Raw genomic sequence first — 144,179 nt, forward strand, 5'->3', positions numbered from 1 at the left:
CCATAATCCCTTGCCTACAGTGGCACTTCTCACCTGCCACTAGTTTTAGTCCAAAGTTAACCCACAGAACAAGGCAGTGCAAAGCCTCTTGGGACCAGAGCCAGGCTGTGGCACACCTGTTATATGTAAGGGTGTATTTCATTATCAGCCAGAAGTCTGCAAGAACCAGAGCGAAGGCTGTCGCATAATGCCGTGTGTGCCATGATAAATATCAGTATTGCTAGTATTAGCAGCTGATGTGAGAAGGGGGCTTCTGTTGTGGCTGTGGGTTCCTATGCTGGAATGGCTGTTGTTTACTGAGTACTGATAGTGTGTTAGCTACTGCACTGTTAGCTGTGACCCCTGTAATCCTCACCGTTTATTGCTGGAGGAAGTAGAGATGGGAATTCATTTGATCTCTAGTCGGGTGTGTTGGGGGAGGGGAGTCAGGGTGAGAGGTAAGGTCAGGCTGTGGAGCATGATAGAAGCTGCAAGGTTGCTTGCAAGTTTGGCAATTCCACATTCTTCCTTAAGCGTTCTGCAGGGTGGTGCATAAAGGAACAGAAAACCTACCTAGCTCATCTTGATTCGGAGGGCTGTGGGGATCATAGATAGGAAGTGGCCAGTTTGTCCTAATTCTTCCACTTCTCCCAGTGAAACCCGACTGTATTCTAGAAGTTAATCAACAGACTCTTAATGTTCCTTTCTTAGGTCCAAATTCCTGGCGAGGCAACAGAAGAAAGCGCCTTGGTCAGTTTGCAGAACGCAGGTCCTGGAGCGCACCCATGTGGTCGCATTAGGTAAAAGCGTTTGAATGACGTCTCTCCCAAGCGCTCCCTTCAAAGGCAACCATTGCCAGATGTGCAGCTGGGGCCATTTTGTCAGGAAGCACCCATTTGGAAATCTGAAACAAACCCATACAGGTTCCTGCCCACCGGCTCCTAAGAAAATGCAACGAAGCAGTTAAATTAAGTGTGTGTGTGTAGGGGCGAGGGCCCGGGGTGGGGGGACGGCACACAGACGTAAGTTAGACAGTGCTTTGGGAAGGTTGTGTGTCAGGCAGCAGGGCCGCTGCCCTTGTTTCTGTTAAATCACGTGGTTCGCTTCTGCCGGGCAAGTTAGAGGCTCCAGGGTGCAGTGGAGCCAGGGGTAGCTTTAAGGGTGGCGCTGCAGAGGCCCAAAACTTCCAACTTCCCGAGAAGCATCCCTAGCCCTGGCCCAAAGACCCCTATGATCAATGTTTGGAAGTTGTTGCTGCCGTCTTGCTTTGTCTCGCTAACGGGCAGTGGTTTTTCAGGGGACCATGCTGCTCCGTTTTCAACAGCGCGAACACGGTCCGACCAGGGAAGGACCGGACTCTGTTCACTGCGCTTACTTAAATGGCTCTGAAGAGGACAAGGAGAGGGTGGTTGGTTAAAGCGAGCCCTGCCAGCGCCCGGCACTCCTAATCTCGGGGTTTGCACCGTGGGAAGGTGGGTGACTTTCCTCGCAGGCAGGCCGGGAAGGATTTTTCTCTCCCTCTCTCGTTTGTGGTAATGACCACACCACTGCCCCCTCCACCCCCACAAGGCTGGGAATGGAACGCGCGGCCTCATTTGTGCTGGGCCAGTACTGTACCGTAGTGCTGCGCCCCAAACTCTGGTGTTATTGCTTCAGCCCCAGCTTGGGGCTGTGGGACAGAAGAGACCACACCTGCAGGGCCTGGACCAAGAGGCCTAGGCTTCTTCTGCATCTTTGAGGAGGAGCCAGAGGGGCCAGTCCTGGACTTTGTAAATTTAATGAGATCCCCATTGCCCAGTGTATCTGGACTGTTTGCATGGTGTTTGGGGGTAGAGGGTAAGGAAGAGAGAGACAGAGACAGACACAGAGACACAGAGAGACAGAGTCAGAGAGAGACAGAGAGACACATGAGGGAGACACACACACACACACAGAACCGTGTTTAAAGAGCAAAGAGCTACAAACAAACCCAGTACCCTCTCTGGCTTTCTTTTTCTCTCTATTTTTGGCAGCTCCTTAGGTCTGTGGCTCTTTCCTCAAGAGGATGAATCCAAGGGTGGCCTCGGGCTGCTGGGTACAGCTGCTCCTTTGAGGGAATTCTTTTACAGATATCAGTCAAAAAGTTTCTGTCAGCAGGAACTGGAAGGCATCACTGAGGGTGTGCACACACGTGTTGTGCACATGAGTGTGAGTGAGCGAGCGTGTGTGTGTGTGTGTGTGTGTGTGTGTGTGTGTGTGTATACACTTGCACGCACAGTGGTGGACATTTCATCTCACTAGCTCCATTCTTGGAAAAGCCACGTCTTCTTGGCAAGGGAGAGCAGACACTTCCCTGTGCACCTACAAATAAATCAGTAAATCATTAAATGACTCATCGTGACAAACCCAGCACTTTGTCCCCTCTCCTCCCGAACTGCTTAATTTTGTTTTCTCTTCTGGACTGTTCCGCCGCCTGTCAGATTTGCTTCCCGTTCTACCACCTCCACGGGGTCGCCTGCAACTTCTTACCCCCGCGTCCTCTAGTCTTTCTGCGCACATTTGTGGAGCGCCTGCTCTTTCTCACCCTACAGTGGCATGGGGTGTGGCAGTTAGTGTCTGCTGTGAATTCATCAGAAAGGGACGACAACGGAGAGCACACACGACTTTCACACGAAACACAAAACTTCCTCCTTAAACTGCAGCTGGGTTTAGGGTCCTTGCAGTAAATCCTTGCTTGAGTTTGGGGCTTCAATTTCCTGACCTTCGTAAAAACAAAAGCAAAACCACAAGTTCATTTCAGAGTTCCCTCTTCTTCGGCCCAGGAGAAGGGAGGGACCAGGAATAAGAGCCAGCGAGGGGCTTCTCGGAGCTTCTCCGCAAAGGGCCCCTCCCCCACCCCAACCTGTGTTTGGGTTCCAGGAAGTGGGAGGGCGCTGTTGCCTGGTGGCCTGAGTCGCTCTCCTCTGCTTCCGGACCTCCCTATCCTGCCTGAGAACATGTCTCATCTGAACCCCCAGCGCTGGTGCCCTGTAAGGTGAAACTGGCCGAGAGACTGCCACCTTCCCGTGGGCTGCTCTAGCCCAGAGGCTGGCCAAAGGTCACAGCGGGCAACACCCCCGGGCTTTGCAGGCGGAGGAGCTGGTCTCACTGATGGCAACTGGGAGGGACTGGGTCCTGTGGCCACTGCCCCCTCCCCTCCAGCTTTCCCGAGGTGTTTTTAGTAGCCTCTACCCCCACCCCAACCGGCTGAGGAACAGACAGTGATTTCTAACTCAGGTCAGGAGGACCCAGGAAGCATATTTAGCTTACAGGAAACCGCTTCTGGTCCAGTCAGTCTGTCAGCAGCCTGCAGGCCCATGCTGCCATCACTCCCTCCACATCTGGGGGTTTCCCTCCACATCTGGGGGTTTACAGACATGGCCCTTCTTCGGACACGTCTACCCGTTTCCTAGTCTGCTTAGGTATGGTCCCTATGCTCTCAGCCATGCCAGGACAGGGTAGTCTATGTTTATTTCTGACCCCTGTGAGAGTTCTCATGTAAGTGGGCTTGTGTGAACCAGGGTGAAGGTGGGTATGGATCTGTGTCTACTTGTGTGGATATGAGTGTGTGTGTGTGTGTGTGTGTGTGTGTGTGTGTGTGTGTGTGTGTGTGTAAAACCTGCCTGACTGGCAGGAGTGAATATATTCTAAAGGGACACCTTGATCCTCTTTGACAAACATACTACTGAAACAAATTACAGTTCCTCCAGGAGTCTCCTCATGGAAAAGGAAAAGGTTGAAGCCCCGGAGTTCCAGAGGAGGTGTTTGTTCACTGGAGAAAGTTTTACAGCTGGTGGGGCAGACTTGGAGCTAAGATAATGATGGCCAGGGCTGGACTGCTTGGCTATGTAGTCCTGTCTCCTATTTAAACCTTGCCCACTTCTCAGGACCCTGAAGAAGGGCTGTAGGGGTGGCAGAGGCTCACTGGATCTCTGTCCCTCTTCCCAGTGTGGCCCCATGGAGTACATCTCCCTTTTCTGGTTTTCACTATTAATCTGGCTCTTTTAATTAAAGGCTTATGGAGGACTGGTGGCCTGAACCTGTCTTGCTGGGGCAGAGACTGCGACCTTAAGTTCAGTCACTTGTGTGCACCAATCTATTCCTTTATATAACAGTTAAAAAAAAAAGATTTATTTGTTTTATGTATGAGTGCTCTATCTGCGTGTATGAATTTATGTCAGAAGAGGGCATCAGATCCCACTATAGATGGTTGTGAGCCACCATATGGTTGCTGGGAATTGAACTCAGGACCTATGGAAGAGCAGCCAGTGCTATTTATTTCTGAGCCATCTCTCCAGCCCCATATATATCAGCTTTCAAGAATGAATGTTCATGTACAGAAAGGTATCTGAACATGTGTGTGGGCATGTGTAGTGGACACTTTTCACCTGCTTGTAGAGAGCATCAGAGAGCTACATTTAAAGTTTAGAATAAAAAGGTTTTCTAAAATTCAATATATTTTTTATTAAATCAGAAAAAGAGAGGTACAATATACAGGACCATCAGTCAATCATACACTACTTTGCATTACACCTTAATGGACTCATGATTCAATTTAGTTCTCTATACAAGAATTAAAAAAAAACACCTCAAGTATTTGAATAATCTTCTGTCAATTTTTATTAACTGGGTTAGGGGGAGTATTTTTTTTTTTTAAAATCAGAAAACATCCTGAACACATTAGGCATTACAGACAGGCGTGAGATAAGCGTCAGACAGAGCAGATGAAGCGAACTCCTCAGGCATCTAAGAAACATTAATAATGAAATATTGCAGAGACAAATCTTGGTTAGGGGTACCGAATGCAAAGGGGAAAGTGGAGGTCTTGGCACCCCTTGGTGTCACAAAATAAACCTGCAACTTAATTTCATTTTGCCCTTGGTTTTTCTTTTAAAGTTGGTAATCCAGGCCCTTGTCCCTACACCTCAGAAATAATTGTTCCCCCAAATCATTGCAATCCCTCTCCAGTCAATCACTCCCTTTCCCGATAACTTTCAAGGGTCCTATTTGAAAATTGACTCTTACCCATTCATCTATATACCCTACACATTCCATTCCAAAAAGTAGGCAGATGCCCACAGGACCTGCCCAGAGTCCTCCTTCCTCCAAGTGTGAACTGAAACAAATAGGTCTTCCCTTCCCCGTTCAGGCTTAAGGGATGAGTCGACATCTTCTACAAAGCAGAATAATCTTTTTCTCATTTTTTTTTTTTTGCATTTTCCCTCTGCAACTTACTGGATACTGCCATCTTTTCATAACTTAACACAAATGCCTTTATCTACCTCCTCCATCCCACGCCTGGTACTCACCAGCTCTCCTGGATTAACTAGTTAACCTGCTAACCCATTTTTACAGTTATATTGCCAGGAAAGACTGGACCAGAGACGTAAATAATACACCTCAATCTACAACAATTCAGGTCGAAGTTGTAGGCAGAATTTCATTGGCTGGCCAGGAGAAAGACAAATATATACACAGAGTGAGTCTGGACGGGAGATGGAGTGGAGGAGGACCTGGTGGGAACTGAGTTGTTTGTTTACTTGGATTTTCCGACTGGTCCGATGGATACAGGGTCCGTCTGCACCTGAGCATCCAGCATCCGCTTTGGTCCCTGGAGAGAAACATAAAGCAGTCCATATAAAGCCAGCAGCAACAAGGAGGACTTACCGCATACTTATTCCAAGCTAGGTAATGTGCTATTTAAATACACCCTATTCGTGGGTAGATGTCCAGCTTCAGCATCTAGTGACGTTGCTATCTGGTTTTGTGAAATCTTAGACACATTATGATTTGATGTCTTTGCCTTTGCGATGAGAATATTTAAACATCTCAGAGGGTTGTTCCCAAGATAAAGTGGGCTCACACTGTGACACACTTAGAATAGTCCTGGGGTGGGAACTTCCTGTTGTAGCTCATTCTAGATACCTCATCTCTAGTCATTGTCAAGCAACTCATTCTTTCACTGTCTCACAAAATGGAGCTCTGATTTATTCCTCATCACTATCTGGAGTGATCTTACTATCTTTACTCTGGCATCTTCCTCCTCTGTGGATTCTGTCTGCTGCATCCTCAGGGCCACCCAAGTTCCTGGCATGTGGAAGGTGCACCTTACTGCTGTCCTGGTGTGGCAGGTGGACACATGCAGGAACTGTTACGACTGTACTACTGTATTTTCTGTCAAGTGTTACTGAGACACAGTCAAACTAGCCCTTCCTGCACACAGTTCCATGAGCTCCCATTAGTACAATGGTCATGTCAGCACCACCTAAATCAAAATACATACCACCCTTGTCTCTGCCCATCTCCCAAATATTGGCTGTCCTAGAATGCGGTAATGCATTGTGTCCCCCAGTATACTGTGTCCCCCAATAAAATTATCTGAGATTCAGAGGAAAAAGCCAGCTACTATAGTAAACAGAAGTCAGGCAATAGTAGCACACACCTTTAATCCTATCACTTGGGAGGCAGGGATCTGTCTGGATCTCTGTGAGTTCAAGGCCACACTGGGAACAGAGCCAGGCATGGTGATACAAGCAGGGAGCTGGTGGCACACGCCTTTAATTCCAGCACTAAACATAGAGGTCTAGAGGTCTGTACAGACAGACAGGAAGTGACAGAGCTGAGCAGGAAGAGGAAGTGATGTAGCTGGGCTGAGAGAGCAAATGAGGGAGCAGAACAGAAAGGCATATAGGTGTGGGTATATAGGAAGTAGGTCTCTTTGGAGACTGAGGTGTTGGTGAGGTGAGGTTAGATTGTGTCTTTTCCTATTTCCCTGGTCTGTCAGGTTTTCACTCCTATATCTGGCTCCATGTTTTTTTTTTTTTTTTTCTAATTGAATAAGACCGTTTAGCAATTCATTTACACTAGAACTCACTATTTAGTCCAAGTTGGCCCTGGTCTCACAGCAATCCTCCTGAGAGTTAGGATTTTAGGCTTGCACCATTATGCCTATTTTCCAGGATTTCATACCAACAAGTAAGAGAATCCTTAGCCTTTGAACACAGTTTCTTTCCTGACACATGTGAGCTGAGATTTATACATGTCACATGGATTGGAAACAGTTACTGGTGGCTCTTTCTTCAGTATAAAGTAGAACCTTACAAAATAGGATCGTTCACAGAGCACATAAAGGTATACAGAGCACAGTTTAATACTATAGTAGTAAGTTATATAAAGGGAATAGTGTGATATACTATATATAACATAGGATAGTATATATTACAGAATATATACATACTATCTGCTACATAATGTAGTGTAGAAAATATAACACAGTATAGTTTTTAATTTTGTGTGTGTGTGTGCACGCACATGTGCATGCGTGCTCACATGTGTATGGTGCACACGTGAAGGCCATGCAAAGGGCACAAGTTGATGCCAGGCATTTTCCCCAATTGCTCTCCACCTTACATACTGAGGCAGGGTCTCTCTCTTGGACCAAAACCACACTGATTAACTTAGTCTATAACCATCTTTCTTCAGGGATCCCGTCTCTGCCTCCTTAAGTGCTGGGATTACACGATTGTGGCCACACCCTCTTGGTATTTACATGGGTCTTGGGGATACCAACTCTGATCATTTTATGGGGTGGTCAGAACAAATCTGACTGTCTCGGCCACTCTGCCTGAAACTGCAGCCCCAAAAGGAATTCTGTTCCCAGCAGTCTCAGCGGCTCCTTTGGTGAAGAAGTAACTCAAGCAAGCATTACCCCTGGCAGATCAAAGATGCAGGGGGCCACCAGCTTGAGGCCAGCTCTTTAAGTTCTTATGTCACAGAGTACAGTGTGACTGAGTGGCTAAAGACACCAGAACCTAACAGAAGAGAGTATTTTGTATAGCAAATAGCCGGACTTCCAGTTAATCACAAACTGTCTAGTTTGGCCAATCACAAGCAGGCAACATAGCATACCAAACTTAAATAAGGTAAACGGTGCACTGCACCAGTTTGATGCTTCTTGTAGCCAATCAGTGATGACTTTGTCCAGCCTGTAAGCTGGTGGCTGGTAGGGCTGAGCTGGGCTCTAGGATCCTCTTCTGATTCAGAGTTCTGTCCAGTCCACAAATGGTCCCTTCCTCAAATACTCCACATTAAATATGTTGACTTTAGGGAAGAGGGAGCATCATTTGGCTTAGACTGGGCAGTAGGCCAGTTTATGGCGGCATTTTATTGATTGATGACTTCAGTGGCTCACTGTGGGCAGTGCCATCCCCTGGGCAGGCAGTTCTAGGTTGTGTAAGAAAGCAGGCTGAGCCAGCCACGGGGAGCAAGTCATTAAATAGCACTCCTCTATTGTCTCTGCGTCAGTTCCCGCCTTCAGGTTCCTGCCCCGATTTCCCTCCATGATGGACTGTAAACTGTAAGCTGAAATAAACCTTTTCCTCCCCAAGTTGCTTTTGGTTGTGGTATTTATCACAGCAATAGAAAGAAAATTGAGGGCCGGGTGGCGGTGGTGGTGCCCGCCTTTAATCCCAGTACTTGGGAGGCAGAGCCAAGCGGATCTCTGTGAGTTTGAGGCCAGCCTGGTCTACAGAGCGAGAGCCAGGACAGGCACCAAAACTACACAGAGAAACCCTGTCTTGAAAAACCGAAAAAAAAAAAAAAAAGCAAATTGACCTAAATTTTACAACGGGGGAAACTGAGGCACTGAGGGGTTGAATAGCTCAGCTAAGGACACACAGCTAGGAGGCAGCCAGAGCAGGACTGCAGACAAGCTGGGTGGAGTGGCTTGGGAGCATAGGCCTTTGGCCTCACTCTCTCCTACCATCCCCGATGCTGTTTAGATCTTCCTGCCCCGCCCCCCCATCCTCATCCTTCCTGCCCCTAACCTCAAGCCTACACTTTGGAGATTAATACCTCATCCCTTAGCTAAGAACCAAGAACGACGGCCCCATCCACTCACCAGCCCCTTCAGGAAGCCCCCGAGGGACTGTCGCCGCTTCTCGGACCTCTTCTGGGGCTTGTCCCCGCTCTGCGGAGAGGTCGCCTCCACCACGGGCTGTTGCGCGCACTGCGCGGCTTCTCTGGCTTCCGGTTTGCTGCTCTTCAGCTTGTTGGTCTCAGCCACAGACTTCTTGTCCACCACCGACTTCTTCTCCTTTGAGGAGGTCTCCTTGCCTTTCTGGGCGGTTGGCGCGGGCTCCGGCTCTGGGGGCGAGGGCGTCTTCTCCGTGGAGTTCGACGTCTACAGTAATTCCAAACAAAGCCCCCGTTTAGTGTCTGAAAGAGGATTCTTAATAGCAGAAGGGTAAATGTGTTAAACAGAGATGTTCGGATGTTGGAAATGAGTTTGGGTAAAATGTGGAGAAAAAAATAAATCAAGGTCGTGTATAACAGGGGCATTTATTTATGTATTTATTTTTGTAATAATCCATTATTCATTTATGCATTCCCTGTAAGGACTCTTTCTCTTTGTCAAACTACATACATGACTTTGGCTGAGCCACTTAACTCCCCAGAGCCTCAATTTCCCCACCTGTAAACTGGGGTAGTAATAACAGCTACCCCATGCAATCTAGGCAAACTAATTCTACCCCCAGGAGAAGAGCCTGTGGCCTAGGCCTGGCCAGTCACGACAGAGTATGTGATGGAACTTGTACAGCTCTGATTGGTTCAGGATAAGCTAGAGACAGCTATGATTGGTTCAGGATAGCTGAAGCTAGCTCTGATTGGTTCAGGATAGCTAAAGACACACAGGCTAATCTGATATTAGAGCTTTGCTAGAAAAATCAAGAGGTCTGGCTTTACTCCACTGGATTTGAAGCTATGAAAATACAAGCCTGAGCCTTTGTGAGTTCGTTTCAAGAGAAAAAATATCTCCAGATAGGAAGTCAACACAGAGAAAAACAGAGCCGAGAACATGCGAATCAAATCAGTATGGGTGTCAGCATATGTGACCGTGGATCCAGCATTCCTGAAGCCCTTTCATGAACCGGGCAGTGTTGAGAGGGTGTCCCATAATTAGCCCAAGTGACTTGAGAGTGCACATTTTGAAATTCATAATTACATATGCCTTATATTTTTATGTGAAACTGTCCCTTTATGTCATGAAATGGTAGTTAAAAAAAAAAACCCAGATGGTTATTTTTAGTTTTGAATGGGCATCTTTCAATACCAAAATGAGACACCCCACACGGTACCTACAATGTACAGGCTGTAAAAACCCCAGTCCTAGAAGTTTCTGGGAAAAGTGTAGCTACGCAGAGAAAAAAAAATCTGTCAGGAAGTTGAAATCTTTTTCTCATCATATTTTTGACCTCAACTGACTACCAGTACAGACAACAGAAAATCAGAAAAGAGGGAGACCAAACAACCCCAGAGAAATCCTTCTCCCCAGTGGTGATTGAACAGGGTCCCAAGCAAGCTCTCTGGTGTTAGACAGACACAGGTCTCAAGAACTCTGACTTTGGTGCAGGGAGGCAAACCGGAGTAGCCAGAGAAATTTGATGAACCCAATGTCACACGCACCATCCAATTGGCTAGTGGCTGCCCAGATCCTAGCTGGGAGACATCATGTCTTTACTTGGCCAGCACGGGCCTCAAACTTGTGATCCTCCTGCCTCTACCTCCCAATTGCTGGTGGTCCCATGCCCCCATATGAGGCTTCTGAGACCTTGGCAGTGAACTCTTGTAAAACGCAATCCATATCAACTTTGAAAGTTACACCAAACAATAGAAGTATATCTACTACCCCATGGGCCACATTTGACCCCTTAATTCAGGTCTACAAACTCTGGTTCATGAAGTGCTGTCATGTACCCAGGTAGGAAGTCCCACAGCAGAGCTGTTATGTTGACCATGAATAAAAGCTGGTGTTTTGCATCAGTGAACCCAGCACAGCTCTGAGAAAGAAGCCAGAAGCCAAGCGGACAGGCCGCTCTGAGCCTGAGCTCACGGAGACTGCAGCTCTCGGGAAGTAGATGTCCTTGGAGGTAGCCAACACTCTTCAAATTATTCTGCAGCCACCTGTACCTAATCCTGCCGTTTCCCAGCAGCCAACGCTGTAGCAAGCGATAAGACATGGAGGTGAATCCCTGAGTAGCATAGGAAGCCCAGAGCCACTGTCTCCTCCGGGTGAAGGGGACTCCTGCCACGATGCTCCTTGGGAAGGCTGGGAACCTGCGATGCTGTGCAAACCCCTGAATTTCCACAAATTGTGTGGAAGATGTCAGCATCTAGCAGTGACTCAAATCCTTACAGTGGAGTCAGAGACCTGGCTTGAGTATAGTTCTATCATGCCCCTGCTGTGTGACTAGGCAGCGAGAGGCTCTCCCTGTCCTCTCCCTGCCACCTGAGGGTCAAATGGCCACATCTGGCCCATGTGGGATGCCAATGCTGGGTAGTGATCATGTTGGGTTTTCTTAGAGGGAGGTGGTTCCAAGACACAGAAATGACAGCTTGATGTTCAGGAAAGTCCCCAGCCACCAGGCTGACAGAAGAGCTGGTCACCCTCGTCGTAACCTTGCCTGAAGTTCCTCTTTTTAAGAAACTGTGAGGCTCTGAGTGCACTGTGCAGATGAGGCACTGGGAAACAGTGACGCATGGTGACACACTAGTGGCCCACCGCTCACACTGCCCAGCTGCAGGGACTCCCCCTCCCTTCTCGGGAAAAATTCCATCTGGGAACTGGGCTTTTCCTTGTTCCTCCTGCCCACATATATAGAAGTTTTCTACTTATTAATAAAAATAGCAACTCTAGACTGTATTCTGAATTATGCTGTAGATTCATGTGATATGAATATTGGATGGCCATTCCCTACCAACAGTTTAATAATAATGACAAATAGCACCTACATTTGGCTGGATCGTGCAACCCCAATTCATACGCTGAAAATGATTCCCTTTTGTGGTTGCATTTGGAGTAAAGTAATAATTCAATATGAAATGAGGTTGTACTGATGGGGCTCTGATTCCAAAGGTTTAGCATCATTATAGGAAGAGACACTAGGGGGCACTCTTCTCCCCTCGCTCCTCCTCTATTGTCCCCTGCAAGGCAGAAGGCAGCCATTTGCAAGCAAGGGAAAGAACCTTCACTAGGGACTGAACCATGGCAATACTTTGATTTTAGCCTTCCCAGCAACAGAAATGAGGGAAAAGACATGTCTGTGGTTTAAGCCACTCAGCGTATGGTGTTTTGTTATGGCAGCCTATGCTGATATAAAACAATTCATTGAGCCTTCCAGGCCAGGAATGTTCTCAGTCCTTTCCTGGTACTGAGTCATCTAGGTAGGACACCCTATAACGTCTACTTCCCCTACATCCACCTAGGTGTGGAAACTGAGACACTGGGAGATTAGTAATCTGCCAAAACACCTACAGCAAAAACTCCACAAAAAACAGAAAACAAAAAGGCCCTGGCTCATTGAGTCTAAAATCCAGGCTTTTAAGCACTTCTTTGTATTATTAAAATTACTAGAAAACTATTTGATATATTTAAAAATTTTTTTTTAAATTTTATGTGCATTGATATTTTGCCTGCGTGTATGTCTGTGTGAGGGTGTTGGATCCCCTGGAACTAGAGTTCAGACACTTTTTTGAGCTGCCATGTGGGTGCTGGGAATTGATCCCAGGTCCTCTGGAAGAGCAGCCAGTGCTCTTAACTGTTGAGCCATCTTCCAGCCCTGGTATTTGATATTTTTATAGAGGTATTCATTTAAAATTTAAAAAGTGCCAGATTACAAACTAGAGGGTCTTTAGACGACGTTGAACACCTGATTTTCTTCCCTCTGGCTCTCAAGTGCTGGGATTGAGGCATGTGCTACCATGCCTGGTCTCATGCAGTGCTGGGATGGCATCGGGGCTTTGTGTATGTCAGGCAAGCTTTCTACTAAGCGAGCTACATCCCCAGCCCAGTGATCCCATTTTTAAAAGAAAGATCCCATGCAGATATAAAATATTCTGTTAAGAACAAAGCAGCTGAGTCAGTGAGCGTCACCCATCTGCTTCAGGATAGTTCCCACTGTGTGCCAGACCCCACACACAGCGATAGAAAAATGGAAACACCTGCTTGCTCCACAATGTTCCAGACATGGGTGAGGCAGGAGAGACACACAGGAGAATCATTACAGAATCATGAAGTGAACAAACAAGATGGCGGTGATGGCCGCAGAGCACAGGATCTCTGAGGAGCTGACATTTCTGCTAAAACTTGAAGGCTGGGGAGAAATTTCCCATGGGAAGAGAGAAGAGGAAGTTCAACATAGCTGAAGACGAGTTTATACCATGTCTGCAGAGCCCCACAGTGTTGAGTATACAGTGGGCGTTTAATCTGGAAACGCTGCATAAATGACTGAGAACTGCATTGAAAATGAGCCTGGAGAGAAGCGAGAAGGCATCAGCTAAACCCACCACCAGACTGAGTTCAAGGTCACTTACTTGGCAACCGGAGTCTTTCCCATTACTTTCTTCTGAGCGGGTGATCCCTCCATCCCCTTTCACTGACTACAATAACAAACAGACAGTGTCCTTTCAGTGACCGCAACACAGCAACAAGGGACAGATGCATGCACTCCCCAAACCGATGACCCCCGTCATTTATTCTTGAGATTTAGGATCAAGACCCTAGAAGAGCAACTAGGAAGGACCGCTCATAGAGATGTGGAGTCCGACGGAACTCAAGGGCTAGCTTCCCAAAGGAGCAGCCAAAGTCCCAAGCCCCAGGGTTATGTCATTCCGGGATGAGTAGATCACGAGGAAAGTGCCAGTGTTGAGGCTGGCTCTGGTGGGCACACCTGGGTTGTATAGATCATGGTCCTCTGGGCATAACAGCCACTGCCATGGAGCAACCGTGATTGCTACAAGAGACCCTCCAAATCAGGCCTGTTGACTGCCCCTCATAGAAAGGGGGGGGGATCATTAGGCCTTCACCTGAGATTCTAGCCACTCTTTCCTACCCGCCCCCCCAGCTGTTTGTAGTCTCAGGAAGTACTAGGGCATACAGCATGTGGAAGGCTAACTGGAGGAGAAGGGTGTGGCTCCATCTAGCTAGATATAAGGAAGTCATTATCCATGCTGGGGTGAGACCTTTCAGTGCAGCAGCTGCTTTGGGGTCACCCAGGCGCCTATAAGTCACCCCTCACTCATGCTCTGGAAGAAAACCCAATAAACTCATTGGTTTACCATGGGAGACCTCGGTGGAGTTGGTGCGTTGCTCAGTCACTGGCCCCCTAGCTGGGGTGAATAGACAACTCTTCCTGTCTCCCCAGGAAAATGCATGTAATCCCTCCACTTACGGGCTGAGGCAGCAGGGCCCCTTTTTGAGAAGGGGAAGGAGGAGAAGAAAGCAGTGTTGGAAGGAGGTGATTAAACGTGAGCGAATGAAAGAACGGACAACTGGGCATTGTAGACTTCCGTTGGGACCGCCTGGCTGCTAACTGCTATTTTCATCCAGTGGAGTGCTGAGGGTTAGTGAGCATTCCATGCGCCATCCTTTAGCGCCCCCTAGAGCCAGTGGTTTTCTTGACAGGGCTGCATCTAGTTAACTGCATCTTTGATTCCTTCAACCAGGTGAGCTGAATGGACTAGTATTTCCAAATGTGTGGCCACAGGCACAGAGGCACCAGGCTCACCTGGGGACTTGTTAGAGCGATGCAAATTCTTCGCACCTGCTTAGGTGTAGATCTGCTGAATCAAACTCTGGGGGCTAGGGCTCGGCCACCTGTGTTTAACAAGCCCCTCAGGGGATTCTGAGCATATTAATGCCCGAGCTGGCCACAGCCACACTCAGACTTAACCTGAGCTCCGGAGCTTTAGCTGTGCACACAGTAATGTCCAGTGCTTGACACCATCAAATACCCACTGGGTGTGGTGATGAGCGCTTGGGTCTCATCCACAGCACCAACTCAGGTCAAGTCTTGGAATAGCTAGTCCTTACTTTGCATCTCCTCTTCCAGCTGTGCAAGAGGTGGGGTGGAAGCAGTGTGGGGTGAAGAGGAGATGCTCACCCTCACTGTTATCACCTGGGCTGTTCTCTTAAGCAGACGGCGTGCACTCACAGGGCACAGCCAAGAACAGTTAATCCTAAGAATGTTAGAGCAGGCAGGGAGCTGGCTCCACACCTTCTGTGAAAGCAGTGGGTGTGAGCACAGAGTTCAGGTCCTGGGAAGCTGGGTGGGCATGGTGGCCATTATAATCCCAGTGCACGGGAGGAAGAAATAGGATTCCTGGAGGAGCGGGCTAGCCAGGCTAGTCATATCTGACAGCACCTGGTTCAACCAAGAGACTCTGCCTTAACATAAGGGAGACTCCCAGCACCAGCCTCAGGCACACACGCACACGTCATGCACACCCCCACACATGTGTACCCATATACAGGCAAATGTGCATATAAGCACACATATCATACATGCATGAGGAAGGAAAACTGTACTGATGTATTTTGACTGATTAGTGTGATCTGCTTCAGTTGTCTGAGATGAGATGCTCAAGGTTCCGGAGAAGAGCACAAGGCTAACATCAAGTGGGGAGCTAACTGAGAGCAGGCACTGTGCCTAGAGAGAAAACTGTGCATGCTTTATTCACCACAGCAGAACCTTAACGTTATTTTCCTCATTTTAAGAGCAAACAAAATGAAAGCTCAGAGATACGAGGCTGGGCTGTGGACCTAGCTGGTTAGAGACGCACGCTGTGACAGCGGGCAGTGAGTCCAGGCTCCATACTCTAAGCCACCTCTGCTTTCTACCTCCCCAAGGAAGAGCAGGTACCACACCGTCAGCTAGCGATGGTTAAACATTTACTTGAAATTAGAATATCTGAATTACATAAATTGAAATTAGAGTAAGCAAAATAATGTGGGCTTGGAGAAGCTAGAGACGGATGAATCTGAAGTACAGACGTTTGGGGGACATGCCCATTACCGAGGTGGACCCTGAGCTTCTTAAATATTACTTGGTGTTGCTCTCCAAACAACAGAAACACTGACTAGCACCATCAATAGTTTGAGCAGAGTGTGGGGATCCCTAAATTCCTAAAACCGCATCTCCACTGCATCTCCACCGCATCCCAAGTACGGGCACACCCTTGGTGTGTGTTTCTTGATTGGTTAGGAATGGAGGGTGGGGTGTGCCAAGCTCTATGAACTTCCTGTTTCTTTGTTTTTTTGAGGCAGCATCTGCTACATCACCCAGGCAGGCCTTGAACTTGTCATCTTTCTGCCCCAGCCTCCCGAGTAACTGGGATTTACCGACATGCACCACTGTGGTGGTTTGGATGAGAAAGACCCCTATAGGCTCATATTTGAATGCTTAGTCCCTAGGGAGTGGACCTGTTTGAGAAAGATTAGAAGGATTTGGGGGGGGGGTGTCCTAGTTGGAGGAAGCGTGTCACTGGAGATGGGCTTTGAGGTGTCAAAACCCAATGCTAGGCCCAGTCTCTCTCTCTCAGTCTCTCCCTGCTGCCTGGGTCAGAATGGAGCTCTCAGCTACTTCTCCAGCACCATGCCTGCCTGTGTGCTACCATGCTCCCCACCAGGATGATTATAGACTGATCTTCTAAGACTGTAAGCAAGCCCCCAAGTCAATGCTTCCTTTATGAGAGTTGCCTTGGCTGTGGCGTCTCTTCACAGCAGTAGAAACTGTGGCCGAGACAGCCACTGTACCAGGCTTCCAGGCACTCCTCTCAGAGAACTCCTTGTGAGATTCACCAAGGGTCAGTGTCTTCTTGACCAAATTTAGGTCTTGGGGCACGGAGAGTGGCTCTTCCTTCCTCTCAGTCTCCTGTGCTGTCCTAAGAGGCTCCACCTTGCCTGAGAGCATCATGGAAAGGGAACCGACTCCTGTGGTGATTGCTGGCAGCCCTCCTTACCATCTGCTACCATTCTGACACTTTGTGATCTCACTGGGCCCCCTGGGTTCAGTAGACGGAGCCCCTTCTACTGACTGGCACTCCAGAGTGGCCTTCGGAATATGGCTTCTGTCCACCTCAGTTAGCCCCTGGGGGACTGTGTATGTTTGTCTGTGTGGGTGAGTGGGGAGGTGTTCTTGTGTGGCGCTGTGCACGTGGAAGCCACAGGCCAACACTGAGTGATGTTCCCCTGGAAGCACCCACCTGTTATTTTTGAAACAGAGTCTCACTGAACCTGGAACTCATCAATATAGCTAGGCTGGCTGACTAGCGAACCCCGGAGAGCTACCTGTTTCTGCTTCCTTGGTGCTGGGATTACAAGCATGTGCTATCATACCTGGCTTGGGGGTGAAATTTAGATCCTCATACTTGGAAATCAAACAGTTTCCCAAACAAGCCACCTATCCCCTCCCAGGGGAATGTTGAGTTGTAAAATATAAACACACGTGTGGTGGGTTGAGTGGGAGGGTTTCCTATAGGCTCCGGCCTTCGAGCACTCGGTCCCCAGTGGGTGACACAGTCTGGGGGAGGCCTGGGAAGTGTAGGCTGTGGAGGAAGTGTGTCACAGGACATAGCGTTGGAGAGTTTAAAGGCTCTCGGCATTACTATTTCTCTGCTTCCTCCTTTTGGTTCAAGACATGAACTCAGCTTCCGGCTCCAACTCCCATCAACCCTCTGCTCTAAGTTGCTTTGGCTATGGTGTCTTATCACAGCAATAGAAAGGTAATCAATATTACATGCACGGACAACATAGCTTTTAAGCAAAAAAAAAAAAAAAAAAAAAAAAAAAAAAAAAAAAAAAAAAAAAAAAAAAAAAAAACAAAAAAAACCCCAAAAACCAAAAACAAAAAACAACAACAACAACAAAAAAAAACCCAAAACAACAAAAACGAAAACAATGATACTTCTACAGCTTCTTGACAATAAAGTTCTTTTGTATTCTAAAACTGCACTGTTGAACTTGACTTTTTTTATTTTAAGATGTGTGCCATAGATGCTTTTCCAGTTCAAGGGCTGGGTTGGGCATGCTTTCTTTCCCTCTGTCTCTTAGTCTTGGAGGAGAATTGGGTCAGCTCAGTACCATGCTGTGTTGGCAGGAAGATCACTACCATTCCCATCCTTCTTAAGAAAAATGGGAGCAAGTCTCTCAAGCCTTCTGATGGCTTTTTTTTTTTTTCTGTTTGTTTTGAAGCACAAGAAGCTGTATGTATGCCAAAGTAACTGACTTCTGGCATCAGACAAAGATGTCATTAAGTTCATCTGAGGCCACTTCCTTGATCATGCCTATCAAGCATCCCAACGCCTCCCACCTGCCCTCCCTCAGAACCTAACTAGGCAGAGCCCTCTCTCAGCGACAACTCGGAAAATCCATGGTGGGCTCTGCCATCCAAACAACCGTGACCACTGAGGCTTTATTTTTTCCAGTTGTCAAAAATAACAAAGTTATGGTCTGAGGATACTAAAATTCTTTCAGAAACGATTTAGTGTCATGTAGAAAAGTTTAGAGGCTCGGAAGCAATTTCCTACTCCCTGCCAAGTACCTTGTTTCCCCCATGGTTTTATTCATGAGACTCAAAGGTGAGGCCTCTCAGGACTCCAGCCTGCAGTTTAGAGACAGAATCTAGTCCTGGTGTCCGAGCCTTGCATGTTAATGGTCCTTGCAACGTGCTATGCATGTTGATAGTTTGATAGATACCCTGAGGAATATTGGAGCTGTTTCTAACATGGGGCATCAGATGGCCAACATTTGAGCAGAAACATTTGGTGGTCAGTTCACATTGTTTGGAAAGGAATGCACATGGATTTTGACCCTTCACCAAAACTGACAGTTAAAAGAAGTGGCATGGGTTTGGTGGCTCAAGCCTTTAATCCCAGCACTGGGGAGGCAAGGGCATGGTGGATGCATTAGTCAAGGTTCTCTAGAGTAACAGAATCTATAGAATGAATCTCTCACTATGTGTGTGTGTGTGTGTGTGTGTGTGTGTGTGTGTGTGTGTGTGTGTGTGTGTGTGTGAGTGTGTGTGTATGAATTTATTGGAATGACTTACAGGCTGCAGTTCAGCTAATCCAACAACGGTCATTCCAATAAACAGAAAATCCAAGAATCTAGTAGTTTCTTAGTCCACTAGGCTGGATTTCTCAGTGGGTCTTGAGTCTACACTGGGATCCCAAAGAAGTAGGCTCTAAAGCCATTGAAGGAATGGACTTGTTAGCAAGGCAAGCAAGGGCAAGCAGGCAAAGAGCAAAGCTTCCTTCTTCCATGTCCTTGTATAGACTTCCAGCAGAAGGTGTGGCCCAGATTCAAGTTGTGTCTTCCTGCCTCAAGATCAAGATCAAAGCTGTGCATCTTCCTACCTCAAAGGTCTGGACTAGAAGTGGATGCACCCAAGCAAAAATAATCTCTCACAGGTGTGTCCTTCATTTCTGGATTATAGTTCATTCAAGATGTAGGTCAAGTTGACAAGCAAGACTAGCTATTATAGTGGATCTCTGTGAGTTCAAGGCCAGCCTGATCTACATAGTGAGATGTATAGTTCAAGACAACCAGGGCTACATGGAAATACCTTATCTCAAAACACAAATAAACAAATAAAACACTACCTCCAAGCCAAAGAAGAAGTAGGGTGACTATTTATTTATCTTTTTTGTGGGGGATACAGGGTTTCATGTAGCCCAGGTTGGCCTCAAACTTAATATGTACCCAAGGGTGATCTTGAACTTCTGATCCTCCTGCCTCCTGGACCTGACCTGAATGCTGGGATTACAGAAGTGGGTCACCACTCTCAGTTTGGAGGTAAAATTTTAACATAGTGTGAGAGTATTAACAATAATGTTTCCTAACTCAACCATATTAATTTGGATCCAAGGAAATGGATCTTCATTAAACGTCCAGGTCCACAGAGGTAATACATCACAGTTTTCTGCTTCACTGAGATGTTCATTTGAAGTAGGACTGTGTTAGTCATAAATGATCTATCCGAAGTAACTTTCACTGTAAGAACAAATATACTCAAGAACCCTATACCCAAGCTTAACATAAGCCAAGCATTAATTCTCCTCTTTTGCCTTGTAATTTTAAGACCAGGGGCCCAACATATAAAGACAATGTTTGCAGAGAAAACCTTAATAAGGGAACCCCTAGCGAGGGCTCAGCATCATACTACCTCTACAAACTCCAGAAACCAATGGCCACACAGGAAGCAGCAATAATGCCTGGGTCAAAGGGCAGCTTTAGAAACAACAGAAATGGAGTAAAAGGGAACACTTGACTTGGGACTCCAAGTCTGCTCCAGGGTTTGGGTGAATTGTTCAGACCAGGCCCTCCTGGTGACCACTTGGAAGAAGTAAGAACGTCTATTACAGCTGGGCCTGGTTTGACTTTTTAAAACATTTGTTCTATTTTTCCTTATTTGTGTGTGTGTGTGTGTGTGTGTGTGTGTGTGTGTGTGTGTGTGTGTGTGTGTGTAGGTGTCTGCAGAAGCCAGAAGAAGGCTTCAGAGCCCCTGGGGTGTGAGCTGCCTGACATTTGTGCTGGGAACCAACCTGATGTCCTAAGTGCTCCGAACCACTGAGTCATATCTTCACCACCTCGTTATGAATGTTTTAATACTCAAAGGGGCATTTGAGACCCAGAACTCTGGCCTAAAGACTCTTGTATTTTGTTTTATAATTCTCTTTTCAAACCATCTTCCTTTCCCCTGATAATACTAATTTTTGATTTTATTAGCCTATTAGATTGAATGTGATTAACAGAAAACTAGGTTTCTTGGCTGTTTCCTCCTTTGGGCCTTTGGCTGCCCCCTATTAAACCTCAAAGTCTTTTTCTCAGTCTGAGAATGTCACACCAATCAAGGTTTTCTTATAAAACCAGTGGGCCAGAGAAAGGCTCCCAAGGAGGAGTAAATGGAATGATGTAGTTAGTTAAAACTAGTGTGGAGGAAAAGGGGCCTTTCCCAACGCAGCCTGTTATTATGCTGACAGATTAGAAATCTGAAATCTCCATCCTTCTATCTCCCACATTTCTGGTTTTGAATCTGCCTACCTGGTGATTAGGTACATGAACACAGCCCTCTGCCTACTCACACTATAAAAATATACTAGCATTTCAGTCACTTTCTTGACATCAGCTGATTAGTATGTATAAGAATCTGTTTCTCCCTTCTGATGGGCTGATGTCTTAGACGTACCTTGCAATTATTTTGGAGTCCTGCAGGAGCCTGTGGGACTTTGGTGGTTTAGTCCAACTATCTGTGTCGAATGTTATGTTAGGATTTATATTACTCTACTTTCTTTTACCTGAAATAGAGTTACACTAGAAATGAAGATCTTCCAATTTGTGAGAGGTTCATTTCTGGGAAGAAAATGATTCTTAAGAAAGGAACTAAGGCCAAGTAGGGCACGGAGGTGCACATCTGTAATCACAGCACTTGGTAAGCTGAGAAAGGAGGATTGCCATGAGCTTGAGGCTAGTTTGGGCCACATTGTGAATTTCAAGCATTATAGTAAAAGCTTGTCTCAAGAAGCCAAAGAAACAGGTTAAAGAAGGGCAATGAAATGAATAGTTCAGTGCGTTTCTTTGAAAAAAAAAAAATAGTATTCAACAAAGAATTCCTTTGCCAAAAAACAGGAAATGCATCAGCAGAAAGGAAGAGGCACGAGACAGAGGCCAGGCAGTCAACTCTCCAGCTACTGAAGTTGGATACAAACAAGAGGTTTTGCTATTAGGTTTTTCATTAAATCAATTATTGTAAATAAAATTATAATTTCCTAATTACCTAAAAATGTGTTTGAAGTATTCAGTTATTTGGCTTTGAAAGATTTCCCTAACCTTAGTAGTAGGTTACATGTCTTGTCTATTTTCAATCCCTAAGGCAGGCTCTGGGCCTTGATCCCCTGTAGAAATCCAAAGATTTTAAGTCAATTGAGAGGCCATGAATATACTACAAAAAAAAAAAAAAAAGTTTCCTAGAAGTAATCATGGGGTCCACCTTCCAGGGATCTCCCCAGCAGGGATATTAATACACACACATAAAAGTGAGTGTAAAGTCCCGGGCACGGCTCAGTGGGTAAAGGTGCCTGCCACCCAGTTTGACAACCTGAGTTTGAGTCCTAGGACCCACAGGATGGAAGGAGAGAACTGACTTCTACAAGTTGCCTTCTGACCTCCACATACATGCATCACCCCCAGCATACAAAATAAATGAATGTAAAAACAATTTTTTTTTGAGTGCATGTACATCCTTCATGTAGGCAAAAGAAGGGATCAAGACTGTGTGCAGATACTGGAGCCTACTCACTGAATGTGAGCAGAGTTTAAAATGGAGGTCTTTCCCCGCTTCTCTGGGTTTTATTCCCTGAGGGGATGGAACTCCTGATGCTAACTGTTTTCTGCCCTGTGCCAGCTCGTCACTGTACACTCGGTGATTCGTTGTTGGCCAGCGAATGACTAAAATGGAAAAGTTAGAGTCAGTCATCATCATCAACAGAGTAACGGCTGCTCTGAGGTGACAAGTCCATTCACTATAAGTAGAGGAAGCCATGAAAACAGTGAGGTGGGACTGTCTCAGGGCTGTGAACTCTAATACCCACAGGGACAGGGATGTGACCGGAGTTGGCTGGAGTGATGGCAGGGAGTTGTGGGGAATGTTGTTAAGGCTAGAAAACCTCGTCTTATGAATCGGAATGGACCACAATGCCGATAGCAGGCTTTGAGGAAAATAAAACAGAAAGACAATGAGATGTCAGGAGTTTTGGGGTGTGTGTGTGTGGGGGGGGTGTGAACACAACCATCACTGAAGCTTTAGACTGGGTTTAAACAGAAAGAAGAGTTCAAGTTTGCAGAGGACGAGAGCAGTGAACACACAGGTCACTAAGGGTCACCTGGGGAGGTGACCCATTCTTGGAGAGCCAGCTCCAAAGGCCTCCCCTGCCTCCAGTTCTTACCAACCATTCGGATGACCTGTTCTCACTGCAAGAAAACAGTGTCTGGCAGACAGCATCGAGGGATAAAGACACAGGGTCTGAACCTCTCCCAGCTCAAGGCTTTGCTGGAGATGGACTCTGGCTCCATTTCTATGTTTAGTTTGGAATTCCTTGTCTTTTTCTCCCCTTCACAGTGAAGCTAGCCACACTGGTAATTTGGAAGAGGCGCTAATTCTATTTGCTGATTCTTCTGTTTCCCCAATTAATCCAGAAACAAGAAAGCTGATCCCTTTTCATATCATGATGAAGAATGCATGGGCTTGTGGGCACGCACACACACGTGTAGTGGGAGCAGGCTCTCTCATGTAATGGCACACGTGTGGGGCCGGAGAACAACTTTGGGAGTCAGTTCTTGCCTCTGTTGCTGCTGGGGCCACCAGGCCAGCCGGCCTGTGAATCTTAACACATTCTGCCTCCACTTCCGGTGGCCCCGTAGGAGGGCTGGGATGACAGATGCATGCCAGTGCATCAGCATTTCACCCAAGTTCTGGGGCTGAAGCCAGGTCATCAGGCTTGAGCAGGAAGTGCTTTTATCTGCCGAGCCTTCTCCTTGGCCCAAAGGTCTCAAATCTTTTCTTTTCTTTTCTCTTTTTTAAAATCACACTGGTTTTGTGTCATGCACACACTCATGGGTGCTCTCCCGCACATGCGCACAAATGCCACAGTGCACCCATAGAGGCCAGAGGACAGCTCGCCACAGTCCGGTTCTCTCCTTCCACTGTGTGGGGGTTTGGGAGATCGAACTCAGGTGGCCAGGCTTGGTAGCTGGTGCCCTTACCTGTTTAGCCATCTTACTGGCCGGAAAGTCTCAAATCTTGACCCCATTTTAGAGCAAATGGGCAATGAGAGGGTGGGGCTTAGCCTCAGCCTGCCCTCGCTCCTACACCCTCCATACCAGGCGCCAAGAAGAGAGCTTGGCCTCTGCTGACACCTTCCAAGTCTCATTCCTGCCTGCAAGGGTTTGGCTGGCTTTTATTCTGTGATCTTGTTAAGAGGCTTCTGAAACTGGGGAGTTTTTTTCCAAATGGATTAGACTCCCAGATATGAAAGCAGAGGCACTTGAGGGTGAAAGTCTTGTTCTTCATTAAAAGAGAATTAAACCGATGACCTTTCTCTCGGGCTGCTGCTTACCCGGCTGACTTTAGTTTTCTCGTAGTCACAAAGGTCTCTGCCCACATTCTTTCTGCTCCACACAGAGTAAGAGTATGGCAACCTCACCAACCAAAATGTGCAGCCATATGTGCATCCACTGTAAGAATGTTAGGCAACCACTATTGCATTTGAATGGCTTAGGCTATTCATATCTCATGTTATCTTCAGAACTTCTGGACTTCAATCTATAGCTTTGGCCTTTTTTGTTTTGCAAACTGAGTTTCACGAACAGTGTAGCACAATTTGGCTTTGAACTTGGAATCTACTCCAGCCTCTTGAGTGCTAGGATTACAGGTGTAAACCTCTATGCCTGGCTATAGGTTATATTATTCAGTATTTAATCCAGGAAATGCCTTATATTGTTTTTTTAAGGCCTCTTTTAATTTATTTACATATTCTTAAAATTATTTTTAAAATGTGTACGTGTGTGCATTTGCTTGTTTGTATGTGCACCCTATGTGTGCAATACCCTAAGAGGCCAGAAGAGGGCACTGGATCTCTTGGAACTGGAGTTACAGACGGTTGTGAGCCACTTGATATGGGCACTGGGGACAGAACCCTGGTCCTCCACAAGAGCAGCAGGTGCTCTTAACCACCAAGTCATCACTCCAGCCCCATCTTTACATACTCTTATGTTCTTTATGCAAACAATACATTTGAATAAAAGGACCGTTCACTTCATCATCATAATGAGAAAGCAGTATCATTCACCAACATCAAACACACAATGCAAAACCAGCATTGAAATTAACTTCAGAGTGGATACTGTGGTCATCACTGACAACTGAAAGCCTCTTAATTTACTAAGAAGGGAGCTAGCAGAAGTTAAAGAACAGTAGCAAGAAGCAGGCCAGAGGACCAATGAGAAGAGTGAGAGGGAATCTACTCACTGAGCCCATCCATAGTGCCCACGCCTCACTACAGTTGGTCTCACACCATGGGTAGAACCCGCCCCCTCCTGTCAGCAGATGAGCTGCATGTCTGCTCTGTATGGGCGGGCGGGCGGATGGATGGACGGATGGACAGAAGGTGGCTTACCATTTGTCTGAGAAACGCCATCAGAGGGGTCCTCCGGGGTTTGTTTTCTTCTTTAACTTTTACATCTGTGGGTTCGGGCTGGGCCTCTTCTTCATTGAGATCCACAGTTTGTAAGGCAGGCTCTACTCCCTCAAACCTTACAGTTTCTACTGGTGGCTCACACACCGCCTGGATTGTTTTGCCAGGTAATAAGAAAGTAAAACAAAACAAAACAAAACAAAACAATCCCCGCTACCTAAATATTCCCCCAGAACACGTTTATGAAGGAGTCTTGGTTCTCCCATCTGCAGAGTAGCTGAGGGTTTGAACCTGTGACTAGTTTCTATGTAGGCAATCTTCAAGAGGCAATATTCAGGATGTACTTAATGAGCTCACAGACAGGTGATTGCTGATCACTGGACAGACAGATGGACAGGCAGACAGATAGATAGGAGTGGAGTTGGCAAGTTCCTTCCCCATGAAGGTGCAAGACATAGACAGGAGGAGTCCCTTCCACCCTTTCTAGTAAGTCTCTCTTTGGTCTGCCCCAGAACAACTACATTCAGCCTGTGTAGAGATCCTGTGGCGGTTTGAATGAGAATAGCCCCCAGTTGGTGGAACTATTTGGGAAGGATTAGGAGGTGAGGCCTCATTGAAGGAGGTGTTTCACAGTTTTGAGGCACCCCATTCTACTTAGTTCTCTCTGTGTGTCTCCAGCTCGTGGATCAGATGTGAGCTCTTGGCTACTGTCCTACCACCATGCCTGCCTGCCTGCTTCCATGCTTTCCATCATGATGGTCATGCACTAACCCACTGGAGTGATAATCCAGACCCTAATTAAACACTTTCTTTTATAAATTGCCTTGGTCATGGTGTTTTACCATAGCAATAGAACAGTGACTAAGGCAGAGCAGGAATAATCAGGCCACATATGTCAAATTCTTCAGCCTGTGCTAGGTAACATAAACACTCAGCTAATGCTACTGGTTCTTACTGGTTCTTAATGGTGTTAACATTAAACCCATTTGCTCCATGACCACAATGACCTGGAGCATCCAATGGTTTACAGGTCCATTTAGAGATGTTTATACCAGTTACTACCTCTTTTGATGTCTGTGGGACAAGGTACTTCTTATATATGACCTTGGGACATAGCTGCAAAGGTAATGTTATCCCCATCTTACAAATGAGGATTATGAACAAGTGACTAACTTGGCTAATGAACTGCTAGAGGGCGGCCGCCATTTTGAGGAGGATGGGGTTTCCTGCTGGCAAATGAAGCCGAAGGCCTGACAGCAAGACGTTCTCACATCTGTGTGCGGCTCTGCCATCCTCTAGGAACTGAGACCCTTTCCAGCCTTTGGCTTTGCTGTCCATGGTCTGTGGGACTTACATTTGCTACCTCGTGGTCATAAAAGAGCTGTTGCCACAGCAGGTAGAAGAGTCGGAGATGGCTCTTGAGTAGGTAAGGACAGACTTTGACCTCCTGACCCTGGGTTCCGAATTATTCTGTCTTTGAAGCATTGCAAACCTTTGTGACAAGAGCCTAGAGGGAAAAAAAAATCACTCCTAATAAGACAGTCTGTGGCACTTATGGGAATTGTGCCATAATGACGGAACGTGAGTGGACGTGCTGCAAACCGTGACCTAGTGGATGCTTCAGGAGCCCCGGCAAGGCTCGCCCTCGCACTTTCAGCAACGGCAGCCAGTAATGCTTTTTTCTTTTGCATCCAGGTGGGTTTTTGTTTTCTTCACGTGAAACTGACAGGTCCCTTACTAAGAAGTACCTGTTGCTTTGATTTTATACATTTTAGCAAGGGAAGATTAGTTTCATTAGTTATAATAATTTAACCAACCAAGGCCAAAACATTTTCATGTTATACCTGAGCTATTCCATAACTGCTATAGTCAAGACAGATATTTTTTTTCCAACTTTTTTTTCTGAATCAGGGCCTCTCTAAGTAGCCCTGGCTGTCCTGGAACTCTCTATGTAGACCAGGCTGGTCTTGAACTCACCTGCCTCGGTCTCCTGAATGCTGGGATTAAAGGTGAACACCACTATGCCCAACTATTTTTCAGCCTTGTAAATGTTTATTTACTTGTGTGTGTGTGTGTGTGAGAGTGCACACGTGTGTGCACAGCAGACACTCTCAGGAGTCAGTTTTCTCCTTCTACCACGTGGATCTCAGGGATCAAACTCACACTGCCAGGCTTAGCAGCAAGTGCCTTTACCTACTGAGCCATCCTGCTGGCCCAGCTTTTACTTTTTATGGGTTAGAATCTGATTTTAGAAGAAGGTCTAAACTTTCATGGTCTTCAAGGCTCTATTTCCTTGATCTATCTCCATGAAAACCTGAAGGTTGACGTCACCCCCACCTTTAGCTCAGGGATCCCAGTGGACTATACATGGGCTGACAGGCTGCTTTTGGAAAGTATGGGGAGAGAAACTAGACAAAACGAGGCAGTTCAACCGCATTCCCCAGAAGTCACTGGTCACCAGGCTCTTGGAACAAGGTTAGTGGCTTCCAGCTGTCCTGCAGCGAGGGTTAGAGGACTGGGCACTGCTGTGGCGAATGAATGCTGTTGCTTTCCAGAGAAGAAGAAATGAACTCATGTTTCACGCACTCCTCACTCCACCTGGATGCCCAGCCGCTGGGAAAGCATCACTTCCCCGGGAACTGGACACTGATGGCAGGACCAGCCTTCACTGTGTCACCTGCCACTCACCAGCAGCTGCTGCTGGGGGCAGCCAGCTGTCCCTGCCAGAGGTGTTGCCGGTCTCAGTCCACCAGGAAAAACATCCAGAGACAATGTGGCTATGTGGATGTGGCTGAGTTCTAAGAACACTTTGCCAGTACTGGCATTTGAATTTATGTGATTTCCACATGTCACGATAATATTTTTCTTTTGTTTTTTTTTTCAGCCATTAAAAAATATAGAAACCACCTTTAACTTGTGGGCCAGATTAAAAAATAGGTGGTAGACCGGATTTGGTCTGTGAACTGTAGTTTACTGATGTCTAAATTCCCATCTCATTTAATTCTCACAAGAGCCACAAACTGGTTCCATCAGTATCCCCATATAAAGGATAAGTAAACTGAGGTTCAGGGGGAAATGTGATCTGGAGATAATGGTGCCTGGGTCATAGCTGTTTATCTTCATTCCCTCCAAGTGATGGGAAGCTAGATGGTAAATGTGGAGCCTTAAAATTGGAAATGCAAGGTAAAGGGCTAAGCAAGGGGAAAAAAGCAATGTATAAAATGTTTCTTCATTTCATGAAAAATGTCTTGCTTTCCTTCTGTGTTACTTTTTGATACTAGGAATTTATCTACTAATTCAGCTATATTCCTGTTTTAAGCATATGGTACAAAGTGAAATGTGCTTGGTTGTTTCAGGTCAACTCCAGATTTTGTACTTGAGCTGCAAGGAATACAGGGATCCTAGGATGAATGGAAACACTGATTTTCACCAAATGTTTCTCTTTAGAGAACTCAGTCTGTGAGCAGACTTGTGCTTTTCAGGTTGACAGGAGAGAAGATTCTGGCTTCTTAGAAAATACCAGGAAAGTTCACAAGAACTTTCTAGAATCAAGAGAGGAGGCCTGAGCTTTGCTGAGCTATTAACTTTGACTCAAGAAATAACAGAGGAAAGGATAGAATGAAAGAAAGAGTGAATGAATGGACAAAAGAATGTATGAAGGAACAGGACCAAGAGATTGTCGAGACTTTTCTCTTAATAAGAATAATAACACTTCTAGAGGAACAATGGGAACTCACTGGACATGGGATGGGAAGAAGAGGAAGGACAGGAACATGGGAGTAGCACTCAAAGTACATCATATACTTGTATGAAAATGTCCTTATGTGATTCAATACCATGGGAAGTGAATAGATGCTGATGAATATAGAATACATATAAAAGGAATCATACACAGCCATTCCAGTGTTCACCCCTATCATGACTAACATTTTAGGGAAAATGTTTGGATTTCCAACATCCATTTGGTTCCAGTAACTAAATAAAAATGAAAACATATACACTGTTCATGGTAAGTGAACAAGAGACTCCAGAGGAGGCAAGTACATTTACCCTTGACAAAGTGATCACGTCCTTTTGTTGTCTTAAGAAGCTGTACATTCACTTACCCCAATCATAAAAATGTCCAGTCTGTATCGCTTTCAGTATTGAGAGCTGGTGTCTTCGGCCTGGAGCTGCCAAGGCCCCTTTTAGTAATCTCTCAGGATGAGATTTTCAAAAGACACATTGTGTGTGTGTGCGCGCGTGCGTGCGTGCGTGTGTGTGTGTGTGTGTGTGTGTGTGTGTGTGTGCATGAGAGAGAGAGAGATCTCATACAACACCATTCCTTTGGACATGAGTGAACTGTTTTAAAATTTTTGACTACCTCTAGAAGATTAAAGGCCAGAAATATCTGGCCATCAGTCTATCAGACCCCTGGGGTCAGCTCTCTGGTAGAGACAATAGTCTGGATTATTGCTGTAAGACATCCTCATGCCTGATACAAATGGCTGGATCTGAGTACCACCCAAAGTTAGTGAGAATCTGGATAACCATGGAAACGAAAGTGAAGAAGTAGTCAAGGCAGAACAAAGCAGAAGATGCAACCCCATCCCTTAAGAATGTGCAAAGCCATTACTATGTGGAGTAGACTCGTTCAGCCCCTGAAGGATGACAAGCTAAAAAAGGGATGCTCTGATTTTGGATCTACTTTTGTGTAGATTCAATGGGAATGATAAAGAGTTGATCCAATGTTGGTCCCCCGCACCTTGGCCCCTGATCATGGGAAGGGATGAAAGAGTCTACAGTGGATACAAAACACAGGACATGCAAAACAAGGGATCCCCGAGCTGAACACCCAATGGCCCGACACACCGAAGATGACAATGATTTAAGATGATTTGAGATGTCATGGAGTCACTTACATTCTCCTCTGCACCTGTGGAAAGTGAATCCTCTTTAACTGACTAGAGGAAGATAAAAACAAAAACAAGAGTCAAGATGTTACCAAAGTAAGTCACCCAAGAGCAAAGGGTCATCTGGTCTACCAGTCCATAGGGTAGTTCTCACATACTGAACTGTTAATGTAGACCTTGTTTGAGCAAGAATTTGAAGGAGGCTTCCACAAAGGCAAACAGTATAGCAAGATGATAAAAGTTGTGTATTTCAAGATGCAACAAACAAAGAATAAACACAGTGTCACAGGTAGGGTATGCTTGGAACAGGAATGATTGTCACAGAAAACGCTAGCTGCAGAGTTGTGGCTGTGGGAAAGAACATATTTGCTTCACATTTTCTAGTAGCCAATAAAAACAAAACAATAATAATAACTATATAATAATATAAAACAATAGTTATTATTGTTGTTGCTGAATGTCATACATTTCATGCTAGCTTTGAATTTACTCTATAGTCAAAGACGACTTTGAATTTCTGATTCTCCTGCCTCCACTTTCCCAGGACTGTGATTCCAAGTGTGCACTACCACGTGCACTACTATCCTCACTTATATGATATTGGGGAGCAAATCCAGGGCTTCCTGCATGGCGGGCAAACATTCTACCAACTGAACTACATTCCTAGCCCAAGAGGGAAATACAGTCCTTCAACACACAGCTACTGTTAGGCAAAACCAGATAACTTCTTGAAATTCTATAAGAGAAACAGAGAAGTGTGCTCTGGGTCTTGAAGCAAGCAGGTACCCCCACCTTATAAGAGGGTCCCCAGCCTTATCTGACTGTAGTCCTTGGTCAGCACTGGGGGCTGCTCCCAACACTAACCCTTGGTCTTGGGCAACTCTGTCCTGCTCAAGTTCAACCTGGGTGGACTAGTCCATGGAAGACCAGGGCTTAGGGTTTCACATACTCTAATCCAGACACCCTGTTATCCCCCTGGAGTCACATGGCATTTAGAGTCCTTCCCCAAACAGGAGAGGGGGCATCCTGATTCTTCCAAAGGTCAAATGGAACCTCTGTCAGTTGGCTATGACTCTGGAAGTCATCTTGATAGCTTTCCTTCAGTGGTTCTTAAACCTTGGTGTGTGGGGCATTTGTGGATACAGACTGCCTTGAGAATTTCCCAGAAACAAAATACTTTGCAGATGATACCAGGATACTCACAGACCTTCTGTGTCTTTTTCTTAGATTCCAGGTTAAAACCATTTCCCTATACCCATTTTAGTCCTGCTTAGTAACAGGAAGGGGAAGAAGGGAAGAGATATTTACATATGCATCTCTCAGGTGCCTGACATGCTTTATCTCCCTTAATGTGTCTCAAGCAACAAGTATATGACCACCATTTACAGTGCAAGAAGCGACACAGAGAAGCCAAGTCACTTGCTCAGGTGAAATAGAGTGGAGGATACTGTTCTGAAAGTCAAGTCCCCAGCTGGTGACTGTGAACTTGCAAGCTTCCTAGCTAAGATCATTGGCTTAGACTGTTTGTTTCTGCCCATCTTATTTCCATATTGAGGACATCCTGGGCACAGAGGAACCCCAACATTTCTGAAAGTTTCTGTTGATGCGGAAATGATGCCACAGTCAAAACCATTTACAAGGGATGCTGCTGTCTTGGAGGGTGTGCTGGCTGGAGTTGGTCAACTTGACAGAAACCTAGACATATCTGGAAGGAGAAGATTTTAACTGAGCAAATGCCTCCATAACCTTGGCCTCTAGGCAAATCTGTGGGATATTGTCTTGATTAGTGATCAGTGTGGGAGGGCCCAGCTCTCTGTGGGTGTTGCCACCCCCGGGCAGGAGTTTCTGGGTTGTATAAGGAAGCAGGCTTAGCAAGCCATGGGGAGCAAGCCAGTAAGCAGCAGCCCTCCATTGCCTCTGCATCAGCTCCTGCCTCCAGGATCCTGCCCTGTTTGAGTTCCTGCCCTGACTTCCATCAATGATGGAGTGTGACCTGAGAGTTGTAAGCTGAAATAAACTCTTTCCTCCCAAAATTGCTCTTGATCATAATGTTTTATCACAGCAATAGAAAAGTAACTAAGACAGAGCCAACTTCTCTCTCTAGGCCAGTGGGGAGCTATTTAATATTACACACAGGTAATATTATATAGAATTAAAGACTCAAGGGATACCTGACCTCCTCAACTCCAACCTACAATAGCTTCTGGAGTCAAAATATTGTTTACATTAGGTTGAGGAAACATTACCCCCACCCCCTACCACCACACACACACCATTTAAAAGCAGAGCTCACAAGGTTTCAAGGCTCTTTCCCATCCCAGCTCTCTGTCATGAGGCCAGTCCTATCTGGATATTCCTGTCTGTAAGGTTCCTATATTGTCAGTTGCTCACTGTGTTCTAGAAAACACTGTCAGCTTGGTGTAGGTGACTGAGAGGGACAGGAGGAGTTCATTCTGATCTTCACTATGGCTTTAGATTTCCAGATCCTTCTGCCTGTTGGGGGGTTTGGAGTGTAGCTCAGGTGATAGCATGCTTGGTTAGCATGCACAAATCCGAGTTCCACCCCCAGCATCACATGAACCCGGCATGGTGGCACATGCCTCTAAAAATCCCAGCACTTGGGAGGTGGACCAGAAAGGTAAGATTAGCTACCTGGTGGGTTCATGACCAGTCTGAGATTGCTATGTTACACTTTGAAAGTCATACTATCCAGACATTCCCCTCCCGCTCCTATACGCATACTTTTTAAAGTGGTTTATTTGTGTGTGTCTCTCTTTGTGGTACAGCATGTATATGGAGGTCAGAGACCAACTTGTAGAAGTTCTCTCCATCCATCATGCAGGTCCCAGGGACCAAACTCAGGTCATCAGGCTTGGCAATAAGCACTCACTGAATCATCTGATTAGCCTGAACGTCCTTATTTTGAGAGCTCATGAGCGTCCCTCACACTTGAGCAATTTTATAGCATCTTCCAGTTCAAAACTGTCCTGTACTACTTGAATCTACTTTCTATTTTTCTCTACATTGACCGTAGTTTTGCTTAGATCAGACTGTTTATAATCAGAGCCTTTGCTGTGTCAACAGAACCACAAATAAATTAAGTTCTAAATGTAATGTCTGCTAATATCTAGCTGGCTGTTGTGGTCTATGCAAACTGACTCCTGTCTTCCATCAACCTCAAAGCCAAGAGCGTCACAAGACAGCATCCGGGGCACACACTCAGCTCTGCTGGAAGCTGATGTTTCCACTGATGTATTTCAAAACTTTGCTGATTTATGGCTTTGTTCTGCTAAGATAAAAACTTCATGAAACTGTGACTGTTGGGGTTTGGTGTTTCAGATAACCCAAGTCTGTGTTCCTGGGTCATGGTCACCAATAGTTAACTTCAGAGTAAACTCTTTCTCCCTTTGAGGTAAGAGCTGTGCTTTCCATGTCAACAGTGACTTAGTTGAGACCCTGTCTCAAACTAAAAAAAAAAAGGGTGCATGTGGGTGGATATGGGGTGGAGGGGATATGGTTCAGTGGTAGAGTACTTGCTTGCCTAGGTTCAATCCCCTGTATGTATGGTTTCTCTTTTTGTTTGTTTGTTTTGTTTTGTATACTAAAGTGGTGGCACAGTAAAGAATAATTTCTATTACCAAAAAGAGATCTCCTCTTAACGTCACCCTAAAGGATGAGATTAGAACAGAAAAGGGAAATAGCTATGCACCGTGTAATGTTAAGTGTTTCTAGGACTGTACGAAAGAACCATCAAATCTTTCTGAACCTTGTAGATGTTTACAAACTTGTCTGCAGCTGCAGCCTCCCAACCAGCAGCTACTGGAACACTGAGTTAGCATAAAGATTCAGAAGAGCCAAGAGGCCAGTTCCAGCCACGCCTTCACATCTGGTGTAAGAGAACATCAGCCCAGCACCCAAGTCCTGGACACCGTGACTGTAGGGGCAGGCTCAGGGTTAGTGTTCGGTTGTGCAACTCTGCTTGCATAACTTCCCCCTCTGGAAGGTGAGCAGGTGGAAGAAACAAGAACAGTGTCTGGAGTCAGGTACAGTTGGCCATAGACTCTGGAGAAGCTGGTGTGTAGGAAGCAGAGCAGAAAGACAGTGGTCAAGGGGAAAAAAGCAGAAAGAGCATTCACAGGAGGAAGTAAGAACTCCAGGAGTCTGCTGCCTCTGCAGTCAGTCTGCAGGAGTGGCTGCTGGTGGCTGGTAGATCAAGTCCGACCAGCTCAGCCGCCCTTAAATTGCCTGTGTTCTACAGAGAGAAGAGACTTTGTGGGTGCTGAGGAGAAACCATATTAAATGATGCCCCCAGGAGCCCAAGAATTGACCTTGGATTCTGCCCCCAGAGAGCCAATCCAGGTAGGCATTGCAAGTGGGACATTGCAAGTCGCAGATGAACTATGCTGGAGTCCAAGAGTTGGGACAGGTAGAGTGAATGGCCTGGTGACTCTCAATGGCTCTGGTGACAGTTCTATGGTTCGAGTTGATCCTAGATATATATGGAAGCCCAGAATAATTTATAATCACCTATCTGAGCTCCCTAGAGCCACACAGACAGGTCAAGTGGGGGCGGGACATAGACTCCTTTATATACGCCACATATATATGCAGTTCTTTCGCATACGTAAAAGCATTGAATACAGCCAGAAGTCAGTGATGGACAGGACCACATCTTGACCAAGACAGCTCAGCTGTGCATACATTTTGCGCTCTATTTAACCATAAACCTTACATCAGGGACCCAAAGATAGAGCTGGAGGTCAGTGAACCTCTTTATTTGTTCTTTTTCCCAATGTGGCCACATGAAATACTCACCCCCTTCTCACTATTGGCAGATTGAGGATGAGTGAATGAGCCTAGTTTTTAAGAGTTACCAAGACCCAGTCTCTCCAGCAACAAAGAGACATTGTAAACACTGCTTCAATGGCACCAGCTCCAAGGTTGGACTGGGGCAGGCAGGGTGTGCCGTGGGGCTCAGTTAAAATCTTAATGGCTCGCTCTCTGTAGTCAAGGGGCACACTGACTTTAAGACAGAGTTCTGGGTCATATCAACCTCAGCTTTTGTGCCAGTTTCTTGAGGGTTTTACTGTCTGTTGTTCAGTCTGCGTTAATGAACTCACCCAGCTGGTGAGCTTGATGAGTACTTTTACGTCATTTACTCCTTTTACTGATAAACAAATAAAACAGCAAGGCTGAGACCAGATTCCAGAGGCTTCCCCGACAGGAGCAGCCATGTGGGATGGTTTGCATTCTTCTGCTGTATTCAAATACATCAGATGCAGCCACAGAGCGCAAAATAAACAGAACCGCTACCGACGGAGATCAAAATTGTGCTCACAACCCACACCCTGGGGCTGCCAGTCGGGCTGTTAAGCGCTTCCCCTTGTCCTAAGTCATCTGTCACTTCTGAGCACTGGCCTCACCCTTGGGTGAGCTTTGCTGCTGTGCCGAAGCCTGTCTTTCTATGGAGGGCTGGGGCATGTCTCCACTCTTCTCTGGAAGCATGACATTGCCCATGATGAACCCAGTCTAGATCTTGGGTTTCATCTGATTTTGCCCCAGCCTGGTTTCCCGGCTCAGTACACGGGGGCAAAGGAGAGCCCTCGGCAGCCCCCTGCTCCTCTTCTCCATCATTCGGAGACGTCTGTGGCTGGGAGACCGGGAGGACCAGACCGCAGTTCGGTGCCTTCCACAGCCAAGGAGCAGGTGTGCCGGATAACACATGAAGAAGGGCGGAGAGGGCTTGATCACCCAGCCTGGGCACGTGTTCTGCGAGGGCACCGCAGAGGCAGGAAGGAAACCTGGACAGGGTGGCTGAGAAAGAGGATCTCTGGGAGCAACTGAAGAGCCTGCAGTGTTTTGAAGGAGAGGCTCAAGCTGTTCAGACCGAAAACGGAATAAACAGGACTGAGACCAAACCCAGAGGCTTCCTGAAAGGGAGCAGCCTAGTGATTTAATGCCCCATTAAATATGAATCTCAGATCAACAAATAATAATTTTACTAGCATGAATATGTCCCAAATATTGAATGAAACATACTTAACCTATACTGAAATCACTTTTTATTAATAATTTTAATAACATGTGAGTGTTTTTCCATTTCTCAATCTCTTTTTGATAATCAGGGAACGTCTGGTATGAGAGAATCATTCAAACCTCAGAAACAGAATCACCCAGTCTCCTCTAGTAGCACTTAGCTCTTAATTGGTTAATCTAAAAAATAGTCTGGCCCCCTTAACAACACTAAACACTCCAATTAAAAAAAAAAATGGCAGGATCCCATTGAAGATATGTTGCCAAGAGCAAGGAGCTACAAGCCAGGCGAAATTCCAGCATGGACAGGAGAGGTGGAGAGGAAGTCCCACCTCTAGCCAGGGTACCATAGGCAACTGACAGCTGCTGGGAGAGCAAGCTCGGTTTTCTTTACAAGAGTAGCCCCTGGTAAGCAGGCCACACTCCAGTGGGAGGCCACACATGCAAGAATAAATGGGTCACACAAATGGGACTTGATGGGTGAAGAAGTTAAAAAAAAAAAGGGAGGACATAGAGCTGAATGGGTAGGGAAGGGGTGAATCTGGGGGGAGTCAGGGGAGGGGTGAATATGATCAAACACATTGCTCGGAATTCTTAGAGATCTAATAAAGACATAAAAAACCATATAAAGAGCTTCACAGCACATAATTTATCCATGTCAGCTCCACCTACAAGGGCTCTCTTGTTTAAAAGAATGTGTCCAACTCTTAGAAGAGATTTTTTTCTTTAAGATAGGACATGGCCCATTTTGATCATGTGATAGTTGGTCTGAGCTCACAAATGTCACATGACATCACAGATGTTAGACCTTTTCCACAGATCCTGAACATTTCATCTCATCTCTAGTTTTCTGGGAGCGCCTAGCCTTTATCGGGGCTTCCTTACCTAGGCCCCACATGAGGATGGAAAAATCTGTCAGTGAGACAAACAGCCCGGAAGGCTCAGCATGTGATGGCTTGGAGGTGTGTCAGCCTTACTGTGGGGGCAGACTCCACCTGTCACACCCTCAGCACTCTACTGTCCTCTCCCTGACGACTCTGTCACTGACAGAGCATCGAGGGGTCCTGGGTCCTGTTTTCCTGTCCAGTGTGGGACTCTGACCATAAGCAAGCTATGCTGTGGCATTCCCTCGGCTTCTGCCAGCACCAGCTGCAAGCCAAGCCCCCCCCACCCCTCCCACCCCCCCCCCCCCCCGCCTCTCCCACACACCCAACAACAGCCTCTCACTGTGGCCTCAGCACTGACTTCCAGCCTCCACTCCTTCGCCATTCACAGGAATTTCCCCCACAAATCACTCATACTTCTGTTTGGTGTGTGCTTCTTGGAGAATCCAAATTTGCCATCACACCAGAACACTTTTTACGTAACATGATCTCTTTTCACTGGGTTCTTTTTTAAACTCAATGCACTTGGCGTCAACTTGAGCAATAAATCTGCTTGCAAAAAGGGTTTATTTGTGTGTGTGTGTGTGCGCCCACAGAAACCAGAGGCATCAGGTCCCCTGGGGCTGGAGCTGCAGGCAGTTGTGAGCCCCCCAGTATGGGCACAGGAACTGAACCCGGGTTCTCTACAAGAGTGCAACTTGCTCTGAACCACTCTCTAGCTTGCAAAAGTCTATGCTGATCTAAAGTATAATATGTTAATATGCTTTGAAGATTTGTACAATTCTTTTTTTTTTTTTTTTGTTTTAGACCAGTTTTCTCTGCTTAGTCCTGGCTGTCCTGGAACTTACTATATAGATCAGGCTGGCCTTGAAATCACAGAGATCCTCTTGCCTCTGCCTCATGAATGGTGGGATTAAAGGCATGTATTACCAAGCCTGGCTGAATATATGCATAACTATCATATGTACTTGTATATATGGTATATAACTATGTAGATGATATATATATATATAATACATGTAAGTCTCATAATATATGAATATACAATCATTCTTTAAATGTGAATATTCAAATATGAGTCACTGAAGTCATCTTCTGTGCCACCAATATGTGCACATAAATGATTTGGAAACTGTTTCCTATGTTATACTGCTGGCAAAATACTAAATTAGTATGTAGGCAGAAATAGAATTGAAATAGTAGTTGACATGTTCCAATGTGTTCATGAATGAGAGGAATCAGTGTCCAGGGAAAAATCTACAAGAAAAACTTTCTGTACAACAAGAAATAAACAAAACTAAAAAGTGGCTCAGAGGTCCAGCCGGATTCTCGCCAAGCGAGTGAAACCGAGGGGCATTTGCTGCTGTTTTGTGCAGTGTTCCGAGTGCAGGGGTTTTGAGGACGCCACTGACTCGGGTTCTTCCAGCTGTATGAATCCACCCCGGCTTCTCTTTCATCTTTTGGAGAACTTTAAACCGGGTCGCAGTTCTGAACACGGGTTACAGGGCTTTGCTCTGCACCAATGGGTAAAGCCCCACTCTCGGACCACGGCAGCCCGGCCACCATTTCTGTGCGCGCGGCACCTCTGCCAGCTTGGCTGTACTACAGGTCACGCTCCCCTGCTGGTGGTCTGATGGACACCGTATTTTCTAAAATGGGGATTAAGAATCGGCTCACCAGGGCTGCATCTGGACAGGGAGAGGTAAAGACATAGAGGGGGTCCTCTGCCCTGGAAGAGTGTGTGCTGAGGAAGCCTGGGCTATTGACCATTGAAGAGGGACAAGACAGTCGTCACACCACAGCCCTCCGTCACTAACCCTAGTCATTCAAAGAATGGCAACTGTTACTTGTTCACAGCCTTTTCTCCCCTACAGAGCACCTGTGAATAGCATGACGATGGCAAGCTAAATCACAGAGGAGGGAAATATCGTCTGAGAATCATCAACATCCATGGGCCCCCAGGACCCTGAAAACTATGGCAAGCTAAATCACAGAGGACAATAACGTATGAGAATCATCAACGTCCATCGCCCTGGACCCTGTGAACTCCTTGCGACCAGACTCACCTTCTTCCAAAACAGCTTTCCCAGAGGCAGTGCGGTGGGCCCCGACTTCTCCTTGCTGCCTTCTCTTGGGTCGCTGGCTGCTGCAGGAGGCACATGACTTGGTGGGCTGCAGCCTTTCGAACTCTTGGTTGCCCCTTGAGGCTCCTGGGCTGTGAGGTTGGCTTTATCTGACTTGAGATTGGCTGAAGTACTGGGTGAGTTTTCAGTCTCCTAAGAAGTTTGTTTGTAAAAAGGAAAGTGAAAAACTCAAAACAATCTCACAGTTTCAAAAGTAAAAGATTCTCTGTTAAAATAAGCACAGGCTGGGGTCAAGCATGGTGTTAGTCCTTTTTTCTTTCTAATTTTCTGTTTTATGCAAATTTCCACTGTGAATATAGCTTTGTGTTAAAGAATATATATATATTCCAGATATTTCCCTTTTGGGAAAGAAACAAGGGGAAGATTTGTTATGATTAGTAATGATGCTTATGTAAGTAATTTAGTGGGGGTAGGTTTTGGGGAGAGTGGTATGCTATTAGAAAGTGGAGTTCTGGGCGGGCTCTTGGCTCAGTGGGTAAAGGAACTTGGTTAAAAACAAAACAAAACAAAAAAACCTTTCTTTCCTTCCTTTCTTCCTTTTTACATTGATTGATTGATTGAGTGTGTGTGTGTGTGTGTGTGTGTGTGTGTGTGTGTCTTGTGTCTCAGCTGTAGGAGATATCCATCCCCTCAGGTTCACCAAGAAGCTGTCCTCTAAGTCAGAAAGGGAAATCCTAACAGGTAGAAGTAATTTTAGTATAAATTTAAATATATTTCATGCAATATTTGGAACATACTTATGCTAGAAAAATTAATATTTGCTGATTTGAAATTCAGACTTACTGGGACATTCCTAAAATTACTTCCTTTTCTTAATAATTTTAAATTACTATATAAAGAATGGATTGCAAGATAACACAAAATTATTTCTTGTGTATCTGAAGCCTGAATTTCACTGCACATGCTATATTCTACCTGGTGACCCTACCCGTAGGAGTCTAACAGCTCTGGGGACTATCTTCTTAATAAATAAGTCATCCCCTTGATTTTAATTCTGGATGTGGGACATAGGAGGTCTCAATAAGGTACAAACATCAGAACAAGAACACCAAACAATGGGTATGTGGAAAGCAGAAGAGTCCCATGGGCCGGCTTCTAATAAAAACTGCAGCTTCCCACTGAGAGGACAGGAAGGAGCTGGCCAAACCTTTTCAAGCAATGCCTGGCCTCAGGTATGTTTAAGCAAATCTTGGGGATGATACGTATGCACTTCCAGACTTGGCTTCACTTTGAATCTGTTAGGATTTCCCTTTCTGACTTAGAGGACAGCTTCTTGGTGAACCTGAGGGGATGGATATCTCCTACAGCTGAGACACAAGACACAGACAGGATCTGGTTTACTGTTTTGAGGACCTTGATTCCCCCCCCCCCCAAGGACAACAGAATAATCAAAAGAAGAGAAGAGAGTGTGGTGGTTTGAATGTGATTGACTCCCATAAGCTCACAGGGAGTGGTACTACTAGGAGGTGTGGCTTTGTTGGAGTGGGTGTGGCCTTGTTGGAGGAAGTGTGCCATTGTAGGGGTGGACCCTGAGGTCTCATATATGCTCAAGCCACACCCAGTGTCTCAGTCCTCTTCCTGTTGTTTTCTGATCAAGATGTAGCTAGCACCACGTCTGCCTGCATGCTACCATGCTTCCCTCCACGATAATGGACTAAACTTCTGAAAAGGTAATCCACCCTAATTAAATGTTTTTCCTTTATAAGAGTTTTGATGGTCATGGTGTCTCTTCACAGCAATAGAAACCCTAACTAAGACAGAAAGAAAGTTCTCAACACACAGGTAAAAGCCGATGACCTATATGTAGCAAACTGTATAAATGAGAATTGGGAACATTTGGGATCATCCTATTTTAATTGATATTTGCATGAAAAACACACTGATGTCAATCAAGGCACATCCTTGAAGCTCCTGTGTCTGGGTTACAGAAGCCCAGAAGAGGGCACTTCCTGTAATATTTTAAGAGTTCAGATTCCATCCTTCTCCCAAATGCACCTCACTGCTAGGATAAGAGCCACTGATATTAGAAAGCCCTAGAAATGTCATGGACCTTGGGTGGCCATTCATGGTGGGATGAGATACTACAGATGTGAAATTTTGTGACACATAAAATGGATACTATAATTAAGGGCAGATGTGGTATGGAGGGAGTCACACACTTTTACAGACACCCCCTCCTCACGTGATTCCCAAAGTGGGAGTTAAACCTGATTTCTCCGTGTAAAGGTCTATGATCTGTCCCATTAGCTGTTACTAAACTGTGTCCCCCGTACCCAAGTGCCCATACACTTACTATTTACGTATTTATTGGTCTTTTTTGAGACAAGGTCTTGTTGTGTACCCTTGCCTATCCAGGAACTTGATAAACAGCCCAGGCTGTTTTCAAACTTAGGGTGATCCTCCCGCCTCGGTTTCCTAGGAACTTGATAAATAACCCAGGTTGTTTTCAAACTTAGGGTGATCCTCCTGCCTTTCCCCCCTAGGTTCTGGGATTATAGGCATGCACTATATCCACCTGCCTATACCACTTTTCAAAACAAAATTATTTTTAAAAAATGTATGTGTGTGTGTGTGTGCAAGTGTACGTGCACATGTGAGTGCAGTGCCCGCAAAGACCAGAAGACAGTGTTGGATCCCCTGGAGCTGGAGCTACGGGCAGCTATGGGCGGCTGTGAGCTACCCCCTGTGGGTGCTGGGAAATGAACTCAGATCCTCTGAGAGAGCTGCAAGTGCTCTTACCACCGAGCCTTTCTGGACCGCAAGACTACTTTGTAGGGTTCCTTCCTTCTTCCTGCAATAGCTATAGTTCTCTCTTTACAGAACAAAATAAGCCTTCTTGGAAATTGAAGGTGACCTCGCGTTATTTGCATGTGCAAATGCAGATTCTGCTATGTGAGTGTGCTATGGAAACTGTCATACTATACAATCCTAGGACTATAAAATGGAGCTGGGAACATTTTTGTGTTTAAAACAGGCCTACTAAATTTGGTGGACAACAGTTAATGGTTCAAAAAGACCCTCCAAGCATTGGGCCCAACTCTGAGGTTCTTGGAATTGGTGGTTTCAGACGTGCGCTGTGCCTTCCTTCATGCACGAAGAGTCTGTCTCCAAAGCTGAGCTCATGTCCACCACTGTGATTGGCTCTGGCCTCATCCACTGTTTTCTCCTGTTGGCATCTATGTGGGCTCAGTGTAAACTCAGTCACCAGAGGGAACAGGGGAGGCAGATGACAGCAAGCTAATACTGTTATCTTGAGGTTAGAAGAGAATTTCCCAAGGAGTGGGTGGCATACCACAACTTTACATTCGGGATAAGAAGCAAAGCTCAAACAGCGTGCTTTTCCTTTTCTAACTCTTGAGTCGTTTAATAACGTTCTCTGGAAAAGCTGGGTCTGCTGCCAGGATGGCTTTAGCAGTCTCCATCACCAGCCAATTTCTTCCTAAGAAAAACCTGGAGGAAACTGGATTCTAAGCTCTACAGAAATGAGCAAGAACGTTTCATTAGCCACATTAGTGATCATTTTTCTGTTAAGAAAAGTGATTCTGGCTTCCACATGTGATGGAATATGAAAGCGTTTTTGAAAGGCACATTTAAGTAGGAATAGTCAATTTGAGTATAAAAAATCAAACAATTAATAGCATATTTAAGTAAAGTGGTGAAGGTGTATGCCAACGACTGACGTTTGGGAAACACTGGGTAAGAATTTCAGAACACTGGTCCCCACTGGGAAGGAACCAAGCTGAGATGTTTATAGCTGTGGGGACTTAAACGCCCGAAGTTCAGGCCTCAGCATCTTCAAATTCCCCCTTAGTGATCGCAGCCACCCAAGACTTGGGATTCCCTGACTTGGAGCTGTTAGGCACTGGATCCTAGGCATGAGGTGAAGGGCAGGGTCCTTTTTCCTCCTAGTATGAGGAGATACAGACCTTATGCCTAAAGAACTTTCTAAAGGTGAGTCCTAGCCTGGGGCTGTCCAGGCGTTTCTTCTTGCTCTTGGCCTGCGTCTCCAACGTCTTCTGGCCAGCGTGTCCATCGCAGACTTTGTCTGCCTTGGTTGCCTTCTGACAACAGCAGGCATAGCTTAGAAATTTGCTTTTAAACAAACCCACTTGACTTTCCTGTTTCAAAGTATATTCAGACACTGTGACAATTAATTACTGGTCTGTCACTCACATCTCCCAACCACAAAGCACCATGGGAATACTTTTTAAAGTTCTCAAAAATGATTCACTAGACAGTATATTCACAGTTTCAGGCAAACATTGGCGTTTAACAGGGTCATCTATGCAAATGACCCGAATCAACACATCTCAGAACCCCATCCCCAGTCCAACCAAAACAGCTCTCCTCATCCCTATTTGCTTAAGACAGTGACAGGCCATTTAAACTGTGACTTAAAACATCAAATGAAACATAACCAAATCCTAAAAGATAACACTAGTCTTGACTAACAGCTTTAAATATGTAAATACTGATGTCACCTGGGAAAGGAAACCAATAAACCACCCATTGACAAGAGATGTTTTGTGTCTTGATTTTGTTTTCTTGGCTGAATGTTACCACCAAATGACTTCCATCCTCAAACCAATTTCCTTTGAGCCTTCATGGAAATAATATCACCCACAACATTTGAGTGACTTTTACATGAGCAGGTTTCCCAGGCAAAGCAAGTTTCTGGTGTGAATCAATTCATTGAGCCAAAATGGGAGGAGATAAGAATCAAAATAACTCAGCTACAATCACTACAAACTGTTGACTCAAGTTACAAATGCTGTGAGGGTTTTTCATGAAGCACATAGTGCATTAGCAATCACACAGAGGGTTGAAGAGATGGCTCAACAGTTAAGAGCACTGACTGCTCTTCTAGAGGACCCAGGTTCGGTTCCCAGCAACCACTAGGCAGCTGACGACCTCCTATAATTTCCGTTCCAGGGAATCAGATGGCCTCTTCTGACCTCCGTGGGTACTGCATGCATGTGGCGCATTTAAATACATGTCGATGAAACACCCATATGCATAAAATAAATATATAAAAATAAGGAAATAAATATATATATAAAAGACTCATGGTCAATTGTAACAGAGATGCAGACTTTTCAAAAGCACTTTGGGAACTTCAGAAGAAAAAGATGCCCCAAAGACAAATATAGAATAAGAGAGGCCATTTCCTGGGCATCCCAAACAGTCTGTATTTATAATCCCTCATCTGAAATACTGGTTCCCAGTGGGGACTTCTCAGCCCACTGGATGGGACAATGAGATTTTATCAATAAGGTATGTCCAGTGGGGAACCATCTCTGCACTGTGGATGGGTCTTGGTACATGGACCAGCTAAATAGAAAGAGTGAATCGGGCCACTTGGGAAGCCACCCAACACCACCCACATCCTCTACTGTTGACAGCCCAGTGTGCTGAGTATGGGGCTCCAAGAATTGAAAAACACAGAAACAAACGTCTTGACCCAACCATTCACTGAATTTGACCTTAGCTGCCTTGTAGCAAATGAGTAATGTTCAGGAATCTGTTTTTCAACGGGAGAAGAAAAGTCTAGAGGAATCTATTAATCCACTACGTGATTGTGGAATAGGATTAATGACATTCAAACGGGGCTCCACAGTTTGCAAGGCATTGCAGCTCTTCCCCTCAACCCTGGTCCAGCTTCACAGATGTGGAGACTTTAAGTTAGGATCATATGGCCACCACCTCAATGACCTGGAGCTCAAACACAACCTCTCTGGGACAAGATAAAGGGTGCCCCTCCCCACCTCTGCTACAACTTAACTCCTTCAAACCTAAGCAGCAGATGAATGGGCTGGCTAAGCCACCTATTGATTCCCCATCCCCGTCAAAGCACTTCCAGTGGACACTTATCTCTCTCCAGCTTAAACTGTTTCATAGTCTCCATGAAATTTAAACTATGTGTTCCATTACAAGCCACCAGTCCTGTCACATGGAACGAAAAGCATCCATTAAAAGGTGGTTATTTCAGTCCAAGTTTACTTGGAGAGGGATGGTCTACACTTGTAGCCTGTAAACCTTCAGGCTCAGCCGCGCCCACACTCTACCTAGCTTTTCACTGGGCAGGTGTACTATGGCAACTATTTTAGCTCAACACTGCTTTGCAGTGGAGAGCTACTTTTCAAATTCCATGAAAATGGAAAACACGTTAATACCCCCAGAGCTACAGCTTCTGCCTTTCACTTCAGAGAAAGTCTTAAAAACAACAACAAACAAACACAAAAACAACCAACCAACAGAAAACCTGAATTCTCTCATTTTCTTTTCTCAGCCCAATGAAAAAAGATGATGATGGTGTAGTTATTAGTAATTTGTAGCTATTGTATATTTAGCAACTGGACATTGTGACATTCTTTAGCCAAAGCAAGTATATCATCTTTCAAGTGTGCCAATAAATGTTTATTAAAGTACCATTAACCAGGGCAGGGGATTATGGCTAAGTGGGTAGAGGGTTTGCCAACCGGGCAAGAGGCCCTGGATCTAATGTCAAGCACTGCAGAATCCAAACAAACAAAACCACAATCTTAACCTAAACCAAATACTTAAAGGACAATCTAATAGCACTATTAAATTTCTAAGTAGATTCATATATTGCATATGTAACATATAATATTTATGGTATGTATATCATCTAAGACACATATGCAAATAGAACCCCGATTCTTTGCATAAACCCAGACATATATGTACTTCAGGATACCTACCGTGTCTTCTGGATCCTTTTTTGTTTCAGCTTTGTTAGGAGAAACCTGAAAAGTGAGAGAAATGCAAGTGTTAAAAACCAGCTCTAGAGGGTGACTTGTGTTTCATAAAAACAAGTCTTCAGGGTATTCTAGTTTATCACCCCAAAAATTGAGAAATAAAAAGCACCTTTGGCCTAACTCTATTAGGTCGTGTCTCTAACATGAGCACCTCTAGGTAATAAACAGTTTACAAAATCAATATTTTATTCTGAAATGTATTAGATCTTACACATCCACCAAGAGTTGAATCACATTAAAAAATCACCTCCCAGAAGGCCATTAGGTGTCCCCTCAATTCTATTGAAACCAACATCTTGGTTTTTTTTTTTTTCATTTTACTTGTTGAAGTCAGACTGATATTGGCAAACAACCTAAACACACTTGAGACCAGTTACTAATAGATTCCATCACACCACAGCTCAAAACCCACAGTTATGATGCACCGTCCCCCCACCCTCAGTGCTGTTATTATGGCTTCCAGCCCTAAAGCTTTGACACTGAAGGACATAGGAACACAGTTTCCTTAGAAGGAACATTTACATGAGCCTGATGATAATACATATCATGACATTCAAGTATCCTTGATTCTTAGAATTAGACACCAGGACAATGACAATAAGGAAGGAAAGTAGAGAACACTACTTACGAGGGTCTTGAAGAAGCTCATGATGGAGTTACTATTCTCTGTGGTATCTACCTCCTGGGGGTCCTCCTTCTTGGTCCCCAGCACCTCTGGATCCCCAGGGACAGAATAACTCAGAGTGTCAATTTCTTGTCCTCTCCCCTCGCTGTCGACTATGTCCTGGGAACAAAATCGAGTTTTCACAGTTGCAGCTCCTTGGATGTGGACTTTCAGAGTCTCCCTTTTATTCCACACCCCTCTCTTCCTTATCCCCTAATTCCAGCCATAGCTCTTCTGCCCACGGCCAGGCAGGACAATCGGGAGTTTATGAGAGTCCTCTCTCTTCCCTCCCCCTCTCGCTAACACATTCATCGCACTTGGTAGGAGGGATATTGTTTGGGGCCAGAAGGTAACAAACTGAGCAGTGCACATTACATCCCAAACAAAACCCCTTTTCTCTCGGAGTCTGCAAGGAGGGTGTCAGAGAAGCCAAGGTTTTCCATCCTTATGGTCTCTGTGTGTGATGATCTGTATGTCGATCTGTATGTTGGGGTAGAGATGGACCTGTGGGATTTCCCACAATCCCAGAGCCAAATCATATCAACAACAATAACAACAACAAGTCGTTTCCCGATAACTACTCTGCTTTGGGGTCTGGGAGTTTGCTGGTACCTGGGATGGGATTTGGGAACTGATTTCTTTCCTTGTCCCATTTTTACCATGACGCTGAGACAAGACACTGTCATCACTCCATGACAGTCACGACTCTTGTCCTGTGGACCTGTGTCCTAGCAGCCCCACTCACTGCACAGATTTATGCTTCACGTCTGACCAGCCTCCTGTGCCCTCTTCTGGCTTTGGAGTCAGGCCCAACTCTGACATGGCCTCCTCAGTGTCATTCTCAGTGTGACTCTCCCTGATTCCTCTCTCTCTGTTCTTTCTGGCCTGATTTCTTTGAGTTTCTCAAACATACCACACTACAAATTATTTCCTATTCCATGCCTCTAGAGTCTTTTGCCCCACTGGGTGCCAGTAGGTAATTTTCATTCATCCTCCACATCTTCTTTTAGGATGTTTTACAAATTAGTTGTGTGTGTGTGTGTGTGTGTGTGTGTGTGTGTGTGTGTGAATATGTGTATGTGAGTGTGATGCCCATGGAGGTCAGAAGAGGATGTCAGATATGTCAGATCATCTGGAGCTGGAGTTACAGGTGATTGTGAACTTCCTGCTGTGGACTGCTAGCAGTCTAACTGGGCTCTGCTCCAAGAGCAGTATGAGCCGTTGAGATCTTGGCCATCTCTCCAGCCCCCACCCCCCCCCGAGTCCTAAGTGTTGCCTCTTCCAAGGGCCGTCCCTAAAACTCCAGCTCAAGCTCTCCTCCCACATCTCTGCCCTTTCTACCTTTAATGACCCAATATCTTCCCTAACTTCCTCCATTTCAGTCTTTGTCCTTACAGGCCCACAGACCATCATCTCCACAATGACAGAGGCTGTATTTTTTTTTTTTTTTTTTTTTTTGCCCCATGCTGTTTCTTACGTATCAAGGGAAGTGTCTTAGTTAGGGTTTCCATTGCTGTGAAGAGACACCATGACCACAGCACCTCTAATAAAGGAAAACACTTGGTTGTGGAGCCTGGCTTACAGTTCAGAGGTTCATTCCATTATCATCATGGTGGGACATGGTGGCATGCAGGTAGATAGGGTGCTGGAGAGGTAGCTGAGAGTTCTACATCTTGTGCAGGCAACAGGAAGTGGTCTGAGACACTAGGTGGCATCTTGAGCATATATGAGACCTTAAAGCCCGCCTCCACAGTTACACACTTCCTCCAATAAGACCACACCTAGTGTGATAAGGCCACACCTCCTAATAGTGCCACTTTCTGTGGGCACTGGCATGCATGTAATATACATAAACTCACACAGCATCATATACACACATATAAATAAATAAATCTTTTTTGAAAACTTTATACAAGTGAGACGAGGACATCTGTCTTAACTTGCTTTTCTTGCATAAGCAGAGGACAGAGCTGGCTCCCATAACCAAGCAGCTAGACCCTGCCATTTGGAGTACCTCCCATGATATTTATTCTGTTTTTCCAATGTACTTATTTATTGTCTAGTATTCTTAGTTATGGGTAATTATTGTGTTTGTGGTTTTATATTTTGTATATTATAAGATCTCACAGTTTTGCTTTTGAGTGTGTGTGGGGTGTGGTTATGGGTGTGAGTGTGCTTGTGCATGTTGGTGTGCATGTGGAGGTCAGAGGTCAACTCTCAGGAGTTGGTCCTCACATTCCACCTTGCCTTTGAGGCAGAGCCTCCCTTGTTACTGTGGCTGCATAACCCAGGCTAGCTGGCCCAGGAATTCTGAACACTTCTCTTGGCCTCCCCTCTTACTTCTCATAGAATGTGAGGTTATAAAATTCAGCTTTTACATGGATCCTGAATTGAATTCGTGCTGTGGATATTGCTCTGTATAAGTAAAATGCTGATTGACCAGTAGCCATGCAAAAAGTATAGGCAGGACAAGCAGTGAAGAGAATTGTGGGAACAGGAAGGCTGAAAGGAGATGCTGCCAGCCGCCGCCATGACAAGCAACATGTGAAGATGCCAGTGAGCCATGAGCCACATGGCAAGGTATAGATTAATAGAAATGGGTTAATTTAAGATAGAAGAACTAGATAGCAAGAAGCCTGCTGCGGCCATACAATTTGTAAGCAATGTAAGTCTCTGTGTTTACTTGGTTGGGTCTGAGCGGCTGTGGGACTGGTGGGTGAGAGAGATCTGTCCTGACTGTGAGCCAGGCAGGACCAGGAAAACTCCAGCTACAAATTCAGGTCGTTAGGCTCCTGTGGAAAGCACTGAGAGCCTCTGAGCCATCTCCTCAGCCCACACTTGTATTTTTAAGCCCTCACCTGTTGCTCCATTTCCTTTGTCAAATTGCCAAAGTGAGATTTACAGGTCAAGAGTTAAGCACATTTTTTAAACTGATATTCCCGCCAGGCAGTGGAGGTCACAGCAGGCTCCCTGCAGTTCTGATGACGCAGGCAACTCTGTTTCTGCCTGGTTTGCCAGTAGAGCAGGAGATGCCTGTAACGGGCCCAGGGTGGGCAGGGGAAGAGGGTGTGGACAGGGACTGACAGCTGGAAGCATCATTCCCAGCAGCACAGCAGGATAGGATTAGTCTGACGCCATACTTTCCTGGCCTAGGCATCGTCTTGCTTCGTCACCATTCCTTACACACACACACACACACACACACACACACACACACACACACACACACACACACACCATGTGTAGTCTCTTCCTTCATCCCAAGGACTGGAGGTCATTGTGAACTTCCAGCTGTTCTCCCCTCCCCGACTGCTGCCAGATCCCGGATGGAGGGATGGGAGGAGCCCTTTTGCTTCTACAGGACATTTCCCACACTGCCCAGGGTGCGAGCTTCCAGGAGCCCACAGGAGACTCCGCACTTCTACCTATTTTGATCACTTCCTCTAACAGTGGAGGGGAATACGACACCTTGCTCCTCGATCAGATTTTGGCCCTCTTCTTTTGGTAGTTCCTGGAAACCCAGGACAAACTGATGTGGTCTGAATGTCTTAAACCAAAAAAGCATTTTAGTTAGAGGAATGGAGCGATTTCTGATTGTTGTGAGCTATTATAACTCAGATAAGATCGCTAGTCATAATACATCATTACTCATTATGGAAATAATATGGTTTTTAAAAATTTTTAAAAAAGATCTATTTATGTGTTCCATCTGCATGTATACATGTGTGCTACATGCCTGATGTCCAGGGAGGTCAGAAGAGCATTTCAGATCCCCTGGGACTGGAGTTGTAAACAGCTGTGAGCTGTCGTGTGGGAGATGGGAATTGAACCCTCATCCTCTGGAAAAACAAGTGCTCTTAAACACGGAGCTATTTCTCCAGCCCCTCAAGGTTAGTTTTAATTTCCAACTGGACATAATCTAGAGTCACATGGGAAGGAAATGTCAAATGAGAGATTTTCTAGATTAGCTTGGCCTGTGCTCACATCTTTGTGAATTATCTTGTTAGTGGAAGGCCTACCCATTGTGAGTGGCCCCATTCCCTAGGCATGGAATCCTTGATTGTATTAAAAGGGAGAGTGCAAGCTGGGCACTAGGGTGCATGGGTGTCGCTAATTTACTTCCCTGCTTCTTTCCCTTAACCATGGCTATAATTAGACCAGATACTTTGAGTTCCTGCTGACTTCCCCTCTCTACAGTGATGGGCTGTAACCTGGCTTTGTGAGCAAAACAAACCCTTTCTCCTTTAAGTTGCTTTGTTCAGGGTGTTTTATCACAGTAACAGGAAACAAAACCAGGACAACGCAGGTTGTCAAACATTTGGGGTTTACAATATACAAACCACTGTATACAAACAAATGCATTGCTGTTTAATCTCTCTGATAATCTTCTGCAACAATGTTACAATTTGCAGTTGTTCAGACAATGACACGGGGGTGGGGGGCGGGGGGAGGTTACTGGCCCAAAGTCACACAGATGTCAAGACTCAACTGTCTTTGACATTACAGACGTCCACCACTATCAACTCAGCTCAACTGATGTTGGATGAGCAGTAAAATTCAACACCATGTAAACAAAACCCAGGCTAAGAAACCAATAGCTTCACAAAGCCTGTCCACAAACATACACTCAATTCTGAAATCCTCCAACCACCTCCTGTAGCTTAACTACTTTATCCTGTAGACAGTCTCCCAGTTATCAGGACTTCATCAAACCCAACACCTCAGTCTCTCAGAAATGGTCAAAACTATTTTACAGGAGAGGAAACTGAGGCCCAAGAGGCCTCTTCATGATTGAGGCCACGCAGGGACCAAGTGTTATCAATAGCACTGTTTTGTGTCTCCTTGTGATGAAGGGTCCCAAATGCCCCTCATGCATTCTGTTCTCAGTTCTCTTCTGCCATTTTTGTGTTTTAATATTTTCCCCTTAAGTTTCTCAATTGCAGTCTTTTTGAAATTCCTGGAACATGTCAGGCAGGTTCCTGTCCCAGGTTGTTGCACATAGGCCAGGGATATTCCATCTTACTTCCTTCAAGTCTTTGCCAACTGTTACATTTTCATGCAACTCTTCCCCTACCACCCTGCTTTCAACTGCCACAACTTATCCAGTACACCCTGTTCTAATTGCCTTATTTTTCTAGGGCATTTCACTCTAACACTGGGCCTTCCTCCTCCCACCAGGGACTTGGAGTCGTGATTTCTGGAGATCGTTTTGATTTTCATGAGGGTCCCACTGACATCTGGTAGGCAGACACCGGGAATACTGCCAAGCATACCCTGCGATACACAGGATGGAGAATTTTCCAGCCTAGGCACCAAGCAAGAGCAAGGAGAAGGAGAAATCCCTCGTTGTATTAAAAATATCACCCATTCACTTCTTTGTTTCTCTTTCCCCCCCTAGAATGGGAGGCTTTGTTCTTTTTCTCCAGTGTCCATCACTTAAACCTGGACTTGTGCCCATCGCAGATGCTCAAAAAGAATGGATGAATGAACAAATTTGATCCAAGTAAGACCCGCATCATTTGTTGCATTAAGGAGTGTGCTGACTAGTTTCCAAAATCACAGCCTATACCTTAGGCTTCACCAAAATTAAAGGAGCTCACCTTAGTATCTTTTCCTGTAGCTGTAATAAAAACACTCTGTATAACTAGAGCAACTGAAGGGAGACAGGGCTTCTTTTAGGGGACAGTTCCTGGTCATAGTCCACATGGCAGGGCAGCCAAGGCACCAGGAGTCTGAAGCATCTGCTTCCATTAAATATGAAGTTGGAAGAAGAAAGCAATGAATGCATACACACTGGGGCTCACCTGGCTCACCTGCCTAGGGAATGGTGTCACCCACACTGGGTAGGTCTTCCCACCTCACCTAACATAATGACGGTAATTCCAATCAGGCATGCCCAGAGGCTATCTCCCAAGGGGTTCTAACTTTCGTTATGTTAACAACACTGTCTTAGCTAGGGTTTCTATTGCTGTGCAGAGACACATGACCAAGTCAACTTTTACAAAAGAAAGCATTCACTGGGGCTTGCTTACTGTTTCTGAGGTCAGTCCATTATCATCATGGTGGGAAACATCACAGCATGCAGACAGACCTAGTGCTGGAAAAGTAGCTGAGAGTTCTATATCCTGATCCATAGGCAGCAGAAGGAGAGAGGCTGACTGGGCCTAGCCTGGGCTTTTGAAACCTTAAAGCCCACCTGTAGCAGGCTTTTTCTTTTGGGCCACCAACTGGCTCCCAAATCATGACACTGAGACTTATTATAAATTACGAATGCTTTGCCTTAGCTTAGGCTCGCCCCACTAGCTCTTATAACTCAAATTAATCTGTTTCTCTTCATCTACATTTTGCCTCGGGACCTTTCTTTCTTTCTTTCTTTCTTTCTTTCTTTCTTTCTTTCTTTCTTTCTTTCTTTCTTTCTTTCTTTCTTTCTTTCTTTCTTTCTTCCTTCCTTCCTTCCTTCTTTCTTTTTTCTTTCTTTCTTTCTTTCTCTCTCTTTCTCCCTCCCTCCCTCCCTCCCTCCCTTCCTTCCTTTCCTTCTCTCTCTCTCTCTCTCTCTCTCTCTCTCTCTCTCTCTCTCTCTGTCTTACTTTCACTGCTTCCTCTGTGTCTGTCTGTCTGTCTGGTGGCTGCTTGGCTGGCCCCAGGCATCTCCCTCTTTTTCTCCCTGCTTCTCTCTCTCCTCTCTCTTCTCCAGCCTAGATTCCTCCACATACTTATTCTCTCTGCCCCCAACCCTGCTTATCTTCTACTGCCTAGTTATTGGCCATTCAGTTTTTTATTAGTCCAATCAGGTGCCTTGGGCAGGCAAGGTAAAACAAATGTAATACATCTGTACATAGTTAAACAAATGCAGCATAAACAAATGTAACACATCTTTACATAGTTAAAGTAATATTCCATAGCACCCACCCCCAGTGACACACTTCCTCCAACAAGGCCACACCTATTCCAACAAGGTCACACCTCCTAATCTTTATAATCCTTTCAAAGAGTTCCACTCCCTGGCGACCAAGATTTCAAATGCATGCATCTATGGGGAGCATTCTTATTCAAACTACACAAACACTATCACAGTTTTGTCCTATGAAATACCTAGAATATGTAAGGAACTCAGCGTGGTTAAGAGCTCTGGCTGCTTTTCCAGAAGACCTGGATTTAGTTCCCAGCACCCACATGATGGGCCACAACCATCTTTAACTCCAGTTCCAGGCAATTTGATGCCCTCTTCTGGTCATATACGTAGAATAAAAATATAAGTCAAACAAACAGAGATGCTTCATCAGGTAAAAGCACCTGCTGCTATGCCCAAAGACTTGAGTTCAATCCCTGAGACCCACATGGTAGGAGAGAAATGACTCCCACAAGGTGTCCTCTGACCTCCACATACATGAGTGTAAACACACACATACACATACATGAATGTACTTTTAAAATATCATTTTATTTACTCTCTGACAGTTTCATACATCCATACAATGTATTTTGAATATGTCCATCCCCAGGCCCTCATTCACCCCAGACCCCCAGTACAGGCCCCTTCCACCTTCATGCCCTCTCTTTTATTTTGTAATCCACTTAGTGTCACCTGGGATGTTCACTGATGGCGTCGGCCTGATGTCCTGAGGGTCTGCTGCAGGTAACCACAGCTTCAGCAAGTTTATGAGGGTGACAGTCATGCCATGTCCAGAACACAGCATTCCACAGCTCTCCTGCCATGCCCAGCTCTTCCATTCTCTCTGTTCCCCGTCTTCGGTGTTCTCTGTGGCTTGGGGTGGTAGGGATATACATGTCGCATTAGGGTTAAGGCAGTTGCTCTCAGCACCTCGATCAACTGTGGATCTCTGCTTCTCTGACCCAGCTTGAGGGTGGTATCAGCTATACTTCTGGTCTTTCCTTCTGGAGAAACAAATCCTCTATTCACAAAACCCCATATGTTAATGTCCATCATCTCTTTATTAATAACCACTCCAAACGGGGGGGGGGGGAGATCCAATGATTAAACAATTTTTAAAAATAGTTAAGCAAGCCGATAAATCCACAGCACGGGACATTCCTCAGCAATGAAACAGGAAGGAAAGGGCAGTATGTATTGACACAGGCGATGGGCTGGATCTATCCATAGCAAAGTCCGTTGAGGGAAAATGCTCGTCAAAAAATACTCAAAGTATATGACTCTGCTGATATGACAGCCTTGAGGTGGGGAATCAACAGGAATGGAGAACACTTTGATTAGCAATTGCGAGGAGTGAGGAATGGAGGGGACCTGAGGCACAGGCCAGCAATCCCAGCCCAACAGAGGCTGAGGCAAGAGGTTTGCGATTTGAAGTCAGTCTGAGCTACTTAATAGTTCCAGTCTAGCCTGTTGTCTTGAGAGTTGGAGGAGGAGGCGGGATGGATGTAGATCTTGGAGATGGGAATCTCCTCTGTGTCTGCATCAATGCCAACACCTGACTGTGACACTACACTGTCAACTTGTAAGATGCCACTGTGGGTAGTACTAAGTTTGAGAATTTCTCTGTCTAATCCTTCCACTGCCTGTGAAATTGCTTTCAAGAGTCAGAAGAGAAAGAAGCTTGTGGGGTAGTGGGAGAGGTGTGATTAAGAACCCCTGCAGAATCCGATGAGTCCCGGAAAAGCAAATGAATTAGCATGTGGTGTTGATGAGTACTGGAAAATCAAATGAATTAGCACGTGGTATTAACATGTGAAATTAGACTACAGCCATATGATGGATATTCTGTAGCCACAGATTTTACTGAGGAATGTGTAAAGAGGAGGACCAATGCCCACTCTCATTCTAGTAGTAACCAAACACACTGGTCCAGTTCGATGCCACACTAGTTCTCATGAGGATTGATGAAGGATGCTCTATTTCCAATTCCAATTTTGCAGATGAAGAAATTGCTGTATGAAAAGAATGAATACTTGCCTATGATCAAAGAGCAGAGTTGGGATTGAACCCTGACCTATGTAGTTCCAGAGTGAAAGGTTTGTAGGACCACACTGCCTTCAATCGGATCGTTCATCTGGAGTGGGGAGTCCAGGTTCGCTCAAATATCCTCTCAGCAACAGATCCGGTCCTAAGTCTACTGCCCCACCCCCATCATTCTTCATGCTGGATATGGTCCCATGTTTCTAAAGCCATGCAAGCAATTTTACCTAAAGATGTATGGACTCTAATCCAGACATGAATGACACTGCAAACCCATGAGCTCAAGAAGACATCTTGATGAGAAGTGTAGGGACAAACAACAGTCAACCGGGGTGGGGTGGCTGGCGGGAGCTGGGGTGAGGTGGCGGGGGTACCATTTGACTTGGTGTCATAGCCCCACCGCAGCTCAGGGGAATAATCCAAATGGGTAAAGACACTGGAAGAAAACACGAGGGAAATCGTGCAGTTCTAGACTTAAAGGTTTTTGTGTCTATGACATGAAACCTAGAAATCACGAAGTGAACGAGCAGAAAGTAAAGAATCCAAATGTTTGTAAAAGCCTTCATCGGGCAGGCTGTGCTAACAGGTGCCCAGGCATTGCCGATAGACTATAAACTAATTCAGTCTGGATAGAAGGCAAGCATGAGAGATTTTTGGTAAATACCTGGCAATTTTTGTTAAGTTCTTACCAGATACTAAAAAAAATTGCTTAGCAATTCCATTTCTTTTCTTTTCTTTTCTTTTTTTTTTTTTTTTTTTTTTTTTTTTTTTTGGTTTTTCGAGACAGGGTTTCTCTGTGTAGTTTTGCGCCTTTCCTGGAGCTCACTTGGTAGCCCAGGCTGCCCTCGAACTCACAGAGATCCGCCTGGCTCTGCCTCCCGAGTGCTGGGATTAAAGGCGTGCTAGCAATTCCATTTCTAAGAGTTTGTTCTAAACCTAACAGCACACAGGTTAACTGACAGAGGAAAAAGGTCTTTGCGATCAGAAGGTTGACAGAAGAAGTTGGGAGACAGGCCAAGATCACGAACAGGCCATGGCTCAGTATATCCTGGCATGTCTATCTGTTCGGTAGACTACTTCTTCAGCATAGGAAGCTCTTGATGTGCAGAAAATATAAACTGATTAAAAAGCATGGAACAGATAGTGGGTATACTATATTACCATTTCTGGAAGAGGGAAGAAATTAAGAATTCAGATTTTATTTTTGTCCGAAGAAATGATAGATACATTAAAATACAAATGTTATTTAGTCAGTGACATGATAGGCAAATGTATGGATTGTAATTTCTTGTTTTAAGCCAGGAGAGCGCATTACTGTGTTGGTTGGAGTTTCAGGGAGGAAGCAGGGATGTGATGCCTGCCTTGCTTCCCAGAGAAGTGCCTCGCTTCCTCCACAGCAGGGTCTTGGGAACAGGACCAAGGCGGCTCAAAGCTTGGCTAGAGTTGACTTCATTGTAAACCTTTACCCCAAGAACCAGGACTGAAAGCACAGAGCTCTGAAGGAAGGAGGAGGGAAGTGCCGGAGGGTCCTCGGCTCCTGTCCATGGTTTCCATCCCTTAGAAATTGGAGCCGGTGCTGCCTGGGATCAAAGGAAAGCGAGGGACGAGGGACGCGGTTTTCCTCTCCCCTGGGATGCCAGGACAGCACCGCGGGTGTCATCTGCCAGGGAACCCGTGTCTCTCGCCTCATTTTCCTTCTTCCTGGAGCAGAGGCACCTACATGGAGTCATTAGTTAGATTCAGGAGGAGAAAGATGGTTGGTTCATTCTCAGAGCTACAACTAACTAGTCGCTAATTTGCCTAAAAAGGAAGTAAGTTAGCGACTGGGAAGAAGATACTAAAAGTATTTTGTGTGGCTCCATTAGCGAATTGTGATTATTCCAAACACAATATATGCTTTTTTTTAAAACCACAAAGTTCACAGTTACTGAGGAAAATAAAAAATGTATTATCAATGTAGGGAAAAGTTGCTTTTATTTCTCTCACGATTCCTACTCCGATTCACACTGACTAATAAAAACGCATTCTCATGTTTTAAGCCCACGGCGAGCCTGGGAAAGAACGCAATCGAAGCAACCTAGGAAATGTCCATCAGGAAAGGGCGCCAAACGCGGCCACTGTCGGACAGCGCTGGAGACAGGTTTCTTTGAAAAGCCAGCGTTGTTTCAGAGCGAGGCATTGCCACACAAGATCTGGATCGCTGAGTTTGGGAACTGAAGAGAGAGAAAAATCTGGGCGCCCATGAGACCAGGGAGGGAGGAATCCAGATGGCCAATGTGACTCGGGGTGTTCCAGCCCCATAGCGCCACTTACTGGACGAACCGAGGAAATATTGGATGTGTTGGTTTCGTTTTGTGTTTTTTCTTTGGGGATTCACTGCATGGTTCATTTTGTGAAACAGACAAACCAGGTTTGGCAACCGATGCCTGTAATCCCAGCACTTGAGAGGCTGATGCAGGAGGATTGCTTCGAGTTTGGGGCCAATTTAGTCTATATTACAAAACCCTGTCTCAATCCTCCTCCCCAAATTAAAAACAACCAACCTAAAAATAATAGAAAATATAGAGGAATGAACGAATTGGAAAACTATGTTCATTGAACCATTATGGACAAGAAGTCACTGTTAATAATTTCAATATTTTTCATTCTCTTTTTCTCTGTGGAAGAGTTGGTGCATGAGAAGGCTGGTGAAGAGTTAGGACATAGTGGGTCTTCCCCAAATCTGAACTTTTCTCTTGCAAAGGACCCTAGAATTAAAGAAAATAAAATCCTTGTACTGGGGATTGAGCACTCAGTTGGTAGAGTGTTTGTCTAGCATGCACAAAGCCCTGGGTCCCATCCCAGCACTGCAATAAATAAAAAGTAAATAAATAATCTTGTGGATAAAATGTTGCTAAATGTCTCAACAAATATTTAACTATAAAGTGGGTCATTTGTAAGGTGAGTGTGCTTGAAAAAATATTTTAAATTTGCCTTGTCACCATCCAGGATTGAAACAAGCCACATAGAGATCCATGGAGTTAACTGGGAAATGATTAGTCTTTGAATGGAAATAAAATAAACCTGAAAATATAAAAATCGAAGGGCTGGAGAGATGGCTCAGCAGTTAGGAGCACTTTCGGCTCTTCCGGAGGGTGTAGCACCCACAGAGTAGCTCACAAATGGTCCCTCAGTAACTCCAGCTCCAGGGGTTCTGACGCCCTCTTCTGGCCTCTGAGGACACTGCACGCATATGATACACAAAACGTCGAAGCAGGCAAAATACCCTTTCACGTAAAACAGAAAGATAAATATATATATATGTTTCTACTGTCCTCTGCCATGTTCTATGAGAGAGAGCTAAGAATTCTTACTTATCTACTTCCTTCCTCTTTGGGGGAAGAAAGAAGCAATTCTGTCCATTTTATTTGCTTTTTCTAACTGAGCCGAGTAACTGAGACCACACAGAAAACGGCCGCCTGTCTTTGCTCCTCTGCAGACAAACCTTAGTGTGCGTAAGCTTGTTGTGTCTCCCAAGAGAAGTCTCTCAAGGGCTCCAGACACTGGATTTACACCACCCAAAGAAGCCATGGGCTCACTGGGGAGTGCAATTCTCACATTAACCATGCTGGTTGTTTGTGACTGGGGTGGAGGGTAGAAAGAATACCAAAGAAGGCCATTGGTTCCCCCTTGCTTCCTGTAGGCAAGAGTCCCCTCCCTCCCTTCCTTCCTTCCTTCCTTCCTTCCTTCCTTCCTTCCTTCCTTCCTCCCTTCCTCCCTCCCTCCCTCCCTCCCTCCCTCCCTCCCTCCCTTCCTTCCTTCCTTCCTTCCTTCCTTCCTTCCTTCCTTTCCTCCTCTGGCTCCCTGTCTCTTCTCCTTGACCAGAAGGCTAGGAGTTTATCAGCTTGATTCCCATCAGCTCAGGCAGGTGAACAGAGATTTTTAGCTCCATGGGATGTTCTTGCTTGTGTTTTTGCTTTGAGACAAAGTCTGGTTGGTGTAGCCCAGGCTGGATTCAATGCTGAGGATGACTGAATTTCTGATCCTCCTGCCTTCCATCTTCCTGATGCTGGGGTTACAGGAGTGTGCCACCATGCCTAGTTTGTGCCATGCTGGGACTGGACCCCGGGCTCTCAGGCACACTAGGTAAACACTTTACCAGATGAGCTACATCCCCAGCTTCCGACTTTTGTTTTTGGCATCAGTAATTACGGTGGGGTTGTGCACATGGACACAGGAATGGAATGTGAGTTTGCTGCTGGCAAGGAGTGGACATCCATGAGGACAGGGGAGCAGGCAATGAGGGATCACAGGAAGCATCTCTGTCACATGCATTTCTCTAGACTGATAATTGCAGTCACAATTATCAGAGAGAAGTGCTTTTAGTGCTGCTGAAATATGGCAGTAGATTTCTAAGTACTGCTTGGTGTTGTGCAAAGAAAGAAAACACACACACACACACACACACACACACACACACACACACACACACACTCACTTTTCCTTGTCTTCTTCGAGAATGCTTTCCAAATTGTCCTCCCATCCATTTTTATCGTCCCTCTCTTCTCTATTTCCTAACCCCATGTATCCATAGTGTGCCACTCTGGAACTGATTGTTCATTTGCTGTTTTGTTTGTTTTGTTTTTTGAGACAGATCTCCTGCAGTCAAAGCTGGTTTCCTGCTCACGATGTAGCAGAGGATAACCCTGAACATCTGATTATCCTGCCTCTGCCTCTCAAGCACTAGGATTACAGACATGTACCATCACATCCGGTTCACATTCTTGTTTTTAGAGTTAGTCTTTTCACTTGGTGAGCATCTCTGAGTGCATTGCCAGGAAACAGGAGAGCAGGAAGCGAAAACAGCAAGCTGGCTCTTCAGATACGTTGGCCTGAGTGACCCAAGGCTTCAGTCTTGTCATCCCTTAAGAAAATCTGCGAGGGTTGTCGAGACGGCTCAGCAAGTAAAGGAGCTTGCGGCCAAACCTGAAGACCAGGGATTGAACTCAGGGACCCACATGATGGAAAGAGAAAATCGATTGCCACGGTTTGTCTTCTCACCTACGTGCATGCTCGTTCACAGAATAAATAAATGTAATAAAAAGCTTAGTGGGGGGGAGGGACTTATTAGAAGAGGAGCTAGGACGAGGAGAGCCAACCACCCTTCTCTTGTACAAGGTTCGTGTTCAAACAGTCAGTGCAGAACTTGAATACATTTATAAGCAAAAAGAAGCATTTTTAAATCTTAAGGAACCATCTCTGGCACCCATCACTCATCCATGCACCCACCCCGTACCACAAAGATGCCCCTGGAAGGACCATGAGGGAACAAAAACGCAGTGTTTTCTTTTATAACCAGTAAGGCCAGATTTCCATTATAGGATCATTTTTTGTGCACGTGCGATGAAATCTATTAAATGTTTATCTTAGAAGCCCGGTTCAGTTGGGGAGAGAGGGGGGGTACAAATCGCATCCCTGCCAACCAGTTGGTCTGTGTGAATCACCGCTCAGTCAGACTTTCAGGTCTATAATTTATCTTTTCTTTGGCCTCCGTGCTAAATGCTCCATTTGTCCATGAATTCTTGCCTTGTTTTAATTATGCTATGGTCTGAATGTAGTTTTATGAGGCGCACAAATAAGATTGTCATTCTGAAAACACAGATTTGTGTGTTTACCCACCCCTCTCCAGGATGAGATGGGGGCCAGTTATCTCTGTCCTAATTCACAGCTCAGAGGCTCTATGGCTGGAATTCCAAAACCAGCATGCAGTGACAGTGGGGGGTGGAGGCGCAGAACTGTGGGGGATGGGAGACGGGGAGGGAGAGCTGACATGGCAGAACCCAGGGCATAATTTACCTTAAGAATTCTGAATCGATGCATCCAGTGCTCAACTTTGCATTGTGGCTGTACTAGCTCCAAGAATGCTATTGATTGGGACGTTTTATTCATGTTATTTTCTGAGAGCTGTATTTTCTCACTATACTTAAAAAACAATTGGTTTTCCCCTAAACACAGAAGTAGGCCCCAGGGGCCAGATGAGAAACCTGTACAAATCAGAAGGCGACGTTTTTTTCTGCTGTTCAGTTTTTTAAAAACATTGCACATATATGCATTCAAATATCCATGCACTTGTAGGCTGAAGGAGAAATGGTTATCTCATACTATGTAAAAAAAACAAAACAAACAAACAAACAAACAAAAAAACAACTGTTTTATGTGTGCATGATGGACAATCAATATTTCAAATTTCAATGATACTGCCACCCCAAAAAAATATGGAAATTTGAAGTATAACACAATTAAGCACATACATTTCCTTGGCAAATGCTAAGTGAGAGAGGTCTTTTATCTAGGAAAGAAAACATGTTTATAATTGGGGGTGGGGTTACTCTGAAAGATGATTTCAACTCCAGACATCACCCTGGGATGGACTGCATTCATACCTGCTGTCTTTCTAACACAGATGGCATCTTGAAGCCAGGCTCACCTGGGAACCCACTGCAATGGAATCTAGCTCCTTCTCTGAGGGTGTCCTCATCCCAGCCCAATAGAGGAGGCCAAGCTTGCAAAGCACCACTTCAAAACTGTTCGCCACCGAGTTCTTTGAGAGGAAGAGTGGGTTGAGTATGCCCTGGGTTTGCGGCTGGTGACGCTGGCCTGATTTGTTTAATGGAGGAGGATTTGGCCGAGTCACGAGGCAACCATGTAAAGACGGGCAGAGCCTCTTCTCTTCTTATAAATGACTCAGGTGACAGACTGGCTTTGGATCCCTACTCCTAAAAGACCTACGACTGTTTAAAAGTCACCGCCTCGGAACAGCTCTGGGTGTCCATGGGCAATGATGCAAACCCAGCCAGAGTTTCTCTACCCAGGCCATGTGTGTAAACAGTTGCCCGCCATCATCAGGAATATCGGTGACCAGGTCGTAGCCCTCAGAGGAGCAGCTTGGGGCTCTTGGCCGACCCCTCCCCAAATGCTGCTCATTGGACCGTTTGCCAAACTAGTACAGTTTGGGAGTAGACATGTGAAAGAACATTTCAATAAACCCTGAGCCCAGATTTATGGGTGTAGTGAAAATATTGATACCAGGAGCCTTCAATACATTAGTCTTATTGTCTTTTCCCAATTTCAACTATCTAGAAATTTTGTCTGTAGTCTAATAGTCATGATATAATTAATTCTTTCTTTTTTTTTCTTTTGAGACATGGTCTTATGTGTCTGAAGCTGGCTTTAAGTAGCCAAGGATGACCTTGAACTTGAGATTTTCTTGCTTCCACCTCCCAAGTGCTGGGATTGAAAGCCTTTGCCTCCACGCCTGGTGTACGCGGCCATGGGGATCAAATCCAGGAATTCACGCATGCTAGGTAAGTACAGTCCACGTCCCCGGCCTGGTACTTAAGCTTCTTAGAGGTCATTTTCCTTCCCCTCCTGCCTTTCTGTCTGGGCTCATAAACACAGGCCCTGTACCTCAGCCCTGTACCTGCATCACCTCTCCATCACCTCTGCATCACCTCTGAATCACCTCTGCTTCACCTCTGCATCACCTACCACCTCTCTTTCTTTACATAAAACAGAGGTTGCAGGTAGTTTGTTCTTTGGATGTTTCCGCACAAACGTAAAGAAGAGGCTAAACTTGCCCTGTCTAGGGCTTTGGTGACTGCAGGGTGACATGTGCAGTGGTCAGTGTCCCCAACAGAAGCACCCATTGGAGAGGAACACACTTACCTCCCCAGCAGGGACACCATGGGGATTCCCTGGCAAAGCAGGAGCCTCGGCGGCCTGGTCTTGATCTCTCACCCCCTGGGCTTCTTCAGGCTGGCCGTCAACTGGTGCGCTTTCTCTTCCCCTGTCTAGTTTAAATAATCTGTCGAAAAAGCCGAACTCTTTCGTCTTGGAGGGGCCTTCCGCCCGGGACTCGGGTGGTGAAGGTGCCGGCGGGCAGGTGGCAGGGAGGACCTGCTGCTTGGCCTCAGTGCACCCTGGCCTGGTTTTATCTGCAGCCGGCCCGGGTGCAGCTGCCACCGGAAGTGCCCCGTGCTCACTTGGGTCTTTGTTCACAGGCGCTGTGCCGGGGCTGACATCAAGCTTGCCCGATGCAGCCGATGAATTCGAGCCTTGGTCCCCGGGACGTCCTGGTACAGGCCGAGAGAGTGTCAAGAAAAAACGCGATCTAGCAGCTGGTGCCTCGGGCTTGGCTTGTTTCCCAAGATTCTTTCCGCTGGCATCGGCCACAGCTTGGGCCTCCATTGTCTTGGGGGAAGAAGTAGCCACATTATCCTTGGAGATGCTTATTCCCAAATCGACTGTAAACACAAACATAAACAGTGGTCATTCAACACGCCAGGAAATTCAAGGGTGAATAATGGACTCCAAGTTCTGATAAACAAAGTCTCCTCTGCAGACTGGCTGCCTTGTCCCCTGTTGGGTTAGCCCAGTAGACATCTCCTGACCCTGCTCTTCCAGGGAGAGAGCCCCCTGAGGCTGGTGAGGCAGAAAAGCCGTGACTGGGAAGTCACTACCTGCCAAGCACCATGTGTGAGAGGGACAAGGTCTACTGTCATCTTTGATCTTCCTGGAACCCAGAGAAGCGTGAAGTTAAGGTTTTCCAATAGGAAATCACAATAGGTTAGCGCTTGGGCTCCGGAGCTGGGGGGTCCACCAACCCCTCAACACGTTAGACATCTGGGGTTGAGCCTTTCCTTACTGTGGGATCCTGCCCTGTGTATTATGTATAGCGGCTCCATCAGCCCCAGCCTCCTGAATGCCCTTACACCCCAAAGCTGTGGTAATCACACATATTTTATTAATGTCCCCCGGGATATTCAAGGACCACCTCGGGCAGGGAGTGGTGGCCCACACCTTTAATCCCAGCATTATGGAGGCAGGCGCAGGCAGATCTCTGTGAGTTCCAGGCCAGTCAGAGCACACAGTGAGGCCTTGTCTCAAAAACAAACAAATAAACAAAACATCTTTTTGAATCCAAGTCATTTAATTCTTCTCTGGCTTTACTCTCTGGTAAAAATGAAGAAACAGTAGGACCTGCCTTAACCATTTTCTCCGGAAATAACACTAGTTAATGTGTTTAAAGTACACAGGAAATTAGCTGAGATACACTAACTGCTCGATACACGTCAGGAAACTTGGCTATTGGCACCACTGGTGAGGGAGACCACTGGCACCGGAGCTGAAGCCACTTCCCTCCAGTGCCCACTGAGGAGGTCAGACAGAAGCCCCCTCCTGAGTTCATGTCCTTTCGGTCTTAATGTAAGAAGACGTCTATTAGCATCGCCTCTGGCAACATCTAGGCTGAAACAGTACTACTCAGAAGAGCAGGTGTGTTCAGCAAGGCTGGAGGGCACTAGAGAGGTGGCCAGCTCATGCATTCTGTGTGTGTAGGTGGCAGCTTCCCAACTGCCTGGGAGCTGCACTCCCAAACACCTAACCCTTCCTGCATGAACCAATTAACTGCCTTCTTTTCAAGGCCCCTTGGCAGCAAAGCAGTGGGAAGGAGTTTGGAGTTGGATTTGATTCTGAAGATCTTCTACTGGCCAGCTTTGAGATCCCGGGAAATTCCCTAGGGAGCTTGAGTTTCCATCACTTACAAAGTGGGGGTGTTGGCCCGGGGAGCTGGCTCGTTCACTGAACCACTTGCCTCACAAGCATTAGGACCCGAGGTCATGCCCCCTTCCGTGTGTAGCTGTGCCCCACACCCCCCACAACCCCTGTAGAAAAAGCTGGGTGTGGTATTCTAGCCCTGGGGAGGTGGAGACCGGTGGATCCCTGGGGCACACTGGCCAGCCAGTCTAACCTGATGGGCGAGTTCCAGGCTGGTAAGACAGTGAGAAACCCTGTTTCAGTACAAATGCGTATAGCCCCTGAACAATACTTGAGGCTGACCTCTGGCCTCCACCTCACACATCCATGTGTACACATGCACCTGAACCCATATGAACATCTGCATACAAATAAGCATGTGAGTGCACACATATACACACATGAAATATAATAAAACAAATGAGAATGTGTATAGCTCCCTGGTATGGCCGTTGTGATGCTTGGGGGGAGGCTCACCCAGGGTCTGGGCTGCTGTACTTAATGTCCGACAGATACTATGATAATGTCGAAGACTCCGCTCCATCCTCGCCAACACTGCATCGTGTTTGGTATACACTTAGACAGACACGTCTCCGTATCTGTTTGCAAGCAGTCAAGGAGCAGGGATAAAGGTGGGAGAGGATCGGAGAGCTCTTCGTTGTATTTCCATTCCACGTTAACACGGGGCGATAAGCACATGGCCACGTGTGCACACATTCACTCACAGTCACACCACCAAATTCTGGTATCTTACAGTGTTTGGAGTCAGGAACCAGAGGAGAGAGCTTGTGTGCCTCAGTGACCTCTTAGTAACACAGAAGACAGAGAAGTGACGTAAGATGAGGCCAGTGGCGGAACCAGGGAGGCTTCATCAGGAAGTCCGCAGTCAGTGCATTAGCTAAGTTGGCTGGCCCTCCTTTGATGCTCTCCTGTGCCCGGAACTCATACTGGGGGCAGATAGACTGCAGGAGGGAGGGAAAGAGCGGCGGGAGGAGAGAGCAGCAAGCAGAGCAGGGACCACATGAGCGAGGGAGGCCTGTATCCTGTCATGGAGTGTGGGTCTGGTCCATGCCAGAGGGAGAGGAAACAAAAACAGAGAGACTGGGATTGAAAGCAAGATGGGGCTTTTGCAACCCCTGAGAGCATGGACTGATTTCCCTGCTTCTCGTTCTGCCTGGGAACCAAAGGAGCCCAAAGGTGTTATAGCCAGAGGGGGAAAAAAAACCACAAGACAACACTCTCCATGGGGGGAAATGTGCTAGTATTTTGCTCTGAAAAGTCTCAATACCAGATACCACGCAACCCATGTAAGAGCGAGCCGTCAGCAAGAAGAAACAAGATCAGGTTAAGCCACTCGGTGACTTGTCAGAACTCGGGGGGAGTTCTGAGTGGGTTCCCTTCATGACAGCCAAAGCCCTAGTGGGTGTAGATGGAGGCTTTTCTCTGTCCTGCCAGACCTGTGGCCCCACGGTCCCGCAGTCACTTATAAAATCATCATTCAGAGGCCTAATATAACAATAAACTGTTTGGCCTATTGCTCAGGCTTATTACTAACTAGCTCTTACAACTTAACCCAATCCTATTAATTTGTGTTTTACCACGTGTCTAGTGGCTTTATCTGTGTTCTAATGCATCTTGTTCCTCCGGTGGCTGGCTGGCATCTCTTCCTGATTCTGCCTTCTTTTTCTCTGTATTCAGTTTGGATTACCTGCCTCGCTCTATCCTGCCTTGTTATAGACCAAAGCAGCTTCTTTATTAATCAATGGTAATAAAACATATTCAGAGAGTACAGAAAGATATCCCTCATCAGCTGGGTAGTTCATACTGTTAGCAGAGTGTTAGGGCCAGAGCCTGGGTCTGGAAGCCCTGAGAAGCTGGGTTTGGCCACTCATCCTCAGTAGGTTGATTAGAAGACAACAAATATCAAGAGCAGAGAAAGGAGATATAGTCAACATAGTCACATTGGAAAGAACAAATAATGAGGTCCAGTGACCCCACCCCTCCCGAAGTCCATCTTCGGGGTCCAGTGACCCCCACACCTCCTCAAGTCCATCTTCAGGGTCCAGTGACCTCACTCCTTCCCAACTCCAGCTTAGGTGTCCAACCTCTTATGATCAGTAGTGTTTGTTTTATAAAATTGGTGCATGTATATTTATATCCTCTTGGTGAACTGATTTGTTTCTTTATTAATATGTAGTGGTCTTTTAAAACCTCTTCTATGTTTGGTTCAGAGTCAACTTTAACAGATACCAGATTATCTGGTTGTCTGGTTCCCATTTGCTGTGCAGATTTTCATCCTTTGCCTCTCAGTCTGTGGGAGTCTTCACTAGCATGTCTTTCTTTCTCTTCTCTTTTCTTTCTTGTTTGTTTTGGTTTGATTTTGAGACAGGGTTTCTCTTCATAGCCCTGTCCTGGAACTCTCTCTGTAGACCAGGCTGTCTTGGAACTCACAGAGATCCACCTGCCTCTGCCTCTGCCTCTGCCTCTGCCTGCTCAGTGCTGGGATTAAAGGCGTGTGCCACCACTGTCCGACTGTGGAATGTCTTACTTGGAGACAGCACACAGTTGGTTCTAGCTTTGGAAGCCAGCCCGTCTCTTTATGGACAAGGACCATTTACATGAAGGTGATCACTAACCTTATTGTCCCTCTCTGCATTTCTTTCTTCTGCTTGGTGGAATCCATTGAGGATTATTTCCACTTCGTGGAAAAAATTTCCACTGCGTCATTTTTTTTGAAATATTTTGAAATACTCTCAATATTTCCATTTGATTTTTTAAAATCTTAATTCCTTTGCTCATGTTTTCCTATGTGCTGACTTTTCCACTCATATTGCTGATTTTCTCATCCATTTTGCTAACCGTCCCTCTGTGTAGTTGACTTCCCTCTCTTGGTCCTGAATTGAATTTAGCAGCTTCTTTGCATGCTCTTTCAGGCCATCAATCATGTTAAAAGAAAACTTTTGAAATCTTCCTGGCATTTTACCCGAGTTGGTGTCTTGAACTTGGGCGTCAGGAGTTCTGGCTTTTGTAGAAGTCTCGTTGCTTTTCTTTTCTTTTTAAGTAGTGTTTTGCATTTCTGTGTGTCTATACACATGTTGGTTTGGATTTTTCTTCCGGTTTTGGGGGACACTTTTTATTGAGCCCTCTACTTATTTATTATGGATGCGCAGGTGGGGGGCAAGTGCCATGGTACATGTGCAGAGGTCAGAGGACAGCCCGAAGGACTCCTTCACTGTGTGGGTTCCAGGCATCGAACTCAGGTCTCCAGCTTGGTGGCAAGCGCTTTGCCCTGCTATGCCGTCTTGCTGGGCTCTAAACATCATCACAGGCATACACGGATGAAAAACCACGTAGTATGTCCCAAGCTCAGTACTATCAAGTGTTTTAGGGAACCCCTGAGGGGGGCTGGAGTATGTCCCCTATGAAAAGAGAGAACTACTGGAACTCCTTGCTTCCTCCCCACTATATCTCAGCCCCAAGTGGACGGAGTCTTCCGATGTCTAATTGCAGCTGTCTTTAGGAGCCTGGCAGTAGGGCTAAGTCACGTGACACAGGTAACTGACTGCAGAGCTCCTGGGTGAAGCCTTGCACACACTCAGGGGAAGACGTTGATGGTTACAGCAGAATAGCCACAAGCTGCTGGGGACAGGCTCCTCTTTTCCTGAGATTTCTTGTTCCAGTTCTCACAGAACTTTTCAAAGGGAAAGCTGGACTGCTCGTCTTTGCTCTCCCAATAAAGCATCCACTTCTGAATGCCTGTTCTATTGGTTCATGATGCTTGTTCTCCACACAAACCTCATTTTTGTGTATGGCGTGTGTGTGTGTGTGTGTGTGTGTGTGTGTGTGTGTGTGTGTGCAAGCGCACATGTATGTGGGGGTACATGCACATGTGTGTACACATGCATATGGAGGTCAGAGGTCAACTTCAGCTGACTTCCTCAATCATGTCCTCATTTCCTTACTTTTTGAGAAGGGGTCTCTCACTGAACCTCGAACATACTGATTTGGCAGGACTGATTGCTCCCTAAGTTCCGGAGGTCCTCCTTTCTCAACACTGGAGTTATAGGTGTGCTGCTGCTAGGCTTTTCGTTGTTGTTGTTATTTGTTTTTTTATAATGTAAGTGCTGGGGATCCAAGCACAGGTCCTCGTATTCCCATGGCAAGTACTCTACCATCTCTCCAGCTCCTCCAACACGACTTTCTACACAACCCTGTCTGACACAAAGTGGATATGGGACGCTCAGTAGTCACAAAGGGTGCTGTTCCAAATCCTGCATCTCTATGGGAGTTTGCAGAATTATGGGAGTTAACATGGGTAAAATACATGGGTCAGACACACAGCTATTGTGTCAGAATCCAGATTCAGACATGGGGCAAAGCAGTTCATTGCAGAGGGAGGGAAGGAGATGTTGAGCTCTTCAAAAGAGAACTCTATTTAAATATCAAAGGGCGATGGGAAGCCCTTGGGGAAAGAAACCGATGAAGACCTCAGAGAGTATGCCAAAATGACCCTCTGCGGGTCGGGTCTTGTTGCAAGAGTCAAATGACACTTCACACAGCTGTGGCCGCAGTCCTGGGCAGATGCATTTGTGGTTCTGAAGTGTGGAGTCAGGCTTCGTGGGGCAGATGCTTATGGCTTGGAGGAAGACGGTAGATTTGGAAATTTCACCGAACGATCACATTTCAGGCTTTTCATCTCAGTTCTGAAGAGCCAGGATGTCTTGGCAGGAAATCCAAGCACAAATAACAGAGGGGGCTTTTGGACTTGGGAATGGAGTCTTGATTATCAGCTTGATTTGCCTGGACATTGAGTGATGTCATGGATCCGAATGCACTATTAACCCTGTGCTGCCCACAGCACATTTTCAAGAGTGACTGACGATCAGTTCCCGAGGGCAAGACTGAGGCAGTGGTATGACCCTTTCCACTCTTGTCTTTTCTCACCATCTTCCTACTGTTCATATGCTTTGCAAAAATGTAGAATATGCAGGGCTACTTCAAATGAAAAGCCAGCTGTTCCAACAGGAGCAAACAGAGCAGATGTTTGAGCTGGTCTTGTGGGGTTTTGTTTTTTCTTCTTAACTCGGGTGATAATATGCATCTGACATGTCCGTACTACCGAAATTGACGACTCTCTTAGTCTTTCTCCCTCCTCTCTGCCTCCCACCCTTTTGCAGCCAACATCTGTACCTGATGTGGCTCCTCAGGAATTCTGCGTGTTTGTATCTGGTGGTTGCGTTTGTCATTGTGAGTGCGTAGGGAGGTCAGAAGAAGACAGTGTCAGGTATCGCTACCCAGGTGACATCCAGCTGCTGCTTCTTCTTCTTCTTCTTCTTCTTCTTCTTCTTCTTCTTCTTCTTCTTCTTCTTCTTCTTCTTCTTCTTCTTCTTCTTCTTCTTCTTCTTCTCCTTCTCCTTCTCCTTCTCCTTCTCCTTCTCCTTCTCCTTCTCCTTCTCCTTCTCCTTCTCCTTCTCCTTCTCCTTCTCCTTCTCCTTCTCCTTCTCCTTCTCCTTCTCCTTCTCCTTCTCCTTCTCCTTCTCCTTCTCCTCCTCCTTCTCCTCCTCCTCCTCCTCCTCCTCCTCCTCCTCCTCCTCCTCCTCCTCCTCCTCCTCCTCCTCCTCCTCCTTCTTCTTCTTCTTCGTTTTTTTTTTTGACAGAGTCTCTCACTGGCCTGGATTCTCTAGGTAGGGTTGGCTGGGCAGTGAGCCTCAGGGACCTGCTGTTTCTGTCTCCACCATGCTGGGATTACAAATTCACACTACCACTCCCTGTTTGGGTTTGTTCTTTAAGGCAGGGTCTCACTGTTTAGCCCTGGCTAGCCTAGAACTGGCTGTGTAGACCAGGCTGGCCTTGAACTCACAGAGATATATAAACCTGCCTCTGTCTCTTGCAGGCTGGTATTAAAGTGATACACTGCTATACCCAACTTTTTTTTTTTTTGAAAGACTTTTGTTCTCAAACCTGGGTCCTCTTGCAAGGCAAGCAGTTTACAACTGAGCTGTCCCTCCAGTTCTATAGTAGAAATAGTTTTGATTTTTATATAAAAAATATTGTCCCTCATAGCCAAAATATTCAAATCTGCCTTCTCTCTTTTTTAACATTATATAATATTTCTTAATATAGATACTGCAAACGATATGTAAACCACCATTCTAATCATGACCATTGCCTAATCCGTGAACATTCTGGAAGTTTCCAGATTGTTTCTTTCCTCTCCCCTGCAAACAATTCCAGGGTAAAGGTCTATGTTTGACAATCCTAAACCAGGGTTGTTCTTTCTTCTGTAGACTGGAGAGCAAATGTGGAGTTGCTGCCCCAATCCAATGAATATACAATTAAAAAAAAAAAGATGGCGCCAGATCACTTTCCAAAAACCGTCTGGAAATTCAGAGCAGCACGTAATGTCCCTCTCACCATTGAGAGAAGCTGATCAGGTACTATGGTAAGCAGGTTTTAAAAAGTTAAGTAGCTTGCCAAAGAAAGTGCCACCTTGCTTTCCTTGTGTGTACAGCTATTAGCGATAGGGGTGGGATAAGAAATCAAGCTCTCCACACACAGGAAACTGCCAAAGGCCAACTATTGTTAGTTTGGGATTCTGGGTAAATTACTGAGGAGATGGTAATAGGCAAAGGACCCGGGGGGGGGGGGGGGGCGGGGGTGGGGGCAGGAGGAAGAAAAGCCGTCAGGTTAGGATGGCATCACTGTTCCAAATATAGATATACAAGTGGTCATTGGGCACATGGGAAGATGCTTAGTTTTATTGTCACTGTGGGAATGCAGTCATAATCACAGCACAGCTCTATTCCATACCCTCTGGGGTGGCTGTAACAAAAAAGGTAGCCAGAAGCCAGTGTTGGTGACGTCACTGATGCCCTGGAATCTGTGTGCATCACTGGTGGGGATGTGAAATGGGCCGTTGCTTTGGAAAACAGTTAAGGAAGTTCTCAGAGAGGTGGACATTGAGCCAGCATATGACCCACAGTTCTGTTCCTACATAGACATGCCCAAGAGAACCAAAATATATATCTACTCAAAAATGAGCTCACAAATGCCCAGAGATGTGTTGTTTATAAGCATTGGAGTTTAAACAACCACAACCAAAATGCCCGTTCACTTAGGAGTGAATCAAGGAAATGTGGCAATGGAATGGTGTTTACCTTAAAGGAGAATGAGGCATACGGATGCATGCCACAACCCAGGTGAACTCTGAAAACAGTCTGTGATTTGAAATTATCCAGGCACTTTGAGGAAGGGTATTTGAGCTGGGGTCCAAGAATCCATGAAATTAGATTGGAGACATTATCTCCCCACATAGCCTTGACCTTGCTCTGCACATTGTTCAAAACCTTTACTGTGCCTGTGAACTAGATCCACTTGCCTTATGCCACTAAAATGTACCAGGAGGGCTCAGAATTCAAAGTGCTCCACTGCAAGCAAGGGGGCTTGATGTGGACCCCGAGAACCCACATAAACGCCATGTGAGCAGGGCGGCCTGCCTGTCATTCATCCCAGCCTTGGATGGTAGAGACTGGGGTTTCCAGAGCAAGCTGGCTAACAATGCCAGCCATACTGGTGAGGTTAGGGCTTGGCTGAGAGACCTGCTGTGAAGAATAATGTGGAAGGGAAATGGAGGATGATTACCGACATCAACCCTGAGCCTCCATGTGCATATGTACACGCGCACACATACACACGTGTGCCAACATACATGCAATCATGTATGCTGCGTATACATGAAAAGAAGAAAAAAGCAAAAAGAAAACAAATGTTCAAGTAGTGAAAAGAAAGAGACAATGAAAGGAAAAGAGGGAAACAGAAGAGATACAGGATTCAAAGCAGATGAAAGAAATTTTTGATAATGGTGATGACTATTGTGATGACGGTGATAATGGTGGTGATGTTGTCTGGTAAAGATGGTGATGATTATGGTGATGATGGTTGATGGTGATGATGGCAGCTGCTAGTAATGGTGATGATGGTTGATGGTTATAGTGATGATAATGGTTATGATTAGGATGATGAAGTAGTGAGGCAGACCTAACGACAGAGGTAGCCATCTCCGGGTCTGCCGTGCAGTGTGTTTGGTTAGAACACTGTTGCAGGTGTCTTGAGTTGGGGCATTCTAATTGAAAACTCTAACTTCAGGCTGTCACTGGAGTACCTCAAATCTCTCACTGGCTTCCTACCAGGAGCCACACATAGAGCTGTGGAGACAGTCATTTCTAGCTCTTTGCAGCTTCCATGCCTCACACAGCCTCAGACTGACCCTTAGCCATCCTCACATTCCCATGGCATCAGAATCTCCCAGAAGGCTGGAGAAAACTGTGCTGATCTAGACCTTGAGTACACTGCATGTTATAACAGATGGCAAAGAGCCCTTTGCTCTCAGGGGCTTCTAAAGTTTAAATTAATTGATTAATCTCATGTGTACGTGTATGCTCATGTGTATCCAGGTGTATGTGAGGTAGTGCATGTCTACGGGTGTGCGCATGCGTTCAAACTACAGGACAGCCTTGGGTATCATTTCTCTGGCATTACCTATCTTGTCATTTTGAGACAGGCTCTCCCTTGTCAAGCAGGCCAGACTGGCTGGCCAGTGAGTCCCTGAGATCTATGTCTCTCCACCTCTCCAGTACTGGGATTATATGCATATGACACCAGGCTAGCCTTAAAAAATAAACAAATAAACAAAAGATAAAAATAAGCTTGGATTCTGGGGATCAAAACTCAGGACCCAGTACTTTACTGACTGAGCCCCAATCCCCTACCAGACTTTTATTCAACTCATGCAAGCGTTATTTAAAATAGTACAGTAGCAGCCTGGCCCTGTGTTGAGTCCTATCACCCCCGCTACTGTAGGACAACATAGGGAGATTGTGACTTTGAGGTCAGAATGAGCAACGAGAATAAAACCACCACAAGCAACAACACCAAAAACCAATGCAAACACCGACAGAGCAGTTGGAAACAGCAGCTGCTAAGAGAATACACCACATATTAGCTGCTGCCCAGGCCCCATAATTTCTTCCGCTGTCAGGCAGCTATGATGTGGGGCATTGTCCGGGAGAATTCCTCAAGGATCCAAACTGGCAAATTCTCACTCATTGTCTTTTCAGTTGGAACCTTTTTCACTTGAGTAGGGAATTTTCCCTTCACTAAACTGATTCCATATATGTACATGCACATAGATACACACATGTATTTTAAAGATGCAAAATTAGGCAGTTCCTTCTTTAAGGACAATTGACAAGGGATGAAAAGGAAGATATTAATTCTAAGAAACATCTTATCCGTGTGTGACAGAGACAGGTATCAGCTCCTGAGAAATGATGTGCTCTGGCAGATCAGTCACGTGCCAGGCTCTGCCATCCATCAGTTGTGAAGATAGACACTTTTTTCTTTTAAAGAGAATAAATTCACTAGAGCAGAATCAAGGAAAGAGAGAACTGGGGCATTTTTATTTCCCCCAAAGAGCTGTGAAGTTTTGGTAATAAATGCCCAAGAGGGAGAATCTGGTCAGGTAAGATTGATTCATCTGGGCTGGAGAGATGGCTCAGTGGCTAAGAGCACTGGCCACCCTTCCAGGGGACCTGGGTTCAATTCCCAGCACCCATATGGCAGCTCACAATGGTCTCTAACTCCATTTCTAGGAGATCTAACACCCTCACACCAATGCACATAAAATAAAATTTTAAAAAGATTGACTCATCGGGGGTAGCCAGTGACACAGGTGGGCACTGCAGTCTACTTCACCTGTAGTTGGCCCCGCCTCCTTCACTTCCTCCAGGTCATCCTTCACCGCTGCCATCCTTACACTCCTGTCATGGGCGGAGAGAATGGCATAGTCCCATCTCACAGGTGAATCTTGGACAGTTCCAATTCCATGCTACCCCCCCCAAGTCAAGTTAGTTAGACTGCCACGCTTGCATGCATTGTGGCACCAAATGACTACAAAGTTTGGGCCTTAATACAACACAGGCATCTTACAGTTCAGAAAGTCACATGTTAAAAGTGGGTCAGCTTCTAGAAACGTCCACACCTGTTCTGAGGCTGTATGCTACTTAGTCAAGTCTGTCAGCACCCGTCTTTCAGCCTCTCTCTCTCCATCTCTCTCCTTCCTTCCCTCTCCCCTCCCTCCCTTTAACATTTGCTCCCAATGTCACAGCTTCTTTTCCAGCTCTGTCCCCCTCGCTTCTTTCTTTATGACCCTTTGGATGACATTAGACCCCCTAAAGAGCTCAGGACCACCTCTCCATCTCACCCACTCACAAAGCCTGCTCTTGGTCACCTGCAGGTTCCAGGGTGACACCATCTGGGAGAGGATGAATACTGATGTGCATGTCACTGGCCCTCACCTGCAATGCTCTGTGGCTCCATAAGTATACACCTTGCATATATACACTGCATCCCAATGCATACACTCTCAATGAGGATGCTATGGACCTCAAAGTTCCCCAAACTGGTCCCAGGTGCGGGGATAAAAGCCCTTACTCTTCTCCCATGAACCCAGGCACAAGCCACACACGCGTATGAGTCAATGTCTCTACAATATGACAACATGGATGGCGGGTCCTGTGAGTCCAGAGCATCCTCCCCACCTACCCGACTCCTCCACTGTCCTCAGTGCCCACTCCCTGCCTCCTGTGGCTTCTGCCCCAAACTTCAAGTCTGTTTCAGTGGGAAGGTGACTCGGGCGCCTCTTTGGAGAACAGATGTGTGTCTTTTTAAAGCACATTTTTGTGATTAAGGAACAAAATGTTAATTAAGCAGCAGCAGCATTATCTCTGCTCATACAGTGTGGCTTTATGGGAATCCTTGCCTTACCGTCCCCGAGGGGAGGTGTGCAGTGGCTTTTGCAAAAACAAAACAAAACAAAACAAAAGCAAACCCAGAGAACAATTATCTTCCATGATGGTTAAAAGCCCCTTTGACATTTCTTCCCAGGATCTCTGGGCTTAGTGCCATTTCTTCCTTCCTGCTTTTTGTGACAAAGGTAAATTGGGGAGCCAACTTCCTCCTGCCTTACCAGATGAGAAGGGCTGTCAAAAATCCGTGGGGCTGTGGCATTTCTGTAGCCAACAACTTAGGAAGTGTAAAGTACAATACCTTTTTGTTTTCAAATGTGTGTGTGCTGGCCGGGCAGGGGTGGTGCACACCTTTAATCCCAGCACTTGGGAGGCAGAGCCAGGTGGATCTCTGTGAGTTTGAGGCCCGCCTGGTCTACAGAGTGAGATCCAGGACAGGCACCAAAATTACACAGACAAACCCCATCTTGAAAAAAACCAAAAACAAGCAAACAAACAAACAACCCCCCCCCTCAAAAATATGTGTGGGCCTGTGTGAGTATGTATACTACAGGCATACAGGAGCCCACAGAGGCCAGAAGAAGGCATCAGATTCTTAGAACTGGCATTATAGATGGTTATGAACCACCATGTGAGTGCTGGACACCGAACCCATATCCTATGGAAGAACAGCAGGTGTCCTAACCACTGAGCCATCTCTCCAGCCCCAGAACAGCTCATCTTCCTGTAAGGATTATTGATTAGGTCAGCCTGGAAGCATGTGGAAGGGCTGTAGGTTCATCTCCCATAACTCAATGATCTCAGTTCTCCAAAAATCACACAGGGAATTTGCAGGGAGATGAGGCATGCCGCAGGGAGGTGAGGCCTGGTCAGCCATGAAATGGTCACCAACTGCAGTCGAGTCACACCTTGCTGTGCCATGTGCCATGGCCAATGAGCTGCCAAGTAGGGGTTCTAAGTCAGGTGTGTGGACCTCCAAAGCCAGACCCTTGGGATGCCCACCCTATTGCTTGTTCTTATCTGCTGTAAAGCCATGCCCAGCCTGCCATGTGTATTTAGAGATGCTGTGAAGCCAGGGAGAAGCCAGCCATCCTTGAGTCAGAACGGCCTGAATTAGGTCCTCTCCAGAACTCAGAGGAGAACAAACTGATGACCACTAGATTCTGGCTCTAACACCATAGGGCAAGCAGCGTCCCTTGTGTAAGCACCAGCATGGGCCCAGGGTTTCTGCCACCCTGGGGAATAAATATGTGAGCTTTCAAGGAAAACGTGTGGTCCACCCCTGTTCTGTTCACTGTAAATAGGCTCAGAGATGACGTCACACTCCAGCAGAGCAGTCTTCCCCCACAGCACTGACCTTCATCATAGTGTTGAACCACGTGAGTGGACACCATCACTGGGCTCCCATTCTGAACACACCCATTGTCTGATATCACCTGCAACAGAACAGATGGTTTCGGGGGTCAGGTCTTGGGGGAACACTCACAGGAGAGCCTCAAGGCTGCAGGAGCATCTTCCAAATCAAACTTAAAAGCTGTGTTTGTAGAAACTACCAGTTCTCCATCCAGCCTTGGAGTAGCAACATGACTCACTCTGGCCGGATTCCCATCATCATAAGAGCACTCCTGGGTTCACACAGGCAGGCAAGTCCCACAACACACATGGGATGTCGAGGCCCCAAAGGTCCACTGTCTAATAAGGAACCAAGCAAGAGTCTAGCATGTCAGTTCAGTGGCCTGCCAGGCTAAATTCACCTGTGTGGCCACATAGATGTAACCACTAGCCACGCCTTTAGTGAACACACCTGTCAAATATAGGAAGTTTGCTTTGTGTGTGTACGTATGTGTTTATGTGTGTATGTGGATGCACGTGTATGTGTGTGCATGCTTGTGGATAGGACAACTTCAGAAGGCGTTCCTCTAATCATATCCACTTGTTTTGAGACAGTGGCTTGGAGCTCACCAAGTAATCTACAAGTCCCATGGATCTGCCTGTTTCCACCTCCTCAGAATTGCTATATACAAGTCTGGCTTGCTCTTTCTTTCTTCTCTCTCTCTCTCTCTCTCTCTCTCTCTCTCTCTCTCTCTCTCTCTCTCTCTTTCTTTCTTTCTTTCTTTCTTTCTCTCTTTTCTTTCTGTCTCTCTCTCTCTTTCTTTCTCCCCCCCCCCCTTTTTTAATGTGGGCTTCAGCAATCGAACTCAAGTCCTTGTGTTTGTAAGGCAAACACGTTATTCACTGATCTAACTTCCTAGCCCCTTGGCCTCAGCTCTTGCCAGGCACTTTGAGGGGAGAGCCCTAACTGTGAACTCTCCACCAGTGCTGTATGTGCCATTATCAAGGAGCTTTGAAAGCACCCCCGTCCACTCTGATTTCCATGTAATTTCGGGTTAAACTGTTCTATGGAGAAAGTCAGACACTGTAATTTCAGACGTTTCCCAGAGGTCAGTCTTGAATCACTGAAATACCCCCAGGGTTGCCAACCCCAGCACTATGGGTATTTGGGCTAGGGAATTCTTGGCTGTGTGTGTGTGTGTGTGTGTGTGTGTGTGTCCTGTGCACTGTAGGACAGTGGGTGCAATTGTGGCCTCTATGCACTAGATGTCAGAAATGTCCCCTTCCTTAGTTGACTATCTAAAACCTCTCCAGATACTGTCCGGTATCCCCAGGGGGAGCACTGAGAAACAAGTCTGCATTTGGAAACTGACCTTGGAGTAGCTACTAAATCGGCTCCCTGGCTATCACCTGTGGAAGTCGTTGAAGACACAGGCTTCATAGATCACCATTTCTTCCAATTGCTCGTCTTACATGGAGTCTCAGACTCTGCATTTTGTGGTGGAAGTGTACTCATAACATGCCCATATGTAGTGGGTAGCTGTTCCAGCTTTGACCTGGAAGTACTACCCCTATTGAGGCTTCAGTAACTGTCATGCCTACAAGGCGGGGTATAGTGATATTTTATTTGTACTAAAATGTGATTTGTAAGTTAATAAATAAAGTTGCCTGGGGGTCAGAGTTATTAGAGCCATAGCAAAAGCTGGGCGGTGGTGGTGCACGCCTTTAATTCCAGCACTTGGTAGGCAGAGCTAGGTAGATCTCTGTGTGTTCAAGGATTCAGCCAGCATTGGAGACACATGCCTTTAATATCAATATCAACCATAGAAGACCTGGAGGTCTGTACAGACAGGCAGTGATGAGGCAGTCATGTGGTTGGGTTTACAACCAATGAGAAGGCAGAACAGAAAGTCTATATAAAGACAGACACACAGGAAGTAGGTCTCTTGGCTGAAGAGGCTAGCTGCAGCAGTGATGGGTAAGGCTCTTAGCTCTGACCTCTTGGGCTTTCATCTCTGCATTGGCTCTGTGTTTCTTATTTAGTAAGATGGTTACATCAACAGCGGGGCCAAGACAGGAGCCCTTAAGATTCGAGATCTGGATGTGCCGGCTCTCTTGGTTCCTGGATCCTGGACACTGGAGGTAGATTGAGCAGAGTTCTCCAGAGAACACTGCAGGACTGCGCTACACTTTTCCCGAACCCTGTAACCTATCCCTTTACTTGTAAGTTACCCCACAAAATAAACCTCCCTTTTAACTACGTGGAGTTACCTCAGTACTACAACCAATACCCATATGTGTGCATGCGGAGGTCAGAGGTCACATTGGGATCCTCATGTCTGTGTGCTGCCGTGCCCAACCTTTTCCATGGGTGCTGGATCAGAACTCTGGTGCACTGAGCACCGCCCCACCCCCACATACAAATAGACCCTGCATTTTTCACCAGCTCCTTGGTAGGTTCTAGGACTTCAACTACCACTGACCAATGGTGAGAGCAGTGGCCCTCACACCCCATCTCGTCAGTGAGCCCTTGCAGACAGAATAGCGCCCTCTAGACTCTACTTTCTGGTGTCAGGGTGCCAGCGATTAAGCACGTGTTACCTTGTAAGCGTTTGCTTCCGGTTCCTTCTCCTGGACTTCGGTTCTTAGTGGGACGCTCATTTGGTTGCCCATTGTTCCTCCAATAGAGAAAAAGGAGAAAGAAATCAAAACACAAACCTAAGTTTTAGCACCTATGTGTGAAGCCAAGCCTTAGAGACAGGTTCTTTGAGCTGGCTGTTATCTGAAACCAGGCTGCAGTTTTTTTCTCCACAGTGGAATTCTTGGAGAAAAAAAATCCTAATTTCTTGGGTATCATTTTAAAAAATATATATGAAAAAGATTTACTAATTTTTATTTTACATGTATGGGTGTTTTGCCAGCACACACAATGTCTGTGTGCCATGTGCATGCAGTGTCCTCTGGGGACAGAAAAGGGCTCAGGACCCTCTGAAACGGGAGTTACAGAGTTGTCAGCCACCATGCGGGTGCTGAGAATCGAACCCAGGTCCCTGGGAAGAGCCAAGAGAGGAACCTAGAGTCTCCAGAGCATCGTCATTGCTGACAGGGCAGGTTACAGCTCGGACAAGCAGCCATGAGAAAAGGATAGCAGGAGCAGCGTTGGCTGAGGGCTTTCGCCGTGGAGACACTGTCTAGGAGCTTTGCTCTGAGGAAAACTCATTGACTCCTTGTAACATATCAGCAGGACCTGGAGAATATTGTCCTGAGTGTGCAGATGGGGAAACTGAGGCATGTAGGTTGAATATCTTGGAAAAGGTCATATATAAATAAACACACACACACACACAAGACTACATTTATGCACAGGACACATAAATGGCTCTCCCCAAACTCCAAATTTAGCTTGTTACAACTTTCAACACTGTTATTTGACACCTCAACAATGGGGTCTGCAAACTTCCACCTCCGATTGTTCAATCCAAGTTAGATCTTATTTAGTGGCTACTTTGGGGGGCTTGTGAATGCATACCTGTTTGTGTGTGTGCAGGTGTGTAGATCAGAGGCCCACATCTGGGTGAGTTTCTCAATTGTCTTCACTTTATTTTTGAGACAGAGTCTTTCACTGAACTTGGAACTTCCCAGACCAGCTGGAACGGCCAACAGCCTTCCTGTGGCTGCTGCCCAGTGCCGGGATGGTGGGCATGTGCTCTCCAACAGGGCTTTTGGCTTGGGTGCGGGAATCTGAACTCAAATCCTCACGCTGTGTGCAAACCCTTGACCTACTGAGCCATCTCCCCAGCCCCTTGGCGACTACTTTCAATACGCATTTAAGGTCATGAAATACCTTGGTCTGGGAGATGTGTGATACCCACAGTCACGTGACATGCCTTTTCATCTTATAGAGCTGAGGTTCCCTGACCCTTTCACTGCATCCTCTAAACAGTCTTTCTGCAACTTCAGGACCAAGGGGAGTCAAGAGTAGGAAATGCAGGACCTGTGTTTTGCTGAGATCACCTGGAATCAGACAACACTGCTTTCTCCAGCAATCAATGTCCCCATCTAAAGCTGTTCTAACCTGTCCATCAACTGTTTTAAATGGCAGCATTGAAATGAAACCAAAGCAAAAGGTTTACTGCCACCTACTGGCAGATATAAGCATATCAGAAACAAATTCCTTGAGCCTTTGGGGCTAGGTTCAAAGGACCCAAGGTTGAAGGGAGCAAGCATGGTTGGAAACGAACATGTACTAACGGTTGGCAGGAGGGTGGCAAGGCTTCCAGGGCCCAGCAGTGCTGTGACTAACAAAGCAAGAATGACAGGCGTGCCTCCCGGGTCCGGAGAGCTCACTCCGAGGCTGCAGATAGCTCTAGGTGAATGCAGCGGAACACGGGATTGCGAAGTGGGCTCTAGAGTTTACACGCTGCTCCTGCTCCCCACACACTGAGAAACTTGACTCTGGACCAATTCCTAAGGCTGCAGGAGCCCCAGTATCCACATCTACCTGAGGAGGATAATGAAGTCTTTTACTGGGATGTGCCTGATGGCTATGGAATGCTTTCTTTTCTTCCGCTATTTTTTATGTGTGTGAGTGTTTTGTTCACATGTATGTATGTGCACCCTGTGTATGCCTGGTGCACAAGGAGAGCAGCAGAGAGTATTGAACCCCTTGGAACTGAGGTTATGGACAGTTGTGAGCTGCCATGTGGGAACTGGGAACCAAACCTGGGTCTTCTACAAGAAGCAGCAAGTGCTCTTAACTGCTGAGTAACCGCTCCATCTCTAAACACTTTTAAATGCGTATTCAGGTTTCTTCTTTGGAAAACATTCTATTTGTCTCACTAGCTCATTTATAGATTGTCAGTATTTTTATGTGTGAGTCTTTTTCTTGATGTTTAATTTGTGCAAAAAAAATTTTTTTTTTAGAGACAGGGTCCCTCTGTGTAGCCTTAGAGTCTGTCCTGGAACTCAGGCTGTCTCTGTAGCCCAAGCTGGCCTCGAACTCACAGAGATCCTCCTGTGTCTGCCTCCTGAGTGCTGGGATTAAAGGTGTGCGCCACCACCGCCTGGTGCAAATTTTTATATATTCTGGATATTAACCATCTGTCTGGGTATAGCTGGTAAAGGTTTTTGTTCCATTCCGTAGAGGCTGTCTGTGTGCTCTGATGATGGTTCCCTTGGGTAAGCAGTGACTTTTAAACTTCATGTAGTCTTATTTGGTAATTCCTGGGGCTGTTCCCTGGGCTACTGGAGCCTAGTTCAGGAAGTTCTTGCCTATAGCATAGAAGTAGACAGGGAGCTACTGGGAGCAGAAGCATTTGAGGGGTAACAGGACTGGGGGGGGGAGAAGGCAGGGGAATTAACAACAAAAAACCCAGTTGTTTGATGATGTCATACGGAAATTTAAAGTGGAATTAATTAATTAAGGACATTAGGCCCCATCTCAAGTGATTACTGTGAGAATTAAGTGAGTTAATATATTCCAGGTGCTCCACACAGGGCCTGGCACATGATGGTGCCACTCAAATGCTAGCTACAAACTGGATCATCTTTGTTATTGTCCTTGCCAGTTCCGGTCAGTGTCCCTCAGAGTTCCCTAGTGATGAGACTCCACTGAGGAATCTGTTTGGCTCCCAATCATGTGACCCGTGAAAAGATAAGTATCTGTCATCAAGGCTCCTCACTCCTATCTGGGGTATTTTTGTTTTTGCAGCCTGAGCAGACTAAAGGGCTTGGGGGATGGCTCTGGAGGTAAAATGCTTGCCACACAGGCCTGAGGTTAACCTCCAGTGCTTCCAAATGTAGCCAGCTGCAGTGGTGTGCACCCCTAATTCCAGCACCGAGGACAAAGAGAAGGACATATACCTGGGCACATATCCCAGCACTGAGGACGGAGAGAAAGGCATATACCTGTGCTCACCGATCAGCCAGTCTAGCCAGCTTTGTGAGCTCCAGACCAGTGAGAGACCCTGTCTCAAAAAACTCTCTCTCAGAGGACCTTGGTTCAATTCCTAGCACCCACATGGTGGCTCACAGCTGTCTATAACTCTAGTTCTAAGGGATCAAACACCCTTTTCTAGCCTCTGTGGGCACCAGACACACATGGTATACAGGAAAACAAAGCAAAGCAAAACAAAACAAAACAAAAACAAAACAAGATGCAGAGGATCTAAAAAATGACACTTAAGATTGGCCTCTGGTACACACACACACACACACACACACACACACACACACACACACACACACACACACACATACACACACACACTCATAAAGGCTCCATGCAGGACTTGACCTCCACAGGACTCAGGTGCATAAATAAAAAATGTCAGTTATTCCCAATGTCACAAATATTGCTGGTGCATGCTAGTTGTCATGAATATCTGTTTCTCATCATGATGCCTTGAGCTCAGTCGCTCTGGGTTTGATTCATGCCAATGTGCCACTCTGAGTGCTGCTAAGGAGCACCTCTTATTGGACAGAGGGCTGTACCTTTGCCCCTCATTTCAGCTGTAGATTAGCAGTGACCCCTGCTCCTGGGATGGGGATAAATGTACACACCATTCAAGTCTGCCATAGCAAAAGAATATTTCTGAGAACTTCCTCCCAGCAGGCAGCTAAATGACTGCTGGGAGGGCCTGGAAGGGTGGAATGGTGACAGAATTAGTCACCCAGCAAACAAGAAATCACCTTTGATCAATGCAGTGGAATGCAGACAAACCACAAGCCACCCACCACTCCACGGAGAGTGCTGCCAACACGGCCAGGCTGGCATATTAGGCAGCACCAGGCTCTCCCCCATCCCCCAAAGCAAGGTCAGTATTGCTGGCGAATCATGAGAGTAGACCCACTGTGTCCAGCCCCCCCATCCAGATCTACCTTCCCGGGTGCCTGGCACAGTGCTGGGGTTCGGTGGCCACCCTCAGGGGACCATGCACAGTAGTGCAGGTTGCTTCCTGTACTCTTCCCCGCAGCCCTGCATGGGATGCCTGGAGTCCAGGGGAAGAGCTTCTTGCTGGGTGTCTAGGAATGTTTGGTGACACACTGTTGCTTTGCATATAGAGTGGCTCTAGAAGGTCGGTAGCTTACTGGCTCACTCTCTCCCCCTGTCTCTCTCTCTCCCCTCAGCATTGGGAATTTGAACCCAGGGCCTCAAGCATGTTAGGCAAGCTCTCTACCACTGAGCCACATCCTAGCCCCCAGTTTATTTTTAAGAGAGAGAATCTCACTAGGTTGCCCAGGCTACCCTTGGGATTATTCTGTAACCCAGACAGGCCTTGAACTTGCAACCCCACTGCACAGGGTTGGGTTGAAGTATGGAAGCCACTGTCCCTGGCAGGCATTGTGCAGGACACCAGCAGGAGCAGAGGGAGCGGGAGGGAGGTGGCCTCCTGAGAGCTGTCTGTCCCTCTCCCGTACCTCCAGAAGCAATCCAGCCAGGGTCAGCCTGGGCACACCCACTGCTTCCTAGAGTACATACCCTCCTCCTTAAAGAGAACACACCACCAGAAGCCTGGCTCCGAGGTGGTGCATGCCTGTAAACGCAGCACTCAGGGAGCTACAGCAGGAGGATTCCGAGTTTGGAACCAGCCTGGGCTTCATAGTGAGACTCTGCCAAAACACTCAAACCAGACCAGCTATGCTTCTGGAGGTTTCAGATTCTTTCATACAAATAAAGTAAAAAAGAATTTTCTGTGGCTCAGAGCGTGGTTCTCCCTTCCACTCCACCTCCGCTGAAGCCACAGCAGTACACACACCTCTCTTGTTAGGGAAACAAAATACACGCCCCAGGGCTGAGGACGGCCAGCTCAGACCTCAGCGGGCTTGGAACCAGGGTGAGCCAGTGAGGTGGCTTCAGGAAAGGCAAGAATCCCAGGCATCAGGAAGAACCAGGGTTAACAATTTTCTTTTCTTTTCTTTTCTGAGAAAGAGTCTCAGGCTACAGTGCGGGCTGGAATACACTGTGTGACTCAGCCTGGCTTCCAGCTCACCACAGTCTGCCCGCCTCAGCCTCCCAAGTGGATACCCCAGTAAAGCTTCAAGGTGCTGGAGGTAGTTACCTGATGAGCTGCTGCTGGTGGGAGTATCTTGGGTGAGCCTTCTTCCTGTTCGTTTTTTCTGTAGTGCTGGGGATGGAACCCAGGGTCTCGGGTTTGCTCGGCCAGTTTCCTACCTCTAAGCTACATCCCTAACACCTTTAGCACAGTTTTTAAAAAATCAGCATTAATGCTGTCACAGATCTTATTTTTACTGGGTTGAGATTTTCCTGAGTCAAGGATGCTTTCTCGTTAATTTTCACTTTGTGAATTTTGTCTTCAAGTGTAATTAATCTTTTTGTACTTTTTTTTATTGGTTTCCATTTTTAAAAGTATGTATTTATTTTAATTTTATGTGCATGAGTGTTGGCCTGTATGCATGTGCGTGCGTGTGCGTGCGTGCGTGCGTGCGTATATGTGTGTGTGTGTGTGTGTGTGTGTGTGTGTACATGCAGTGCTCACAGAGGCCAGGAGAAGGCGTCATATCATAGAGATGATTGTTGATTGTGAGGGGTCAGATGGGTGCTACCAACAGAACCCAGGTCCTCTGCAAGAGCAACAAGTACTCTGAACTGCTGAGCCACCTCTTCAGCCCTTATTTATTTATTTATTTATTTATTTATTTATTTATTTATTTACTTACTTACTTACTTACTTACTTATAAGGCACTCTTACTATATCCTACTGGTTGGCCTAGAACTAGCCATGTAGATCAGGCTGGCCCAAAACTTGTGGTGATCCTCCTGCCCCTGCCTCCTTCCTAATCACCACTGCTCCTGGCTTTAGCTGATCTTGATGGCTGAGGGACATCTCCTGATGTCCCCTGTGAATGCAGTTTCCCTCCTTCTGGCTGTCACTTGGATCCACCTCTGTGGCTTCAGACCAGTTCCCACCTCTCTCCACAGTTTCATTCTCTCCACTGGGAATTGGACCAAGAGCAGACCCACGGCTGATGTTAGTTCAGTGTATGGGCATTCATGTGTATTTATCCTGAGTTCAGAGGTATGGTGATACCCACTTTATAGATGAGGAAACTGAGTCCCACAAGACTGAAGGAATTTGCTCCCCGGGTACCTGGTTAGCTTATGGCCGGGTTGAGACCACCCTCTGAACATCATGGCTTGTCCAGGCAGGCAGGAGAGTGGTTCAGAGGGTGATGCAAATTCCCAGGGATTCAAATTCATCATCTGCCTCACTGGATGTCACCACGAATGTCACCATGATCATAGACAGAGCCAGATTCACAGACAACACTTAACAAGTCCCTTTCACCTGTCTTTGCAGGTCCTTAGAGAATGTCCCTAGCCTCGGATTTGAAGTCTGCTTGGCTGTGAGATTCTTGCCTAGACACTGGTCCCCAATCTTTGATGACCCTCCAGGGTCCACACAGACCTGAGTTATCTCTGTACCCAACACAGCCCACATGGCCACTGAAGCTTTTAGGAAGCACAATCTCTTAAGTCCATTTCACAGATCGTAAAACCAAGGCTCTCACAAACCAAGACCACAGAGCACATGAGTGAGAGATAGGAGCGGGGAGTCAGATTCAACCCTCAGGTCCCCAGCCTCTATCTCATTTCACCCCCACCACAAGCAGTGGACACCCCAGTAAAGCTTCAAGGTGCTGGAGGTAGTTACCTGATGAGCTGCTGCTGGTGGGAGTATCTTGGGTCCCCTGCTCTTTGCAGCAGTTGTTTCTGCTCGGGGTCCTGTGTCTCCAGCTGTTGCTGCCCAGTACCAGACAAGTGCAGAGCCTGACCCCGGGCTCTTTGCTTCCTTGTCCGGCCTACTGGCTGAATACACAGAGCAGGGCAAACACACGCTGGGAGGAGCCCTCCCCTCCCCTGCCTGCCTGCCCCGTGGAAACGCGTCTCTTCCTGGATTTCCGAGCCTCTCCTCCCAGTAAAAAACAGAGAGTCTGAATTCTCTTACATTCGTGCCTCCTGGGCACTTTGAGCATCTCATGCAGTGTCCTTTACCCTGTGGGGCTGTGCAGGTGGACCTGGGATGCACAACTCTCTGTGACAATTGTGCATCACAGTCAAAGCCGGGAGAAGAGGTTCTGGGAGGGTCTGCAGCTCTATGTTGTCTTTTACCTGCGTTGATTCCAGGATGCCATCTCCACCATAACCTGACCACCTAGCTAGAAGATGATGCACCTCCCCCTCACCCCGCCACCAATGCCTAGTCCTGTAAAAGTTCTGAGCACCAAAAAACACTTAGACAGAGTGGTTTATTGCTATGGCAAAAGCATGTGACATTGCTGGTTGGAAGTTTAGGACAGGAATTTGTTTGCTTGTTTGAGACAGGGTCTTATGTCGCCCAAGTTGTCCTTGATCTTACTATGCAGTTTAAGGACATCATTTGATCCTCCTGCCTCCGGCTCCTCAGTGCTGGGATTCCAGGTGCACACATGCACCTCCACATCCAAGTTATGTGACTCAGGAGATGGAATTCAGGGCTTCGTGCACACCAGGCAAGCTGCTCTACCAATGGAGGTATGTTCTTAAGCCAAGACAGTTACAGTGTGTAACAAGTTAAAGAGCCTCGTGAGGGTGTATGTAACGTACATGAGAGTGAGCACGTGAGGATGTGTGTAACGTACATGAGAGCGAGCATGAAGTCAAGCCAATGACGACTCAAAAGGATGGGGAGGGATGAAACAGTATGTGCATGCTCTTTATGGACTGGCTGAGAAGCCTTCACAGTCATGACTCTGAGCTTCCTGACAGCCAATGCAAGAGGAAAATGTGCTAAGGACACTCCTGGGAAAACATTCAAGAGAAAAGCAAACCAGTAATTACTGCGGCTTCAGTCAGTAACGCACTCATCCAGGCCCTCATCATGACTATTTGCTGAGCATCAGGCTATAGATGGCCTGGTGGGTGGGGCTTCCCCACCCTCCTGGGCTTGTTGTTACTGGACACAGAGTCCTAACAATGTAAACGCTGGCCTCACAGAACACGAGTCTTGCTGGCCAAGAATAGCCACAGCAGTTGAGAGCATGGAGTCAGAGTCAGAAAGCAGCAGAAACATCATACAGGACTGAAGTAAACTCTCGATTTCTAATGGGGCGGGGGAGTGCTCAGCTCTGGACTATGCCCCTAGGCATGCAAGAAACCCAACTTCGGTGAGGCCATCACGGTCCACTGTGCAATGCAAGCTTCCACCCTGGTGCTGCTGGCTCAGACCTCCTTCTTACAGACCAGCTGGGTGACTGATATGAGACATGAGATCCCCATGTTCATTTTGAATCCGACTTGATATTCCTGATCCATTGGAAAGGGCAGATGGTGGACAAGACGCCAAAAGCTGCCTGGCTCTATTCACCCTCCAGTTTTCCTCCTCAGCTACCTACTGTCCTTCTCTATGGACCTCACGTATGCTCACATTGGAGTAGGAGTTTGGCTGAGGACACTCACTGAGGCAAGGCTCTCGGGAAGCACCAGCAGGTTGTGGAAGCCCAGGGCTTCAGTCAGCAGCTGTACTGAGGGCTTCACTGGTGTGCTACCAGCTGCCCGTCACTACGATCAAATGCCTGAGGGGGTTTGTTACAGAGAGAAAGGTTCAGTTCGGATCATGACTTGGTTCCAGTCCGTGATCAAATGGCCCCAGTGCCTTGAGTAACATGTCACAGTGGGAAGGAGTGGCCCAGCAAGTTGGCTCACCTCCTGGGGCAGGAAGTGAGGAGAGGAAGAGACAGGGGACCCAAAACCCCCCTTGCAGATGGGTTACCAGAGATTGAAGGACCAGTAAGCCCCCCCCCCCAAGTAAGGCCCCACCTACTCAAGACCACAGCACCTCCAAAAGCACCAGACTGGGGAACAAGCTTGTACCTTGTGGCTTTGTAGGGGACCCTTATCCAGACCACAGCAGCTGGCTGTGGAGTTGGCAGTGTAAAGAGAAAACAGTGCAGATTTCTAGAAGCAAGGAGAAGCCCTGTGGAAGGAGTGGAGACAGGATTTTCCCCTTCCTTCTACATCCCCTCACTCCACTGTCCATGAATTACATTGATTGCTCAAGTCATTGCAAGTTAAAGCGGAAGTAGAAACCTAAGCCATTAGTGTGGATCCTGTCTTCTGCTTTACACTGTGCAGAGCGGCTCGAAATGTAAGGAGCTCCAGGGTAGAACTCTGGGAACCTCATAACTGCCCTCTCAGCAGCTTGTGTGTGTGTGTGTGTGTGTGTGTGTGTGTGTGTGTGTGTATGTGTGTATGTGTGTGTGTATGTGTGTGTGTATGTGTATGTGTGTGTATGTGTTTGTGTGTGTGTATGTGTGTGTGTATGTGTATGTGTGTGTATGTGTTTGTGTATGTGTGTGTATGTGTGTGTGTGTGTGTGTTTGTGCATGTGTTTGTGTATATGCAGGTACACACGTACAGAGGTCAACCTTGGCTTCTGTTTCTCAAAAGCTGTTCACTTCTCCTTTTGAGAGCGTCTCTCACTAACCAGGAGTTCCCTGATTAGTCTGACCAGGTGACTCAAGAGCCCCAGGGGTCCCCTTGTGTCCTCTTCAGCAGCGCTGGGACAATAAGTATGTAGCATCATGCCTGGCTTTTTCACATGGACTCTGGGGAATTCGCTTTCCCAACTGAGTTATCTCTCCAGCCCATATCTGTGGTTCTTAGAACGTGTGCCCCACCCCCTTCTGTGATTGGCATCATACTGACTTGCACAGCAAGCCGGCTAACACTCAGATCACGCACACTCGGGGTGTAAATGCCCTTTTACCGCCAGGCTTGCTCAGCACATCCGTGTGGATGGTGGCACCCTGAGTGGTAGGTGTGAAAGGGTGGTCAGAGCAGCCACTGTGCACACACCTCGTGTACACCCTTTATACACCGTCCCCTCTACTTACACAACCTCAGCTCACAGATCACACTGTTAAGAATATCAAGGGGGTGTCTGATGAGATGGCTCAGTGGTGAAGAGCATGCGGGACTCCTACAAAGGATCCAAGTTCAGTTTCTATCACCCATGTTAGGAGGCTCAACATTGCCCATAATTCCAGCTCCAGGGGATCTGACCCCCCACTTCATCCTTAGGTGCGCATACTTACACAGACAAAAACACATATACATAATTAAAAATAAAATAAATGGTTTAAAAGTAAGAAGAATTTCAAGGGGCTGGAAAGGTGGTTCAGCCATGCAAGGGTGAGGATGTAAAAGCCAGGTGGGTACAGTGGCTCACCTGCAGTCCGAGTGTGTAGGAGGCAGAGGCAAGGAGTCCCCGGAGCAAGCTGGAAGTCAGACCAGCCTGAAACAGTAAGTTCTGGGTTCAAATGAGAGACCATGTCTCAATGTATAAAGTGAAGAGTGACCCAGGAAGATGCCCAGGGTCAGCCTTGGACCTTGTCTCAAGGGTCACTGCTGCTGTGATGAAACACCATGACCGAAGAAAGTTGGGGAGGAAAGGGTTTATTTGGCTTACACTTCCACACCATTGTCCATCACTGAGGGAAGTCTGGACAGGAACACAAACAGGGCAGAACCTGGAGGCAGGAGCTGACTCAGAGGCCATGGAGGGGAGCTGCTTACTGGTTTGCACCCCATGTCTTGCTCAGCCTGCTTTCTTACAGAACCCAGGACCACCAGCCCAGGAACCACCACAGTGGACTGAGCCCTCCCCCATCAATCAAGAATTAAGAAAATGCCCTGCAGGCTTGTCTACCACCTAACCTTATGGAGGCACTTTCTCAGTTAAGGCTCCCTCCTCTCAGATAACTCTAGCTTGTGACAAATTGACATGAAACTAGCCAGCACAGACTTACACACACACACACACACACACACACACACACACATGTGTACACTCACCTATGTATGCATATCTACCTACATGTGAATACTCAAATATACATGCTTACACAATACCTACACATAGGTATGGGAACAAAGGGATTTCCAGATGGTGACCACAGGACCTGAAGCAGAGCAGAACGCCCTGGGTGGAGACAGCAGTGAGCCTCCAGCGCCAAGACTTCCTGGTGAAGACTCTGCCTCCCAGGGGGACAAGCCGGACACTGAGCAGAGGCACTCTGCATACAGACTGGAGGTGTTCACAACACACCCTTGACATGATTCACCTCCTAATCTTCTCTCCTTAGGATCTCCACCCCTCTTCAAATATTGACTGACCCACACAGTTGTCAGCTCCTGTCTCCGGAATCTGGATGGAGCTGGTTGCAGAAGGCTCACTGGAAATCCAGCGTATCCTGACACCATTCTCCAAGCCAGTCCATAACAACCCTGCATACAGGCTGTCCTCTTCCATACAGACCTTTGCCCATGCTCACTGAGCCAATGTCAGCCCCCCACCCCACCCCGTGTGTTTGTGGAGGCCAGAGGACAACCTTGATGCAGCTCCTCAGCTGTTACTCATCATTTTTTGTTGTGTTGTTGTTGCTGTTGTTTTTGAGACAGGGTCTTTGATTAGCCTGAGCTTATCAAGTAGGCTAGGCTGCCAGCCAGCCCCAGGCATCCACTAGTCAGAACCTCCCCAGTGCTTGTTTCAAAAGTGTGGGCTGTTCCCCCAGTTCCCCAAAAGTGGGAAAGATCCCCCAGTTCTTTCCCCATGGTTCCCTGGGATCCAACTCAGGTCCTTGTCCTTGCAAAGCAAGCATTTTACTGACTGAGCATCTCTCCAGCCCCTCTGCTATGCTTTAAGGATCTGAGTTGGAGTGGATATGAACCATTGCAGTGTGGTCGTGTGTACTGGACCTGCTGACGGCAGCCAACCCCCTGCCTGGGTGAGCTGGCCAGTCTGCTCCAGCTGAGGCAGTAAACCGGATGTCACCTTTGTCTTCTTATCCCATTTGTCACCGGTATTTTCCTGATCAGCTCTTCTGTTGCATCTGAGGTTCCCTTTGCCATGATGACGTGATATATCTGGGAAGCTGGGAATTTAAGCTCAGAGACGACTGGATGATTTCTTTAGTTCAATCTGTGGTCTGACGCTGGCTTCAGGGCGCCCACAGTCAGATCCGGGGCTCACTCTCATGTGGAAACTTGGGGTCTAGGGTCCCTGCAGGTGACAAAAATTCCAGCTCTACTAGGTGAGCAGCTATGTGACCGCGGGAGGCCGCTGCCCTCTCCATGCTTTGGTTTGCACATGTATGAAGGGAGTACAGTGGTAGCCGCCCACTGCAGAGTTCCAGCAGGGGATAATTCACCGAAAATGCTTGACAGAGTGAAACGATCATAACCATGAAGGGATAGTATTGAGGCTTCTTTCACGGGTACCATCTGTTTTTAGAAGTGGTATTTTTTTTAGCAGCTAAAGGTCCAGTACATATGTAAAAGCACAATATGTACATATCTGAATAAACAAAGCCCCACAAATAGTGAAGGGAAAAACGATAGAAACTTCACCTTCTTAAAACCATCTGTAGACTGCACTGAACTCTGGTCGCTCTGCAGGGAGATATGGCCACGGGGAGAGAGCTCAGGCCTCGTGAGAACCAAGCTGATCTTGGGGAGAGCAACAGAAGAGTGAAAGTGGGAACAGCTTCCCTGCTGGTCCCATCCAGTTCTAAGACATCGTTTTGGAGAACAGGGGGTGGGGTGGGGTGGGGTGGGGAACCAGGCTGTATAAATACTGCCGCGTGGAAGACAAAGAAAGCTGTTCTTCACGCTGCTCTCGGGGACAGAGTCATGCTACCAGGGGTCAGCACTGAAATCACTGCCTTCTTGCTTCAGCCTCCTGGGATTAAAGACAGGAGCCACCGCATCCAATCAGAAGACTGTCTTGATTTAGATACATCTGCCAACACTTTAAATGGAGTTTGAAGTACATTCCTCAGAGTTCCTAATAATTTCCCTCATCAAATGAATTCCTGGGCGATTTTGTTCTGCAACACATGTAGTAAGGGGCAGAAAACACAGATGTGGCTGGAGAGATGGCTCAGTGGGTAAGGACACTTGCTGTGGACCAGCATGAGGACCTGGGTTCACATCCCTAGCTCCCATGTAAGAGGCCAGGCATGACGGAGCACACATGCAAACCCAGCACTGTAGGAGGCAGACGGGAGTGTGGTTGGGGCTTTTTGGCTGTCAGCCTCGCTCCTGTTTTGCTGAGAGATCCTGTCTCAGGGGAACTAGGCAGAGGGTGATAGAGCAGGATTCCTGACATCATCTTCTGGCTTCTATATGTGCACACACCAGTCTCAACCATGTACATGCATATACTACACACGCACCACACATACATAGGCATATATCTGTATACACACACATGCAAAAATGAAAAGGAACCCCCAAAAGATTCTAATCAAAATGAAATCAAATTTTGTTATATTTGGAAATTTTTTACATTTTTATAGCATCAGGTGTTTTTAAGAGCCATTTATAAGTTTCCATTTTTCCATGAATTGTTTTTTCTTTTTAAAAAGGTTATTTTTATTTCTGGAATTCTCAAAGAATGAATACAAATATTATACTACAAAAAGAAATACCTCCATCCGGAAAACAATGACTATTAGAATGAATGAGTAGAGAAAAAAATGAAAGTAAAATAGTATTTTATTTTTATGTGTGTGTGAGCGCCTGTGTGTATACATGCCACATGTGTGAAAGTGCCCACGGTGACTAGATGATGAATGGGGTCCCCGGAGCAGGACTTAATGGCCTTGGTGAGCCGCCTGGCAGGGGTGCTGGTAACTGCACTGTGGTCCTCAGACAGCAGGACACACTCTCCACTGCGGGCCGTTTAACCAGCCCCTTGTCTTCTCTTCTAAAATAAAACCGAATAACCAGACACGCTCACTCTCCAGGTTTGGAGAAGTGCTCAGAGTTATCTGGGAACAATTGTTAGAGTGCGTCTGTCTCTCAGCTGCCCACTTGGGAACCGCGTGTGTTTTTCATCCTAACCGAAGTGGCAGAGGCTAAGGCGGGAGGAACTCCTGTGTCTTCCAGCAGGGCAGACTCCCAAGAACTTTCAAAAATCTGAAATCATACTGTTGTTCTTCGTCTTTTTAAATTTTTGGTGCAAAGCAAGTAATTTTGCTGGAAGATTATTGGAAAAAAGTTGTATTTTATACTCATGTTTTCATTAGCATCAAATGGGCTTATTATACTTTTAAATGAACTTATGAATATTTAAAACTTGTTAGTTCTGATTTCCAACATGACAAACATTGCTAGATCTCACTCGAATAAAACAAAAAGTCCTGGGGCTGGAGAGATGGCTCAGAGGTTAAAAGCACTGGCTGCTCTTCCAGAGGTCCTGAATTCAATTCCCACCTGGTGGATCTAATGCCCTCCTTAGGCATGCAGGTATACATGCAGAACACTCATACATGAAATATAATTAGTAAATTAAAAAACAGAAACAGAAAGTATCCTTTCTGTCCTCGATGGTTTCTGACGGTGTCAGGGAATGAGCCTGAGCTGTTCCCACAGGTCATGTTCTGAACTCCAGCAGTGATACTTTGGAGGTGGAGGCATAGAATGTTTGGAAAGTAGGGTCCCGCTGAAGGAGGTGAGTCACTAGGGGGTTGGCCCTTGAAGGTAATAGCCACTTGTGATTCGGTCAGGTGTCCTCAGATTCCTGTGTGCCGTCATGATGTGAGAAGCTCAGCAGACGCTTGTTCCTCCCCTAAACTCCCAGCGGGATGTGTTAATACTTCCAACACACCAAGTCTCAAACCTCCTACATCTCTCACATCCTCTCTGTTGGGTTTTCTGTCTCAAAGAGGAAGGCGACTAATGCAACTGCAGAGAACAACATTTTTTTTTTTTTTGGTTTTTTGAGACAGGGTTTCTCTGTGTAGCTTTGCTCCTTTCCTGGATCTCGCTCTGTAGCCCAGGATGGCCTCGAACTCACAAAGATCCACCTGCCTCTGCCTCCCAAGTGCTGGGATTAAAGGCGTGTGCCACTACCGCCCGGCCAAAAATTTTTTTTTTAATTTATTTATTTATTATGTATACAGTATTCTGCCTGCATGTGTCCCTGCAGGCCAGAAGAGGGCACCAGATCTCATTACAAGTGGTCGTGAGCCACCATGTGATTGCTGGGAATTGAACTCAGGACCTTTGGAAGAGCAAGCAGTGATCTTAACCTCTGAGCCATCTCTCCAGCCCCAAAATTTTTAAATTGATTTTTTCCCCATGATTCTAGAAGAAATAAATTTTCATTATAAAGCATACAGGGAGCAGTGGCCCAGGGGATAGCTCAGTGACAGAGAGAATCTGGCAAGCCCTGGGTTCAAACCCTATTATGACTCAGAAAAACAAATGGGAAGAGAATTATGCAAAGGCATATGCAAAAACCAAAATCAAAAACAACAACAACAAATGACTCTGTCTTGAGAAGATATTCTTTGGTAATTGTCCCGTTCCGTATCAACGTTATACATAGTCCTTATTCTGAAACACTGCTTTGGGTTTGTTTTGAGACAAGGTCTTCTTAGCCACAGTCACTCCATTTTTGTAAAGCTCCCTTTTGGGTTAAACAATAACAATTGCTGAAACCAAAGTAATTCAGCCGCTGGAACTAAAGTCATTTGTTCTTCCGGAATCTTCTCTCCCTGCGCTATGGACGTCCCAGAAACGGCTGGCCAGGAAAGATGGTTGTTAACCACTCAGTGTCCTTTAACAGGCATGTTGGTTACCCCTGGCAATGAGCAGCTGCGGCCACAGAAGGAAACTTCTCAGTCTCCCTCGGCACCCCTTGTCTGCCATAACTCTCCCAGCTGTAAGCAGGCGGCAGGCTCTGGTTCTCACGCCAGGGAGCCCCTATGAAGGTTTCCTCCCAAATGAAATGCTTGTCATGTCTCTCTTTCTTTTTGCCAACCTTCTGTTTGGTGGGTGGCCCCTATGGGGACTCGGGGAGTATACATACTCCCGCTCCAATAGAGTTCCCGTCTCCCAGTGGGGTTCCCGCCCTCCCCCTCCTTTCTTGCTGCCTGATCCCTTGTAACCCTGTTCCTTGAGCAACTCAGACAAGGACTATTTCCACTGCTCTTACTGTGCCCACCACTGGCTGAGTTAACTTTATGTGACCTTTGAGATCTTCTCCCTGCTTCGGGAACTACCCAGACACCGGGCAGGGAGTTTCCCTTGTGAGAGCTCGTGGAAATGACCCTCTTCCTCTCAGTGGGCTCCTACTAAATTATCGGGGACTATGGGGGTCCAGCCCCTCGATAGTCTCCTCCCAGGTTCCGGGAAGAATCTACAACCAGCTGATAATTAATCTTTGATGAGAAGAAATGAATCTATGTACATGAAACTCCTTAGTTCATACACTTTATTATTCTGTGATAGTTCTCTCTCTACACAGCTTCTATTCTGCTCTCATGTCTAGCTCCTTTCTTTCCTGATTTCTGTCTATATTTATCTACTGTCCCCTCTAGGTTCTATCTTAATTCCTTCATCTAGTTTTGCCCCTTCTAGGTTCTCATCTGTCTAGTTCTTTCCCCTATCAGCTCCTCTCTCATCTCCTTCTCTCTCATCTGGCTCTTCCTCATCTTGTTCTTCCCCATCTGGCTCTTCCTCATCTTCCATCTTGTTCCTCTAGTCCTCTCTTCTAGTCCTTCAATCTAGTTCTTCCCCATCTCAGTTTCTTCCTCTCAAGTTCTTACCCATCTAGTTCTTCCATTCTCCTTTCTCTTCTCTGTCCCGTGCCCTGAAAGTCCCGGTATATAAAGGGGGGGTCTGAGCTAAATTGTGTAAAGCTATTAACGTCCACCTCTCCTAGGCAGTGTCTCCTTGTGGAATTTACCGTCATTGTTAGTCCTCGGAAGTTGGGCACCCACCTGGGTGGTGTTTCCTGTAGTCCTTGAAAGTAGCTAAGGGAGATAATCTGATTCCAGAGAAAGCCTTTCCTGAGGCAGTTCTCCAAATGCCTGGAATGTGTATGTCCAGAGAGTGATCAGTCCACACTGTTAGTCCTTCTTAGGGTAAAGTCCTTTGGGAAAACTATGAAGGCACACATGATTTTCACAACAGAATACAGCTGATATATAACAAGCCAAGTAACACCAAAAACTCCTTGGAATTTGGCTTCCTCTGGAGGAATTCCCTGATCCCTCCAGGTAGTGACTTTGCCATAACCAGCTGAGTCCTTAGGATATATTCCTGCGGTCTGCAGCACTAAATGGAGCCGCTGGTTTCAGGGAGCCCTTTCCTTTGACCTGATTGCTGTTGACTCCTCCTCCTCACTCTGCTGAGCAGCCATGGGCCACCAATCTTCTAAAAGGGGCTCTGGCAAGCCACAACTTCTCATGTTCTATTGTACAGGGCATGCCCAAAGTACCCCCTCAATAATCTCAGAGGGTGGTCTGTCTAACTTGCAAATTCATTAAGTCTTTAAGGACTCTCTTCAATGCAGTGGAAGATGGGCAGGGGTTCCATGCTTTCAAAGCCTCCCCCTTCTCTCTCTCTCTCTCTCTCTCTCTCTCTCTCTCTCTCTCTCTCTCTCTCTCTCTCTCTCTCTCTCTCTCTGTGTGTGTGTGTCTGTCTGTCTGTCTGTCTGTCTGTCTGTCTGTCTCTCCACCCCCATCACCCTTCTTTCCGCTCTCCCTGCACCAAATTCCAGGTTCCTGGTCTTCACTCTCAAATCTGACCCTCCTCCTAACTTGTCATGTTCCCTTTCTCTTGCTATAAAACTGCCCCCCTTCTCTGTCAATTTTGTGCCACTTTCCAAATCCTGTTGCTAAAATTCTACTCCAGAAAAATTTCTTTCCTTTTGCTGGATTGTTAGCAACTGCTGCCTCAAGCTATTTCCTTCCTAACCAAATCCCTGCATGCCAAGGTCCTTGCTCCCATCAGTTAGTCCTGTCCAGCAAGTTCAGATCCCACATGATCCCCTGCAGATCCTCTCTCTCTGTCAAATTATTGTTTAGAAAAACGAGCTTTAAACAGCAACCACGTGGCTCCCTCCATCTTGGCTGGTGACCTCATGGGCAGCCATGTGGCTGGCAGCCATCTTTTACTAAGGTTATAAAGATCTACTCGGGTTAACACCTAAGTACTTAAGTCTTTACCAAGTGTTCAACAGCAAGTTTCTAGAGAATTTAAATAGATGGCAACATATGTTTAATAAATAAGGTATTTGATTAATATTAAAGCTGCACATCAATGCTTTTATACACAGGAATATACCTTGCTCTGGCAGCCAAACTTTGCAACATAAAGGAATCATAGGAAACAGCTGCGGTTTGCAAATGTATGGCAGGACTAGAGTTCCAAAAAGAGTCTAGTTGCAGTGGTGGAAGACATTTGAGAGATCTCAGTCTTTTAAGAACAGTTTTTATAGTTAAAAACCAATGGCTTAAAAAAATGTTTCTTCTTACCCAAGGTACGTTCAGGCTTAAGAATGTTGTATAATGATATTTTGTTTTGGTTTCTTTACTGAACCTGTATTTGATGCTAGAAGAGCTTCAACTTAAAAGCATTGTTTTTAGGCTACTTTTGTAGACTGTTAGAGAACATAAATAGTCAGTCATAAGTAATCAAGTTTTTTAATTGTAGTCAGGGTAAGTAAGTACTGATGTAAGTTTACTCATTTACTCAGTCTCTTGCATATGTTTTTAGGGTTGAGCTTGAAACAAGTAATTAGAAACAAAGTTTGTCTATTCAGATATACCTGGACAGCCCTCATACTTCAGAGATCTGCAGAATATGGCATTTAAATGCTGACTATATCAGACAGGCTTCCAGATCCTAGCAGTGACCCAAGGTCTCCAAAGAAGATTACGTAAGAGGCACCACAACGTCTCTGCCTGGATTATGACAACGCTGACCACAGGGCAAGATGCCCCAATGCAACACCTGCTGCCAGGACCCAGCCCAGACTGTGGACAAGCAGTAGGACACTGGAATTGATTGCACCCTTTTGCCTGATCAAGGTCAGTCTTCCATGTCCCTATTCCACAGGAAAAATACTCTGCCTTATGGACCTGATGGTGGAAGAAGATTGATGCTGTTCTGACTGGTGCCTCCAACGCTATGGAGACTTGGGTAGGGTTTAGTCCCTGTAATTTATAGGATTGGAAGATTCTTAGTCTGCACTCAGATATAGTTTATCCTTCTCAGATCTCTGATAGTACTGATGGCCAGGCTAGCTCTAACTTTGTCAGCATGGCAGCATCAACCAGATCCTCATGCAAGGCTATAGCTTTCTTGTTAGCTCACTTTTAGGAAAATGTTCTAAGATATAAAAGTTTAAGTAAGTCATAAAGGTTCAGATATGAGTCCAAAATGAGATAAGTTTCAGATTACTCTCCTGTTCTATGGTTCAGAGCTTAACATTTAGGAGTCCTGATGAGCTGGTAGAGCAATGACTACTTACTGTTCAGTCACAAGCTCAACATTTTGGATTTGTTTTAGATGTCATCTAAATATGTCTAAATGTAAACCTAAAAGTGCTTCTCATCAGGTCAAAAATCTCTGTCAAATTTATACCTGGCTTTCTGGACAGAAAGAAAATGCACAAGCTTTTAACACAAATCTGTAGTTCTTGTTGGGACTCAAAGGCATGAGTCCACTTCTGCTGTTTTACAGATACCCATTACCTGCTTTGTTTACAATATGGATTTCAGTGCAGATTGGTAATACTAATGTATCTAAAACTTTTATGTCATTTTGTAAGTAGGCCTCAAAAGATCAAAAGAGCCATAAAAACCTAGACCCATTTCACAGAGGTCAAAAGGACCCCAGATAAGTATTCCTAAAGATGGTATTTTTCCTCTTTCCTGGTCTTGGGACTACTGCTTTTCCCATTACTAAGGGTATGGACCTAAGGGTTCCAAATAAGTTCATAAATTTTAACTTCTGTTCCTAGTTTAAATTTGTCTCAACAGATTTCCATTTGGCTGGCAGTCACCTCCAGGTTTCAGTTGCTGACTCCACTGCTCCAGACGACTGTGAGCTCCAGACTTGCTAAAAGCTGACATGGACCAGCCCAGCTAACATGGTTCTTCCCTGTCCCTATGGGGTCAGGCAGCTACATGTTTCTGACAAATGGCCCCTTGCCCAGTCTTTAACTAGCTTTTCAGCCTTTTGGGGTCCCCTGACATCGCGCCCCAATGCCAGCTCAAAGCAGTTCCAGAATACATCACCCATATTCCCTGTTCAGAAAAGGCTGAAATGCTGGGTCAAAAGAAAACTCCCTGGCATAGAGACAAGATGGCTAACTATACATGGCCATTATTAGAGAGGGATACCTAGGAGCTAACTGTCCAAAACCCATGATTGGGTTCCATTAGGCACATGAGAAGGGGGAAATGTGAGACCAAAATGAGCCATCTTAGAAATAAGACCAAAATGCTTTCACCCAAAAACTAAGGCCTAAGATTTCTCCTTTTGGGAATAGGCCATTAGTTACTGAAACCAGTCAGTTCAGATTCCAGAAACCAGGAAGTGTAGAAGTTCAGAGTCACAAGATAGTTACGAGGTAATGCCTGCCAGACTATGGAATGTCCTCTCCCTGGTTTCCAGGGTAACTGGCCACAGAAATGCCCCCCCCCCACCTGAGGGCAGCCAATGAGAAATGGTGGCGGGCAACCACTCCCTTAGAAGTAATTTCTAGAAGTCCCTAGAAGCGAGCCAATCAGAATTGTACCTGTACTAGCACCCCTAAATGATGTAACCTTGTGACTTTTCCCTTTAAAAAACTGAGCTTGCAGACAGGTGGGCACTTCCTCCAGCCTCCACTGTGTTGGATGTATTGGACGAAGTCCCTGCCTAGGCTTGTATTGCATTTGGATATCCACGATTAAACCTTGCTTTTGCATTCCGGCATGCTCGTCTTTGGTGGTCTCTCTGGGGGTCACGATCTGGGCACAACAAAATCTCCCCACATCTGCCTGCTTCTCACTCCCCTGGACCAGAGGTTGACATTTGCCAAGAGGCTGGCCCCTTTGTGTGAGTGTGCTGTCCAGATCTGCCCCCAGGGCCCTGGACATAGCTAGCCGTGGTTTCTCCCACAATGCCTGCCTCCATCTACACTAATTCAGCCCCTCCAGAATGGTAAATCCATCTCTACCCTTCCCCCCACCCCCATGGCTGGCTTTTAGCTAACATAAAACTAGGTCTCACTCCCCTTAAGAGAAACAAACACCAAGTCCCCGATTCCTTAGGGCCTGACCCCACCTGAATCATAACTTGAATTACAAGTTTTTAAAAAGCTAGTCTATGTTTAGTCCGCAGGCTTGCAAACTGCTTCTCTAGTCTGCAAAAACTCCCCCTGCTCCACCCTTTTCTCTTCCCCTCCCCATCCTGGGGAACCACATGACTGAGACTCAACCCCCTCACCCCAACCCTACCCTCACTCAGTGGCGGACAAATGATAAGGTGTTCTTCTGAAAGGTGGAGCAGGGAGAGGGGGATGTACAGGTGCTCAGGCAGCAGAATTCCTCTGCCCTGCTAAACCAAAACAGGACAAACTTATTTTAAAAACTTTATAAAGGGAATTCAGGAACATTTATTCAGTCCTTGACCCCTCTCATCTCAATAGTTAAATATAATAGTTACATGTGATTCAATGTGTTGTCATGTTCTGGCCAATATGTCATGTGTTCCCTAAGGGATTTATTCAATCTGTCGCCTGTGATCTCCTTGTTTTTGTTCTAGTTAGCTTTAGCTGTCAACTTGAAACATGCCTGGAGTCACCTGGGTAAAGGGAACCTCAGCTGAAGAATTGTCTCTACCAGACTGGCATGGGGCCATGTCTATGAGACCTTTTCTTCATTGCTAACTGATATTGGAAGGCCCAGCCCACTGTGGGTGGTGCCATCCTTTAAGCAGGTAGTGGTAGGCTATATAAGAAAGCAGGGTGAGCAAGTCAGAAGGAGCAAGCCAGTAAGCAGCATTCCTTCATGGTTTCTGCTTTCTATTACTGCCTTGAGCTCCTGCCCTGGCTTCTGTCAATGAGGGACTACAAGTTGTACCATGAAATAAATCCTTTCTTCCTCAAGTTGCTTTTAGTCTTAGTGTTTATCACAGTAACAGGAAGCAAGCTGGAACACTCTTAATTATGTTAAAAAAAACAAACAAACAAATAAGACTTACAGCCTTGATGTAAAGTGAGCGCAAAGAATATTCCAATCTCTTTTAAAGGTGTAGTGTGGTGTATGTGTGTATGTACGTAAATACAAACGTGTAGGATGATAGAATTTTAAACTACATAACTGGCTTAAAGACACACAGTTCTCTTTTGGAATATATTTGACGGTGGTTGCTCTGCTCCACCTGTGTTTATACATGTCCGATACTGGGTCTACAGCACACGTGTTTTATGTGTGTAAAATACTATTATTAAGTTTTAAGATATAATTGATTTCAAGATTCTACAAACACAAATAGGTATAAAAAGCCATTAAATTGAAAAGGACACAAAGGAGTTACAGATACACCTAAAATAAAACCTCAGCTCTCGGGGCACACCCTCCTCTGCCAGCTGTTCTGTCTCTAACTCTGCTGTTTATGGCGACCCAGTCAGAGCGCTGGGGTCACACCCACCTCCACCTCCCATCCCGCTTCCTTTTGCTCTCACCAACCTTGTGTCCCATCAGGGTTCTCATGGCTGTACTGGGCTTTCTTTGAGGCCAGCAACCAGCTCCCGAATCATGACAGGGAGACTTATCATCAGTTATGAAAGCTCGGCCTTATCTTATGCTTGTCCCGCTGGCCCTTATAACTTAATTTAACCAGTTTCTCTTCATCTGTGTTTGGCCTTGGGGCTTTTTACTTTTCTTTCATTCTGTATGTCCTACTCTGTGTCTGGCCCTTCTCTCTGCTCTCCTCTCTAGCCTAGATTCCTCCTCCTCTTCATTCTCTCCGCCCACCAGCCCCACCTATCCCTCTACTGCCTAGCTATTGGCCATTCAACTTTTTATTAGACTAATGTGGTGCTTTAGGCAGGCAAAGCAACATATCTTTACATTATTAAACAAATGCAGCATAAACAAATGTAATACATCTTTGCCTAGTTAAAGTGATATTCCACAACACATGGCTCCCCAGGCTTGGTCTGTCTTACTGTTGGGGTTTTGATGCCCCTTCCTCTTTTCTTGGCTCTTTGCTCTACTCCTTCCTTTCTGGGCTCCAGCCTAATCAGGATTTCTGTTCCTCCTTCTGTTGTTTGAATCTTAGAAAATCTTTCAATAAAAAACCCAGAGCCAGATATTAGGGTGAAGGCTGAAAGATCAGAGAAACAGAACAAGCCACAGCCAACCTCACCTCATCAACTCCTCAGCCTATCCTGTTTCCATGAATCCTCAGACTGAAAGCCTCTGAGTCCTCACCCAAAAGCGTCTCAGCTGAACTGCCTTAGTTCCTGTTTCCTCACGCCTTATACACCTTCCTCTGCCCTGCTGTCAACTCCTGGGATTAAAGGCCTGTGTGCTTCTCAGTACTGGGATTAAAAGTGTGTGCCACCACTGCCTGGCTCTGTTTCCAGTGTGGTCTTGAACTCACAGAGATCCAGACAGATCTCTGCCTTGAAATTAGGATTAAGGATGTGTGCCACCACTGTCTGGCCTGTGTGTCTAATCTAGTGGCTCTGTCCTCTGTCCTCTGGTGAGCTTTATCAGGGTACACAGTGTATCACCACACCCTTCCACTCTCCAGGATCCCTGCTCACTCTGACAAGATCCTAATACTGAGTTGAGGGTCCCCACTGGGTTTGTATCTAAACACATTGTCCCTGTCTCAGCTGTGACCTTTTAGCCCCTCCATTTCCAAAAGGGGAAACCGAGCCAGCAAAACATTTGTTCCATCTCTCTAAGCCTTGTCTGGACCTACTTGACTGACCTGATGAGGACCCCCTCCCCGGTGGGCACCATGCCATCTTTCCTTCCAAGAATGCCCTTGACTATCCTGTTCATGATGATCTTTTTTTTTTTTTTTTTTTTTTTTCAAAGAAGAAAGCCAAGAGGTCAGAGCTAAGAGCTAAAACCTTACCCTTCCTCCTACGGTGGTCCTACCTCTCCGAAAAAGAGCTCTGTTCATGATCTTAAGCTAACCTCTAGGATAAGGTCAATTGTTTGGTTGTTTTTGAGACAGGGTTTCTCTGTGTAGTTTTGGTGCCTGTCCTGGAACTCACTCTGTAGCCCAGGCTGGCCTCAAACTCACATAGATCTGCCTGCCTCTGCCTCTGCCTCTGCCTCTGCCTCCTGAGTGCTGGGATTAAAGGCATGAGCCACTATTGGCCAGCAAGATCAAATTTTTAAAAAAATCGGTTCTCTGTTGTAGTCCCATTTGGCTACAGGACCCTCGGTAAATAGAAAGAGCAGTGCAGAGGCCCTCTAGGCACACTTCCTGGCCCTCCCTATTCTTTCACGGGCTGCTGGCCCATATAGAGCTGATTGTAAAACCAAGGGCCTGGAAGCAGAGTGATGGGTACATGTGGAGCATCAGGACTCCTGTTGAAGCTCTTATTTCCTCAGTGGCTGAGAATCTGGAAAGGTTTTGATTGGACATTTGTCTCTGTCCTTTGTCCAAAGCATCAGGCTCTCGACAGCCGGTTTTCCTCGCCTCTGCCGCTCCTGCTCTTTGCTTTCAGGATGTGTCCTGAGTGAAGAGCCATTGTTCAAAGTGAGGATCAACTGCCCTCATTTAGCAAAGAGAGGAACTTACAGGAAAGCTTAGAATTCCGGCTTCTCGTTACAAAACAGGAGGGGCTGATCATAGCCTCACAAACTGCAGGAGCAGAACCGAGACCTGGCGGCCTTTTTAAGGGGCACCACTTTGCAGTATTTCTGGGTCCCACCCCTACCCCTCTGGCTTGTGTCCCAGCAGCTGCTACTTAGCTTCATTTTTACACTATCACTTCTCTTGAGGCAAATTCACAAGCAATAAAGCTATTTCTTTTTTAAAAAATAAAGTTATTTCTTATGCCATGTTTCTTTCGAAAGTTTGAAAAAACGATCAGAAAACCCCACATCTCCATGAAAATGCAAAGTGTTTATAAAGGAGATGCTTTGTGTATTTCACATTTCATAATTAATCTAACACAATAACTGCACAGTTTAGAATATTTATAGTTACATGAAATAAAGATACGAAGACTACTTAGTGTTTAGAACAGCAAGCATGATTTTTTTCCATCCAATGCTTAGATATTCTGATTATTTAAAGTGAACTTGTAACAAAAATTGCTAACTGGTCTTATTAATAAAAAGCCCAGAGCCAGATATTGGGGTAAAAACCTGAGAGATCAGAGGAATAGGACAAGCCACAGCCAGCCTCACCTTACAGACGCCTCAGTCTCCATAGACTACTTCCTGTATACCCAGGCCTATGTGCCTTTCTTTCCCTGCCATCTCACGTCCCCTCTCCGCCCAGCTACATCACTTCCTCTTCTTGCCCAGCTCTGCTGCTTCCTCTCTGTCTGTACAGACCTCCAGACCTTTATGGTTAACGCTGGGATTAAAGGCGTGTGTCTCCACACCTGGCTCTGTTCCCCAGTGTGGCCTTGAACTCACAGAGATCCAGATGTATCCCTGCCTCCTGAATGCTGGGATTAAAGGCATGTGCTACCACTGCCTGACTTCTATGTTTAATATAGTGGCTGGCCTTTTCCTCTGATCTTCAGACAAGCTTTCTTGGGGTGCACAATATATTGGGGAACACAATATATCACCACATTAATTTTAGGTTGTGCTGAGGTAACCAGGCCTTTTGAGCCAGAGAGTCTGTGTGGAGGTGTTGATCACAGGCCCCATGTCACCTTCCTGATTTCTCTGTCTGAATGTGTGCATGTCGATATGTGTGGGTGCTGTGCACATATGTGCACATGTGCATGGAGGCCAGAGGTCACCCTCAGGTGTCACCCTCAGGTGTCATCCTCAGGTGTCACCTCAGGATGCTGTCCACTTGGTTTTTGAAACAGTCTCTCACTGGGCTGCAGCTTGCTGACTAGGAGAGCTTAGGCGGTGAGTGAACCTCGGGGACCTACCTCTCTCTGCCTCCCCACAGCTGGCATTGGAAGTACTTTGTCTCCACACCTGGGTGTTTGTTTGTTTTGTCTCCATGAGTTCTTGGGCTCTCAGGGCCTCAGACTTGTACAAGCATTTCACTGATAGAACATCTCCTGGGCACTCATCTTTCTGACTCCTATGGTCATTTGAGCAGGCAATATGTCCATCCACCTCCCTGATGCACTTTGGACAGAGTTTCAAGCTGAACTTTTTGAGTCATGGATCTTTCCCTTGAGAAAATGAGTTCACTTCTCTGCTATATCAGGGTCATCTTTGTCTCTCTAGAGCTATAGCTGAGAACATGAGATGTCATCCTGAGGAGCAATAAAGGACTACACAGACCATCGAAGCAGAAACTAAGGAGATGTAGGAAGGGTTGTCATAGGTGCATGCAAATGTTGAGGATGCAATTGTATTTCTTTCCTCTTACTGTTGTCCTCCATACTTGAATTAGCCACACACACGGTCTCTATCACATTTCCTGTAAAGTGACTCACAATTTATCTAGTGACTTTAAAGAAGAAATCAGGGCCAGAGAGATGGCTCAGGAGGTAAAGGTTTTTTGCCTCCAAGACTGATAACCTGAGTTCAAGCACTAGGATGCACATAGTGGAAAGAGAACAGACTCCTGCAAGTTGTCCTCTGACCTCCACACATGTACCATGGCATGTGCATACCCTAGAAATTGGTGACTGCCACAAGTAGAAAGTGAATATTGTCTTCCATAAATAAAAAATAATTCTAAAAGCTAAAGATACAACAGCGGTTTGAAAAAGGTCTTATATTCTGGTTATATTTTGTTGCCTACATTGATGGTTCATATGACTGTCAGTCTGACTGGACTGAGATCCAGCCAGGAGCTGAGGAAGTGTGGCTCTGCATGAATCTGTGGACATCTCCAGCCAGGATTCACCGAGAGATGTGCTAGTTAATCTATTCTTTTCCCTGACCAAACACTTGATGAAAATCAACTGAAGGAAGAAGGAGTTCATTTGTACACAGTTTGAGAATGCAGTCTGCCCACCATGGTGGGAAGTTCTGCTGGCAGGAGCATGAGGCAGCTGGCCACATTGCAGTGTTGGACCCCAAAGGTTTAGGGTCTCGAGTGGGTACCCCAAGAACCCAGACTCCAGTCCAGTTGATGCAACAGCATGAGGTTTATTGAAGCGACTGTACAGAAGGTCAAACTCTGCTCCTAAGAGCAAGAGCCGCATCTTACTGCAGCCACATGGGGTTTTTAAAGGAAAAACCCACAAAAGCCATAAGATTACAATTCCAATACAATTTCATTTCACAAGATCATGGTCTGATCACAGAGTGGGTACAGTCATGTCCACATGTACATTCTTCCTGAAACCTCAAGGGGGGTATCAGGGTAGGAGTGGAGTTTACACAAAGGTCACAGTGGTCCTTCCTGGAACACCTGCGACTATCCCAGTCACAGTTGAGCACATCTCTTAACAGAAATCTTTTTACATTGTTACATTGTTACAGGTTGAATAATGGCTGAGTCAGGTGGCCCTTGGAACTAGTTTTCTTTTTAGTTCCTTATTTCCTGGGGTTTGGGGGTATAAGCCTGAGGTTAGACTGCATCCTCAAACTGTGAACCAAATGAACTCCTTCTTCCTTCAGTTGCTTTTCGTCGGGTGTTGGTCAGGGAAAGGAATAGATTAACTAGCACATCTCTCAGTGAATCCTAGCTGGAGATGTCCGCAGATTCATGCAGAGCCACACTTCCTCAGCTCCTGGCTGGATCTTTCAGCAGCTTCTGCAGAGAAGCAGAGGGGATGATGATGGGTTCTCAGCTTGCCTTCTTTTTTCTGATCCCATCCTAGCCCATGGGGTGGTGTTATGCACATTCAGGGTTTGTGTGGTAGTTTCAATGTAATTGGCCCCCATAATCTCAGAGGAAGTGGCACTATTAGGAGGTGTGGCTTTGTTGGAATGAGTATGGCCTTGTTGGAGGAAGGTGTCACTGTGGAGGACAAGCTTTGAGGACTCAGGATACCTCCCAGTGTCTCAGTTGATTTCCTGTTGCCTGCAAGATGTAGAACTCTCAGCTACTACTCCAGTACCACATCTGTCCACATCCATGCTTCCTGTTGTGATGATAATGGACTGAACCTCTGAGACTGTAAGCCCCCACAATTAAATGTTTTCTTCATAAAGGTTGCCGTGATCTCATGTCTCTTCACAGCAATAGAAACCTTAACTAAGGCAGGGTTGCTCTTTCGTCTTCTGCTAAGCCTTTCTAGAAACACCCTCAATGACACACTTGGAGGTGTGTATCCATGGTGATTGTAAGTCTAGTTAAGTTGGCAATGAAGGTTAACCATCATAGGGGCATGGCTTGCCCCAATCATGTGAGCAGTGCCATCTATATGCTGAGGATCTCCAGATGGTGTAAAAGGTAAAGAAAGGGGGAACTTGGGAACACAGGCTCCCCTCTCTCTCCTTCTCCTTCCTGGCTGCCATGATTTTGTTAACCACTGTGTTCTGTCCACCATGGTAAAATAAACCCTGCTGACACAGTGAGTCAACACAGATCCTCCCTTTCCTCAGAGGTCTTTATCACCAGGACGAGTCTGGCTAAGACACCTGCCTATCATTCACACCTAGGAGGAGCTCCCTGGAGAGAGGCTGAAGAAGTCCTGGTATCAGACCAAGGCTCTGACTTTGGTGCAACTAGAAGCATCAGTTGGTAACTGAAAGGAAATAGCAAGGAGAATCCCTTACTGTCTTTCTCCTGGGTGCCTCAATGTCATTTAAGATGAACTTTCCATAAAACCCTCTTCACTGCTACTGGCCAGTACCTCAGGATTTGCGGAACGTTGGCTTGCTGCTAGTCATCACTGTTAACTGGATTGAAAACCTTTTAGTGACTATTTGATTATTGTACCTACCAGCTACCATATCCATGTTGTACTGCTTGACCAATTACTGCACCACTTTATTTTGTTGCCCCTTAATACAATTCTTTGCAGTAATTATTATACTATTTTTAAAAATTAAGATTTATTTGTTTTATTTTATATGAGTTTTTGAGTGTATGAGTTTTTACATTTATATATGTGTGCAGTTCCCTAGGAGACCAGAATAGGGTGTCAGATTCCTTGGAACTGGAGTTACAGATGATCATGGACCACCATATGGGTTCTGGGAACCCAGGTCCCCTAGAAGAGTAGCCAGAGCTCTTGACCACTGAGCAATCTGTCCAGCCTCTATATTACTATTTTAAAATATTTCCCTATTTTAAATAAAAAGTCAAGGCTTAGAGAAGTGAAGAAACCATGTTTCCTCAACTAGTACCTGCCAGAGCTAAAATTCAAACTAAGATGTGACACTACTTCAGACCAATTACCGCAGTCACTCTGATCTTGTCTGTAGACCTGAACTTCCATAAGGCAAGAAACAAATGGGACTTCTGTAAGTCCCCTCTCAGGACTTAGTATAGAACACTCCTTCAAAAGAGGTGTGGGTTGACATGCTTAGATTGAATCACAGGTGGGTCCTGCACTTGACTGTATTTTTATCAAGGAGAAATCTGGTGAATGGGAAACAAGATCATATTGAACTGTAGCAAGACTCCTGAAACAAGTCAACTTGTGCTGTGGAACAATCTCTTTGTACACTGTGAAGATCTGTCTTTGACAAGGTGCCTTCTGTTGGTTTAATAAAGGGCTAAATGGCCAATAGCTAGGCAGGAATAAGTTAGGCAGGAGAGCCAAACTGTGAGAACGCTGAGGAGAAGAAGGGCAGAGTCATGGGAGTCGCCAGCCAGATGCAGAGGAAGCAGGAGATGAACGTGCTGTGCTCTACGTGGTACAGTATAGATAAGAAATATGGGTTAATTTAAGATGTAGGAGCTAACTAGCAACAAGCCTAAGCTATTGGTCGAGAATTTATAATTAATAATAAGTCTCTGTGCAGTTATTTGGGAGCCAGCTGGCAGGGCAGAGCTGAATGGCAGAACAGAAAAGTTCCCAACAAACGTGCATTCTGAACTGAGGATAAGCTTATTCTCCAGTGATGGATTTTTAGAATTATATGGACCAATTACAGTTGGAGGAGCATGGGGTTCTTCAAATTCTAGAATAAGGAAGCTCTTGTCAGTTCATCAATTGTCTCATAGAAGCATCCATCAAAACATTATAGCAGTGGTTCTCAACCTGTGAGTCATGGTCCCTCTGGGGGTCATATATCAGAAATTTACATTATGATTTGTAACAATAACAAAATTACAGTTATGAAGTAGCAGAAAAATAATTTTATGGTTGGGGGTCACCATAATATTACTGTATTAATAACTATATTAATGGGTCACAGCATTAGGAAGGTTGAAAACCACTGCATTAGACCATTCATTCAACCAATCATCATCTACTCACCTGCCCATAATATTCAGATATCATCTATTCATCTCCACATTCTACTACTCATCAACCTATCCATGCATGCATGCTGTGGGATGTTAATGTATGTCCTGTGGGAGCCCTTCTTGGGTTCCTTGTGGCGTTACCCAGCAGGTTTGCATAGAGGATGATTAGGACCATGGGCCTGAGTGCAGGTGTCTGAGATGGTCTGCACTTGGCTGTACTGGGGGATGGTCTGTATGTCAAGTTGCTCTGATTGGTCAATAAATAAAACCTGATTGGTCGTGGCTAGGCAGGAAGTATAGGCGGGACTACAGAGGAGAAATAAAAGAACAGGAAGGCAGAAGGAGACGCTGCCAGCCACTGCCAGGACAAGCAGCATGTGAAGATGCTGGTAAGCTACGAGCCACGTGGCAAGGTATAGATTTGTAGAAATGCGTTACTTTAAGATATAAGAACAGTTAACAAGAAGCCTGCCACGGCCATACAGTTTGTAAGCAATATAAGTCTCTGTGTTTACTTGGTTGGGTCTGAGCGGCTGTGGGACTGGCGGGTGACAGAGATTTGTCCTGACTGTGGGCAAGGCCGGAAAACTCTAGCTACACATGCATCCGTGCATTCACCCACACATGCACCCATCTCTTCTAGCATTTATTAAGCACTTACTATATGACAGACACCGAAGGCTAAGCTTCCAAAGGAGAGAAAGAGATGAAGAGGAGTTTCTGTCTGCCTCACAAAGGAATACTGTCTAGAGAGACATGTGTAGAAGCTAGGATTGTTCAAAGACTAACAAGGGGGAGTCTGAGTCTGAGAAGAGATGCTCTACTCCAGCCTGAGCATCTCTACAAATTATTCTAGTGGTCCAGTATCAGACAGAAGCCTTGGCATTAGGGCCTGAGGGGTTGCCTCAATCTTTAATTAATCCTCCTGGGTGTTCAGACTCTTTTGGCCTTTTCCTACCCAAGAAGCTGGATTTTCATTTGTGTTTGCATTCTGATGTTGGCTGGGTCTGCGTCAATATTGGCCAAGTTTGTCTGGCACCAGGATCAAATGCCAGAATCTCCCTAGGAGTAATTAACCTTTACTGTTCAGCCCACAGAGGCTAGAACAGGGGGCCGGGCTCTCCTCCAGCTCACTTCTCCAGTTCAGAGTTGCAGTTATTTTGTCCACAAAAGGAGGGGAGGTTTTAGCATAAGTCTGAGGTTAGAACAGGGCAGGGTTTTCTTTATGAATCTTCTTGATGTCGCCAAGAAGATCATTATTGACCCTCATATATATATGTTTACAGTGTGGCTGATGGCTGAGAGCCAGTACCTAGTTACTCAGTTTTTGCAAACTCACAATGTAACAGTATGGTGACAGACTTTGTTCCAATCAACAATGGTGTTGGCAGTTGCCAAAAATGGGTTAAATTCTCCCAGGCCTTGCTGCTGGAGAACTTGTTCATGCCATTCTCAGATCTTGTCCCCTTAAGAAGTCACATGGCTCCCAGCAGGCAGTTCAGTCCTGTCTCTCTTAAAATGCTGTGACCCTGATGTCAATCTGAGCAAAGCTGGGCTTAGACTGGAAAGGCTGTGCAACCTTGGGATATTATTTAACATCTCTGGCCCTGAAATATTCTGTTTGTATGTTTGGGCAATGCTAGCTGTCACAACATTGGGAATTTTTATGAAGTGTTTGGAATTAATATTTGAAGTGTCCAGAGCAAAAAGGATAGAAATGTTTGTAAAACACACACACACACACACACACACACACACACACACACACACACACACATGCACACACAAACACACACCAAACAACAACAACAACAACAAAACAGGGACTAAGCATAGGGCAGTGGTTAGGAGTGACTGTGTGGGAACCAGGCAGACATGGGACATGGTTTCTGATACCCCATTTTCTCTCTGCTAAGGGGCAGGGGCACAGGGCTGAGAAGATGGCTCAGTCTGTAAAGTGTTTGCTGCATAAACCTGAGGACCTGGGTTTGAATCCCCGGCCTCCAAATAAAAAGCCAGCATATGATGCTGCATGCCTGTAACTCTAGCAATGAGGGAAGGGAGCAAAGACGGGTGGATTCTTGAAACTCACTGCCAATTAGTCCAGTCAAGTCTGTGGGCTCTGTGTTCAATGAGAGACAGTGCCTCAAAAAATAAGGTAGACATTCACACACACACACACACACACACACACACACACACACACACACACACACACAGAGAGAGAGAGAGAGGGGGGGGACATGCTCATGTCCACATGAGCACACTTACACACATATACTACACACTAAATAAAAAATAAGGGATCATCATAGTTCACTCCTTCCAGAGTTGTTTGAAGTGGAGATGTAACCTGTGCCCTGCTCCTGGACACTGTTTTGTTCATGGTTCTTCTTCAACTTCTGCTCCAGTTGAGGAGGCAAAAATATAAAATTAAGTAACCAGGGGGCTGGAGAGATGGCTCAGCAGTTAAGAGCATCTATTGCTCTTGCAGAGGACCTGGATTTGGCTCCCAGGATCCACATGGGGGCTCACAGCCATCGGTAATTCCAGTTTTAGGGGATCCAATGCCCTCTTCTGGCTTCCATGGGCACTATACCCACATGGTGCACATACATACATGTAGGCAAACACTCATATCTATGAAATAAAAATAAATCTTAAAAAAAGAATTATGTAATCAGATATGCAAGAGAAAAAAGAGCCCATGCACCTAGCAATTCCTGGATTCCTGAAAATTTTTGAATGTCCATTAAGTGATGGGACCACTCAGGGGGAAAGGACCTTCAGTCAAGGCTGGTGACACACCGAGATAAAGGTGGTATTTGCTTCATCTGACCAGTGTGGGATGTTGCCCGAGATGACACAGATGTAAAGGGACGAAGACAGTGGTTTAGATTCCTCTCTTTATTTCTGAGACTTTCCTACTTGTATACAATGGAATATGATCATTTTTATCTCCCATCTCCCTAACTTACCCCACATCTTCTCCAACATGTTCTTCTCTCCACTTCATGGCATTTTTTTTTATAACACTTCCCATTTGTGCATGCGAATCCAACCAGCAGCCACATCTTCAAAACTATAATGATCCTCTACCCGCTCAACACCAATCATTTTCTAGTGGCTCCTTAGTAAGGGCTGGGTCCTGATCCCATACCATGCCAGGACCCTGGCTGGCTTGATCGTGTGCAAGGAACCACAGCTGTTGGAAGTACATGAGTGTCGTAGCCATGTTCTGTCCAAACAACCACATTGCACAGCACCCCTCCCTATCCTCCCCCCCTCCCCCCCCACATATGTGCCAAGTTTCCTGAGCCTTGGGTGATGCTAGAGTTGATCGACACATCCCCTGTGGAGCTGAGCTCTCCGTTTCTTGCTCAGCACTTTGACAGTTACGAATCTCTACCCTGACTGCTGTCCACTCTCTGACCAAGGTTGAGAATATCCCAGGGCTGTGGGGATAAGCATAAATATTAGCGGGCAATTTGGCAGCATGCTCTTTATTTAGCAAGGCAACATTAGCAGGATCTGTTCTAGGCTTATGACTTCCTGAGCCACAAGCTTTTGGTTAGGATTACAGTATCAGGCATGGCAATCCCTCCTGTGGAGTAGACATCAAATCCAGTCAGCAAGTGGTCAGTTGCCCCACGACTGTCTCGCTACTCCTCGACCAGGGGTCACATCTCATCTGTCAGGTCAGCATTACAGCGTGTATGGTCTAGCTCTGACTAAGATCGTGAGTGGCCTATCTCCCCCAGCAACCTGCATAACCCCTTCCTGTGCTAGGAAAGCTAGCCAGCATCAAGGGAGTCTCCTGGTTGGTTTGGCCTTGATTTCTCTATGACAAGGACAGTATGTGGACCCCGGGGTCCTCCCTTTTCCCATTTCTAAGCAGGCTTGGAGCCTCTGATCTGAGGCTGGATGCTAGTCCTCTTACTTACTGGCTGGGTAATGGACTGTGAGTCATTTTAACCCCACTGACTACAGATTTCTTATCTATAGAATGGGTACCACAATCGCCAGTCTGAGGGGCTTCCTGAAGCAAGGCCAAGGGCGGCAGGACATGGCCCACAGTAGGGTTTTTTAGTGTCTGCCGGTCTTTTCTCATTTCACTTTTGACCACTCACAGGGTCCAGCGTGGCACATTCTCAGCATCCCCTCGTATCCCCTCGGCATCCAAACAAGGATTTTTAACAAGCAGAATCGGACCATTCTTGGCTCTGCCAGCCCTCCACAGTGACACATTTTGGCTGCTTACTTCTTGGGAACCATGTGTTTGTCTTGTCTGAGCTACACTGTGCAAACTTTCTAGACCGCCTGGCCCGTGGAAACAGCTGTTCAGGGACATGTGTGGTAAGGAGTTTTGCAAACAACAGCACGCCCTCACCGCCCAGTTTGTTTCCTGAAGGGGGTGGCTCCAGATTCCTGACACCTACCACCAAAAGGAATGCATTTCAGCAGCAGGTTTGCCCCGCCCACTCTGTTCCTCCTATGATTCATAACTTTGAGTTAGCCAAGAGATCCTTGGGACCAACCGTGGTAAGGGTCAAAAGGAAATGGGTGACATGTGCTAATAGGCAGGTGATCCAAGCAAGGGCTATCTGCAGAGATTCATGACAAGGTGTGTGGGTGGCAGGACAGGACAGCATGGGCGCCCATGGAGAACAGTGATGTCCCGAGAAGGAGCGAGGGTAGGTTGGAGCTGGTTGCTTTAACAACAGTGACTTTGTTTTTGAAACCTGGTCTCACACTGTAGCACCAGCTGGACTGCATCTCTCTCACCATGTAGCCTGACTTTGACTTGAAATCTCAGGTTCTCAGCCTCCTGAGTTCTGCAACCATAGGCATGAGCTACTCTGCCCAGCACAAGAACAATAACTTTTTTGTTGAAGGACATGTCAACATGAGGTCTCTGCTCTCATGCCCTGTCTCTAGCTTCTGCTTGGTATCTACCTCAGCCAAAGCAGCTAGGAGCTCAAAGGGTGCAGAAGCTCTTCATTAGGTGTGGACAAAGCTCACCTGGGGTGCCCACAGGAGGTGGGAGCTGGGAGAAGGTGGAAAGAGAATCCAGATGGACAAACTAACTGGAGCCAGAGGGCTGAGACCGATGAGGTGCCTGAGTTAGATGGCCCTGGAGATGCCAGTCCTGCTACCCATCCATGGTCAGTCAACCGCCCTGTCCAGCCAGCCGCTCAACTATCAGGAAGAGTTGAGCAAATCATCAAAACAACAGGAGTATCACGCTGCCCAGTAATCCAAGAAACAAGGCGTTTGTGAGGAAGTCCATTACAGAGGCCAGGGAAGAGAATTACTGACTGAAGTTAAATAGATCTTGTTACCCATGTTTGTTATAAGGCCACTGGGCTCATATTTCCTCCTTAGCTCTGTAAATAAGCAAGTCTTTTGTTAGGAGACATGGCCTGTAAAACGCCCAGGCTATCCCCGGCAGATGACAGCAGCTGGAGTCGGTGAGGTCTGGACCTCTTCGTTCTCTACTGAGTGTTCTGTGTGTGAAGATGAGGTTGTTTGTTTCAGGCTTGCTTACACCTGAAGCACTTGCTAGGAGTCATATAAAATATGACCTCAAAAAAAAAAAATCAAGCATTCTAATAGCTACGAGATTGAAATGAAGTTGATATGTCAATTAAATTTCCTGTGTGCAGGGACAAAACAAACCAACAGTGGCCGACTATTAAAACATCATTGCAGAGGGTGGCAAAGCCATCTTCCTTGCCGCCTATTCATGAGGACCCGGGTTCAGATCCCCAGAACCCCTGTAAGGCTGGCCTGGTAGCACCCATCTGTGATGCCAGCAAGATGGGAAATGGAGGCATGAGAATCCCTGGAGGCTCACGGGCACAGCAGAGAAGAGACTCTGTCTTAAAAAAAGGTGGAGGATGAGGACCAGCACCCTTGACTGTCCTCTGACCTCTACAGATGTGCTGTGGCATGCATGTGCTCACACTTACGTGTACATACACACACACACACACACACACACACACACACACACACACACCAGTCACTCCTAAGTTAGGTAAGAAAACGTTTATCTCCCAACACTTGGGAGACAGAGGCAAAAGGACCGTGGCTTCAAGGCCAGCCTGAGCCATGCATTGAGACCTTATCTAAAATCAAACCAAACCATAAAAGTCGCTATCAGATTTGCCATGACACTAATGGATGTGGACAACTGTAAAGTTCTAGGGGTTCTATATATGCTCTACAGCCGTCAATCATATAGAGTGCCCTGCATCCCTGTTGTAGTTATTGGTACCTGTAGCCAGGCCTTGAACATCCTTGTCTGGGGATTTTCCAGCACCGGAGAAGCTCCATTTTGAGGGTGATTGTGAAAACCGAGTAGAGAAGGCCCACTTTGGCTACATAGTCTTCTGGAACATCCACATCCCTTCCCTTTCATCCGAAGATTTATCCCTCTTCCCCGTTTGTGTCTCAAACGGGGTAGGTGGGACAATTTGCCCATTGGCTCTCTGGTATTTCCAATGGTGGGACACACCCTTGGCTTCTTATCAAGTCTGCTCTGTGCCTAGTTTCCCAGAGGCAACTGGGAGAACACTGAGCCAGTGTCCCTCCTCTCTAGTCTCTTGGGAATTTCCTCATTTGCTCGTCTGTATTTGAGGCTGGTCTCTCTCCTAAGCAGCACTGGGAGCACTTGGAACACATCACATGCATCTTAGTTCCCACATTCCGCAGAAGCCTTTGCTGCATTCAAAGCCTGTGCGTTCTCTGGAAGTTTTGAAGCATTCCTCAGATACACCCCTTTGATGACTATCCAAACCCTTCAAATTAGAAAGAGTTGGTTTGGGGCTAAGCTTGTTTAGGGCCATGATCAAATAAGCAAATCATAGAGACAGAAAGTATAAGATGTTTTCAGGGGGCCTGGAGAGTTAGTTCAGTGGTTAGGAGAGTTTGCTGCTCTTCCAGGGGACCCAGGTTCAGTGGCCCTGTACCAATATTGGTGGCTCACAAAAGCCTGCAACTCCAGTGGATCTGATGTCCTCTGCTGGCCACCATGTGCAACTGCACTCACATGCACAGACACACATAAATAAGAAATGAAAAATAGATCTTCACAAAAATATATTCTTAAATCAATATAGATGGCACCTTGAGTTTTGTTCATTTCTTTCTTAATCATTTATTTCTCTTATTCAGCAAATCTATACATTTTTAGGGAGTTCTTTTGGCTCCAAGTAGCAGAATGTCAGAACAGTGGTTCAAACTATAAACCCATTTATTTATTTCTTAAGAAATCCACAGATTAGCATCCCAGGGTGATGTAGCAGCTTGTTCACATCATCAAAGGAAGAATATCTCCCCATCTCTTCATGGACTCATTTCTGAGCACAGGCTTTTGCCACGCCCCATGGTGGCCACTGACTCAGTGGTCACACCAACACTGGAAGAGGAAGGATGCCAAAGAAGGGTCTCCCCCAGATGGCCCATCTGGATGTGAGCAGGGAACTATTCTTAGAAACTCTAACCAGATTTCCTTCTTGCTCAGGTCTTGTCTGAGCCAATGGAATGAACTGTTCACGGGCAGACAGTTCCCTGGCAGTTGGAATGCCTCACCATGCCACTACATGCTAGAGCTCCATCATCCCCATGGCAGATGCATCACTGCCTGGGAAAACAAGGAGGATTCTGCCTGAGAATCAAATGTCTGCTGCCACAAGATCTTTACCTCAGTGGTGGCATGCATTGGTTTTAATGTAAGGATTCTGAATTAAGAACATTCTCTCACAAAAGCATCCAGGTTCTCTGTGTCTGGAGTTTGCCCTTCCCTGGATAAGGTTTCACATCTCAAGGCCCCAAAGAGAAGTTTCTGAATATCCCAAAGACAACACAGATGCTTTTCATGGGAGACAGAGGTGCCCTTGACCCAGTGGTTCACAATGCCTGCTGTGTGGAGCAGTGAGCCATCCTTCCAGGTATCAGGAGTCTGTATCCAAGTCTGGGCAGCCATACTTCATGTTACTTAAAGTCTGCTGGAGCTTTCTCTGTGTGTCCAAGGCTGAGACTCTCCGGAAGAAGGGCCTTATCAGTTCTTCCTTCTTCCTTTGTTTTAGTTCCGGGATGAGATCTAAAGCAGGCGAGCTAATCTGCGGAGGGCTGGTGTCAGCCAAGGGTAGATGACATGCACAAACAGGACGCTGGGTGTGTTACTAAAGCGAGCTGGTGTAAGCCAACCACCACGTGCCTTCAATTGCAGGACTGGGTCTCCCTCTCTCAGACAGCTCACGAGTACAAAAGCCCATGGTGTAACCAGCTGGAGAGGAACACATGAAATGCCATTTCCAGATATGATCTGGGCTCCTTATGTGTTCACTCCTCCACCTTCCCAGAAGGAGGGAACAATGTCCTATTGGGGAGATTTGTGGCTTGAACTTGAGCTGGCCTTAATAACCCCTGCTTTCTGTTTGTGTGTAATTATTTAAGCATCCTGGGGTCATGAAGTCTGCCTTGAAATTAAGGCTTGCCTTCTCATATCCATGGCATTAAAAGCCCAAAGAATATATCCGGATATATTGGAATCCTTCCCTTGAATTCCAAATTGGAATCCCTCCCTTGAATAGATGGAAGAAGTTATGAATTCTAAATAGTTTCTCTACATGAACAATATATTCTTGGAGCAGGTGACTACCCTTCATGAATGATGGATAAATCATCTTCAGGAGAGGTGTGACTCCTTAGGGAGCAGCATGGTGAAGTCACGGTCTGTTCGTCCCTTGACATGGAAGAAAATATTCACTTCCCAGAATTGACTCCTCATTCAGGTAAAAAATCAGAGTGAATGTCGCTGCCTGATTTTTAGGTTTGGTGCAATGTTATAGTTTGGAGCTTTGCAAAGAAATGGGACAGAACAAGTTTGCAGATTAAAACATCTTTTGGAGCTAATTGCATACAAACTTATTTAGTGGGTATTTTTACAGCTATTTTTGCTTATCTTTTTCTTTTTTCTTCTTGGAAGGTGGAACAGCAGGAAGATTTAGAGCAGGGTCTCTGGGCCAGGTCACTTGTCCTCGCCTCAGCCATTCTGAAACAGGAACCAGATGCCACATGTACTTTCTGACATTACCAGCAGGTGGCGCAGTTAGATCACAATTTTAGATGGTCGGGGCTGGGGAGTCCTGCCCTGGGGTTAATGAATAACAACAACAAATCCCTCTCAACTGTGAGCCTCTGTAATAAACAGACGCTGTACTTGCCAGTTAATGTGACATAAACAGTCGAAGGAAATGTCCTGGTTACTGCTCAGGTTCTAAGATGTCAGTGTCCTGCATTTTTAGCTTCCCCTGCTTGGAGGTACAAACCCCAGCTTCACACTTAAGATAACAACAAACATCCCAATAGTTTAAGTTTCTGGGAGGTGAATGTCCTGTTAAATGGTTGCTAGTGTCCGTGATGAGCAAGCCTGTGTCTTGTTCTCATTGTTATGAAAAGCAGGATATTAGCTAACTCCTGGTCTGAACTCAAAGGAGAAGTCTACTTTCTTGATGCTCAGATGTATTAACAAGTTTCCATTCTGTCTGCACAAGGATGTGGACGTCTGGCAGGTTACAGGCATGGATGCTGTGGGGCCCTCCCTGAGTATAAGCTGCTGGGGTCGATAGAAGGTAGATAGTGAGGGTTAGCCATGTCCTGTGGTGAGTTGTGAGCTGATCAGAACGTCTTGTGCCTCCCAAGTCTGTGGGAACTTCTGACAAACCAAAGCTCATGGGGGTGAAGACATGTCTCAGTCCACAAAGTGCTCTCATTGCCAGTGTGAGCACTTGGCTTCCGGTTCTGAGAACTCATGCAGAAAGCTGCCTGTGACAGTGAGTGACTATAATCAATACCAGGGCTTCAAGAGAGGAAAGGATGATAAGGGGCTGCTGGAGGCCCTTATCATTATATTAATATATATTATAATAATAATGATAGTAATAATATAAAAAGAAGACCTCATCCCAAGCCCTATGCAGATTGCTGGGCTCACAGGCCTTAGTTTAACTTCACCTGTGATAAAGGAGAAGTGCATCAGCCCACATGTGGTGTAGATGTGTGTATGTTCTAGACCTAGACCCGTGCCCAGCATATGACTTCTCACCATCCATCTACCACACCCACTTTCTCTCAGATCAGCCCTCAGCCCCTCCCCCTGTGCGAGCATCCTCTTCTCCAGACAGGTGTCAGGTGTGAGGTAAAACTCAGCTTCTCTCTTCCCTGATTGGAAGCACTGAGGTCCATGGCTTCCCTTCGTCCCTCTGGATCTTCAGTGACCCCTCTCTCTAACACTTATGGATACTAATTAGAACTGAGGTGTGCATCTGCTGCTGACAGAGCCGCACAGTGATGACCCCAAGACAGACTCCCCAATTCAAAGCCATGCTGTGGAGTAATCTTTTTGTACACTGTGAATATTTATTACTCTAATTGGTTAATAAGGAACTAACTAGCCAATAGCTGGGCAGGTAGAGGTTTGGCAGGACTTGGCAGACAAAAAGAGAGCATAGGGAAGGAGGGTGGAGTCAGAGTTGCCAAGAGGAGCAAGATGAACATGCCTTGCTGAAAAAAGGCATCATGTGGTAGAGTATAGATAAGAAATATGGGTTAGTTAGTAACAAGCCTAAGCTATCAGCTGAGCATTTACAATTAATATTAAGTCTGTCTCTGTGTGGTTATTGGGGAGCTGGCAGTCCCAATGACAAACGCTGCCTACAAAGCTCCTTCTGGCCTCCCTGTCTGTTCAAGTTCTCTCTGAGAGCCCATCTCAACCTCGAACTTGCTATGAAATGAAAAAGAGGAGGGTTTGATGTGATACTAAACTCCCCTCATTCTCTGCCATTTATCTTGAGAAGGGGTACAGTTTAGTGTGGGTGAAAGCAGTGATGTCTATCAGGAGGACTCTGTGTGTCACACTTCATCTCACAGACTTCTCAAACTGTCAGCCCTTGCCAGCAGGAAGGACAAGGACTGAGAGACTGAGCCTCAGGCCTTTCAGTAAAAGAAGAGATAGCTGTGGAGCTTGATGGCCTGGTCTGGAAAAACCATCTTGATATATGACATCTACCTAGAAGTTCAAGTGAACCATCGCTGTATACAGAAGGCAGCTTCCAGGCAAAGGTAGCATGGAGCACAAGGAACTGGAGTGAGTTTGTGTGGCCAGGAACCAGGAAGAGCAGAGTGGTCCATGGAGATGGTTGAGGAGAAGATGATGCAGGGTGAAGGTGATGGGGTCAGTGAGAAGGTCCCCTACCATCATCCACTGTCTGTGGTCTGTCAGGACTTTCAACTTGCTTCTGCCACTGGGTCCACCTGCTCTGTATGGGGAAGTGAACCTTGCTGAGCCAAAATGACCTGTGCATACCTGGGCTATGTCACTGAACGTTTCCTCCCCTCCCCTGCCCTCCTTTCCCCTCTCTTTCTATCACCTTGTATCACAGATCTTTAACTTTCTTTCTCCCAGGACTGGGTGGTGCTTAAGAAACTATCTGTGGTTGTTTGAATGAGAATGGCCCCCATAGGTTCATGTGTTTGAATACTTAGTTCCAGTTGGTGGAACTGTTTGGGAAGGATTAGGAGGTGTGGTCTTGTTGGAAGAGTTGTGTCCCTGGGGGTTGGCTTTGAGCTTTCAAAAGCCCATGCCATTCCCAGCTAGCTCTATCTCTGCCTCTTGGGTGTTGTCTCAAGATGGCTCTCATACCTGTCTGCCTACAGCCATGCTCCCTGTTGTGATGATCATGGACTCACCCTCTGAAACAGTAAACCCCTAATAAACTTTCTTCTATAAGTTGCCTGGACCATGATGTTTTTTCTCAGTAATTGAAAAGTAACTAAGTTTCAAAGGAAGAATTGTGACCACACAGTATGTTACTGTGTGTGTGGGGGGGGGGGAGGTAGGGGTGGTGAGCCTGTGGAAAAATGTTCAAGTTCAAGATATTTTGAAATGACAGATTTTGTACTATGCGAAGGGGCTTCCTAGGAACAAATCCCTCAGGACTTGCTCAATTCCTGAGTCTTCAGATATCTTCTTCAGGGATGAAATGTTTCAGTTTCGAGGGAGCTGCTATACAACAACCTGCACACACAACATGTACAAACACACATGGGTCATGAGTCCATGGCTTGCACTGTGGTGGTCCCTTTACAGTAGTCATTAGTAAGACTTTGACCCACAGCTGGATCTCGTGACATCTCTGCATCATCATTTATTAGCTAGGTCCTCTGGGGGTAAATTTTCTGAGTTCTCTGAGCAAAATGAACATAATACTTGAGCTGTCTGAGACCATATGAGGATCAACCATGTAGAATACATCTTAGAACAAAGACCCATTGATATTGTTACACAGCAAAGGATTTTATACCTCACTTCTTACCTTATGGAAGGAAGGAATTCAGCCAAGGGACACAGTTTAACATGAAGTTTATTTAACAAAACAGAGAGGGAGGGAGGGAGAGAGAGACAGAGAGAGAGAGAGAGAGAGAGAGAGAGAGAGAGAGAGAGAGAGAGAGAGAGAGAGAGAGGCTACCCTCTTAAGAGGTAATGGCAGCCCACTGAGACTGGGTACTTCATTGCAGATTTCAAAAAAGTTCTAATGACTATTTACAAGGTAGGTGTTATATTCATGGGCATGAGGTAACCCCTTTTCCTTCCTAAACCATTGATGGTGCAACCCCCAACCCTGCACCACCACATACCTGTAGGGTATTTCTCTCCATGATTCCAGAACAAGCCTAGAAGTAGGGCTAGTGGAACGATAAAGGTGAATTATGAATGATGCTGAGGAAGAAAGGCATAGCTGATGAGGCATAGAAATCAGGAAAATGTCCTTGATTCAATTTTTATTTTGTTTTATTGGTTTTTGGATACAGGGTTTCTCTGTGAAACAGCAATGGCTGTACTAGAACACCAGGTGGACCTCAAACTCACAGAGACCTGCCTGTCTCTGCCTCCTGGTTGCTGGGATTAAAGGAGGGTTCTGCTACTGTCCAGTTGCACTTTCTATATAGTTGGGGTCCACAGAACTGCAGCTTCAGGGATACCTAACTGTAAGGGGCGTCCTCATCCTCAGGACACAGATAGACCTAGACTTAGCTGCAGCCTCTTCATATCTCTTATGTTTAACTCACTGCATACTTAGTCTTAGGCCCATTCACTAAATATCCTCCCCCCTTGGTGTCATCCCCACCAATTTCCTTCTCACTGAAGTGGTAGCACAGCCCCACCACAGAGCTTAGGGACTGTGCAACTGTGAGATGAACAGCCCCATGAGGCAAAGGTGTTGCATCCATACAGAACTTCAGCTGAGTGAATTGAGGACAGATGGGACCAGTCATACAGGGTGGTCTTCATCTCTTGGGTGTAGTCAACAGACCAGGGTGAGCAGATGTCATGGTATATTCTGGTAGGTGACTCTGAAGAAGGAGCCCTTGGCCTTTGACCTGCAGCAAGTGTGTGTTCCCTGGGCAGGAGCACTGCCAAGACTCATCTAGGGTTTATCAGTCATGGGTGTGCCTCAGTGGGGAGCAGGGAGCATCCCCAGGAGGCAGGGTCACTGAGGTTTTGGGGCAATTGCTTTCTCCAGGTCATTGTGGTCACCGAGTGTGGAGAGTGTCCCAGCCTGTGACTAGTATAGACTGATAGTGATAGAAAGTTCCCTTGTCAGTGCCTGTGTGCTGTGGGGGAAATGCCAGGTGTCAGGGCACTGAGTGCAAAGCCAGGTGGAGGGTACAGGCAGGCAAGGGTGAGCAAGTACACAAGATAAGAAGCTCATCTGCTGATGAAGGACCAAGCATGCAGGCCAGTCATAGTGTCAGAGATTTCTTTGTCAAGTGAAGAAACTGAGTCATGGGTTTCTGCAGCACACCCCAGGATACACCATCATGATAGAGAAACACCCAGATGTAAGACCACAACTCTTTCTATGTGTTGAGACAGGGTCTCATGTAGCCCATGCTGGCTTCAGCCTGTCTCATGTGTGATGACTTTGATTTTCTGATCCCCCTGTCTCCACCTTCCAAGTCCTGAAATTACAAATGTAGCCACCAAGCCTGGTTTCATGCAGTCCCTGGGACAAACCCAGGCTTCCATGCATGGTAGCCAAGGAGTTTACAAGGAGGGCTCCACCCCTGGTCCGAACCTGCACTGCTGAGTGAGTGTGTGAGTGGAATCGACAGCCACTCTTGGGCTCCCATGCTGTAATGTCAGGGAGTGACCAAGAGGAGCTGGACTTAAGAGTTCAGAGAAACAGACAAGGAGAGACCATGCAAAAGACCAAACCAAGCTTCACAATGATTCAGGAAGAGAGAGCACACAGGGGAATGACAGAGGAGACAGGAGTCATAACAGGAGAGGGTGGACGCTGACGGTTTGGGGAATTTCGCTGAGAGGTCGAGAAACAAGGGAGCTGGAATCCTGGAGGAGAGAGAGAGAGAGAGAGAGAGAGAGAGAGAGAGAGAGAGAGAGAGAGAGAGAGAAGAATTGAAAGGATGCCCTGTGACCACACAGTGGGGGAAGAGCCTGTGGGAAACCTTGATGTAAAAACATGTGTGAATATACACAGTTGATTTATTATTTTATGGGTGTGGGTGTTTTGCCTGGATAATGTCTCTGCACTGTGTGTGTTTCTGGTGTCCATGGAGGTCACAAGACAACATGAGATCCCCTGGAACTTGAGTTTCAGACAGTTGTGAGCTGCCTTGTGGTGCTGGGAAACCAACCTTGTCCACTGCTAGAGCAGCAGATGCTCTTAGCCATGTGAAATTTTAATCTAGAGAAGTTTGTTTCACCCCAGTTCTTATCTTATGAAAGAAAAAAGAAGTTTACTTAGCAAAACAAAAGGGAGAAGGAAAGACGGGGGGGGGGGGTATTGTTGAATATTATCTTATGTGTTACATTTGTTTATGCTGTGCAATATTTGTTTAATGATGCAAAGATGTGTTGTATTCTTTAGGTTGCATTTGTTTAATTCTGTGAAGCTGTATTACTTTGCCTGTTAAAACACCTGATTTGTCTAATAAGGAGCTATTTTATGTGGAAATAGTGTCCCACATTGGGCACTATTTTTAGGTAGGGTTTTCTGTTCTGCCAGCCCACTCCCAAATAACCACACTGAGACTTATTATTAATTATAAATGCTCAGCTGATATATTAGGCTTGTTACTAACTAGCTCTTAAAACTTTAATGCATATTTCTTATCAACACTCTGTCTTGTAGTGATACCTTTTTCAGCACGTATGTTCATCTCCTGCTTCCTCTGTTTCTGCCTGATGACTCCTCATGACTCTGCCCTTCTTCTTCCCATTGTCCTCTCAGTCTGGCTCTCCTGAAAAACTTCTGCTTGCCCAGTTATTGGCTAGTTGGCTCTTTATTAAACCAATGAGAGTAATACATATCCACAGTGTACTGAAGGATTATTCCACAGCACACCATCGAATCCCCTGGAACTGGAATTGTAGACAGTTGTGAGCTGCATGTGGTGCTGGGAAACAAACTCTGCTGCAAGAGCAGAAGATGCTCTTAACCAGCTGAAATTTTAACTTGTGAGGGATCTCTCAGCTCAGCTCTTATCTTACAGAAGGAAAGAATACATCCAAGATGCTGTGGATATCGCTGTATATAAATAAAACACTGATGCCAGTGACAGACAGGAAGTATAGGCGGGAAAAGGAGAGAGGAGAATTGGGGAAACAGGAAGAAGAAGGGAGAGACACTGTAGCCACTGCCAGGACAAGCAGCATGTAAAGACGCTGGTAAGCCCCCAGCCACGTGGCAAGGTATAGATTTATAGAAATGGGTTAAATTAAGATACAAGAACAGTTAGCAAGAAGCCTGCCACGGCCATACAGTTTATAAGTAATATAAGTGTCTGAGTGATTATTTTACATGTGGATTGTGGGACTGCGGGGCTTGGTGGGACCTGGAGAGAAGCCCTCCAGCAACACCAAGAGACATGCACAGTTTAACAAGAAGATAACTTAGCAAAACCAAGGGAGAAGGAGAGAGAGAGACAGAGACAGAGACAGAGAGACAGAGACAGAGACAGAGACAGACAGAGACACATAGACACAGAGAGAGGGAGAATGAATACTGGTATTTTCTTTTGTTTTTTTGTTTTGTTTTGTTTTGTTTTTTTGTTTTTTGTTTTGTTTTGTTTTGTTTTGTTTTTTGAGACAGGGTTTCTCTGTGTAGCTTTGCGCCTTTCCTGGAACTCACTTGGTAGCCCAGGCTGGCCTCGAACTCACAGAGATCCGCCTGGCTCTGCCTCCCGAGTGCTGGGACTAAAGGCGTGCGCCACCACCGCCCGGCAAATACTGGTATTTTCAATGTGAATTTTTAATGAATTTCCATGAATAATTTTGAGGTGAGTGGCACATCATAGGAGGGGATAAAGTGACACTTTCCTGCTCCTAAATCACGATGGACCCAGTCTTGCTTTTTGGGTAATTCTCCATGTGATTCATTGAAAGGTATACAGGCAGCAACATGGGAAACTTTTTCACAAAGGAAAATACACTCATAGATACTATACCATGGCAAATGGAAAACTGCCCCGAATCTTCCTTTCTGCTTTTGTTTTGTTTTGTTTTTTGTTTTCCAAGACAGGGTTTCTCTGTGTAGCTATGGAGCCTGTCCTGATTCTCACTCTGTTGACCAGGCTGGCTTTGAACTCACAGAGATCCACCTGGCTCTGCCTCCTGAGTGCTGGGATTAAAGGCCTGTGCCACCACCGCCGCCAGCCCTGAATCTTTTTTTCAATATTGTAGGGTCCACAGAGCTGCAGCTTCAGGGATACTTACTATAAAGGGGCATCCTGATCCTCAGGAGACACATGGACTGAGACTTAGCTGCAGCCTCTTCATTTCTCTTATGTTTAACTCACTGCATGCTTAACCCAGGTCCACTCAGTAAATATCCTCCCCCCTTGGTGTCACCCCACCCATTTCCTTCTCATTGAAGTGGTAGCACAGCTCCACCACAGAGCTTAGGGACTGTACAACTGTGAGATGAACAGCCCCATGAGGCAAAGTAGTCACATCCATAAAGAACTTCAGCTGAATTGAGGACAGATGGGACCAGTCATACAGGGTGGTCTTCATCTCTTGGGTGTAGTCAACAGACCAGGGTGAGCAGATGTCATGGTATATTCTGGTAGGTGACTCTGAAGAAGGAGCCCTTGGCCTTTGACCTGCAGCAAGTGTGTGTTCCCTGGGCAGGCACACTGCCAAGACTCAGCTAGGGTTTATCAGTCATGGGTGTGCCTCAGTGGGGAGCAGGGAGCATCCCCAGGAGGCAGGGTCACTGAGGTTTTGGGGCAATTGCTTTCTCCAGGTCATTGTGGTCACTGAGTGTGGAGAGTGTCCCAGCCTGTGACTAGTATAGACTGATAGTGTTGGAAAGTTCCCTTGTCAGTGCCTGTGTGCTGTGGGGGAAATGCCAGGTGTCAGGGCACTGAGTGCAAAGCCAGGTGGAGGGTACAGGCAGGCAAGGGTGAGCAAGTACACAAGATGAGAAGCCCATCTGCTGATGAAGGGCCAAGCATGCTGGCCAGTCATGTTGTCAGAGATTTCTTTGTCAGGTGAAGAAACTGAGTCATGGGTTTCTGCAGCACACCCCAGGATACACCATCATGATAGAGAAACACCCAGATGTAAGACCACAACTCTTTCTATGTGTTGAGACAGGGTCTCATGTAGCCCATGCTGGCTTCAGCCTGTCTCATGTGTGATGACTTTGATTTTCTGATCCCCCTGTCTCCACCTTCCAAGTCCTGAAATTACAAATGTAGCCACCAAGCCTGGTTTCATGCAGTCCCTGGGACAAACCCAGGCTTCCATGCATGGTAGCCAAGGAGTTTACAAGGAGGGCTCCACCCCTGGTCCGAACCTGCACTGCTGAGTGAGTGTGTGAGTGGAATCGACAGCCACTCTTGGGCTCCCATGCTGTAATGTCAGGGAGTGACCAAGAGGAGCTGGACTTAAGAGTTCAGAGAAACAGACAAGGAAAGACCATGCAAAAGACCAAACCAAGCTTCACAATGATTCAGTAAGAGAGAGCACACAGGGGAATGACAGAGGAGACAGGAGACATAACAGGAGAGGGTGGAAGCTGACGGTTTGGGGAATTTCGCTGAGAGGTCGAGAAACAAGGGAGCTGGAATCCTGGAGGAGAGAGAGAGGAGTTGAAAGGATGCCCTGTGACCACACAGTGGGGGAAGAGCCTGTGGGAAACCTTGATGTAAAAACATGTGTGAATATACACAGTTGATTTATTATTTTATGGATATGTGTGTCTTGCCTGGACAATGTCTGTGCACTGTGTGTGTTTCTGAGGTCCATGGAAGCCACAAGATGGCATTAGATCTCCTGGAGCTTGAGTTGCAGACAGTTGTGAGCTGCCTCGTGGTGTTGGGAAACAAACCTTGTCCATTGCAAGAGCAGCAGGTGCTCTTCACCACGTGAAATTTTATCTAGTGAAGGTTTTCTCATTTCAGTCCTTGTCTTATGGAAGGAAAAGATTTGCCTAGAGACATGGACAGTTTAACAAGAAGTTTACTTGGCAAAACAAAGGGATAGAGAAAGACAGACAGACTGACAAACACACACAGTGAGAGATTGTGGAATATTATTTTAAGATATGTTGCAATTTTTTATCCTGTGGACTATTTTTTATAATGCAAAGATGTGTTGCATTCTTTTATGTTGCATTTGTTCAACTCAGTGAAGCTGTGTTACTTCGCCTGCCTAAACACCTGGATGGCCTGATAAAGAGCTGGATGATCAATAGCTAGATAGGGGAGGCATAGTTGGGCCTACCAGGCAGAGAGAATAAATAGAAAGAAGAGAAGAGAGGGAGGAGAAAGGAGAGGAGAAGAAGAGAGGACCCCAGGGGCCAGCTATCTAGCCACTTATGGAGTAAGAAGTAAAGAAAGTAATATAGAATAGAGAAAAGTGAATGCCCAGAGGCAAAAGGTAGATGGGAATATTTAAGTTAAGAAAAGCTGGCTAGAAACAAGCCAAGCTAAGGGTTGGCATTCATAAGTAATAATAAAACTCCATGTGCTTGTTTGGGAGCTGGGTGGCATGCGCCCAAGGAGCATAGAGTGAGAGTAAAGAACAGCCAACTACAGAGAGTGTGGGGAGAGAGAGGGGGAGACAGAGGGAGAGCAGGAGAGGGAGGGAGAGGGGGGAGAAGAAAACTGGTATTTTCAATGTGGATTTTAAGGAATTTCAATGAATAATTATGAGGTGGGTGACACATAATGGAATGGGTGCTAAAAGTGACACTTTCTGGCTCCCAAATCATGATGGATCAAATATCACTTTTTGGGTAGTTCTCTCCATGATTCATTGAAAGGTGTACGGCACTGTTGTGGGAAACCACAAGGCAAATAGTGTCTCAAGGGAAAACACACTCATAGATAGTGCACCATGGCAATTGGGAAAGTGCCTTCCATCTTTCTCTTGATATCATGGGGTCCACACAGCTGTGGCTTCAGGGATACCTGTGAGGGCTCACAGAGGCTCCCTAGAAAGGCCTTACTCAAGGTCAGAAAGTCTGAGCTTGCTTTACCCAGCAGGGCTGCATGATTTGGCCAGTGGTGTGGTTGCCAGGTGTTTTGAGGGGTCTACACTTGGCTGTATGTTGTGCTTTGATCTTAAAAGGGGGAAGTCTTTGCCTCTCCCCTTGGTGGTGTATAAAAAGCCCATTAGAATAAATCTTCAGGTTACTGGGTATCGACCCAAGGCCTCCAGAAGCTGTCCTGTGTCTCTGTCTTTCTCATCATCTCCGTCTATATTTCTGTCTAATACTTCTTCATTCCTCACTCCTCCCCTCAAGAACCCTTCAATAGGTTGGAGCTGGTCTCCTACAGATACCTAATTGTAAAGGAGCATCTTCATCCTCAGGAGACACATGGACTGAAACTTAGCTGCAGCCTCTTCATTTCTCTTATGTTTAACTCATTGCATACTTAATCTCAGGCCCACTCACTAAACATCATCCCCCTTGGTGTCACCCCACCAATATCCTTCTCATTGAAGTGGTAACAAAGCCCCACCACAGAGCTTAGGGACTGTGCAACTGTGAGATGAACAGCACCATGAGGCAAAGGTGTTGCATCCATAAAGAACTTCAACTGAGTGAATTGAGGATAGATGGGACTAGTCATCCAGGGTGGTCTTCATCTCTTGGGTGCAATCAACAGACCAGGGTGAGCAGATGTCATGGTATATTCTGGTAGGTGACTCTGAAGAAGGAGCCCTTGGCCTTTGACCTGCAGCAAGTGTGTGTTCCCTGGGCAGGCACACTGCCAAGACTCAGCTAGGGTTTATCAGTCATGGGTGTGCCTCAGTGGGGAGCAGGGAGCATCCCCAGGAGGCAGGGTCACTGAGGTTTTGGGGCAATTGCTTTCTCCAGGTCATTGTGGTCACTGAGTGTGGAGAGTGTCCCAGCCTGTGACTAGTATAGACTGATAGTGATAGAAAGTTCCCTTGTCAGTGCCTGTGTGCTGTGGGGGAAATGCCAGGTGTCAGGGCACTGAGTGCAAAGCCAGGTGGAGGGTACAGGCAGGCAAGGGTGAGCAAGTACACAAGATAAGAAGCCCATCTGCTGATGAAGGACCAAGCATGCAGGCCAGTCATGGTGTCAGAGATTTCTTTGTCAGGTGAAGAAACTGAGTCATGGGTTTCTGCAGCACATTCCAGGACACACCATCATGATAGAGAAACACCCACATGTAAGATGAGAACTCTTTCTATGTGTTGAGACAGGGTCTCATGTAGCCCATGGTGACCTCAAACTTCCCGGTTAACATAAGATGCCTTTCAAATGCTGAACTTTCTGCCTTTACCTTCCTTGTGCTGGGATTCCAGGTGTGTTCAAACCATGCCCAGTTTGTGTGTTGCAGGGGTGGGAACCCAGGTCTTTGAGCATGCTAAAAAAGCACTGTACCAACTGAACCACACTGTAGATACTGAGATGCAAACTCTCATAGAATACTGATGGGAACAACAAATGCTGGGACACAGACGGAGAGCTATCTGGTGAGCTCTTACAAACGCCCTTGGTGCCTATGACCTGCAGTTCTCTAATGACCTGACAGGATACTCACAGGCATACATGAAGGGTATGGACAGGAATATTTTGATAAGACAATATGAGATAGAAACCCCAGGTACCAGCAGAACATCCATCGACAAGATAATGGTTAAGTAAGTGTAGATCATCATGTAGTTGATACTGTGTTCAAATTAAAATCAAGTGAATCTCAGGGACACAGCAGCAAGGTAACATTGTCAAAGCAAGATGATGAATTAAAAATTAAAGGAAGACATGCTGACTGAAGCCCACAGACAATGCCAGGTACTGCTTTCATCCTGTGCTTGCTGAATTGATTAGGTAGTGTGAAGAAGATTCTGAAGGCTGAATACCTAAGTCTGGGGTCAGGGTGTGCTCAAAAAAGATTTATTTTGTAGTTAGAGAGATGGCTCAACAGTTAAGAGCACTGGCTGTTCTTCCAGAGATCCCAGGTTCAATTCCCAGCACCCACATGGCAGCTCACGACTGTCTGTAACTCTCCAGTTCCAGGGTATCCAACACCCTCACACAGACATATACACAGGCAAAACACCAATGCACATAAAATAAATAATTAGAAAAACAGGTTTATATTTTAGTGTGTATGTGTGTGTGTGTGTGTGTGTGTGTGTGTGTGCGCGCACATGTACAAACAGGCACCAGAAGAGGACGTCCAGTTCTGTCACCCTCCACTGAGTGTCTGGGACAGAGTCTGAGTGATCCTCCTGTCTCTGCCCCCTCAGACCTGAGGTTTCAGATGTGCAGGTGACACCAGGCTCATCAGTGGATGCTGAGATCTGAACTCTGGACTTCATGATTGCCTACAAATTCTCTTAATCTATGGGCCATGTCTCCAGATCCTTGTTTTGTTTGGATTTTTTGAGACAGGGTTTCTCTGTGCATCTCAGGCAGGCCTTGGACATGCAAGAATCCTCCTGCTTAGGTCTGTTTGGTGCTGGAATTAAAGGCGTTCACTGCTAAAGCAAGAAATCCACAGAGTCTGCTTAAAGGGCCAAGGAATTTATTAGGGGAGAGAAACTCACTGTACAGAACAGAATTGTCGCAGGTTCTGGAATGCTGGGGCACAATCTCACGCGGTTCCAGCCATCTCAGTCAGTCCCACATCCAAGCCCACAAGGGAGAGAGCAGAGTACTTGCCTCTCAGGTCTTAAGGGTAGCTGAGGGGCCACACCCCAGGGGCGTGGACTTCAAGGTCTTAGCAGGTAGAGCAGTTACCTGCTGAGTCTCTAGGGCTGCACTTCAGGGTCATAGAACAGGTTTCTACTACATCTCCCCCTTTCGTCTAAAAAAGAAAGTTCTAACCTAGTATAAAACTATATACAATAGGAACGATTATCACATATTGTCCAGGGAAGGGGAAAAGTAATAACCTAAACAAAGACAGAAATACAACCAGCAAGAACAACATCAAACAAGAGACACATACTAAAATCCAGATATGTCTAGAACACAGATAAATGGCATGTTACAGAGATTACTTCAGTGGCTGTCCTAGTCTAAAAAAATCTAACTTTTAGCATCTGAAATGTTCTTAGCTAAGATATGAGAGGATGATAACTGTATCTAGTCTTCAACGCCATTAAAGGCCTGAAAAGGAACATAATAATACCTGAGAAAACAGGTGATACAAGCAAGCAATTTCTGAATAATTGTGAGAATAGACAGAGACAGCTGGCAGCCTGGACAGCCATCTAAAGTTTCTCAGCACTGTTGGGGCATCCGTTTTGGCTACAGGCCTATAATATTTGACAGACCATCTTCAGAAGCAAGGATTTTGGAAGACCATCTTACCCTGTCTCGGCAGTCAGTAGTTGCTTTTTCTTGTGTCCTGCTCATCTGGAAAGGACAGAGTTCATAGGTCAGCAGTCAAGGCAAGGACAGTTCTTTGCCCAGCAGGCCATTTTGTGCCAAGAAGACAAACATCCAAACAGAGTGTCTTAGAAGCCCAACATTCTCTCAGGAGTAAATTGGTGCTGCCAGGAGTAATCGTGTCTCATGTCAACTGAATTCTAAGTTACCAAAATATTTAAATGCCATATTCTCTAGGTCTATGAAGTGTTTCAAGATTACCTATCTATCTGACATATGTTCCTGTAAATCTGGAAAACCTAACTAACATAACTGTAGAATGACAAGCATGGGTGACTATTAATCTGTACGTCTTCTCTACCTAAATAACCTAAGGACTAAGGTTTCACATTAACATGGTAAACAGTCTGTAAACAGACGTACAGTATAAAGACAATGACCTCAAAATTGTGACAATACACAAAATATCTTAAATGGAGGTAGAAGTGTACAGTGCAATGTAATAACAGTATCCTTAATGTATATCAATATACAAAATATCCTAAACAGATGTAGAGCATATATAGAGTATGGTGAATATAATTTTACATTTGTATCAATATACAGGATATTTCAAGTAGGAATAGGAACATGTGTACAATATGATGATTATAGTTTTGAATTTGTATCAATATACAAATTATCTTAAATAGGAATATAAAAACAGTTTACATTTGTATCAATATATAAGAATCCATATCAGTGCAAATTATCTAAGGCTGATATTTTGCTAAATTAGTTTAGTAGCAGATACAATAATCTACTTCACGATCCTATACCTATCCAGGTATCCACTACACACTACACATACTCTGTCTTTCTTTACTGCTTCAGCACCATTTTGTACCTTGTGGAACATTCTGGGCACAGTTCTAAGCTTTTCACAAAATGTTTTGATTTTACAGATTCCAGTTTGGAGCACCAAGACTTAATTTCTGGGTTGAGAGTGAAGACTGTCACACTGGCTGGAGATGGGTGGCATCAGCCCCCACGTGGCCCTGTGTGTTTGGGAGCACTTTTGCTAAACAGTTCACACATGCAGAGCCCACAGGAGCATCTGGGGGCAGAGTTCAGGGACCAGGCACAGAGCATTCCTCACTGCCAATCACCGGCCACTCAAGGGCATTCTGCGGCCTTCTTCAATGAATGAGTCAACAGCTGGTTCTAGTTTGGATGAAGTGAAGTGTGTGCAGAGATCGCTGACCTACTGAGAGAGGGGTCAGAGAGGCCAGGGAGGCCTGTGACTTCCCAGTTAAAGTGTGACTTCAGCAGAGGAGGACACAGGGCACTGAGTTCACGGAGCGGTGTCAACAGGAGCAAATCCCATGTGGTGACTCGGCATGTGCATTAATCATCCTAAGGCAGATAGATGCTTTGGGTAGAGGATTGCATAAACTTCAGACTCAGTGGTTTGTGAAGTGTTTACACACAGTACAAAGCAGGCAAAGACTCATTGTAGATGGGCATTTGGGGTGTCCCTTACCACTGCAAGAAAGCCAAGAGTGCATCAAAGCAATTATTCCCTATTCTATTTGTTATTTTAATTTCAGATTTTATTTTACTGTAGTGAGAGTGCTTATGGAAGGATCTATGCTCTTGATAGATTTGCTTGTTTGTCTGAAGACAGGTTCTCCCTGTGTAGCCCAGGCTGGCCTGGAACTCTTTCTTCCTCTACCTTAGCCTCCCGAGTGCTGAGATTTTGGACATGTACCACTCATCCCACTCGTGACAGCTCTATAAGTGAGTTCCATCATTGCCTATAGGCACAGTGCGCAGAGGGAAAAGGTTGCCAAGCTTCAGTGTGCCCAACATTCCCTCTCTTTGGCAAGTTCATTCAGATGCAGAAGCCGGGCCCCATGCCTCAGTGGTGTACCTCATGTGCATTTATGCTCGGGACCGTAAGTTACAATTAGGTGTGTGTGTGTGTGTGTGTGTGTGTGTGTGTGTGTGTGTGTGTGTGTGTCCATGCTCACACAATGCTTCAAACTTCCAAACATCTGCCTGCATCCCAAGTCCTGCACTAAAAGGTGTGCACCACCATGCTTGGCATAATCTACATTTTAAAGTATCACCACACTTTGCAGAGAAATCAATGAGGTGGGAAAGAAGCAGGGAGATCAAGATCCAGGAAGTCCCTGGGCATTGTGAGTCTGTTTCGGTTCCCAGTGTTTCCCAGTGCTCAACCAGGGTCACTCTGTGTTTGTGGAGTGAATGAATGAATGCGTGGTTGGATGGGAGAATGCAATAATGCATCCCTTCAGATGTCTTCATGTTCAAGTGCAGAAATCCTTTCATCAATGGCAAATTTGCCCTGGGCTAATTTGGCTACGATGGCACTGTGTTCCTCCGAATTAACTTTCTTCTCTATTTCCTGACTGGGGTAGTCCACAGAGGAAGTCTGTACGACTCAGACAGGGAAGTGGAGAGCAGGCGTGAAGCCCTCTGGAGGCCAGCACTGGCTAGACTTTCCCAGCTCCTGCAGGCTTCTTTCCGTGGTATGGGGCAGCGACTCTGGTCCAGGTCCTGCTGTCCACGTGCACCAGTACGTTGTCTCACTCGAATCTCACTGTTCTGTGTGGGTAGCTGTTTAGCTTCATGGAGAGGGGCATGTCTCTCATGTAGGTCACATGCATGGGCATCACTGAGAGATGGGGAGGAGACCCAGAGCTTTGGTGCATCTCAGTCAGAGGTTTGGGGTTATTCTCCATCTCTCCTGCTTCATGTCCATCTTCTCTGCTGCACATCCTGCTGACCTCAGGAGCCAGCTCCGAGAACATGTGTCTCCCCACGCGGTGGTGGCGCCTGCCTTTAAGCCCAGCACTTGGGAGGCAGAGCCAGGCAGATCTCTGTGAGTTCGAGGCCAGCCTGGTCTACAGAGTGAGATCCAGGACAGTCTCCAAAACTACACAGAAAAACCCTGTCTTGAGACAAAACAAACAAACAAAAAAGAACATGTGTCTCATCTCATAATTTAACAATGTCTCCCTACCCCAACAGTGGCCTCTCCTCCTGCTCTGCTTCCGAACACACCTTGAACATGGAAACTGAATTTATGTACTTATTAATCCTGCAGTTTCTTGTGCTTTTCTATTCTAAAGTTTTTAGAAAAATCCTAAAATAGTAAGGAAAGATAACTCCCAACCTCTTGGCTATCCTGATACCAACAAAACCCAGTAGTCACCAAGAAGAATGTTCTGATGGATGGGTCTCTCTCTCTCTCTCTCTCTCTCTCTCTCTCTCTCTCTCTCTCTCTCTCTCTCTCTCTCTCTCTCTCTCTCCCTCCCTCCCTCCCTCCCTCCCTCCCTCCCTCCCTCCCTCCCTCCCTCCCTTCCTCCCTCAGGGTCTCACAAAGATGTTTATGTTCTTTGCTTGCCCAAGAAGGATGCAAGGCAGCATCTCAGGTCTGGTTTTGCAATATGTGAACCCAGTGACTCCCGGACGAACCAAGAAGGTGATGTGGTTCAGCAGGCAATCATTGGCAGATCCACCCCCCGCAGGGCTCTGCTTGGAAGCTGCTGCCTTTAGCTGCCTTCCTGAGACTAAAGTTCAGTCCTAGTTTGAAGCCAGATATAACAAATCCTAATTATCTTGGATGAGTGAGGGAAAAAAAAATGAATGGATTTTCAGAGTCAAGCAGAAACTTGCAGGTCAGATGCCAGTGTCTTCTAAGACGAGAAGAGTGGGACCCACGGACAGATGAGCCACAGGGGACCTGGGGCAGCTCATAGAGCTTGGACCTGCCCCATGGGAGCGACAGTCCTGCCTCACCCAGCCTTGCATCCGGTCCTTGCACACACAAGGCAAGTGTTCTAGACTGACTTCCACAGTGTGCTGGAGAATATAATGAATTAATCGACACTGGAAATTGAATGTAGCATCTCACACGCACTTGGCAGTGTTCTGTCATCGGGTGGTATCCTTAGTCCTGCCTTTCCTTCTGCTGTGAGACTCGATCCCACAAAGTTGCTTAGGCTGACCTTGAACTCTGGAGCTCAGGCAAAACTTGAGTTTGTAATCTACCTCCACACTGGTTTAAGTTTTCCTAGTAGTGGGATTATACATTTAGAGACAGGAGAGTGGAAACTCACAAATTCTAACACTCCAGAGAACCGCTTAAACCCACAAATCCCCAGATCGGCACTCTGATCTCTTTACCTTCTCTAGCTGTTAGGGGGAGCCCATATGGCATAGTTAGTAGTCAATTGAAAGCCTTTACTCCAGCTGGCTGGGACTAGGGACTGCACATAGGTATTTGGGACCCAAGTGTAGCACCCAGTGTTTAGGGTAAGGGGATTTTAAAGGCAAAAACCCCAGTCTGGTGTCTCACTAGGCAGCTACAAGAGGAGATTTTGTGTAAGCAAGCAATTTAATAGCGGCTAAGATAAATTAGCTGAGACATCTTGACCTTGGCTTCCTAGAATAGAGCTGTGTAATTTTCTACAGAATTCTCCATCAAGGAGATCAAATTCCAGCTAAACCTGAAATGGCCTCATCAAGAATACAAGATGGGGGAGCTTCTGCCCTGGCTCACCCTGTCACACAGTGATGTCTTCTGAGATTGTGAGAGGCTTTCTCCCAGAGTTCCAGAGCTCCACAGAAGGGCAGAGATTATTCTCAACTTCTTTTTCGATTTTTTCCCCTTCATTTCTGAGGTAAATAAGATGGTGAGAATAGTAACAAAGGAACAAAACAAAACAAAAACCCAAGCTTCTCATGGCCTGTAGCATTTGCTGGCATCCCCAGTGTACAAAGGGACAGGTAAAGAAGTTGGAGAAGATGGACCAGGGGAGGACGTGGACCCTCTGAAACTGGGCATGACTTGTCGAAGGAAGCTTTTGTTACCCAGCAGGGAGCAGGAAGTGGGCTCACACCTACACAGGCAGATAAAGCTCCCCACACAAAATGTAAAACTCAAATTTGAAGATGAAATTCCTGAGGTTTTAGAACTTAGTGATGAATTTGGAAATGTGACACACATCAAGTGAACCAAGCAAAGGGTTTCTGAGGTCCACATGTGGCTGGGAACCTCTGTTAGTGACGCCTGCTGAAGAACCTTCTAGTACCTTGCTTAGTTCCAAAACAGGGCCCACCCGCTTCCCTCCCTCCCCTTCCCTCCTCTCCCTTCTCCTTCCCTTCCTCCCCCTTCTCCCTCTCCCTTCCCTTCCCCTCCCCTTCCCTCCTTGTCAGGTGCTTACTGAGCCAGTGTCCTGGTGTGCACACTTCCTTCACCCCGATTCAGGCCTAGAATAAAGATAATGTTTCACTTCTGTTTCCTCCCTGCCGTTCACCAGCGTGTGCTTGTTGAACCAGGAATTCGGGAGCTGTGAAGAACCAGAGAACATTTTAAACTTTCATTCAGCACTATTTTTTTTTTTATTAAACCACTTTCTTTTTATAGTAAACTAGATGGAGGATGTTCAGAGTCCGGGTTCAGAAGGTGCAGAGGCTTTTGGCTCAGCAGAACCCGAAAATAGATTAGAAAAAGCACAGCTTGGTAAATCTTTAATAACCCCAGCACCTAATCCTGCTCTTGACGGCCGAGATCACCATAGTCTCCCTCTGTACCGGGAACACAATGCAGACTGGGTGTGTGTGCATGGGGGTGGGGGTCCATTCCACTTCATGTCTAGTTTATTTTATGTCTTGATATTTATTTATTTATTTATTTATTTATTTATTTATTTATTTATTTATTTATTTATTTACTTACTTACTTATTTATTTTAGCATCTTTAAAACAGCAGAATGCGAAATCTGACTCTAAGTCTGCGGACTTGTCAACTCCAGTTTCAAGGGCTGACAATTCATTAAACGTAAGGTGGTTTCCCTAGATGGCAAACCCCCCACCCCATTTAGTAAACACATGCTACAAATTAAGGCCCATTTACAAGGCGTGTATATTTTGTTTACATAGAACAAGGCGTTTGAAAAGTTACCAAACTGTTGAGAATGGGGAAATTCACTGTAGTAAGATGAATGGGCTGGGCTGGAGCTCTGTTGTCAGAACGCTTGCCTGGCAGGCACGGGGCTCTGGTTTCATCCCCAACACGGCAGAAAGCAGGTGTGACGGTGCATACCGGCCACCCTAGCACTCTAGGTGGAGAGGAGCAGCACATCATCTCACACACCAAATTCAGGTCCATAATCGAGTACTGCCGATGCCATGCGGTTTCAAATTTTTATTATGTTCTTTGCTGTTCTCTCCGTGTGAGAGAGGACACATGGGCTGACAGATGCCCAGGCAAGTGTGTTGAGGTCGGAGTCAGCTCTCGGCTTCCACTTTGCGGAGCCAGGGCTGCCGGTGTTGTTTCTGCCCAGCCGCACTCCAAGCTAGCCGAGGCTATGAGCTTCCAGCCTAGTCTCCGGTCTGGGATTCCAAGTCTGCCCCAGTGCACCCAGCTGTTTTCTGTGAGTCCCAGTGCTTGAACTTGGGTCTTCACACTTGTGTGCCTGGCGCTGTTACAGTGCAGCCGATCTGCTGCACTGACCTTGCACTTCTAATGTCTTTTGTATACTTTTAAAGGTTTGTATCCTTGTTTTTATGTATGGACACCTGAGTGAGGCTGCCTGGGGAGGCCAGAGGCATCACGGGAGCTGGAGTTGTGGGCAGTTGTGAGATGCCCCTCCTGGGTGCTGGGAACTGCATCTGGGTCCTCTGGAATAACAGTGCACGCTCGTTACCACTGAGCCGCCTCTCCAGCACCCTCTAGATATTTTGCTTCTAGCTGTTCAGTGAGGCAGCAGGCTCATCCTCCCCCAATCATGGCTCACAGCCAAGGAAAGTCATGTGAACTTCCTAACAGAGCATGCTTTTGCATGGCATCGTGGTCATTAGAGAACCTTCAACTCTGTTTGTCTCACTGGCTCTTACTGTGCCTGCAAAGACCCATATCGCTGACTGGGTGTGTCCTGATAAATGATGTGTTCTCTATGAAATGACTTGGTGTGGTGTGTATATGTTTGGGGTCTTCAGTCTCAGAGGAAGAAACAACCCCCCAAAACTGTATTAAAGTACATTTTGTAGTCAGATAGTTGCCCTTGGATATATGCATAAGCCAAGCCCATGTGAAGGATGGGGCAGCTTACCTCATGTCCTTCTGCTGTGACGGACAACTGACCAGCTCATCTCAGCGTCACTCCCTAGTTGGAATCCCATTTCCCTTTACCATTTCCCATTCAACTGGGTACCACAAAATGTATATGCATCAGTCATTTTCGCTGTTTCCTTTCTTCCAGAGTGTGGTATTATGGGTTAGCACAGGAGTATCCAGGTTGGATTTCTTGGTCTTTCATTTAGTGAATAGAGGACTATCAGCAAGGTCAGCTGGGAGGATCCCAGCTGTCATGAAAGTAAGCAGATGGCCTGGTTATATAGCCAGAAAAGGAACATGACAACTGTGTGCCAGTCATGGTACAGTCCTTTATGTTTTCTATCAGTCACAGGCCTTCTGCTGGGCCACCAAGGGACCTACCCCTCCTCTGGCCTGGGTAAAAATGACTGCTTGTAACGACCAAAATCCAGGTGCAAGCTTTTGAAACAGTCATGGCTGGGCCTCGTGGAGCCAGAGCTGTGTTTTAGTGAAAGCTGCCTTGGCTATGGTGTAGTCTGCTCACACTGTTCACTTTCAGAGCCTCTGGCCTGCGGACAGTCCTCTATTCAAGGCAGCTGGAGCACCAGGGAAGGGCCTGGCACCTGCCCATCAGGGCATCCAGCATCTTAGCTTTTTTTTTTTTTTTTTTAAACAAAACAAAACACTTTGTTGTATCTGTATTTGCATCTAATATGTCCATCATCTCACAAAGTTTACATATTCATCGTCACTGGTCTCCCCTTCTCCCAATTTTTGTGGTAAGGTTAACACTTAAATCCTATTTTCTCAGCCAATTTCCAGGGTACCATGCTGTTAACTACAGTCCTCATGCTGTACACTGGCTCTCCCTCTACTGTTCCCATACAGCTGCAACAATGCAGCCTTTGACCTCGCCCCCCAGTCACTCCCTAGTTCCTTGCTGCTATGTGTTCATTGTTTACATATTTATTTATTTTTATTTTTGCACTCATTTACATGTTTAATTTTTCAATGTTTCCCCTTTTATTAATCATAGATTCTTTTCTAATGCAATGTAATCTGAATACAGTTTCCCCTCCCTCTACTCCTCCCAGTTGCTCCCCCTCTTCTCTCATCCAGATCTGCTCCCCTTCTGTCTCTTATTAGAAAAGAAATAACAAAAAATGACAAAATAAAATATAATAAGTTAAAACAAAAAAAATATCATATTGAAGTCAGACAAGGTAAGCCAACAGAAAAGCAAAATGGCCCCAAGGGAAGTCACAAGAATCAGAGACCTATTCATTCACACATTCAGGAGTCTCATAATAATACTAAGCTAAAAGCTATGGTATATATTGAAAGGACCTGGTGTGGGTCCATCTTAGCTTATTTTAATGCGATCTGAACATTAGAGGCTTATCATGACAACTTTTGTCTTAGTTAAGGTTTCTATTGCTGTGAAAAGACACCCTGACCACGGCAACTCGAGGAAGGAAAACACTTAATTGAAGTGGCAGCTTACAGTTTCAGAAGTTCAGTCCATTATTATCATGGTGGGGAACATGGCGGCATGCAGGCAGATGGTAGCTGGGAGTCCTATGTTTTGCAGGCAACAAGAAGTTGACTGAAACAGTGGATGGTATTCTGAGCATAGGAAACCTCAAAGCCCACCCCCACAGTGACACACTTCCTCCAGCAAGGCCACACCTACTCCAACAAAGCCACACCTCCTAATAGTGTCACTCCCTGTGAGATTATGGGGGCCAATTACATTCAAACTACCACAGTTATGAACATTTAACAATATTCAGTGGTGGTCTCCTGTTAGCCACATATCCCTGGGAAGAGCTGGGCTATTTTTAGTATCTCATTGTTTCAGAAAACACCCAAAAAATGATTTGGAAAAGAGTGTTTACATATAAAAACTATCTTGGTCCTGGGCAGGACAACCATGGTAAGAAAAATAGGTAGACACTTGTGAGGGAACTAGATTGATTTTTTTTTTTTAACATGGTTGAAGGTTCTAGTTTTTATGAAGAAGACTCCTTCATGTTAGTGACTCGTCATTTCTTTCTTACAGGAAGAGAGAGAAGGAATTCTGAGATCATTTATGCCTGACCATGCTGGCTTTGCCCAGTGGGGACAGCACAGGGGCAGTCTTCTTCCCCCTGAGGCTTCCTGTGTGTCCCAGAGCATGCTGGGGAAGGGACTTCAGAGTCATTTGTATCTAGACACATCAAAGGCTCCAGACAATTCTGTACCTGTTTGTCTATTGCCAAACCCAGCAAGGGGAACCAACATGGCGGTCTCCCTCTGACTCACTGAGTGGAGCGGGGTGGGCAGGTAATCAGGTTCACTGGGCCTGGTTTGCTCCACACAGGCAGCACTCCTTCCTGTGAAGGCAAAATCATGTTGTCTCTTGCCAAAGATGATCAGGTAATGAGATGATGTTGATTTTTGTCTTTGTCTCCTGGTGCCAGAGCAAACCCAAGATGGCTTTGAAAATGCTAATGAGTCTTAATCCTTAAGAAGAATGTGACTGTCACTCAACAGCGTAGGCAGGCAGTAAATACCTGGGCATGAATTCAAGGGAATACACCATTCAAACAGGCCACAGCTAATTAAATTAAATTAACTCTGACAACTAATTAAAATATTAATTAAAAGAAATATGGAAAAAATAAATAGCCAAGATAAAAGGATGGCTTTGGGCTCCTCTTCAGAATAGTAGTTCAACACATACATGTTTAAACCCTAGACTTTCTGTTTCTCTCAAATTTCTTTTCTTTTCTTTCCTTTTTTTTTTTTAAAGATTTTCTGTATTTTTAAGTAAGTGTATGTGTGAGTGTGTGGGTATGTGCACATGAGTGCAGTACCTGCAGAGGCCAGAAGAGAGCGCCAGATCCCCCCAGAGCTGGAGTTATTGTCAGTTGTGAGCAGCCTGCTTAGGTGGGAGGAAATTAAACTGTGTTCTTCTGCAAGATCAGCCTATGCTTTGTTTAGGTATTTTTGATGGGTTATATCCTCTGTAATTTTAGAGGTAAAGTGTAAATCATTTTCACTCTTTGTCCTTATAAGTCATCCAGGAATTTAGATCAAGAAAAGGAAGGCTGTATATGTACATTTTTAAGAATTGCTAGTAAGAGGGGTGCAGCCTGCAAATCCTTAGTGTGAAGAAACAGTCCCCTGAGCTTTGCTTTGTAATCCAGGCTGGTCTTGAAATTGCCACCTCCTACCCCAGCCTTAGGAGTCCTGGAGTTACCAGGGTGTGCCATAATGCCTGATCACACTTTCTTCTCACAAATGTGCAAAGTGTATTTTAGTGATGTTTTCAATCGTGTGGAGTTTTGGAAAGGCTACTGTACTTGGAGAAGAGAGAAGCAGGGTCTGGAGTCCAGGTTGACACTGTCTACTTCCTGTGCCTCATCAAACCTTTGTGGTCATACTTTAATCTCTTCTGTCAAGGCTGTGTCTAAAAGAACACTCAGAGGGAAGAAGGAACGAAAAATGCCTTCAAGACAGCCCCTACTGGAAAGGGCGTTGCAGGTCACAGAGGTCCTGCTGTATACAATGACGGTGATGATCGAATCTACCCCACCATGCTCATTGAGCATTATTGATTCTTAATTGTCTCAGTGTCCCTATGAAAGGATGAACTCACTACTGATTCAGCAACAGTTTTCAAAAGAAGAACTTACAATTTTCATCACCAAGAGCCCAAATTGTTTCCCCTTCAAAGCCAGAGTTCGTTTTTTCCTGGTTGACACTAGGAA

General features: G+C 46.0%; 1 protein-coding gene across 20 annotated transcripts; it reads right to left on the reverse strand.

The window, feature by feature from the left end:
- Positions 1-2,145: 2,145 nt before the first annotated feature.
- On the reverse strand, positions 2,146-86,851 carry Bcas1 (brain enriched myelin associated protein 1). 20 transcript variants are annotated; one of them, XM_076571254.1, is made up of 14 exons: positions 86,737-86,851; positions 79,663-79,739; positions 77,087-77,165; positions 63,056-63,633; positions 46,384-46,539; positions 45,699-45,743; positions 42,903-43,034; positions 38,899-39,108; positions 29,925-29,966; positions 25,006-25,173; positions 13,369-13,434; positions 8,897-9,178; positions 5,538-5,608; positions 2,147-2,319 (listed from the first exon to the last, which is right to left on the reverse strand). In XM_076571254.1, the coding sequence occupies exons 2-14, from the start codon at positions 79,732-79,734 to the stop codon at positions 2,256-2,258; spliced, it is 1,965 nt and encodes a 654-aa protein (XP_076427369.1). In that variant the 5' UTR covers positions 79,735-79,739; positions 86,737-86,851; the 3' UTR covers positions 2,147-2,255. The 20 variants fall into 20 exon arrangements, with proteins under 20 accessions (XP_076427372.1, XP_076427369.1, XP_076427368.1 ...); XM_076571253.1 differs by having other exon boundaries at positions 2,149-2,319; positions 42,903-43,037; XM_076571257.1 differs by lacking the exon at positions 42,903-43,034 and having other exon boundaries at positions 2,146-2,319.
- Between the last annotated feature and the right edge of the window lie 57,328 nt (positions 86,852-144,179).

The sequence above is a fragment of the Peromyscus maniculatus genome, chromosome 4 (genome assembly GCF_049852395.1).
Source record: "Peromyscus maniculatus bairdii isolate BWxNUB_F1_BW_parent chromosome 4, HU_Pman_BW_mat_3.1, whole genome shotgun sequence".
In the NCBI taxonomy this organism is placed as follows: domain Eukaryota; kingdom Metazoa; phylum Chordata; class Mammalia; order Rodentia; family Cricetidae; genus Peromyscus; species Peromyscus maniculatus.

What these genes read in the sequence shown, in the direction of transcription:
- Bcas1 (XM_076571253.1), bottom strand. Translation starts at nt 79,734, where the DNA reads ATGGGCAACCAAATGAGCGTCCCACTAAGAACCGAAGTCCAGGAGAAG. An exon ending in TGGCGTTTCTCAGACAAATG is followed by an intron (nt 13,435 to 25,005) that starts GTAAGCCACCTT and finishes TTGTTATTGTAG; the next exon opens with TCAGTGAAAGGGGATGGAGG. An exon ending in GGGGCTTCCTGAAGGGGCTG is followed by an intron (nt 5,609 to 8,896) that starts GTGAGTGGATGG and finishes GTTTCTCTCCAG; the next exon opens with GGACCAAAGCGGATGCTGGA.